General features: G+C 43.6%; 3 protein-coding genes and 1 pseudogene across 5 annotated transcripts; 2 read left to right on the forward strand and 2 right to left on the reverse strand.

The window, feature by feature from the left end:
* Positions 1-46,730: 46,730 nt before the first annotated feature.
* LOC147456925 (uncharacterized) lies at positions 46,731-51,308 on the forward strand. 2 transcript variants are annotated; one of them, XR_015188056.1, is made up of 6 exons: positions 46,731-46,918; positions 47,291-47,453; positions 47,537-47,599; positions 47,745-50,175; positions 50,262-50,344; positions 50,463-50,602. XR_015188056.1 is itself a non-coding variant. In XM_086512001.1 (6 exons), exons 1-6 carry the CDS (start codon positions 46,739-46,741, stop codon positions 51,141-51,143), a joined length of 3,612 nt encoding a protein of 1,203 aa, XP_086368127.1. In that variant the 5' UTR covers positions 46,731-46,738; the 3' UTR covers positions 51,144-51,308. The 2 variants fall into 2 exon arrangements, 1 of the variants encoding a protein (XP_086368127.1); XM_086512001.1 differs by having other exon boundaries at positions 50,251-50,344; positions 50,463-51,308.
* A 1,143-nt stretch (positions 51,309-52,451) lies between these two features.
* LOC147456926 (uncharacterized) lies at positions 52,452-53,951 on the reverse strand. The gene is made up of 2 exons (XM_086513252.1): positions 53,380-53,951; positions 52,452-52,827 (listed from the first exon to the last, which is right to left on the reverse strand). The coding sequence occupies exons 1-2, from the start codon at positions 53,949-53,951 to the stop codon at positions 52,452-52,454; spliced, it is 948 nt and encodes a 315-aa protein (XP_086369378.1).
* Positions 53,952-62,616: 8,665 nt separating this feature from the next.
* Positions 62,617-62,735, forward strand: LOC147456927 (5S ribosomal RNA; annotated as a pseudogene).
* Positions 62,736-73,491: 10,756 nt separating this feature from the next.
* Positions 73,492-121,576, reverse strand: LOC147456928 (protease Do-like 1, chloroplastic). 2 transcript variants are annotated; one of them, XM_086512003.1, is made up of 9 exons: positions 121,344-121,576; positions 120,833-121,240; positions 113,670-113,792; positions 113,397-113,568; positions 113,173-113,210; positions 112,852-113,050; positions 74,269-74,421; positions 74,043-74,177; positions 73,492-73,947 (listed from the first exon to the last, which is right to left on the reverse strand). In XM_086512003.1, exons 1-9 carry the CDS (start codon positions 121,571-121,573, stop codon positions 73,879-73,881), a joined length of 1,527 nt encoding a protein of 508 aa, XP_086368129.1. In that variant the 5' UTR covers positions 121,574-121,576; the 3' UTR covers positions 73,492-73,878. The 2 variants fall into 2 exon arrangements, with proteins under 2 accessions (XP_086368129.1, XP_086368128.1); XM_086512002.1 differs by having other exon boundaries at positions 73,546-73,947; positions 120,833-121,553.
* Positions 121,577-140,023: the final 18,447 nt, after the last annotated feature.

Here is a 140,023-nt window from a genome sequence, read left to right on the forward strand (position 1 = left end):
GTTAGGACATATGTCCAAGAAGGGAATGGAAATCTTGTCTCGTTCTGGTTATTTGCCTGGCTTTTCATTTAATGATTTTGAATTCTGTGAACATTGTCTGTATGGTAAGCAAACACAGCAGCCACATAAGCATAGAAGCAGTAGAAGAGATACACATTTGGCACTTGTTCATAGTGATTTGTGTGGACCTATCCCTAACCTATCTCTAGGGGGAGCTTCTTACTTTATGACATTTATAGATGATTACTTGAGGAAAGTATGGGTTTACTTTCTCAAGCACAAGGATGAAGCGTTTAGTGTTTTCAAAACGTTTGTGACACTTGTGGAGAATCAGAGTGGCAAGAAGCTTAAATGCTTACGCACTGACAATGGTGGAGAGTATGTTTCAAAGGCCTTTCAGGACTTTTGTGAGTCAAAAGGTATAAAACGTGAACTTACTGCTCCTTACAATCCTCCTCAAAATGGTGTTGCTGAGAGGATGAATAGGACCATACAAGAGAAGGTCAGAAGTATGTTGTCTAATGCACAGCTGCCAAATGGGTTTGGGGCTGAAGTTGTATCAACAGTTGTTCATCTTGTAAATAGATCTCCTAGCAAGGTTTTGCAGAAGGATTCAGTGCCAGAGATGGTATGGTCAGGCAAAATGCCCTCATACAAGCATCTCAGAGTCTTTGGCTGTGAGGCATATACTCACGTTCCAAAGGAATTTAGGAACAAACTTGAGCCAAAGAGTAGAAAGTGCATCTTTCTAGGCTATGGTAATTCTGGTGAGATGGGGTACAGACTTTGGGATCCTAAATCCAGAAAGGTTGTCCGCAGCAATGATGTTCACTTTAATGAATCCAAATATCATTCTAAACCAAAGAGGGTTGAGGAGATTAGAAGAGTTGTCTTCCAAGAAGATCGACCTGCACGTGCAAGACAAAATGTCAGGGCTCAAGAGGAGCAAGGACAGGATAGAGTGGAACCACAGGTTGTGGCTGAGCCTGAGCCACCTATTGTGCGTCGATCTAGACGTATCACGCGAACTCCTGATAGGTTTGTTCCATCTATGAACTATGTCATGTTGACTGATTGCAATGAGCCTTCATGTTACAAGGAAGCAGTGCAAATGAAGGACTCCGGGAATTGGCAATTGGCCATGCAGTCAGAGATGACAGCACTGCATAAAAACAAGAGATGGAAGCTAGTTAAATTACCACAGGGCAAAAAGACTCTACCTTGTAAATGGGTTTACAGGTATAAGATCACCACTCATGATAGTCAGCCAAAGTACAAAGCAAGGCTTGTTGCCAAGGGCTTTAAGCAAGAACAAGGCATTGACTTTGATGAAGTCTTCTCTCCGGTGGTCAAGATGACTACATTGAGATGCTTTCTTGCATTGGTTGCCATATTAGATTTGGTGTTGCACCAAATGGATGTCAAGACAACGTTCTTGCATGGTGATTTAGATGTGGAAATTTACATGCAGTACCCAGAAGGGTTTGTTGAGAAAGGCAAGGAAGATTGGGTATGCCAGTTTTTAAAGAGTCTTTATGGCTTAAAACAATCACCGAGGGCATGGTACCATAAATTCCACAAGTTTATGCTTTCTCAAGGCTACAAACGTAGTGAGTTCGATCACTGTCTATATACAAAGAAGGCTAAGGATGGTAGTTGGCTGATCCTTATTTTGTATGTGGATGACATGTTGATTGTTGGCAAGCACTTGGAAGAAATTTCAGCTTTGAAGTCAAAGATGGCAAAATCGTTTGACATGAAAGACATGGGTGAGGCAAGTCATATACTTGGTATGCGCATTGAGAGAGACAGATCAAAGAAGTTGATTTGGTTATCTCAAACAGAGTATATTGACAAGGTTTTGCAACATTTCAATATGGAGAAGGGAAAGGCACTGAGTGTTCCATTGCCACCATATGTGAAACTTAGCAAACAAGATTGTCCTGTGTCTGAGGAAGAACAGGCTGAAATGGATAAGATTCCATATGCGTCTGCAGTGGGTAGTTTGATGTATGCAATGATTGCTACTCGCCCAGACATTGCATTTGCAGTGGGAGTAGTAAGTCGATACATGTCAAACCCAGGCAAGAAACATTGGGAGGCAGTGAAAGGAATATTGAGATACCTGAAAGCTACAAAGAGTATGCGTATATGCTATGGGAGTCAGGAGCTAAGTGTAAAGGGTTTGACAGACTCAGATTATGCAGGTGACTTAGACAACCGAAGGTCTACGTCAGGGTATGTCTTTACATTGGCTGGTGGAGCAGTATCATGGCGTTCTGAATTACAAGATTGTGTTACTCAGTCTACTACAGAGGCTGAATATGTTGCAGCATCAGAGGCATGCAAAGAATCAATTTGGCTTAATTGACTAGTAACAGATTTGGGAATCAAAGAAGAGATGCCTGTGTTATATTGTGATAGTCAAAGTGCTATACAATTGGCTCGCAATCCAGTTTATCACTCAAAGACAAAGCATGTGGATGTGAAGTATCATTTCATCAGGGAAATGCTCGAGGATAAGCAACTTCAGCTTGTCAAAGTTCACACCACAGAAAATCCTGCTGATCTACTTACAAAAGGACTTCCCTCAAAGAGCTTTGCGCATTTTCGCAAGCAAATAGGTGTAGGGTAGTACATCACTTCTCTACATCTCTTGTATATTAGCTTGTATAGTAGCTTCTCTCACACTTAAAGTACCACATTGGACTTTAAGTGGGAGGTTGTTGGGGTATAAAGCCCAATGTGGTCGCCCAGGTAAGTGGGCGGGCCGCCAGGTATGTACACGTATTCTTTTGTAAAAACCTAATAAGAACTCACTATGCTCTACACATTACAGTAGAGCGAGTTCACCATATCGTCGTGCTCTTCTTCTCGCACTCTCTCTCGCGTCGCACTTCCGCTCGTACTCCTTCATATAGCACGTGTTTTTCTCGTTCCGTTTCTCCTATTTTCGGGCAGTTTTCACATAAGGTGCAGCATTTACCATGGCTGACAACAACACAGATGTCTTCAAGATGTTTGTTGCTGAGGACACATTGGATGGAGACAATAACCCTATGTGGGCTTATATGATGCAACATGTCCTTGTGTCAAAGGGCATCTGGAATATTGTGCAGGGCATTGATGTACGTCCTGGTTCAGAGGATGTAGGGGATGTTGAGGATGTTGCAGTTCTTGCTACAAGGATTGCTGCTATTAGAGTTGTTTTGCCTACAGCAGAACAAGCTCGTTGGGATGTAAAGGATGTGCAGGCTCACGCATTGATTGTGTTATCTGTGAAGCGCACCATTGTTCCTCCTATTCGTTTAGCAAAATCTGCAAAACAGGCTTGGGATATTCTAGCAGGTCTTTATGCAAGCCGCGATGAGGCGCTTTGTTGCATAAAGAGCTGGAGTCGAAGATTATGCATGCATAAAGAGCTGGAGTCGAAGATTATGCATGGTGATAAGGGCAAAAAGAAAATGCGTTGCCATTAGTGTAAATCTAATGATCACTTAATCAAGTCGTGTCCTAAGTTGAAGGCCAAAGAGGCTAAGAAGAAAGAGGGTGGTTCCACTGCAAATGCCGGTTCCACTAAAAATGCAGCCATTGTTGAGTCTTCTGTAAAAGGAGACTGTAATGCTGGTGTTGATACAGAATGGGCTTTTAGCACAGAGTGCACTTACAATCCTGTTGTCCATGATGCATGCTTGTCAGTTGCTGCAGATTCACATGTGTGGTATTTCAACAGTGGTGCTACAAAGCACATTACCTCACATCGTGAATTGTTTACCTCTCTCGAGTCTGTCCCTCATGGGAATTCAATCACTTGTGCCAACAATTCCTCTTATTTGGTTCAAGGAGTTGCAAAGATTGTGCTTACTGCTGCAAGTTCCTGGGATGAAGAAGAATCTCTTGTCTGTATCCACACTTGCTAGACTTGGACTTGTAGTCAAATTTGTGGATGACAGGTGTACAGTTCATGATCTCAGTTTTGGTGATGAAATTGTTGCATCTGGCATTTTGTGCCGTGGGATGTATAAGCTCACTTTGTATGACAAGTGTGGACAAAATTTTGCAAATGCTGTTGCAGATTCAAGGGCTATTTCAGATGCAAAACTTTGGCATGCATGTTTTGGTCATCTGAATTTTGCCAGTTTGCTGCGTTTGCAGAAATCTGATATGGTGTCTTCTTTGCCACCTCTTTTGGGTAAGATGCAGCGTTCTAAGTTTCCAAAGGATGGTTCAATTAGGGATACATGCAGGTTGCAGCTTGTGCATAGTAATGTTTGTGGGCCCATGCAAACTCCGTCCTTGGGTAATTACCTGTACTTCGTGACTTTCATTGATGATTACTCCAGGCATGCATGGGTATTTCTACTTAAAACGAAGTTTGAAGTTTTTATGTGCTTCAAACAATTTCTGGCTATGGCTGAAAATGTCTCGAAATGTACTATGGGCACCCTTCGTTTCGATTGAGGGGGGGAGTATATGTCTCATGAATTTAATGCATTTCTGGCTAGTCGCGGGATAAAACACCAATGTACAATGCCTTATACACCTCAGAAAAATGTTGTTGCTGAGAGGAAAAACAGGTCACTGACGGAAATGGCACGATGTAGGTGAAAAGTCAAGCTTTTCCGCATTCTTTTTGGCTTGAGGCCATCATGTGTGCCACTTATGGACTTAACAGGTGTCCTACGAAAGCTTTGCAGTCTATTACTCCATATGAAGCATGGCATGATAGAAAGCCTTCTATTGAGCACATGCGTGTTTTTGGCTGTTTGGCATATGCTTTGGTGCCACAAGTGCAGCGCAGAAAATTGGATGATAAGGCTGTCAAATGTATTTTTGTTGGTTATAGTGCTGAAAGCAAAGGTTACAGGTTGTATCATCCGCAAACAAAACGTATTCTGGTTTCTCGGGATGTAGTGTTTGTGGAAGATTCTGTTCAGCCCTTGCTGTCATGTACTTGAGACAGTAATGTAAGCTCGTAGGACATTTATGACAGTTTTTTGCCTCTTTTCAGTGGTGGAAATACGAATGTAAGTTCCAATGAGGCAAATGTACAGCCTATGGGGGTTTCTGAAAATGTTTCAGATCAGCCTATTACTGATGCAGATGTACATGATGTACTTGATGAGGAAAGGGTTGAAAATGAGTAGGCTAGAGGTATGCCAAAATGACTGGTGCACACTTTGCGTGACAGGAAATTGGATGCACCTTTGTCTAGTCTTACTCGTTCAAGCTCTCACCATGCATCTTATGCATCAGATTGTTAAGCTTTGGCTGTGTCTAGCTTACATGATGTTGAGGAGCCTCTGTCTTTTGATGAAGCACAGAATCCAAAAAATTGGATGGCTGCCATGCAATCAGAATATGATGCACTTATTGAAAATGACAGATGGACTTTATGTGATTTGCCTCGTGGAAAAAATGCCATTGGTACGAAGTGGGTTTACAAGTTGAAACGCAAGCCGGATGGTGAGATCGATTGCCATAAGGCTCGACTTGTTGCAAACGGTTATGCACAGCAAAAAGGCATAGATTATGAAGAGACTTTTTCTCCCACTTGTCGTATGACTACTGTACGTTTTCTATGTGCATTGGCAGCCCATTTTGGTTGGGATGTACATCAATCAGACATTGTTACTGCTTTCTTGAATGGTGACATATTTGAGGAAGTTTATGTAACACAACCTCGCGGTTTTTTCAGAAAAGGACAAGAGGACAAAGTGTGCAAATGTAAGAAGGCTTTGTATGGATTGAAGCAATCTCCTCGTGCTTGGTATGAGAAAGCTAACACTCATTTGGCTAAACGAGGCTTTCGTAACAGTCCAACAGAAAGCACATTGTATGTAAAGCGGGAGGGTGATGTACTTCTCATTGTGGTTTTTTATGTCGATGATTTGCTGTTGTTGAATTTAAGGCTGATTTGAATGCTACTTTCAAGATGAAAGATTTGGGGTTGTTGCATCATTACTTGGGTATACAATTTAAGCAGTGTGATGGTGGTATTGCCTTGTGTCAGAAAAGTTACATAGAGACATTGCTATGTAAGTTTGGACTTGAGGATTGCAAACCTATTGCCACTCCCATGGAAATAGGTTTGAAGTTGAGTCTACATGATGCTGGTGATCCTTCTGATGTCACTCTTTACCAAACTGTTGTTGACTGCCTCATTTATGTATGCAACACAAGGCCAAATATTCAGTTTGCAGTCTCACAGGTCATCAGATTTATGCATAGCCTAGGGTCCAAGCATTGGCAGGCTATCAAGAGGATTTTTTGCTACCGTAGTGGCACTTTACATTTGGCTTGTTTTATCCCAAGGGGGGATAATTGCCTCCAGACTTACATTCTTTTTCGCGGACTCAGATTGGGCTAGTTGTTTTGACACGCGAATGTCCACAAGTGGTTTCTGTTTCATGCTTGCAATTCATGTATATCATGGTTAAGCAAGAAGCAACCTACTGTGGCCACTTTGAGGTGTGAGGCTAAGTACAGGGCAATCTTCACAGCTACGGTTGAGTGTGTATGGCTCAGTCGCCTTATGGCTGATTTGGGTGTTGGACAGGACACTGCCACCATTATCTACACTGACAGTTAGAGCGCATTGGCAGTTGCGAGGAACACAGTTTTTCATGCTCGCACAAAGAAAATTGAGGTGCATTACCACTATGTCAGGGAGAGTCTTGTAGACATGTAGTAGTGTTAGTATGTATACGCGCTTCACCAGGGGCACTTTTCTCCCACTGGGTTTTTCCCCCTGGACATCCGGTGTGAAAGGACACCTTATCTCTTAGGGTTTCATATAAGCTTTGTTGCTCTGAGTTTGTATATATTATTATTCCAATACAGAGAGAGAGAGACTACAGAGATCTCGTACACAAGCTCTGTGTCTTCTCCTTCTCCATCTTCTTCCTACTCTGAGTTGCTGTCTTCCTTCTGTTTCCTGTTTCATCATCTTCAACAATTGGTATCAGAGCGAGGTGATTTCCAGAGCCTCTACTTGCGTTTTCGCGTCCGCGCGCGCAATCGCAGTTTTCAGGCAGTTTTCGGAAAATTTGTTCGTAGGAGCATCCTCGACGTTCCGGGAGTATTCTGAACAGGTGACCTGCGTTTTACCCCCCTTTCGAAGTCGTTCGAGCCCTCAGAATTTTGTTCTGAGCAGCGTAGCAGAAGTTACTTTTCGGAGGCGTTTAGATCAAGAGGGTGTGCTTTTTGACAGATTTTCTTCAGGTAAACAGTTCTTTTGGGAAGCAGCTTGTCTTAGCTTTGTGCTGAGATTTTGTGTAGAGTTTTGCTTGGATTGGAGAGGAGATTTGTGAATCTCTTGGAGGTTCTTTTGCTCTCTTGTGTGCATCTACAGTATGGCTCAATCTACGGAGAAAGAGATTTTTGGTGCGTTTACATCCGAAGACAAATTGGATGGTACCAACTATTCTCTTTGGTCTTTTATGGCCAAAAATGTTTTGGTTGGTAAAGGATTGTGGGATTATGTATCTGGAGATGAAGTTCGTCCAGGTAGCATTGCACCTGCCACGCCTGGTCGTGGTGCAGCTATTGGTGCAGGACCCTCACAAGTCACTCCAGAGCAAAAGAGATGGGATACTAAAGATGCACAAGCTATGGCTGTGATTGCCTTAACCATAAAGAGGACAATCACACCACATATCAGATCTTGCAGAACTTCTGAGGATGCTTGGAACACTCTGCAAGCTATGTTTGGAGGAAGAAACGCTGCCAGAATAGAGTTTTTGAAGAAACAACTTGACAAAATACAGATGGACGAAGGTGACGATATTGTCCAGCATCTTACAAAAATCAGGGATCTTAAAGAGCAATTGCTTAGCATTGATGAAGTGATTCCAGAGAAGGACTTGGTTTCCAAAACACTCAATTCACTACCACCATCTTATTTGACTTTTCAGACTTCTTTGACTCTGTCTTTGCGAGCTAATCCTGAGCCTCTTCATTTTGAAGAGTTAGTGGCTTTGCTATTGCAGGAGGATCGATCACGTAAGAACAAGTCTTTACAGGTGGATGGTATGGATCATGCTCTTGTTGTACAGAACAAAAACAGGGGTAAAGAGAGTGCTCATCACTCCAAGTCTAGTGCAGGACAATCTTCAGAGAAGTCTAAAGGTGATTCCGACAAGTCCAAGAAGAAAGGTAAATGTCACTACTGCAAGAAACCTGGTCACTACATTAGTGAGTGTAAAAAGCGAATTGCTAAAGAAAAGAAGAAAGAGTCAAGTTTGGTTGTTTCAGCTTCTGGTGATTCTTCTACAGCTAAAGAAGAGTCTGCAAACTTTGTGCAGGATTCTTATGCTTTTGTAGTATGTTCAGATTTTTCTGCTTACAGTGTTGACAAGACACAAATGATTTGGTACTTTGATAGTGGTGCATCCAGGCATATTACTTCAAGGAAGGATTTGTTTTGTTCATTGGATGCAGCTCCAGCAGGAAAGAAGGTGACATGTGCAAATAATGCTTCTTATCCAATCAAAGGCGTTGGTAAGATTTTGATTACCATTTCAGATGGTTCAGATTTATGCTTGCCAGATGTCTTATATGTTCCAGGGATCAAGAAGAATTTGTTGTTTGTATCCTCTCTTGCAAAAAATGGCCTTCGGGTCATTTTTGAGGATGACAGATGTGTTGTACGAGATCGAGAGAATGGTTATTCTCTTATCACTACAGGTACGCTGGAAAATGGACTATTTGTGCTAGATCGTTATGAAAAGCAGATTCAAGTATGTATTGCAGAAACAAAGACTAAGGCCATGCAGGATGCTGAGTTGTGGCATGCTAGATTTGGGCATGTTAGTTATGGCAGTTTGATGACTTTACAACGTCATAATATGGTGCATGATTTGTCTTTATTGGAGATGCCACCAAGACATGTATGTGAAGGTTGCGTTCTTGGAAAGATGCAAAGATTTGCATTTTCGCAGGATGGTTCAGTTAGAGCGACACGAAAGTTGCAGCTTGTACACAGTGATGTATGTGGTCCTATGAGGACGCCATCTATAGGAAACAGCCTTTATTTTGTGACCTTCATTGATGACTTTTCCAGGTTTTGTTGGGTGTATCCACTCAAAGCAAAGTCAGATGTGTTTGCAGTTTTTCAACATTATGTCGCCATGGTTGAAAATGAAACAGGTTGCAAAGTACAGACTCTTCGTACCGATCGAGGAGGTGAATACATGTCAGGTGCATTTAAGGATTTTTTGGGAAAGAAAGGCATTAACACCATTGCACTATGCCATACACACCACAACAGAATGGTGTTGCAGAAAGGAAGAACAGGTTTTTAATGGAGACGGCTAGATGTATTCTCAAGGCTAAGAGTTTGCCTCATAAGCTATGGATGGAGGCAGTTTCTTGTGCAGCACATGTTTTGAACAGGTGTCCTACTCGTGCCTTGAAGACCATTACTGCATATGAAGCTTGGTATGACAGAAAACCTTCAGTCAGTTATATTCGTGTTTTTGGTTGTCTTGCTTATGCTCACATCCCTCAGCAGTTACGTGGGAAGCTTGATGATAAGGCAATCAAATGTATATTTGTGGGGTACAATAGTGGAAGTAAAGGTTATAGACTTTACAATCCTGCTACAAACAAAATTTTTGAAAGTCGTGATGTAATTTTTGCAGAAACTACTGCTCAACCTATGGTTGCTTTTGATGTACCTCATATGCAGACACATGATGTATTTGAAGGTTTGCTTCCTTCTTTTGTGGAGAATCAAGAATCACAACAGGTTGATAATCTTGATCAATCTTTTGATCAGCATGTGACACCTCATGATGTAGAGGAAATTGTGCGTGAAGAGCAAGAAGTTCTCAGGGAAGAAAGAACCTTGCCTAAATGGGTTCAGAAAACTTTGCAGGATAGCAAGTTGGATGCACCGTTGCCACGAAAAACACTTGCTGGTACTACTTTTGGCAGAGAGCAAGTAGATTTGGCTTGCTTTAGCACTCTTTGTGATGCAGATGAGCCTGATTCATTTGAACAAGCTTTAGAGTGTATTCAGTGGAAAGATGCTATGCAGCAAGAAATTGATTCTATTCATAAGAATCATACATGGGATCTAGTGGACTTGCCTACAGGTAAAAAGCCTATTGGTACAAAGTGGGTTTTTAAGGTAAAAAGGAAACCAGATGGTGAGTGGCATAAAATGGTAACCATCTTTTTGCAACATTTCTCAGCCTACTCAACGTCCTCTTCCTCATATGTGTATATATTTTTCTACGCTATTAAGTTATCTAGAGTAAATTTCCCCTCTTCGTTTAACCTTTGTGGCGACACATACATTATACTCTTCTCAAAAATGTCACCTTAGTCATATATTTATATTACCACCCTTTTCTTTTTTGCTGTGTAAATAGAATAAGCATACAATAACCAACTATATACCCCCAAACTTTCTTACCTCTTTTGAATTAGTAGTAGAAAAAATAATATATCCATCTTCCACCCCATATAGATAAATTCCCATGGAAATCAACTCTCCACTTGTCTTTACCAAGATTATGGTCCCTCTCTACAAGTCTTCTATACCCCCTACATAGGTGGCCCAATATCTCTTAAGAATATACATATAGTTTTTCTCCTTTCAAAAAAGACTCCAATTGTATATTCTTTTCACAAGCAAATAATATTGGGCCCTCCTCTATTTGTTTAAGCATCATAGCCTTTTGAAAAAGCATGATTCCCCTTGGATGCATACAAGCAAAGGGCTCATACAAGAAGACTTTGAAGCAAAAGGTTCCCTAGCCTAGTGTGGACCTTCCAAACCGAATTCCTTGGTGCATGGGCGTGAAGAATAGTCCAAATTCATATCAAACATGTTGAGAAGGTCAATTTTGCCTTTTGAAGCATGTCATTCCGAGCTACAGGTAAGCTACAGGTAAAAAGTTATGGTCAAAATAGTGTAAATCTGACAGATTCGCAGCAAAAGGGAACTGTAAATCAAGTAAATCAAGAGGGTGAGATCTTATTTTTCCCTACTCATCTTCTAGAAGAGCAATGAGTGTTCAAGGTCACTTGCATGTGATGGGACCAACCTAAAGATGCTTTCTAAATGCCAAGACAGACAAGTTGAGATACCCCGCAGGAGCCACCCGTAGGGCCTCATGGTGGGGCCCACCTACATTATGCACCCCTATGGAGTCTTCACGGTCTAAAATGATATTTTTGGTGAATAAATAGTCCCTTTTATGTCCAATATTCAATGAGTGGTCAAAGGACACTTAATTAGGTCTAATCACTTACTCTAATTAAGTGTAGCATAATCCCACTCCTACACAACTATAAATAGCCCCCTTGGAGAGACTCAAGTACACACACACACCTATATTTTCAACTTCATGTTGTTTCTTGATCAATAGTAGAGAAAACCCCAACTCTCCCTCTTTCACATCCTCCCTCCTAACCTTCCTCTTTGGAGGAAGTGCAACTCTATTCTCCACTCTTTCCATTCTACAATCTTTTACTCCATCAACCCAATAAATCATTTGTAGCACCTCAATAACTTGTAAATACATCATGATCTCTCTCATGGTTATGTTAATGATCATGAAATCATCTTCAAAACTTTCAAGTGTCGCAATTCGTGATGGTTAGCAAGCGTCGGTCCTCCCCTTAAAAGGTGTGCGAGAAATCAAGTAAGTGTTCTATTCTCAATTTACCATTGGTTTGTTTCTCCACACTTATTCAATTGGTCTAAAGAAATTTCTCACTCCAACTCTCTTTTGCTTCATTACATATGCATGTGGCTACCTCTCATGGTGATTTTATTTGTGTCATGGCATTGCATAGATGGAGATGAGCTCTCTATGCAAAGTGTGTTAGTTTGATGTAAGTGATTCTCTTGTGTGTTTGAGAGGCAAGTCTTGTGTGCATGATTTTTTTGATGAGTGCTTGAGAGAGGAAGAGTTTGGATGTATTATGGGTATTCTTATGGGGAGAAGGTGAATGCTATTCCACAAATTGCATATTTCATTTTGATGCACGGCATTGGGTTGCATAAATCGTTGGGTTGCATAAATCGTTGATGGTGTTCAAGTGTCCAAAGTGTATATAGAGTAAGGGGGTTTTCAAAGTGTGTTTGCTTGAGTGGGTGAGTGCAAGTGTCATTTTGATTGGTTTCCTTCTCCACTCCCAAAAGAAGGTGGTGCCTCAAGTAGTGTGTGTACCTCTTTACGAATATTTTGTGAGGGTAGGCCCATTGGTTTGGGTTTAGAGGCCCCATTTCAAAAAGCTCGCCCTCAATGGTACTGTTGACAGGTACAAAGTAAGGCTTGTGGCAAAAAGCTATGCGTAACAGAAAGGCATAGATTATGATGAAACCTTTGCTCCTACTTCTCGTGCGTCCACAGTTAGATCACTAGTTGCAATTGCTGCTCATCATGGTTGGAAATTGCATCAGTTGGATATCAAAACTGCTTTTTTGAATGGTGATTTGCAGGAAGAAGTTTATGTAAGTCAACCAAGTGGTTTTGTTGTAAAAGGTCAAGAGCAAAAAGTATGTAGATTGCGTAAAGCTTTGTATGGTCTCAAACAGGCTCCAAGAGCATGGTATGAGAAGATACATACTTATTTGATTGGCCAGGGATTTCAGAATAGTCCAACAGAAAGTACTTTGTATGTCAAAAAGAGAGATGGAGTTCTCATTATGCTAACACTTTATGTGGATGATATGCTTCTTACAGGCAATACTGCAGATGAAATTGAAGCGTTTAAAGATGCTTTGAGAAAAACCTTTGAGATGTCTGATCTTGGTTTGCTACATTATTACTTGGGTATTCAATTTGTGCAATCAGAGGATGGCATATACATGTTGCAGGCAAAATATTTGCATAAAATTTTGGACAAGTTTGGTATGCAAAATTGTAAGCCAATCTCTACACCCGTAGAAACTGGATCAAAGTTGAGCATGCACGATGCTGGAGAACCTTTTGATGTACATACTTATGCAGCAGCGGTTGGTTGCTTGATATATTTGGCAGGCAACACTCGTCCAGACATTCAATTTGGGGTTTCACAAGCAAGCATATTTATGCACAGTCCAGGTATGCATCATTGGCAGGCTGTGAAGCGCATACTTCGTTACCTTTCAGGTACCCCTAATCTTGCCATGTTCTTTCCAAGGGGGGATATGTATGGAAAGCACAGTTCTATGCAGCTTCTTGGTTACAGAGATTCAGATTGGGCTGGTGATTTTGACACACGACATTCCACAAGTGGCAATTGTTTTTTCTTGGGAAATGCATGTATATCTTGGCTAAGCAAGAAGCAACCCACAGTGGCTACATCAACTTGTGAAGCTGAGTACAGGGCAGCTTTCATGGCAACAGTTGATTGTGTATGGATACGCAGGTTATTGGCAGATCTTTGTGAGTGTCAACAGGCACCCACTACCATTTTCATTGACAGTCAGAGTGCTATGGCAATTGCAAGGAATCCAGTATTTCATGCAAGAACAAAGCACATAGAGGTTCACTACCACTATGTCAGGGAAAGGCTACATGCAGGGGAGATCACACTAACTTACTGTCCTACACAGAATAACATTGCAGATCTATTTACGAAGGCGTTATCACGAGAAAAGTTTGAAGCTTTCCGAAAAGCTTTGGGCTTACTCTCATACACATGATGATCTGCTACCTTGTACGGATTCACACTATCACTACAGGGGGGATTTGTAGACATGTAGTAGTGTTAGTGTGTATACGCGCTTCACCAGGGGCACTTTTCTCCCACTGGGTTTTTCCCCCTGGACATCCAGTATGAAAGGACACCTTATCTCTTAGGGTTTCATATAAGCTTTGTTGCTCTGAGTTTGTATATATTATTATTCCAATACAGAGAGAGAGACTACAGAGATCTCGTACACAAGCTCTGTGTCTTCTCCTTCTCCATCTTCTTCCTACTCTGAGTTGCTGTCTTCCTTCTGTTTCCTGTTTCATCATCTTCAACAAGTCTCTCAGCAGGAGAGATCAACTTGGCTTATGTGCCAACACAGGACAACCTTGCAGATCTTTTCACAAAGGCATTGTCTTGTAGAAGCTTGAAGCTTTACGCAAAGCTTTGGGCTTACTCCCCTTTGTGGACTGATCATGTCCTCAGAGCATGGCACTTCCCTTTACTCATGTGCCAACTCTCACCGCATCACTCCAGGGGGGATTTGTTACCAGATATATGTGGTAGTGATGTGTGTGAACACACTAGGACCGCCAGGGCATTTTCTCCCTCTTTAGGAGTTTTTTCCCCCTGAGCATTGTATATATGCCCATCACTCTAGGGCTATCTATCTTTCCATTGCATACTAAGTAACACACTCTCTATTGTGTGCCTTGAGCTTCCTTCGTCTTCTCCAAGCTATGTGCGTTTCTCTACAACCCTAATTCCAACATCTGGCGCTCATTTAGACTTCTTGATTTTCCAAGCAAACCCAATGTAGAGATATACTAACTTCTCCACAATTCTACAAAGAGCATGCATTGTACATATGTAGAGATATACTAACTTCTCCACAATTCTACGAAGAGCATGCATTGTACAAATGTGGATATTAACAAGTGGAATTTCTAGAACTGGGCAGAAGTTAGGATCTTCATTGTGTCAAGTAGGAGCCTTTCTCCACCACTTTGGGTCCATCACCTTTGTAGACTCCATGAAAAACAGACATGGAGATTTTGCCATTGCACCCATTCCACAATTATACATACACTTCAGTGTTTTGAGGTCACCTACAAGATGCCATTGGACATGAAAGTCTGCCCTCCCATCCACAGAAAATTGGGGGTTTGATTGAATACCCAAAACAAAATGTCATGGTCCGTTTCTTTACCTGAAAGATTTAGCAGGATGTGATGTGAAATAAAATGTATTATTTTAGTAAAAGGGTTAAAAGAAAATGAATTGCCTCAGAAGCACCCAGCCACCATATGTGGGCTTTTGACTGAACATTGAACTATAAAGGATCCTTGGTAGGACATTTGAAAGTTCCCTATTCATCAGTGTCATTATCACTTGCTCTAGCTTGTTCTCTAGAATCTCACACTCATTTAACTTCAAGACATAATGTAGCACACCGCCAGTCTCTTCAAATGTGACATTGTAAAACTCTACCATTTTGGTTTGCAACATAGTAAGGTTCATGAAGATATTGTTGTGCTCATCATAAGTTGTAGTTGCTCCTTGGCCTTTGTAAGTACTTTGAATATAAAAGGGACAACCAAGGAAGTCGTTATGTGCATTGTTGAGCTAAATTCTCCCTCTCCAAACACTTAATATTGTTGGTAGAATCTTGAATTTTATTCCCTTCTTCACAAATATGGAGGAAACAAACCGTTGAATAGCTGAATACTCTCACTTGCTCATGCCAAGTGAGTCAAGTGTGCCTTGTAGCTCTGTTTTGCATGCATTTCATTTTGCAAAATAAATCGGTCCATACTATCCCTCTGCAAAACCTTAAACTTCTTGTCATGAATTATATATTTTGCAATGCTACTGCTTATCAAAGGCTTCAATTGCTTCCCTACATTGGTTGTAGGATCTATGTTTTCCTTGTCTAGATAAATAGCTTGTCTACAAAGAAAGCAATACATAAGTCAAAGAAATACATTGATTAGTATGTCTACAAAGAAAGCATAAATAAGTCAATCGAATACATTGATTAGCATGTCTACAAAGAAAGCAATACATAAGTTAAACCAAGACATAGAAAGATTCTTGTCCTCACCTCAATGCTTGGATTCTCTTTTTCAAACCACTTGATCTAACCTTCAAGGTTTCAAGATTTCATAGTTTCTTCTTTTGCACACGAGCACCCAAGCTCGTATCCTTCTTCTGTAACCTTTGCACCTTTTCTTGCAGGACCTGTAATTCGTCTGAGTGCTGCAATATGGTTTTTTGGTCATTACAATGCAAACTAAGAGTGTAGAATCTCCTTTGCTTAAGCAATGCATCTGGGATTTTCAACTTGGCTAGTTAAGGATTTGTAATATCCAAGCAACCCATTCTCTCCGTTACTAGGTCAACAGACCAATAGGATTTGTAATTGGAGGAGAGGCATTAGTCTTAGGATTAAGAGGATAGAGGGAGCCATGTGTCCAAATGTCTACATATTGTGCTCCCTCTTCTCTGAGTGTGTATTTTCTTGCTACTGTGACTTGTGTATTGGTTTTGCTTCGCTTACATAGAGGCGCATATTGTGGATCCAAGTCAATATGTAGATGATATTTAGGACGTTTGGCAAGGAGGTTTGAGGTTGTGGAGGATAGGACCATTAGTGCTTAGTGCAAGGAAGACGAGAAAAACATTGCAACTCAGTGCTAGAGGGCCATTGCAGCTCAATGCAAGAAACATTGAAACTCCCTCCAAGATGACGAGGTGCATTAACTGTAACTGAAAAGAGACATTCCCTCAATCATCATGGTTGTTATGAATCCGTCAAAAGAATCCGCTTGGAAGTACACTTTTGAACGGTTGTTTGAGGACAACTTTTCTTTTACCACACCTATTTTCTAGAGAGAGAATGCCAAAAATTCTATTTTCTTAGAAGGCCCTCCAAATGACCTCCAAAATTTTCTAATAAGGTCCATAAAGAGTGGATTGATCAAATTCTTATACGTTCTAGATTCTTGCTTAGCATCCTAGATACTTGTCCTAGTTGACATATTCATAAATTTTGAGGAAAGAATATACATCAAGAAGGGGAAATGTTAACACATGATGGTGGTTAACTATTATTTTGAGTATTTTTAGTCATGGGCCGAGCTTGTTAGTTTTGTATATGCATGGTAGGTGATTGGGTGATAGCCAATGACAGGCGCACTATAAAATTTACGAGATTAGGTTTGTATGTTTTGACTGGCCAAGTGTGGATGCTCTTTCATGAAAAGGATGGACCATAGATAGGCCATTGAATACCTAAAAGTCTCTCATTCTCATATGTGCAATACAGAGAGTGCTCTTGCTCCATCTCCTTCTCCATTGCATGCTTGTGGTTGTGAGAGTGTGTGTGTGTGTGTGTGTGTGTGTATGTGTATGTGTATGTGTATGTGTATTTTAGTTAAAACTCTCTCATTCTCATATGTGCAATACAGAGAGTGCTCTTGCTCCATCTCCTTCTCCATTGCATGCTTGTGGTTGTGAGAGTGTGTGTATGTGTATGTGTGTGTATTTTAGTTATTTACTTATATTACCCACAGACGAACATATACATGTTCAAAGACCAAGGTACCTAGATAAATACAAGGTTTATTATACAAAACAAACTTAGATAACATGATTTTGTACAAATGAATAACATCAGGTTGGTACAAGACACCATCCAAAACGTAGAGACTCCTTCACAAACTTCAAACCAGCTGCCAATCTTCCAAACAGTAAAGCACCAAAAAACTGAACCAAAGAGAGTAGCCCTCACCTGCACACCTACAAACAACAAAACACTCTATTAGCATTGGCTCAATATGTAGGTAATGCAAGGCATCCTAGTTGTTATCCATGTCACAAAGGTACAAATTTTTGTGCAAGTAAACTTATCATTGAAAGAGAAATTTCAAGAGACTTTGGTAGCCAATTGCACCATCATAAAAAAACCTTCAACAGTATGGTATATTGGTACTGGTAATGGTATCAATCTCAGATTTTCAGTGCTAGTACTGGTACTGGTACTACTGGTATTGCTATACTGCTATATTGGTATACTAGTACACTAGTACTGGTACCAGTCTTCAACTCTCAGTGCTAGTACTGGTACTGGTAGTACTGGTATTGATACTCCTATATTGCTATACTGGTATATTGGTTTCCAAACATATTGTCCATGTGGAGGATACCAGAAAAATGTACAAACCAGGAGTTTTATACTCAAAAATAGGAAATAGGTAATTCTATAAGAGTCCTACAAAGAGCCAATGTACTGGTACTGATACAGGTCTGGTATAATGGTACTGGTACTGGTACTGGTACCAGTCTTCATATTTTCAGTGCTAGTACTAGTACTAGTACTGGTGCTGATACTGCTATACTAGTATTGGTACTTGTCTCAGATTTTCAATGCTAGTACTGGTACTGGTAATACTGGTACTGATACTGCTATATTGGTATACCGGTTTACTGGTATACTGGCTTCCAGACATATTGTCCATGTCGAGAAAACTAGAAAAATGTAAAACTAGGAGTTTTATACTCGAAGATAGAAAATAGGTAATTCTATAAGAGTCCCGCTGAGAGCCGATATATTGGTACATATACAAGTTTGATATACTAGTACTGGTACTGGTACTAGTCTTTAGATTTTCAGTGCTAGTACTGGTACTGATAGTACCGCTACTGATACTGCTATATTGATATACTAATATACTGGTTAACTGGTATAGTGGTATACTAGTCATATTGTCCATGTCGAGAATAACCAAAAAATGTAAAAAGCAAGAGTTTTATACTTAGAAATAGAAAAAAGGTAATTCTATAAGAGTCTTGCTGAGAGCCGGTAACCATATCCATCCAGCCAAGCCATCCACTGTTTTGAGGTGTAAATGTTAGCAAAATTCCATTATACAACCGTAAATAACAACTATATTTGCTAATGTATAGAGAATCAACCAGAAGCCTGATGAGCTATATCAAGAAGAATACTTACCAGGCATATTCATCTAATCATAACAAACCTATCAAGACCGGAGTCCCCCATCCAAGCCTAAGCAGACCCATGCCATAAGCGCATCAAAACACATTTAGAGATATATCCATAAGTTCCCAATTACCAAGCAAAGAAGTATTACTTTCAAAACTTAGCCCATCAAGCCAAAGAACTCCACTTGAGAAGAAGAAGAAGCCAAAGAATGGACCTCCAAAGCTTGTTGATTTTCTTTTCCTTTAGCCATAGTGTCACACACTCAGAGTGCAATCACTTAGACAACTCTCCTCACCACAACGGCTACCAACAGAGTGGTACAGGAGCCTGCTAAGTGATGGAGACCCTCACCTTTATATAGGATTGACGGATCAGGCTGAGAGTAAACTATTGTTGAATGCAGCTACGTTGTTCATCCTCGGCCAGTCATTAGTTGGAAGACGCTTTGCCATAAATGGGGCCATGTCTAATGCCAGTAGACGACCTCCAGAATAGAGTGGAATTCAGCTTATCACGCATACATGTGCAGGCAAGTGAAATTTCCTCTTTCGACCTTAACTCTACAGAGCCATATGATAATGCTATCAATAGGGAGGCCAACATAATGTAAAAACAAAAAAAGAACTACATGTGTGATCGTGAAAAAAGAAAAAAGAAAAAAGGGACATGGCCGGCCAAAGAAATAAAACCATGTAATTGTGAGCTAAGCAAGCCTATAACATAGGAAAAATTTCTCATATCCAGACTTGTTTGTGTGTGTGTGTGTGTGTGTGTGTGTGTGTGTGTGTGTGTGTGTGTGTGTGTGTGTGTGTGTGTGTGTGTGTGTGTGTGTGTGTGTGTGTGTGTGTGTGTGTGTGTGTGTGTGTGTGTGTGTGTGTGTGTGTGTGTGTGTGTGTGAGAGAGAGAGAGAGAGAGAGAGAGCATTGCGTGTTGGCGCTGGCAACGATGAGGCAGAGTACAACCTCTACTTCTTTGCGGCATGAGGAATCACTCGATGACGACATAGGGAGGTGAGTGACACACAATTGTTGTTTATTGGCACCACAAGTGTGTGCCTACTGCCTTTGTGGCTCACACATGGCACATGGCAAGTCCCTTGCACTGACGCAATTTGCAAGGCGGGTTGGAGTCTAGGTGATAGGATTGGTGGTGGGTATCCTGATATTGCAAGCTGAGTATGGGCTACAACATGTAGTTATCCCATGTTGGATCTTTCTTTTCAATAGTAGAATCACTATATCCAACAATATCCACATTTGATATCTTTGCCTACTTTTAAAACAAGTAAAGTGATAGTCTCTCCTTTCTGTAGGTTGTAGTCAATAGAGTCTCAATATACACTATATTGATGGAAACAACCCCCGGTTCTCTCTCTCATTTTATACTTGCACTACTCTCCTATGTACCAGCGTGTGCATCAGGCACCCCCATTTCCCTCATCTTTAGGCTTGCTAAGAATTTGGTCTTCCCTTTGCCATCTACAATTGGATCTGATATTCAACAAATGAGGACTAAGCTTTTTCTCTTCATCAGTTAAGACTCTCTGATGCTCACGACATTCAAAAATTTGCAATTGTGATTATCATTAAATTGAGCTAAATTAGACTTGTAGGAGTGAACCTTGATATACTATGGCCACAACATGCACAATTCATTGAGCAAGCCATCGTGATGCCTCACCTTATTTGGCATAGTAGAGGACCTTGCTGCTTAACTTTTTTGGCTTAACTAAAACTGTAGAACTTAAATATCACTATAAGAAATTTTAATATGGTGGTGAAATAAAATCCATTGATTACACTATATACTCCTTGAAAAATTCTAACTTTTGTCTTCTCTCTCTCTCTCTCTCTCTCTCTCTCTCTCTCTCTCTCTCTCTCTCTCTAACCATGGCAAGTTCAACCATTCTTATGACATTTATGCAGGCTTTATATTTCTATATTAATTTTTACTCAAATTTTCAAGAAGAAGACTTGAATACCTAAGTGAAAAGTAATGCAGAAGGCATGATTGGTCATTATGCTTGGGATTGCCAGTAGAATGAGCAGAATGATCAAAACCATATTGAAGTTGGTTGATTGAGATATCAGGTTTCCATTTGTGGAGAATGTATGCATATCAATCGAAAAAGCGTGTGACAAGGCATGTCCTCGTATGAGGCCATGTCCGCTACACTGAAACCCATGAACCAACTATTACAAGAGATGATCCTCTTAGGCAAACTATTAACCTCGTTAGCCACTTGGTGAGTATCTTTGAGTCTTTTAAAAGCTCCAATGTGTTAGGGTGGCTCCCTTGTTAACTGGATTTGGTAAGGGGTCTCTGCTTAAGGTGTGTTGTCTCTCATGGCCAATTCAACATGAGGTTATGATGTATGTTTGTTTTTTTTTAAAGAAAACATAATGCTCACATAATGCAAGAATTGCAAAAAAAACAAGTGAAAGCGTCACGGGGGCTTTCTAAAATAATAAGAAAGTGATAAAGTCGTTAGGTTGAGTTTAACTAAAATCAGTGTTCGAGAAAGGATTGCCTTAGCTTAGCCTTCAGTTGGTTGAAAATCGAGACTAGCCGATTGCAAATCCCATATGGTAAAGGAAAGAAAAACAGTAAAAGATGTGAGGAATTAATTGAAAAATCTTGCAAATTTATGATAATATTTCTGATTCACTTCTTTGTGAGGAGAAAATTCGATCGACGAACATTTAATAAAAGAGACTTTCTCAAATATTGATTAGAAGTAATTTATAGAATTAAAAAAAATCAAGCCATGTCAGGGTGCAAAATAAAATGTGAAATAAAAAGAACTCATCAATGTGTGTGTGTGTAGAATTTACTAGAATTATGCAAGGCGAAGCTTCACTTTAACATTGTAAAACATAGAATGCAAGAAAAGTCAAAACATATAAGATAAAATGAAAGGTGAAAGAAAAAGATCCATTTATTATTTTAAAATTAAAATAACATTCAAGATAAGTTGGAATCATCATTGAAAATATTGAAAGTATGCTTAATCCAACTCTCTTCTAAAGCTTCTTTTAAAATTAAAGAAGCTACTTCTCCCTCAGGACGCATGGGCTTTGGATGTACTACTCGAACCCAGATGGACTATTGCCTTTTATGGGAAAAAAATCTTCTTTTAGAAAACCAAATACGATCATATTTACAAACAATAAGGCCCCCCATGACTAGAAGGAGCTCATTTATTTAGAAGACTAATAAAACGGCATTGCCTTCAACGACGGCATGCCCCCTCTTAACCTCAAGCCCTTTCCTCCTCACAAATTTCATAACGCAAATCAAGAAAAGTACTCTCTCTCTCTACTTTTGGTCTCATAGATCATACTGGCCTTTTGGAGAAAGGGATTATGGCCCCCTCTCGGGGACACGTGTCTGAAGGAGATTCATCCGGCTGGTGTGGACTGATCAAAACGGGAACACAGGAGACAGCGTTCGATTGGCGAGGAGAGAGAGAGAGAGAGAGAGAGAGAGGCTTGCCGCTACCTCAGAACATTTTGTTTAGTTTTGTTTCATATCTATGCAAAGGCTTGTTTGAATTTGGAAAACTATTTGTTATAGTCATCACATCTTTCCAAAAAGAAGACTAAAAATAACAGTATGGCCGGCCGCCTTCGACGGCCTCTCTCTTTGTGTGTGCTCACGCATGCACGCTTGCGTGTGCTATCTACCTATTTCACCAGGGATGCAGGAAACACAGCCGGATCAAGCTGCTTGTGATGTGGTCAGGGGAGGGGCCGGAATTCCTCCATGCCTATATATAGTATAGATAGTGTGTTCTTTTCAAGAAACCCACTATCACAAATATCAACATGTATTCTATTGCCTTGGTACAAATCCTTCTTCTTAGCATTTGTTTGCCTCGTTGTCATGGCATGCCTTGGAGCCCAAGCTACAAACGTCTTACTGCAAATCTCCCCCTCTACCTTGCCATGTTTGCCTTCAAGATGCAAGCGAATGTGATTGCATCTGGAGAGACACCCTCTCTTGGCATCTATCGAAAAACCGCACAACCCTGCCCAAGCTGGACATATCCCACAATTAGTGCATTCCAAGAGACAACATCCCGCATAGGAAGCTCCTTGCACACTTTTTGTGCTTTATGAAGTGCACCACATTTGCGATACATGTCGAACAAGGCAGTGCCAAGCACAACATTTTCTTTCAACAACTGAGTCTAACAATAGCATCGTGTATTCTTTTGCCCATATCAGCATCTTGTGTAATGTGACATGCCTTCAAGGTGCAAGTATACGTGATTGCATTTGGAGAGATTCCCTCTCTCTACAACTAGTGAAAACAGCATGGAGCTTCGTGACCATGATCCTTGCCTTTCCTTTCTCCCATTATAGAGCCCGAGCTATAGACGTCTCGTCACAGCCCTTTGCCTTGCCATGTTTTCCTTCAAGATGCAAGCGAATGTGATTGCATGTAGAGAGACACCCTCGCTTCGCATCTGATAGAGAGAGAGAGAGAGAGAGAGAGAGAGAGAGAGAGAGAGAGAGAGAGCTCATCTGTTGTCTTCCATATCCCACAATAAGTGTATTCCAAGAGAAGAAATCTCGCATAGCAAGCTCCTCGAGAACATTTTGTGCTTTATGAAGTGCACCACATTTGGCATACATGTCCACCGAGATAGTGCCAAGCTAGCAATTTCCTTCATTTATGCATGACTACCAATATCATCTTTTGCCCATATCAGCAGGTGCCAGTGTACATCATTGCATTTGGAGAGATGCCCTCACTCTCCATCTTCTCAAAATAGCCCAAAGCTTCATGACCCTACTGTTGGACATATCTTGCAATCAATGCACTCTTGCGAGTCCCCATCGCAATCAAAATAGCCCAGAGCTCCCTCTCTCTCTCTCTCTCTCTCTCTCTCTCTCTCTCTCTCTCTCTCTCTCTCTCGCTTTGACATCCCGGATAGGAAGCTCCTCTTCTTTCATCAAACCCATGACTAACCATATCATTGTGATTTTCATTTAGAGAGGTGCCCTATCTTTGCATCTGCTAAAAACAGCCCAGAGCTTCCTAATCATGACCAATGGTACAATGGTAAGGCACCCGACGGTGATCATGCATGCCAACACTATCTACATAAGCCCTACATTTAAAGAGAGAGAGAGAGATCATTTGCTGTCTTCCATATCCCACAATCAGTTTATTCCAAGAGACAAAATCTTGCCTAGCAAGCTCCTCAAGCACTTTTTGTGCTTTATGAAGTTCACCACATTTGGCATACATGTCAATTGAGACAGTGCCAAGCACGGAAATTTCCTTTATGCCTGACTACCAGTATCATCTTTTGCCCATATCAACAGGTGTCAGTGTACATCATTGAATTTGGAGAGATGTCCTCACTGTCCATCTGCTCAAAATAGCCCAAAGATTCCTTACCTTGCTGTTGGAAATATCTTGCGATCAATGCAGTCTTGCAAGTCCCCATCGCAATAGAAAACAACCTAGAGCGCTCTCTCTCTCTCTCTCTCTCTCTCTCTCTCTCTCTCTCTCTCTCTCTTCGACATCCTGGACAGGAAGATCCTCAAGCACTTTTGTGCTTAGTGGAGTGCACCACATCTAGCGTACATGTCGAGTAAGGTAGAGCCAAGCACAACGTTTTCTTTCATCAACCCCCTGACTAACATGTCGACCAAGGCAATGGGAAGCATGCCATTTTCTTTCAATAACCCCTCACTAACCATATCATCGCAAATTCATTTGCGCATATCTGTATCTTGTGTAATGCCAAATGCCTTCAAGGTGCAAGTGTACGTGATTGCTCAGGGTCGTCGAGGGGAGAAATAAGAGAGAAAAAAGGGCCTCCCATTTCATGTTATGGTGGCCATGGTGCTCAACTTGGCACCTCCCGTTATAATTTTGGACTCCTGCACTACAATATATGGACCGTGCCTCTTGTTGGTCGAAAACATTGTCCATTATTTTTTAAAATAGTGTAAATTCAATATTTTGATGAAAAAAGAAGGAATTTTCTTTTTGTATAAATATCCAAAGTATCCTTTTATCTATTTTGGTCGAATTGTTCAAGATTTTCTAATCTTTATTTCTTTTTGACATCGGAGATCCGGTTTTGAGTGCTTAGCATGTAATTTGTCACAAATTCCCTTGAAAAACGCGGTTATGTCTATCTTCAAAGCCTACATAACCAACTCAAATTCTAGTTTTAGTATCTTGTCTTGATAGGCAATCGCTCTTCTTTTGAAAAGCTACAAATTTAATCTCACGACAGGGATATTTGGAAATTTTGAAAGGTAGTTTGGGAATTTTGAGAATGTTTGAAATTTGAGGGGTATTTTGGTAAATTTTAACGAAAGGGCGATCTCTCTCTCTCTCTCTCATATGTATATATATATATATATATATATATATTGTAGCGCTGAGTGGCTGAGATCTCTCTCTCTCTCTCTCTCTCTCTCTCTCTCTCTCTCTCTCTCTCTCTCTCTCTAACACTAACAGCACTACCATGGCTGCTCCATACATTCGCCCACTTCACTGAGGCAACCCCCGACTATGTATGCTCGATTGCAGCACTTCACAACGTCCTGCAATCACCCGGCTATTTCCAGAGCTCTCTTTCTCTCTTGTTGCCATGGGTGGTTGTGTTGGAGCTAAAATGCATGCAAGTCACACACTCTTCAATGTTATAAAGTTGTTCAAGAACTGCCGAAACAGTTCGAAACTGCTGTGCAAGTGTGTTTGAAAGCTCCAAGATAGGGTCTCTCCAGTCACCAGCACCTTGTGAAAGCGCGAACAAATACTACAAGGCCTGCGAGCAGAAGCAAATATGGTAGCTTCTGAGTGATCGCTCGTTGGCTCATGAGGAGTCAATGCGGCAATGCCCACCATGCACGCGTTAATGAGGAGAGAGAAAGAGAGGCGATAGCTCTAGTGTTGCAGCCTATTCGAGCTGAGACATCTAACTGTGAGACAGGAGTGAGTCCACTCTCTCTAGGCTTCATTGCATTGCTGGCGGCGCCTCCCTCTCTCCTCTCGCTGTTTCACTGATTGCACAGGGCACACTGCCTGAATGTGCCTGAACGTGCCAGATCAAGTAGTTCGTGCCACGTGGCGAGGGTGGAACCGGAATCCCTCCCCCTTTTAATGTAGAAGGCATGATTGGTCATTATGCTTGGGATTGCCAGTAGCAGAATGATCAAAACCATATTGAAGTTGGTTGATTGAGATATCAAGTTGCCATTTGTGGAAAATGTATGCATATGAATCGAAAAAGCGTGTGACAAGGCATGTCCTTGTATGAGGCCTTGTCGGATACACTGAAACCCATGAACCAACTATTACAAGAGATGATCCTCTTAGGCAAAATATTAACCTCCTTAGCCACTTGATGAGTATCTTTCAGTCTTTTAAAAGCTCCAATGTGTTAGCGTGGCTCCCTTTGTTAGCTGGATTTGGTACGGTCTCTGCTTAAGGTGTGTTGTCTCTCATGGCCAATTCAACATGAGGTTATGATGTATCTTTTTTTGTTTTAGCAAATATAATGCTCACGTAATGTAAGAATTGCAAAAAAAACAAGTGAAAGGGTCACAGGGGCTTTCTAAAATCTAAAATAATAAGAAAGTGATAAAGTTGTTAGGTTGAGTTTAACTAAAATCAGTGTTCGAGAAAGGATTGCCTCAACTTAACCTTGAGTCGGTTGAAAATCGAGACTGGCCGGTTGCAAATCATGGTAAAGGAAAAAAAACAATAAAATGTATGAGGAAATAATTGAAAAATAATATGTTTGATTAACTTTTTTGTGAGGAGAAAATTCGATCGATGAACTTTTAATAAAAGAGACTTTCTTCAATATTGATTAGAATTAATTTATAGAATGCAAAAAAAATCAAGCCATGCTAGGTTGCGAAATAAAATGTGAAATAAAAAGAACTCATCAATGTGTGTGTGTGTATCTATAGAATTTACTAGAATTATGCAAGGGGAAGCTTCACTTTAACATTGTAAAACAATGGAATGCAAGAAAAGTCAAAACATATAAGATGAAATGAAAGGTTAAACAAAAAGATTCATTTATTATTTTAAAATTAAAATAACATTCAAAATAAGTTTGAATCATCGGTGAAAACATTGAAAGTATGCTTAACCCAACTCTCTTCTAAAGCTTCTTTTAAAATTATAAAAGCTACTTCTGCCCCATGACCCATGGGCTTTGGATGTACTACTCGAACCTAGATGGACTATTGCTTTTTCTATTGTTTAAACTCTGTGCCTTTTATGGAAAAAAATAGCTTCTTTTAGAAAGCCAAATACACTCATATTTACAAAACAATAAGACGCCCCAAGACTAAAAGGAGCTCGATTATTTAGAAGACTAGTAAAACGGTGCTGCTTTCGACGGCGGCATGCCCCCTCTTAACCTCAAGCCCCTTCTTCCTCACAAATTTCATAAAGCAATTCAAGAAAAGTACTCTCTCTCTCTCTCTCTCTCTCTCTCTCTCTCTCTCTCTCTCTCTACTTTTGGTCTCATAGATCATATTGGCCTTTTGGGGGAAGGGATTAAGGCCCCCTCCCAAGGACACGTGTCTGAAGGAGATTCATCTGGATGGTGTGGACTAAGCAAAACGAGAACACAAAAGACAGCGTCCGATTGGTGCACACAAAAGAGAGAGAGAGAGAGAGAGAGAGAGAGAGAGAGAGAGAGGCTTGCTGCTACCTAAGAACATTTTGTTTCATATCTATGGAAAGACATGTTTGAATTTGGAAAACGATTTGACACAGTCATCACATCTTTCCAAAAATAAGGTAAAAACAATGGTATGACTGGCCGCCTTCGACGGCCTCTGTGTGTGTGTGTGTGTGTGTGTGTGTGTGTGTGTGTGTGTGTGTGTGTGTGTGTGTGTGTGCGCGCGCGCGCATGCACGCTCGCGTGAGCTATCTATCTATGTCACTAGGGATGCAGGAAACACAGTTGGATCAAGCTGCTTGTGATGTGGTCGACGGAGGGGCCGGAATTCCTCCATGCCTATATATAGTATAGATAGTGTGTTCTTTTCAACAAACCCACTATCACAAATATCAGCATGTATCCTATTGCCTTGGTACAAATCCTTCTTCTTAGCATTTGTCTGCCTCGTTGTCGTGCCATGCCTTGGAGCCCAAGCTACAGACGTCTCATTGCAGATCTCCCCCTCTACCGTGCCATGTTTGCCTTCAAGATGCTAGCATGTGATTGCATCTGAAGCTGCATTGCATTTATACGCCCGTATAACAAAAATTATACGTATAAAACGTCAATATATGTTGTATTTCCGAATAATTACCGAATAATCGTATAAAACCGTTTTCGATCGAGATATTTTTCGATCGAAATAGTTTTCGATCGAAAAATATCTCGATCGAAAACGTGTATATATATACAATCATCGTCGTATTCGATCGAAAAGCATTGTGGACTTTTTTGGAGTTTGGAGAGCTTGGAGCTTCTGAGAGTTTGGCAGATAGCGACAGCGTCTTCGGTTTACAGCGGTTTTCAGGTATATTTTTTAAATTTTCAGTAAATACTAACTTTTTCTTTATGTTGTGCCAGACTTGTGTGGTGCAATAGTTTCGGCTCTCACCCCACAACGTTGGCTTGCAGGTCGTAGGCCACTTCGTGGTGTGTAGCCATATGGCTCACTCCAGAGGTGTGTAGAATATAGTTTCCTTTCCCGTGGTGTGTAGTTATGTAACTCACTCCAGGGAAAGCTTAGGGTAAATTTAGATTCTCACTCGTATGGTGTAGTAGTATATCTCTCACCATAGAGATGAGTTAGGATTAGCGGTCGACTCGTGGAGTGTAGTAGGCATGATGCTACACCTCTCACTTCAGAGTGGCCTATAAAATTTACAATCTTAAAGTAAATCATTATTGATTATTCTACATAGAAGCACAAAGATTAACGTTCGTCATTTTAAGAGTGTAGAGATGCATACTTTATGCCCTCTTCATCTTAATGCGACTTTCGTTATTTTCGTGCTTCTATTTCTGTAGTAACATCATTGTTCATCAGAAGATGACTTGGTGTTACTCTGAACGTAGATATATACAACAATTGATTTACATTTGAGATTGTTGAGTTGTTTGCTGATGGTTGTGTTGTGCGTTCCACACACTCCATTAGAAATAGCTTATAAAATTTACAATTTTAGATTAAGTTTTCTGTCATATGTGTTACATAGAAACACAATCGTTACCACTCGTTATATTAATAGTGAAGAGATACATATTTTCATGTCCTCTTCATCTTAATGTGACATACTGGTTACTTGTGTGTTTCATATTCCAAAAGAACATCATTTTTCATCATTAAATGATTTGGTGTTGTTTTGGACGTAAACACATACGATACGTAACTTACATCTGCAATTGTTAATTTATCCGCTGATAGTTGTGTTGTGAGTTCCACACACTTTATCAGGGATTAGATTGATAAAAACTATCAATCTATTTTACAACAGCATCCAGGACTTGTGCTAAGAATATCTCACACTAGCTGAGTTGTTCACATGTACGATTTTCCAACCCGTTAGATGTAATTTCTTTCATCATCTCACACTTCTGCACATAGCAGGGTCGAGTTCTTGTGCTGAGAGCATCTCACACTCCTCCTGGCCTCTCTCTCTCTCTCTCTCTCTCTCTCTCTCTCTCTCTCTCTCTCTCTCTCTCTCTCTCTTTAATTTAATTTTCATGGTCGATTCGCACAATGTTTTTTGTAATCATAAGATTTTCTCTTTAATTTGCAATAATTTAATATTGTTTAATAAATGAGTATCATCATTTAATATATATAGGGTTAACACTCATTATATATAACTATGTTACTATGGTGTACAATCTTTTCGTAAGATTCTTAATTTATAATTTTGTCATACAGATATGGCAGACACGAAGCTAGCGAAACATCAACGAAAGTTCGTCTCTGAAGTGATTGTGAGACACTTCCATTACACGTCAGAGGCAGAGATTAGGCGTTGTTTAAACCCTGTCGCTCCGGAGCATTTTTATCAGCTTACAGAGACTCTAACCAAGTCTGTGTTTGAGCAGCTCCGGCAGAGTTTGCACCAGCTATTTTTGACATAGCCCTCCTGACATCAGATGCTTTAGTAAACATGGTCAAACAAACCATTGGACAGATCATGAAAACCTTTCAAGAACTGAAAAATCCTGCAATTACTTCCTTGCGAAACATAGCTGAGCGCATACATCTTGTGCAACAGCTTTACACGGAGTTCAAGAGCAAGGAAAAGTTAGAAAGAGCAGCAAAGCGTGCAAGAGTGGAAGCCACCTCTTCTGAAGCTGCTGTTGAACCAAAAATCATTCTTAGAACAAAGCCTACAACGTCATCCGTTGCTACATTAGACCTCTTTCAGCTACCACCTATTTTACACCTTTTACCCGACACAGCCGTCTTCAATATCCAAGCTCCACAGTTGGGAGAGGGAAGATGGGCACATGTGAAGCGTGTGGGCGTCACACATCCCGCTTTCAAAGATCAAGTGTATGCTGCAAAAGTATTCAAAGTACACTTACATGGGCTCACCATGGAGCAACAGGTCAAAGACGAAGCAACAATTTTGGATATTTCACATCGAGGTATTATCTACCCTCTTGCCATGGTGCGCCACGTGGAGCGACCAATGCTCATTTCACGATTTTGGAATGGCGGCCATGTGGAGCAATGGATCAAAGAATGCACTACAGACGGCAGCCAGCCTGTCATTCGCGATTACGTACTCACTGCAGGAACAGTAGAGCTATTCCAAGAGAATATTTTGCAAATCATCAATGCTCTCCTTCAAACTTTGAAGTATATACATACGCATAACTACCTCCACAATGATCTACACTCTCAGAATATGATGCTGCATTTTGGCGAAAAAGGTGTTTACGTCGGCATTATGGATTGGGGTTCATGCACCAAAACAAATACGACAGCCGGTTTTCCTCCTCTACGCGATATGCAGATAGAAACTAGAAAAAAATATGAGAGAGATTATCCATGGGCAGCCCCCGAATGTATATCTAGTAATCCTCCCTCCTGGACCAAAGCTATGGATATTTATTCCATATGTCATACATGTAAACGCATTTTGAAGTGCTTGCCACAAGAACAAAGCAAGAGACATTTTTTTAGTAATGTACTTGCTCATCTTGAAGCTGGCAAGCGCCAAAACCCCAAAACCCAGCCTAATGCTTTTGATCTCTCCTTATGTTTAAATGGTGTCCATAGAGTAGGTTACAACATTGTAATGACATCTGGCTTACGACCAGCTGATGATTAATGAAAACAAAGTCTCATGATTTCATCATTGTTTTACTTTTGGTGTCAGATTTAATTGTATGTTTAATTGAACAAAATATCTATGTTTGTCATTCGATATACTATCCAATGTCAAATTAATTGAATGGGTATTTAAAAGTAATGACATGTTCACCTGATATGCAGATATAGAAGAAGAACTCAACCACGCTGAAGCTCGGGCAATTTTTAAAGAAGAACAAGTTAGATGTGGACAAGCAGATCTTTCTACTATTGCCAACATTGAAGAAGATGAATCTGAGCTGCAGGGCGAACCATTAACCCTTAGAGAGTGTAAAAAGCTTTGCCCTAATCACTTTGTACGCCATCAACTATTTCAAATAAGTGGCAATGCAAAAGATACAACTCCATTAAAGCTCTCTAATTTGCAACATAAAGGACTGGCACGTGTATTGCTGCAAAGGTTTATACGACAAGAGAGATGCCTACCAAACAACAACCAAGTAGCAATTTACTTTATCCAGCAATGCTATGTTCGATATGTTTTGCTGAAGAGAGTGGATTGGTCAGATCGTCCAGGCACCGCTGGCGTTGGACGTGGACGCATTGCAGAAAAGGTGGCAGCACGCAATGCAAATAATCCAATGCCTCCTCGCAAGCGTCCTATTGTTTTACTTCCTGAAGAGTCAGAAACACTGATTGAATTAGCCAGCCAAGGACAAGACCTTGCCAGCCAAGGAGAAACACCGGACATGCTTCGTGGCCGTATTCTTGAGCTTGAAATAGAGTTAAGTGATGCACAAGCAAAGCTTCAACGATATGAATCATTGTATGGACCTTTGCCAGATGATACTACCACTTCACATAAAGATGTTGCTCAACCATCCCCTGAGCTAAGAATTACAGATTTTACCATAGACGAACTTATAGCAAATCTATCAAACTCATAAGTCACTCAGAAGATTTTTGTAATCTCAAAATTATATCAAACTCTTTTCGATTGAGTAATTTCCCAGAACCTTGTTGTAATTTCAAACCTACATCGACTTTATGTAATTTTTATTCGACAAGATATTATCGGCAGTTTATATTTGAGTGTGAGTGAATATGTGCGTCTGAGAGAGAGAGAGAGAGAGAGAGAGAGAGAGAGAAATAGAGAGGTTTTGATGTGAACGACAACGAGATAACACTTTCTTTCATCATGTACAAAAACTTGTTGAGTAAGTATTACAATGGTACTCTCACAAATCATCTCCATCTTCAAAAACTGCAACTATATCATCTACTTCGTCCATATCTGAGCATTCTGAAACTATCTCCCATTCCATATCATCATCATCATCAACTTCTGCAGAAATAGCTTCATGCGTTTGGAAGACTCCATATTGCTTTTGAGCGGCTCTAGTTGCAATGTTTTGATGCTTATAAATAAGTCTCATATTGCAAAAAACATACACCAAATCAGCAGCCCGTTTAGTATGAAGTCTGTTTCGCTTTTTAGTGTGCACAAAGTCGAATGCTGACCAGTTTCGCTCACAACTTCCACTTGATGCAGCTACTGATAAAACTCTAACTGCAATGTGTTGCAACTCCACTTTCTCTCCACCATACTCCTTCCACCATAAAGGTGCACTTGTTTTTCCAATGGCATCTATATGCCACGGATCCTGAAACATACCGGTTCTATTGGCATAATCTACTCGCTGATGAAAAGCTGTTTTTCCATCTTCGTGCCCTAAGAGTTGGAAGCACACTGTTTTGAAGTCGGACATAACTTCTTTGTTGGTAGATTGATGATGCATTTGAAACTTAGGATCCAATACAAAAGCCGCACCATGCAATGGCGTATGCAACTGCACCCAACGCTTGTTAACAATTATAATCATGGTAGCTTTATCCTTTGCACCAAAACTGACATTTTCTCTTAGCTTGCGTATAGCCTCTGACATATACCAGTAGACCCGACCAAAAATAAAAGAATCTGTGTCAACTGCTCTCAAAAGATCTACAAATGGCTTTGACACAGTTACTATTCTTTCTACATTACGCCAAAAGACTGGCGAGTTTACTATTTGCGCACATCGACCAGCTACTTCCTGATAACTTGGATACTTGCTGAGCCATCCATCCCATCTTCTGTCTGCTAAGGTTTCCATCAATGCAGGCTTCAACTCTTGCAAAGCAGCAAGAACATAGTATGCCGTAGCAAACCTTGTCGCGCAAAATATTTGCAAAGCTTTATTTGGTGACTTGGTTCGAAAAAGAGCATACGAAAATTGATGCTCTCTAATGAATTTCACTACATGATTTGCATCCAATAAAGTTTGCTTCACACATGCCATTTTACCAATATCTTTTAAAAGCAAATTTAAAGTATGAGCTGCACATGGTACCCAAGAAATCTCCAGATACTTGACTTGAATAGCTCTTCCTACTCCTTTGTAGTTGGCCGCATTATCTGTGATAATAGCAATCACATTCTTTGGTCCACCTGCCTTTGCAATTGCACGCTCATACACCCCTGCTAGGTAGGTGATAGTCTTCTCTTTCAATGAGCTGTCAATTGCTTCCACGAACATAGCCCCTCTAGGGTTAATAAGCATTACATTGATTAAAGGTTTTTTCTAACAGTTAGTCCATCCATCCAATGCTATGGTGCATCCATATGCTGGAACAAACTCTAGAACTGTGCATTTGAGAATGGCTTCAGTACTGTCTTTGAATTTATCAAGATATTGAGTTCGCATCTTGTTATAGTCAGGAAGCACAAATCCTTTTTTGGCGTACTCATCAAAGCATCTTGAAATATTGGATTGCGCATAGCATTGAACGATATGTCACACGCAACAAATGCTTGTGTCCATTTTAAATGCAACTCAAGCAACCATTGTTTACCTAATGCTTCAGGAATTGTCTGTCCATTGGATGACGCTCTGCCGGATTTGCTTGTGCTAGGAACTCCTCCTGATGTAGAAGCATGTCCATGAAGAGGGTTCAATTGAGAACTTTGATCGTTTACTTGAGTGGTACACACCTCTTCTGTTGCCTCATTGCATACAGATGGTTCAATATTCGCATGAATATCTTTAGAAACATGACCTTTATGTTTAGCTGCAAGAATCAACTTTACTTTGCAAGAATACATGGCAAATTTTTCATGAATATCTTTTGGTGGTGCCCCGCACTTTTCAACATTGCCAGGGACTTTAAATAAATGCTCTTTAATTTTGGTTGCATTACCACTGAACTCGTGGCCACAGGATTTACATTTAAGTCAAGATGTATTTCTCCCAGCTTTCAACTCATGCACATAACTCCACTCTTGTCCTTTCACCATGATGCACAAAAGTAATTTGCTAGTAAAAACAAAGTCAAGGATCATTTTCATAATCAAAACCAATTAAAACATTAAATTAATTTAACTAACAATGATTGAACAGAATTAAAATAATTCAAAACAATGATTGAACAAAAATACAATAATAAAAAACAATACCATTGGATTACATATAAATTGCATCGATTTATCTAAAGTGCAAGCTTGTAGCTTTAACACATTACAATAATCAATAATTACGATTAAATCAAGGAGTAAAATGATTATCATTATAAATTGCTATACATACAAGAGCTATAAGTGACATTTTTAAATGTCAAAACGATAATCACTTACAATACTTGATAATTATCGTATCTATGTAAAGTGCAAACAAAAAGTTCTTACACTTTACCATAGATTTTTAAGCGATTATCTATCTACAATGCGACCATGTGTATGCTCTCACACAGTACGGTAGATTATGCAGTCCAAATAAAGATAAGAGAATATCAATATTTTTGGACATGTTTTTTCTAAATTTTTACTCTAGTGAGAGCATAGCAGTATGAATAGCTCTACACAAAACGTAAAAATATAATTTTGTTTCATTATATTCATTTTGAAGTGAGAGAAAATCTCTACACATCAAAATCGAACTTTAAATTATATAAAATTAATTTTTATGTAATTATATTTTTAAACTAATTATCTCATGTGAGAGTTCACTCTACACACAACGATAATATCTTACTTTTTTTTATTAGTCACTTTCAAGTGTCAATTAATTGAACACATTGACAAGTGATTCTTATAATTACAGTTTGTATCAGGTGAGAGATTAAACTCTTCACAAAATACAAACTTTCAACTATTTACTAAGTTTTTCAAAACAAATTCATATATTTGAATCACAAAACTTAAAATTCTATTGAATTTTAATTTTTATTAAATTCATATGTTTTATTTTTTTACAAATTGCTTTTTTTGATCGTTTGGTGAGAGTACTCACATGGAAAACACTGACTGTGAAAGCTGGTGTAAGGGCTGTCGCGTGCTGCTATATATACTAACATATTCGATCGTTATAATTTTCGATCGAAAAAAATTTCGATCGAAAAATTAAGAAGTTATAGGGTTAGCCGTTTATGCTGATGTGGCACCGTATAATACGACCGTATAATTTAGATAAACGAATAATACGCCCATTATTCGCGTATTATACGTCTCTTGAATAACGAATAATGCAACTCAGATCTGGAGAGACACCCTCTCTTGGCATCTATCAAAGAACCGCACAGCCCTGCCCAAGTTGGACATATCCCACAATTAGTGCATGCCAAGAGACAACATCCCGCATAGGAAGCTCCTCGCACACTTTTTGTGCTTTATGAAGTGCACTACATGTCGACCAAGGCAGTGCCAAGCACAACCTTTTCTTTCAATAACTGAGTCTAACAATATCATAGTGTATTCTTTTGCCCATATCAGCATCTTGTGTTATGTGACATGCCTTCAAGGTGCAAGTATACGTGATTGCATTTGGAGAGATGCCCTCTCTCTACAGCTAGTGAAAATAGCATGGATCTTTGTGACCATGATCCTTGCCTTTTCTTTCTCCCATTATAGAGCCCTAGCTATAGACGTCTCATTAGCCATTTGTCTTGCCATGTTTTCCTTCAAGATGCAAGCGAATGTGATTGCATGTAGACAGCCCTACATTGAGAGAGAGAGAGAGAGAGAGAGAGAGAGAGAGAGAGAGAGAGAGAGAAGCGAATGTGATTGCATGTAGAGAGACACACTCGCTTTGAATCTGACGTAGAGAGAGAGAGAGAGAGAGAGAGAGCTCATTTGTTGTCTTCCATATCCCACAATCAATGTATTCCAAGAGAGGGAATCTCGCATAGCAAGCTCCTCAAGAACATTTTGTGCTTTATGAAGTGCACCACATTTGGCATACATGTCGACCAAGATAGTGCCAAGCACAGCAATTTCCTTCATTTATGCACGACTACCAATATCATATATTGCCCATATCAGAAGGTGCCAGTGTGTTGGAATTAGGGTTGCAGAGAAACACACACAGCTTGGAGAAGACGAAGGAAGCTCAAGGCACACAATAGAGAGTGTGTTACTTAGTGTGTAATGGAAAGATAGATAGCCCTAGAGTGATGGGCGTATATACAATGCACGGGGGAAAAAACCTCCTAAAGAGGGAAAAAATGCCCCGGCGGTCCTAGTGTGTTCACACACATCACTACCACATGTATATGGTAACAAATCCCCCCTGGAGTGATGCGGTGAACGAGAGCTGGCACATGAGTAAAGGGAAGTGCCATGCCCTGAGGACAGGATCAGTCCACAAAGGGGAGTAAGCCCAAAGCTTTGCGGAAAGCTTCAAGCTTCTCACGAGACAATGCCTTTGTGAAAAGATCTGCAAGGTTGTCCTGTGTTGGCACATAAGCCAAGCTGATCTCTCCTGTTGAGAGCCTCTCCCTGACATAGTGGTAATGCACCTCAATGTGCTTTGTGCGAGCATGAAAAATTGGGTTCCTCGCAACTGCCAATGCGCTCTGACTGTCAGTGTAGATAGTGTTGGTAGTGTCCTGTCCAACACCCAAGTCAGCCATAAGGCGTCTGAGCCATACACACTCAACCGTAGCTGTGAAGACTGCCCTGTACTCAGCCTCACAACTCGAAGTGGCCACAGTAGGTTGCTTCTTGCTCAACCATGATATACATGAACTGCCAAGCATGAAACAAAAACCACTTGTGGACACTCACGTGTCAAAACAACCAGCCCAATCTGAGTCCGAAAAAGCATGTAAGTCTGGCGGCAATGATCCCCCCTTGGGATAAAACAAGCCAAGAAGTAAAGTGCCACTAAGGTAGCGGAAAATCCTCTTGACAGCCTGCCAATGCTTAGACCCTGGGCTATGCATAAATCTGCTGACATGCGAGACTGCAAACTGAATATCTGGCCTCGTGTTGCATACATAAATGAGGCAGCCAACAGCAGTTTGGTAAAGAGTGACATCAGCAGGATCGCCAGCATCATGTAGACTCAACTTCAAACCTGTTTCCATGGGAGTGGCAATAGGTTTGCAATCCTCAAGTCCAAACTTACATAGCAATGTCTCTATGTAACTTTTCTGACACAAGGCAATACCACCATCACACTGCTTAAACTGTATACCCAAGTAATGATGCAACAGCCCCAAATCTTTCATCTTGAAAGTAGCATTCAAATCAGCCTTAAATTCAGCAATATGTCTCTCATTTGGTCCAGTGATCAGCAAATCATCAACATAAAGAACCACAATGAGAAATACATCATCCTCACGCTTTACATACAATGTGCTTTCTGTTGGACTGTTACGAAAGCCTCGTTTAACCAAATGAGTGTCAGCTTTCTCATACCAAGCACGAGGAGATTGCTTCAACCCATACAAAGCCTTCTTACATTTGCACACTTTGTCCTCTTGTCCTTTTATGACAAAACCGCGAGGCTGCGTTACATAAACTTCCTCAAATATGTCACCATTCAAGAAAGCAGTAACAATGTCTGATTGATGTACATCCCAACCAAAATGAGCTGCCAATGCACATAGAAAACGCACAGTAGTCATACGACAAGTGGGAGCAAAAGTCTCTTCATAATCTATGCCTTTTTGTTGTGCATAACCCTTTGCAACAAGTGGAGCCTTATGGCGATCGATCTCACCATCCGGCTTGCGTTTCAACTTGTAAACCCACTTTGTACCAATGGCCGTTTTGCCAGGAGGCAAATCACATAAAGTCCATGTGTCATTCTCTATAAGTGCATCATATTCTGATTTCATGGCAGCAATCCAATTTTCTGAATTCAGTGCTTCATCAAAAGACAGAGGCTCCTCAACATCATGTAAACTAGACACAGCCAAAGCATAACAATCTGATGCATAAGATGCATGGCGAGAGCCTGAACGAGTACGACTAGATAAAGGTGCATCCAATTTACTGTCACGCAAAGTGTGCACCAGCCATTTTGGCATACCTGTAGCCTGCTCATTTTCAGCCCTTTCCTCATCAAGTACATCATGTACATCTGCATCAGTAATAGGCTGTTCTAAAACATTTTCAGAAACCCCCATAGGCTGTACATTTGCCTCATTGGAACTTACATTCGTATTTCCACCACTGAAAAGAGGCAACAAAGTGTCATAAATGTCCTGTGAGCTTACATTACTGTCTCTAGTACATGACAGCAAGGGCTGAACAGAATCTTCCACAAACACTACATCCCATGAAACCAGAATACGTTTTGTTTGCGGATGATACAACCTGTAACCTTTGCTTTCAGCACTATAACCAACAAAAATACATTTGACAGCCTTATCATCCAATTTTCTGCGCTGCACTTGTGGCACCAAAGCATATGCCAAACAGTCAAAAACATGCATGTGCTCAATAGAAGGCTTTCTATCATGCCATGCTTCATATGGAGTAATAGACTACAAAGCTTTCGTAGGACACCTGTTAAGTACATAAGTGGCACACATGATGGCCTCAAGCCAAAAAGAATGCGGCAAAGCTTGACTTTTGACCATACATCGTGCCATTTCCGTTAGTGACCTGTTTTTCCTCTCAGCAACACCATTTTGCTGAGGTGTATAAGGCACTGTACATTGGTGTTTTATCCCACGACTAGCCAGAAATGCATTAAATTCATGAGACATATACTCCCCCCCTCGATCGGAACGGAGGGTGCCCATAGTACATTTTGAGACATTTTCAGCCATAGCCAAAAATTGTTTGAAGCACATAAAAACTTCGGACTTCGCTTTAAGCGGAAATACCCATGCATGCCTGGAGTAATCATCAATGAAAGTCACGAAGTACAGGTAATTGCCCAAGGACGGAGTTTGCATGGGCCCACAAACATCACTATGCACAAGCTGCAACCTGCATGTGGCCCTAACTGAACCATCCTTTGGAAACTTAGAACGCTGCATTTTACCTAGAATACAGCCTTCACAAACATGTTTGACAGGTGCTTCAAGAGGCGGCAAAGAAGCAACCATACCAGATTTCTGCAAACGCAGCAAACTGGCAAAATTCAGATGACCAAAACGTGCATGCCAAAGTTTTGCATTTGAAATAGCCCTTGAATCTGCAACAGCATTTGCAAAATTTTGTCCACACTTGTCATACAAAGTGAGCTTATACAGCCCACGGCACAAAAGCCCATATGCAACAATTTCATCACCAAAACTGAGATCATGAACTGTACATCTGTCATCCACAAATTTGACTACAAGTCCAAGTCTAGCAAGTGCAGATACAGACAAGAGATTCTTCTTGATCCCAGGTACATAAAGTGCATCAACAAGTGTGAAGGAACTGCCATTAGCAGCAGTGAGCACAATCTTTCCAACTCCCTGAACTGGATAAGAGGCGTTGTTGGCACAAGTGACTGAATTCCCATGAGGGACAGACTCGAGAGAGGTAAACAATTCACGATGTGAGGTAATGTGCTTTGTAGCACCACTGTCGAAATACCACACATGTGAATCTGCAGCAACTGACAAGCATGCATCATGGACAGCAGGATTGTAAGTGCACTCTGCGCTAAAAGCCCATTCTGCATCAACATCAGCATCACAATCTCCTTTCACAGAAGACTCAACAATGGCTGCATTTGTAGTGGAACCAGCATTTGCAGTGGAACCACCCTCTTTCTTCTTAGCCTCTTTGGCCTTCAACTTAGGACACGACTTGATCAAGTGATCATTGGCTTTACAATAATAGCAACGCATCTTCTTTTTGCCCTTATCACCAGAATTGCCAGACGAAGTGCTGCCAGCAGAAGCATTAGGAACAGAATTTTTGCCACTCGCAGCAGAACCATAAGAAGTGGTTGCATTACTGTTACCACCCTTTCTTTGAGAAGCAATAAAAGCCTGTTCAACTGCACGCTGCCTAGTCCTGTTTTTTCTAGAAAGTGACTCTTGCAACAGCAATGTGCATAATGCATCAAACTTGACAACTTCAGGATTTCCTTGGGTCATGAGTCTCCAAGTACTAGCAAAAGTCTGGTAGGAATCTGGTAAGGCATCAAGAACAGTCTGCACAAGGGAACTGTCCGAAATGACTTCACCTGCAGAAATGAGTTGCTCATTGATATCCTTGACACTAGCAAGGAAAGTGTCCATATCATCTTCCTCATGCATAATCTTCGACTCTAGCTCTTTACGCAGCAAAGCAATTTTAGCCTCATTGCGGCTTGCATAAAGACCTGCTAGAATATCCCAAGCCTGTTTTGCAGATTTTGCTGAACGGATGTGAGGAATAATGGTGCGCTTCACAGACAACGCAATCAATGCATGAGCCTGTGCATCCTTAACATCCCAACGAGCTTGTTCTGCCGTAGGCAAAACAACTCTAACAGCTGCAATCCTTGCAGCAAGACCTGCAACATCCTCAATATCGCCTACATCTTCAGAACCAGGACGTACATCAATGCCCTGCACAATGTTTCAGACACCTTTTGACACAAGAACATGTTGCATCATATAAGCCCACATAGGGTAGTTGTCCCCATCCAACCTGTCCTCAGCAGCAAACATCTTGAACACATCTGTGTTGTTGTTGTCAGCCATGGTAAATGCTGCACCTGATGTGATAACTGCCCGAAAATAGGAGAAATGGAGCGGGAACAACTTGTGCTATATAGCACAAACCGTAGAAGACTATAAGGCACCTGTTATGCAGAAAACGGCACTGACAGAAAATCTGCACAAAATGACGAAATAGCCTGTGCAGTACTGCCCGTAGTGGAAACGGAGGCCGAAATGAGCCCAAATCAAAATTCTGAGCAGACCGAGCTCTTCGTGCTCTCCCAAAATATTTGTCGACCTGCGAACGCTCGCCAAAGCTCACTGAAATCGGAGAAAGTGAGCAGGCGTGTGCTGGAGCAGCTGGCGACTAAGCCCGGGAGGACGTGACCTGCTCTGATACCAATTGTTGGAATTAGGGTTGCAGAGAAACACACACAGCTTGGAGAAGACGAAGGAAGCTCAAGGCACACAATAGAGAGTGTGTTACTTAGTGTGTAATGGAAAGATAGATAGCCCTAGAGTGATGGGCGTATATACAATGCACGGGGGAAAAAACCTCCTAAAGAGGGAAAAAATGCCCCGGCGGTCCTAGTGTGTTCACACACATCACTACCACATGTATATGGTAACACAGTGTACATCATTGCATTTGGAGAGATGCCCTCACTCTCCATCTTCTCAAAATAGCCCAAAGCTTCCTGACCCTGCTCTTGGACATATCTTGCAATCAATGCACTCTTGCGAGTCCCCATCGCAATCGAAACATCCCAGAGATCCCTCTCTCTCTCTCTCTCTCTCTCTCTCTCTCTCTCTCTCTCTCTCTCTCTCTCTCTCTCTCTCTCTCTCTCTCTCTCTCTCTCTCTCTCTCTCTCTCTCTCTCTCTCTCTCTCTCTCTCTCTTCGACATCCCGTATAGGAAGCTCCTCTTCTTTCATCAGTCCCCCTGACTAACCATATCATTACGATTTTCATTTGGAGAGGTGCCCTCTCTTTGCATCTGCTAAAAACAACCCAGAGCTTCCTAATCATGACCAATGGTACAATGGTAAGGCACCCGATGGTGCTCACGCATGCCAACACTATCGACATAAGCCCTACACAGAGAGAGAGAGAGAGAGAGAGAGAGAGAGAGAGAGAGAGAGAGAGAGAGAGAGAGAGAGAGAGAGAGAGCTCATTTGTTGTCTTCCATATCCCACAATCAGTGTATTCCAAGAGACAAAATCTTGCCTAGCAAGCTCCTCAAGAACTTTTTGTGCTTTTATGAAGTTCACCACATTTGGCATACATGTCGATTGAGACAGTGCCAAGCACGGCGATTTCATTTATGCATGACTACCAATATCATCTTTTGCCCATATCAGCAGGTGCCAATGTACATCATTGTATTTGGAGAGACTCTCCTCACTCTCCATCTGCTCAAAATAGCCCAAAGATTCCTTACCTTACTGTTGGACATATCTTGCGATCAATGCAGTCTTGCAAGTCCCCATCGCAATAGAAAGCAACCTAGAGCTCGCTCTCTCTCTCTCTCTCTCTCTCTCTCTCTCTCTCTCTCTCTCTCTCTCTCTCTCTCTCTCTCTCTCTCTCTCTCTCTCTCTCTCTCCGACATCCAAGACAGGAAGCTCCTCAAGCACTTTTTGTGCTTAGTGGAGTGCACCACATCTGGCGTACGTGTCGAGTAAGGTAGAGCCAAGCACAACGTTTTCTTTCATCAACCCCCAGACTAACATGTCGACCAAGGCAATGGGAAGCACGCCGTTTTCTTTCAATAACCTTTGACTAACTATATTATCGCAAATTCATTTGCCCATATCTGTATCTTGTGTAATGCCAAATGCCTTCAAGGTGTAAGTGTACGTGATTGCTCATGGTCGTCGAGGGGAGAAATAAGAGAGAAAATCAAGACAGAGGAAACCTTATGGCAACAATCACGCTGAAAGGGGCTCCCATTTCATGTTATGGTGGCCATGGTGCTCAACTTGGCACCTCCCGTTATAATTTTGGACTCCTGCACTACAATATATGGACCGTGCCTCTTGTTGGTCGAAAACATTGTCCATTATTTTTTAAAATAGTGTAAATTCAATATTTTGATAAAAAAAGAAGGAAAATTTGTTTTTTTGTAAAAATTTTCCGAAGTATCCTTTTATCTATTTTGGTCGGATTGTTCAAGATTTTCTAATCTTTATTTCTTTTTGACATCGGAGATCCGGTTTTGAGTGCTTAGCATGGAATTTGTCACAAATTCCCTCGAAAAACGCGGTTATGTCTATCTTCAAAGCCTACATAACCAACTCAAATTCTAGTTTTAGTATCTTGTGTTGATAGGCAATCGCTCTTCTTATGAAAAGCTACAAATTTAATCTCACGATAGGGATATTTTGGGAATTTTGAAGGGCAGTTTGGGAATTTTGATATATATATATATATTTTTTGTAGCGCTGAGTGGTTGAGATCTCTCTCTCTCTCTCTCTCTCTCTCTCTCTCTCTCTCTCTCTCTCTCGTCGTCGTCGTCGTCGAACGCTAACAGCGCTTCCATGGCTGCTCCATACATTCGCCCACCTCACTGAGGCAACCCCCGACTCTGTATGCCCGATTGCCGCACTTCGCAACGTCCTGCAATCACCCGGCTATTTCCAGAGCTCTCTCTCTCTTGCTGCCATGGGTGGTTGTGTTGGAGCTAAAATGCATGCAAGTCACACACTCTTCAATGTTATAGAGTTGTTCAAGAACTGCGGAAACAGTTCGAAACTGTTGTGCATGCGTGTTTGAAAGCTCCAAGATAGGGTCTCTCCAGTCACTAGCACCTTGTGAAAGCGCGAACAAATACTGCAAGGCCTGCGAGTAGAAGCAAATATGGTAGCTGCTGAGTGATTGCTCGTTGGCTCAGGAGGAGTCAGTGCGGCAATGCCCACCATGCACACGTTAATGAGGAGAGAGAAAGAGAGGCGATAGCTCTAGTGCTGCAGCCTATTCGACCTGAGACATCTAGCTGTGAGACAGGAGCGGGTCCACTCTCTCTAAGCTTCATTGCATTGCTAGCGGCGCCTCCCTCTCTCCTCTCGCTGTTTCACTGATTGTGCTGGGCACATTGCCTGAACGTGTCAGATCAAGCAGTTCGTGCCACGTGGAGGGGGGGGGAACCGGAATCCCTCCCCCTTTTATACTAGTATAGATGTATATGCTAGTGATGTGTTGAGTACACGGACTTGAATGATTTAATGAGGTGAAAGACCATTCAAACTCCACTAAACCTTTTTCAGCGCTTGAGGGTGTATCATTTAAATATTGCAAAAACATGCAAATGTTCCTCCATTGAACTAGCAAATTTTTATTGTATCCGTTTTCTCAATTATTAGAACTGCTTTCTTTTTGTAAATAAAAGTTTGCAGTTCATGAATCGAACTCTATATATTGGAAGACCGTGTGAAACTTTGAGTTGGTCGTTTCAGAATGCGAACATGACCCTTCACCTTATTGTGTTTAAACAACTGCATGAATTAATTAAAAGGAATGAGAGAATATTTTCTAAGTTCTCCATTGGTGGAAGCGGGAACTTCTAGGTTGGGTTCACACGACCTCGCTACTTGTCCCCTCATTCACAAGAGACGGAGGCACTAATTTTCCAAGGCTTCCCAAGCCTAATGAGTGTAGCGCGGTGGTAGAGTGAACTGCTTGGCAAGCGTTGGATGAGAGTTCCCCTGCATGAATGCTTTGCCTACTAAAAAGGAGGTGGGAGAGTTCTTTTTTCGGTCGGGGGAGGGGGACTCAACAGGTTTAGAGGTCGTCTAAAGTTCGCATAGGCTAGAGCGGCATAGAAATAAGTTGAAAGTGGCTTCAAAGGCTCAAAGTCTTCTTGTTCCTTTGAACGCTGCCTTGGAGCGCTTTTACATCCGAAGCACAACGTTGTTTTCCTTACATTAGCAATTATTATCTTTTTCTTCGAGGAGAAAAGCAATCATGCCCAACTTTGTTGTCTTCTTTGTGCAAAGTTGCCTTTCAAGCCCAATCTGGCTAACATTTTTGGCATAGTTGCCTTGAGTAGAGCTTCGTTTCCAAGAATGGATGAGCACCATAAGCTCTTGCACCCTTTGCTAGGCAGAAAATGTCAAATAGGTTGAGGACAACAAAACTCCATCTCCCGTAGCATGTGACACACACTTTAGTGATCACTTGTGAAGGGCAGCGACCCATTAGGGCTCATCCATACAGCTAGGGTTGCACACGCGCCTGCAAATGTCAGCAAATGTTGCCCTTGAATCTCAACTCTGCCAAAATTGATAGAGTTGAGAAATGCCTTGCTCTATCCCCCTCAAGATGACATGGGCATGGAGGCATGGGATCTATGGTGAAGGAATCGAGCACCGTAGATCTTGTCGGCATCGCAAAAAGTAATCTCGGGTACTTAAGATTACTTTTTGTACCCGAGATTACTTTTGGTCACACTTGGTATAAGAGCCCATACCATCACAATAAACACACAGGTGCTCGTGGATAGGATATGGGAGTCGCAAAGGTGAGGTCAAGGGTTCGAGGGTCGGCCGCGAAGTAATCTCGGGTGCGATCGAGATTACTTTTTGTAATCTCTGAGACCCGAGATTACTTTGCCACGATCTACGGCTCTCCTTCATCCCATCGTAGAGCCCACCCTCTCAATGCCCGTGTTAGCCGACTCTACCCGCACTCTCTTCAGACAGGACTACACAATGTTGGATGCGTTGACCACTGCACTACAAAATTGTTGATGCATGACAGGGGTAGAACCCCTCGTGCGAATTGGCCCTTGGTCCTAAAGGATAGGGTGGACTGGCCTAGGAGGCTGGGATGCATCATATATGCACAAGCTATATGACACATTGACACAAAACCGAAAGGAGTAAATAGTCAATGGACTCAATTGGGTGAACCTGCAACAAAATTTTTTGAGCCTGGGGCCCACACTCTATTAAAGCGTCGCCAAAAGCAGCAGGTTGAAAGGAGTTGCAATAAATTTGAAGAGGAGTCGTGACTCTGACTCGTGTCCGGCAGATCGCAATGGCTTCTTCTGAAAAAAATAAAGTAGCTTGAGGCCCCAATCAACGAATTCCTTAAAGAACACAAAAATCACCATTCCAATTTGCAGGTAGAATAACCATAATCTCTTGTCATTAGCCGAATAGTTTAAAACAAAAAGCAAGAAGAAATTTTGGAAGCTCGGGAGTCGCAATATTGTGCCAGTACTGCCACCATTGCAGGCAAGGGTCAAGGCAATTCTCTGGGTTTCCAAGGGCCCTCACCTTCTGGGGACACTCTTATAATTGAGGTAGACCCAAAAACCATCAATTCAATGTAATTTGTGTGTGTCCGTGTGCGTGTGGATGTCGCTACTCTGCTGTCTTCTCTTGTTGTAGAAGCCATTCTTACTTCTTTTGGTCCCCCGCCCCCCCCCCCCCCCCCCCCCCCCCCTTTCCTTTTTTCTGTGTTGTAAGGAATCACGTGGTTAATTTTTTATTAGGCAGAGGAGAAGTGATGGCTTAATCACTGCCACTTTGCGTAGATAGGGAACATTTCAACCAAAGAGTAACTAACCATGGCTAGAGCGAATATATATTCTGCAGGTGCCACTTCAATTAAGAGAAAAATGCACACACTAATTGCAATTGTAATCTGTTGTAATTATGGTCTATGCACTTCCATTGTATCCATCCTCTGATTATTATGCAAAATTGCAGAAAAATTCCTTTGCTTCGCATCATAATGCGGGTCCTGTGACTATATGTTATTTACATCCATAATTGAATTGGGAAGCTGCAAGGTAAAAGCTTTGCGATGATCATTGATTGTCGTTGAGAGGTGCGTGTTTAGAAGAAGTAGACGCTTCAGCTAACTTTGCTTTGTCGTTAGAGAAAGAGATGGAGAGAAAGAGCACCTGGCCATGGCGGAAGAAGCTGGAGAAGATCAACACGTCACAGCTGCTCGCAACCGCAACGCCCACGTCCTCGGCCCTCCTCCCAGCTGACCTTAATGACCCCTCCATGCCTCCTTTTGACGACTGCTCAAGCATGCATTTGCAGCATCCTAAGCTGCGGCAGGTCCACTCTCTCTCTCCCTCTCTCTCTCTCTCTCTCTTCACACACACACACACACACACACACACACACACACGCATCCCCCTCAGCATTATTGATCCCTTGCTTCACACCAATGACCATAGCATTTTCACACCCATCGCCTCATTGCTTTCTGCAACAATCATATATTTGACTGACGTAGGAGATGGTCCCTCTTGTGCACGCCCACATTGCAGTACTTATAAACCGACCGCCCTCTTCACGGTGTATCATCCACTTTATTAGTCTCTTCCTTGTCCATTGTCGTATGTGCAATTTTTCTGCACCTGTGTAACCTTGGTTTTGCTAGCCATGAAAGCTTTTGCCTCTTCCTCCTTTCGACATTATCGACAGATACACGAAGATGCCAATAATGTACATGCAGTTAGTCATGGATGCGGCTCCGAGGAGACGGTGGAGATGCTGGCAAAGAAGATTGTGGACCTTTCCTCCAGGCTTGCTGCCAAGGATGACTTGGCAAGCCAGCAGTCTCGCATTGCAAAGGACGCTGTTGAAGGTGAGCTATTGTGTCCATTACTTACTCTTCTGGTTTGGCTTCACGTAAGAGTCTTCTGAGCACTGTTTTGAATCCCTCAACAGACTTGATCATGAAGGACGAGCAGCTGAAGCAACATGCCATGGCACTGAAGGAGGAAAAGGCAGGTAAATGTTATGATTAACGACTCATTCAGAAGCTCTTAATTAGGGAGGCTGATTATTCCACTAACAGATTAGGAGACCTAATTTAATTTAATGTGCAATGCCAATCAAGCTGCATGTATTCATGTTATTTTTTGTCATTTTGTAGCCAGAGAGAAGGCAGAGGCTGGCTGTCTATCTTTACAGCAAGAGCTTGATAAAGCATGCCAGCAGAAAGGCGTGGTGGAGGCGCGAATGATGCAGCTTAATGGTGCTCTCAAAGAATGTATGGACGAGATGCGGCACGCAAAAGACCAGCTTGAACTCAAGGCACAAGAAGCAACATCCAGAAAGAGAGAGTGGGACAGGCTCAAATATGAGCTTGACACTGAAAATGCACAACTTAAGAGGCAGCTCATGGAGGCTACTGCAGAAAATATTGCCATTTCCAAGTCCCTTCAAGAGCGCGGGCGAAGTCTCAATGAGATCTTTGAGACTAGAAGCAAGGTAGAATCGGAGTCCAAGATCCTCCAAGTGCAGATTGAAAGCTTGCACAAGGATATGGATGCTGACAAGTATGAGATTCATGTCCTGAAGAAGGAGCTCCAAATTAGAAATGATGAGAAGGAACAGAACAGGAAGCTTGCGGATGCAACCCACAAGCAGCACCTAGAGAGTGTGAAGAAGATTGCAAAGTTCGAGTCTGAATGCAACAGGCTCCGTGCACTTGTTCGTAAGAAGTTGCCAGGACCAGCTGCGATCGCCCAAATGCGCGTGGAGGGTGATCATGTTGGTAAGAAGAGAATGCCAAACCCAAAGACATATCCAGACCAGAGAGATATTGAGACTCTAAATGGTAGATTGATGTCCATGGAGGATGAAACAAAGCTCTTGAAAGAGTCCCTTGCTAAGAAAACTGTGGAGCTTCAAGTAGCAAGGCAGCTGTGTGCACGAACAGCATCAAAGTTATCATCAGCTGAAGGCATTATAGAAGCCATGGCAAAAGGACAACCTCTCCCAACATTGTCCAGTGAAGAAAACCATGCAACCCCGTGCAGCACTAAGTGTGATCCTATGCAACAACAAAGCCTTGCTTTATCTCCGGCTCCTCTAAGCAGCGGAGGTGAAACGATAGAGGTGATGGACTGGGCTTTAAGCTCAGAAGATGGGAACAACAATGATGATGAGCTTAGCACTGCTGAATCATGGGCATCAGCACTCATTGCAGAGCTCTCTCATCTAAAACAGGATGATGGAAATCCTACTTTGAAAACAGATGAAAATGGCAAGCCCGGGATCCGTGTAATTGGCCCACTTGTGCAAGACTTTGATCTTAAGTCAGCTTTGCAAGAGCTTAATACTAAACTCTTATCGATTGGTGAGAGTATATTGGTGCTACTGTCTAGCATGAAGTGCGTGGGTGACCAGGGACTTTCTTTTGGGATGCTGGGCCAAATCATGGAGGAGTTTGCCTTTGTGAAACAGGTTCTTCTTCAAGTACAAAAAGCTGTAGAGTCCATCGACATGAATCAATTGAAGGTGGTCCAGTTGGACAAAAGCTTGCAGGGAAGCGATAAAACAAACAAGATCGATGGCTCTATGGTGATTGATGAATGTAATGAAGACATGATGCCCCCTGAAATCAACAGTGATGAGAAGGGAACATCCAAGGGGTCGGTAAGGAAAATAATGGAGGCCTTGTTTGCGTCAGCTGAGAGAAAACTAGAAAACGTAGAATCAGGAGCTGAGGGTGTTCTTGTGCGTCAGCGAAAGGGAGAGGATGCACTTGATGATGATCTTCGCAATTTGTCGGAGGTGGCAGCCGCAGAGCTTCTATGTAAGATAGGGGATCTGGTGAAGGAACATTGTATAGCATCTTGGGCTCTAGCAGACGACGTGCAGGTAGGTTGTCAGAATTTGGTTGAAGAGACTGGTCGCGGTCGGGGAGAGATTGACATGTCTACTGGTGAGATCTCATTTGGTCAAAGGGAAACAGATGATGGGCTAATTTCTGGCACTGATGAGTATGGTGGGTCTCTTGAGACTGGAGGGCATAAGGATAATGTCTTATGTTCGAGCCGTAAAGCAACAGATGGTCACCACAGTTCCAGCGCCGATGTTGCCAATGAAGGCTTGCAGCTTGATGTGGGCGAAGCCAGTACTGTTGTGGGCAGAGATATTGGCGTTGATTCTGTCAATGTTGTCGAATACGAACTTCACCTGGGCAAAAATGGCGTTGATTCTGTCATTGACAATGTGGGCGATGTACATGTCGAGCTCCCTGTGCAGATTGAGCTCTTGCAACATGAAGTGGAGAGGCTCAGCGCAGAGCGTAACGACCTGGCTGCCAAGCTGGTTGCTTCGCAGGGCCAGCTAGAGCAGCAATTGGCCAGAATTGCCACTCTGGACGCTGAGTCACTCCTGCTGGCCAATGAGAAGTCCAGCCTGGCCCAGCATCTCAGTGACGCAACAGCACGTAACCAGGGCCTCGAGGAGGATCTTGCGGAAGCTCGTGCCAGCCTGGACGATCTGCGCCAGCAGGTCTCCTCGCTCACGTCCGAGCTGGCAGATCAAGCTGCTCGCTGCCAGGAGCTACAAGGGTACGTTCACTCTCTGCCTAAATAACGTATTTATTGTGTGCCAACCAGGAGATTTTTGAACCTCTTCTGCTGCAGAAACGTCATAGCTCTCTCGGACGTGGGAGCTTCTTCTAAAGGAATAGCTCAAGCCGAGACGGACGGCGCTGACGGCAATGGCAAGCATCGCAAGGTAAAATGCAGCCGCACCCTTCCGGCTGCCATGCTCTGCAGGACCTGGCCTTGTTCGCCGAATCGCCATTGGCTGCTTTTGTCTAATGCAGATTTTATCATGTGTGGCTGCTCTGCAGGAACGTGAGATTGCATCTGCAAAAGTCCAGCTGGCGGAATGCCAGCGCACCATTCTTGTACTGGGCAGCCAGCTCAGAGCGCTTTCATCAGTGCAGGACCACGTGGCTGCAGAGCCGTCTTTCGATTCATCGCTAGAATCAGCGACATCGACGGACCACTTGAATTTACCGCCGATGGCATTGGCAGAAGCGTACGGAGGTGGCCACGTGGCGGAACGGAGCAACAGGTCGGTGCGGGGGCAGCCGGCCGCTTATGTGAGAACGAGAGGGGGAAGGCTGGTGAGCGCAGAGCAGTATTGGGGTTCAGGCCGTGAAGTGCCAGTGGCCGGTCACGAAAAACAGGGCACGGCGTCGCATCCCAGCTACAGCAGCCGCCACAAGGCACTTCCGCGCCACGTCTACGGCGTTGCTTGTGCACAGTCACCGCTTCATGAGTATGCAACTGAGCAGCCGGCGTACGCCTACAGTCCCCCGGAGACTGCCCTCAGTTCTCCTGCAACCTCTCCGGCCAGATATAACCTCCAGATTGTGAAAGCGCAGCCGCTGAGCAGCGCCAACCTCCTAAATGCCACCAGTACAGCGGCGGCGGCCACCGGAGCCGTCGGGTGCTCCTCCCCCTCGGCCGTCAGAAGGGGCTCTCGAATCGCCAGATTTTTTGCGCGTGCCAAAAAGCAAAGATAAAGTACAGTTCAAATTCTTCGCGTCATATTGCGAGAAAATATTTTTGCACGTGCCGCGTTTACTTTGAACGTGTGGTGTTTGCTCCTCCTGTAACTTGTTCATTGTATACCTGTGCAAGCTTTGTTATTCTAATTTGTGGAAATTCCCAAAATACCCTTTTATTTATTTTGGTCGGGTTGTTCTAATCTTTTGACAACTGAGAGCATAATTTGTCTCAAATTGCCTCGCAAAAAAGGCGACTGTCTAAAAATAATGCAACGATTCATCTCTCCTCTTATGGAAAGCTACAATTTTTTTTTTAATCTTTAGAGAAATTTAATATAAGGACGTATTTTGGGAATTTTGGAAAATTTAAAGGGCGGCTTGGAAATGTATGACAAAATATCTGGGGTATTTTGGGAATTTTTGAAATTTGAGGGGTATTTTGGGAATTTCCAAAAATTAGAGGTGTATAATATATGTTAGCACCTGGCCAAGCATCCCCGTCCTATTGCTTCATCCCCGTCCTCATCCTTGCCTCCACCTTGTGCTTTGTCCCTCCTGCTTCGCGCGACGGTGCATCTGGAAAGCTTCGTCTGTTCTTCTCTTTTTTCAAAATCGTTAGGACATACTCGACCTATTTTTTCCATTTTTCACACTACTTTTACCAAACTTTAGGTGGATACTTAGTTTCACTCTTTTCCTAATCAGGAGCTTATATACATTTTTCTTCTAGAACCTAGGCATACTACTGGGTCAATGTGCGCATTAAACCGAATCAGCGCAGATGCTGCTGACGTGTATTTTTTGCCTGCGCAACCAAAAAAGAACTCCTGGTGGACGCTGGCTGGCGCGCATGAGATTGCGCAGGCGCAGGTCGACGCACCAAGCAGACAGCGTATAACAGAAGAAGTTAGACCAAGCATGCAGTGTATAGCGAGTGTGTCGGTACTCATCACAGACATGACAAAGACAGCAAGACCAGCTGAACCTTCTGTAGATTGTATAGACAGACTATTGGCACAAAAGGGATGACTGTTCATTCTATAACAGAAGTAGGTAGAGATTTTTGTACAGGCAAAAAGATCAAAACATATACAGAATTTTTGGCATTTACATTATTAGAGAGCACCACGGCTTCGGATAGTAATCCGTCATGTATTCTGGGTATGATTCAGCTGTCGACAGACTATTGGCACAAAAGGGATCACTATTTGTTCTATAACAGAAGTAGGTAGAGATTTTTGTACAGGCAAAAAGATCAAAACATATACAGAATTTCTGGCATTTACATTATTAGAGAGCACCACGGCTTCGGATAGTAATCCGTCATGTATTCTGGGTACGATTCAAAATATTCGAAAACCTAGATAGTATTGCGTTAAGCCGGTTAACTTGCGCTTTCAAAGCGATTAGTTCTTTGCCCAATGAGTAAATTTGTTCTTCGAGCTTTGTTACTTGCACATCTGCAATAGTGATTGCATACTCTTCGATCGTGTTTCTCGAAGTTCGTATCGCCTCAATAATTTCTAACCGTAGCTGACGCGTGTTCCATCTTTCATCTCCAAGTAATTCTTTCAAAATTGTAGCAAGAGCATCCTCTATCCTATCAATACGTGTATCTTCCACCATAGCAAAAGACTCATCAGGTTGTGTTTCGCTTAGCTGAACCATCCGGCTTTCGTCTTCTTCATCCATCTGAACATTGCAACAAAAACAAATCATGATCAGCTTACATTTTTTGGTTAGATTCAAAACTAAGAATCTTATTGCTAGCAAACATACCAGACTATGCAACTGTCGCTACGTCAACACGGTGTACAAGTGGAACAAAATAATCTCCTATTTCTGCATCTCTCATTGGCGGTTCAGCATCAAAATCATTGACTACAGTTGTTGGTGGACTACAAAAGACGTAGCCATTGTCAAAAACTTGATAGGAAATATAATTGTGCTTGTACTATGATAAGCATACCTTTGTGTTTCTTGCCAACGGGAGTTAAACCACTCAGCACGAGATTGACTATTCAAATAGGGATCATCACTAACAAATACATTCAAAATGTCTTCATATGTTGTCGTGGATAGGTATATCATACACCTCCACAATGCTCTGATCTTCGCAAGATGCATTCCACGGCCTTGGTATGGAGTTATCCAGCATGATGATGGGTAATAATTGCCACTCTTAACCATTATGTGCAGTGTGGACAAAAAGTCATTTCCTGCTGGATGTCGAAGCTTGAATTTCCAATATATTAGTGCTCTATCAAAGATGTTTGTTGGAGTTAGGCAAACCATGTTCTTCAATTCATCAGCACCATATAAGCTATATAGCTCTACACCGGCATTTACATCTTCACTGGTTATATTGTGAACAACTTTTTGAAAGTGTGCTTCATCTTGGTCTTTTAAACAGTACCCTACCATGCCCTCAAATGTATGCATTTTGTGTTGCTTTAGGCCACGGCACAAAACCATCGCGCCTGCAGGTGCTGACTTAGCCCAACCCAAGTATCCTTTTATCTTCCTATTGACAGCGATCAACGAAGTTGCCCAAATACGGATAACCATTTGCAAGTGAAGGTGCAGCAGCGCTCCCCCTCTCTCCAATGCACATAGTCCTGCTAAAGTTTCTCTTTCAAGAAATGATTGCATGCAGCCCAGCAAGCCTACATCTACGTCACCACCACCAACAGATATCGTCACACTCACTTCCATTACTCTCGCCTCCGGTTTCTTCAATTTCGACGACCCAACGTTACAGCCCTGAGTGTTCGTGCCAGGTTGCTTCCCTTTTCCCCGTGCCTCAGACTTCAGCTTCGCCATTCTCAACGCACCTACTGTGAGCACACCAACAAGCACAAAACAACCATGCTGTTAGAGAAGTACTGACTTGAATAATCTGCCCATCGACCTAAATGAATTCTAAAGCTAGCTACTATGACGCCACCAACAAGCACAAAACGAGCATGCTCTCAGACAAAGGCTCACTTCAGTAGTGTGTCCATGAACCTACCAATACTCTGCAGTGTGTAAAGACAGAGTAGCTTAAACAGTACGTGTAGACACACCCAAATACCGCGCAGTCCGTAAACACACAGCCCAGCATGATCATACGTTCCGTTATCAGCTACAGCACCTACAGGATGGCGTATGCACTACCCAAACACAGAGTCAAGCACTTAATCTCAAGGATGTCGAGTTGTTTACCTGTATGTGTGACAATGACTTGCAGAGCACTCCAGCGACGAGCAGGTGTGAGGCACAGCGCAAAAATAAAACACATTGCAAAAAAATAGAGGCCTGCCTCTCGAGCCTAGCTGCAACGCGTCCCGCGACAGCAAAGGCTGGGTGACACGCAGCAGCTTGATTAATCCATGCAGCATCTCGGACCTTCATTAATTCATGCAAGATCTCGATAGATTCTACTTATTGCACCAGCTTGCCAAAATTGGGGCCGCCTACTGACTATATTTGAAGGTTTTTACCAATAACCAACGTCAGGCCACTGGAGATATCTCTCTCTCTCTCTCTCTCTCTCTCTCTCTCTCTCTCTCTCTCTCTCTCTCTCTCTCTCTCTATATATATATATATATATATATATATATAAATAATCATTTTTCGAGGTTCAATATTTGATCAAAACGAAAGGAACGCATGATTCTTTTTAATTTTTTGGAAAACTCACAATAGCGAGTGTGTGTTAGTAGTAGATAATACCAATTAGGAATGCATAATTCCTATTGCAAAAGATATAAAGAGAGATGAAAGGTATGGGTTAAGGTTGTTTCTATGATGGGGAATAGAATTAGCCTTTCCATGAGGGATGTGGACCAAAAGATGAGGCAAGGTCTTCTACCAATAAAAAACCTAGTATAAATCCCTCTAGTATAAATCAATCTTCAACAAGTTGAAAAGGGCTTTCTTGGATTATCATCAATGAGGAGTTTGATGGGATTATTGTCATGGGCTGAGGAGGATGAAAAGGGCTCCTCTAGGTGACCACTAAAGAGAATGGGTTCACCTATGTAGCTAATAGCATCAGGGGTCTTTGATGTGGGGGACTATTGCAAATATGATGCTCATGGATCTGAACTGTTGTGTCAAAATGAAGGGGATGAAGAGGAGCTTGGAATTGAGCTCAATGAGGATGAACGAGCCTTTTTAAGAAGCAAACAAGGTACTCCATTGACGTGTCACCTTTGAAAATGACAAGATATCTAGTGGCTCACTTCATAGAGCTACAATGACACAATGTGGTTTAGCCAAGGGTCTGGACAATACAAGTTTGCAATTAAAGGCTATGGGCATCGATGATTCATTGGCCTTCTATTTCATGGATCCACCGCTTTCTGAGGCTCTAATGTTAGCAATGGAAAAAATCTATAGTTCCCTTTGGAACCTCCTTTTAACCATCATTGAAAATAGGCACAAAATATTTTCTATAGGCCCCGAGAGAAATAAGCACATATAAACAAAACAAGAGAAATTTTTCTACCCAAAGCGGGACCATTTGATTTTTAGGCACAGCAAGCCCTAGCATTTCCATAGAAAATCAGTCTCTCTCTCTCTCTCTCTCTCTCTCTCTCTCTCTCTCTCTCTCTCTCTCTCTCTCTCTCTTATCCTCTCTCTATTTGTTGCACACCATCATGCTACGTGAGCAATTACACGCTCTTTTGAGGAGAGCCTCATTTTATATGGCCAGGAGGGAGGGTCAGGTATGTTCGGTATGTGCTATGGCAGGTCAAGTATGTCAGTTGTGTTTGTTGAGCAGGGTGGCGAGCACGATGGTGTTCTATTTGAAGATGCTTGGAGCGATTGTGGTAGGTCATGGGCCGCTTATGAGCAACGAGTTATGTGCTGGGATAAAGCATTGTGGAAAGGTGTTGCTAATGGATGGACTGAATCAATGCTTGTGTTTGATCGAGGTGGAAGAAATTGCACACTCTAGAATGAAAACCTCTAGTTGAAATTGTTCATCAAGTTCGAACTTTATAATAATGCAAAACAATTCCAACTATTACATGCATCTTCAAATATATAGCAACTTCAAATATATACATGCATCTTCAAATATATAGCAACTAAAATCCACCTAATTAAGAAAAAATAATTACCTTGCAAAGAACTAAACAAAAGTACCCAATAGATCCGCATCTGTACTTTTCAACATTTCAATTTCTTCCACTCTTAGCGCATCTATACTTTTCAACATTTCAATTTCTTCCACTCTTAGCGCATAGCCTTCTAGTTGTCCTCGGTCCATAAAAAAAACTTTGACATTGGATCCTAAACCTCTAATTGTTTTTATCATAAGGTTTTCTTATGAAAGATCATTATCTGCTAAGCTAAAGTTTGGTGTTTCAGTTTATCTTCTTTCTTTGTTTTTAAAATTTACAGCTTCTTTTGATGTAATCTTGTGTCCTTATCATGTGTTATATCTTGAATCTTCATCCTGTCTTTAGAAAGCCTTGCCAAAGGTAGCAATAAAATCTCTCTCATTTTTTAATCCACAAAGATAGTTCATGCCAAAACTTTCAAACTTTGCTCTTAGCATTCCGAGACTACTAAAATATTTCCACATGACAATAATTATATGGACATGAACACCAAGAATATATGTGTTACTTAAATACACTATCAGGTAGTCCTCACAAGCTCCTTGAACACATGCTTAGGCTATATACCCCCATCTCAATCCCTCTTTACATATGTCACTGATTAGCTTTTGACAACTCGAACAAATGGAGCTTCTGTTATATAGAAGCTTACTTTATCTTGCTCTTTTCTTATTTTGGTAAGGACACTTATGCTTCGCGAAACAGGTTTTTGTCGAGATCTAATCAAAGTTTGTGCACATGACTGAATGTGATCTTTTGGTCGATCCTTTGTAGTTTGCTTTGTTCTAGCGATGAGTTTTTTTCCAAACAAAAAAGAAAAAAAAACATTAAAATTTAGCTTTTTTATCATTTTGCCATTCATGTATCTTTCTATAGCAAGGCTCCAAAATACTGGTTACATGTATATATTTGATATTAGAAAAGAGACTATTTGATTATTAATCAAGCCTATTTGACTAATAATCAAGCGTAGTATATTTGAAGTAGATTCAAAGATGTTTATAAAAAAAAACGTAAAAATATCTTAATGTCTCACTCAGCTAGTAGGCCTAGCCAATTTTTCGTTTTGGGGTTGTTTAAAGGGTATCTTAGAGGATACCTTGTTTTATTTCAAGATGAAAAGGGTGGGCAGAGTTGTGTGCAGGTAGGTTGAAAAAAATAAGGAAAAAAATGAATTTCTCTCTTTAAACACGCGTCCATATCATAATTTGATCTAGATATTTTTATGGCTCTCTCTATGTCTCGCAGACGCACAGCTGTGTAGGGGGTTCTGTGTGTGTGTGTGTGTGTGTGTGTGTGTGTGTGTGTGTGTGTGTGTGTGTGCGCGCACGCAGGCATGGGTGCAAGTGGAGGCCCGAAGCAGCTTTGGTTTGTAATTGAAGAGACAGTGAAGGCGCTCAGGGAAAAGGTGGTAATGGGACAAGCCTACGTAGAGGGTTGATGGTGAAGAAAGTAGGGGTTAATGCGTTCTTGTCAAATATAGAGAGAGGGAGAGGTAATGGGAGGAAGGCAGGTGGAGACGCGAACAGAGAGAAAGAGGGAGACAGGCGCAAAGAGATGGGGTCTTTTGTGTTGCCTTTGATGAGAGGCAGTCGAGTTTGAGGCAGCGTGACACGAGAAGGGGGCCGGGGCCGCGGGGGTTTGGCTCGTGACGGCAACGGCAAGAGGTTGCTTCAAGGGGCAGCCGATATTGGCAGTGTATCTAGGTTCCACCAAGATGCAGAGCAGGACTTGGTTGGTGCTGCAAAGCAGGGCAAAAGCTCGCACAAGGGAGGCATCGTAGAGGGATAGTGCACATCTGTGTGTGAGACAAGCAACGGGCGAGAAGCTTGTGCAAAGCCTGTGGGGGGATGATAGTGACACATCGAGTTACTTTTTGCTTCTAATGAGAAGATTCTTTGGCATCTCGGAGACAATTTAATTGGTTTTGAGAATGTAGACCCAATAGTAATGTATTAGGCACCAACCCGCCTATACCTATTATGCAAAAAGCTTGAGCACATTAAGGTTCAAAATGCTTTTGGGAACAATAGGTATAGGCGGGTTGGTGGGGGTGGCTACCCTAATGTAATTATAGTCTCTGGATGATGTCGTGGTTCAACAAGAACATGACTGGACCTTGTAATTTTTTGGGCTGCTCAATATAATTCACTCACTCAGGATTGTGAGTTTTGCAAAAAAAAAAAAAGATTCAAAATGCTTTTGGGAACAAATAGGTATAGTTTAACTCTGAGCTTGTTAAAACCCCTTTCTCTTTCTCTATCTTCCAACCCCACTTTGTCCCTGTAGTGAATGAACATATTGTGCAAAAAACTCAATTTTGTTTATGATTCTAAATGCCTTTTTGGCATAATAGGTATAATTCATTTTTGATTCCCCCCTCCCCCCAACAAAAAAAAAAACAACAAAAAAAGTGAATGCACCTATAAATGGAAAAAACTCAGTTCCCTTATGAATCGGAATGCCTATTTGGCACAACGGGTATAGTTCAAGTTTTTTAGAAAGTTTGTTTGAACCTCTCTCCACCTGCATCGCTCGAGTGAATGTACTTATTATGTAAAACCTCAATTCTCTCATGATTCAAAATTCCTTTTCTGCATAGTAGGTATAGTTCAAATTAAACAAACCCCCCCCCCCCCCCCCCCTTCACTATGTAGGTATAGTGAATGTAATTATTATGTAAAAAACTCAATTCTCTCATGATTCAAAATTCCTTTTCGGCATAGTAGGTATAGTTCAAATTAAACAACCCCCCGCCCCCCCCCTCCCGCCCTCCCTCCCTCTCTAATCGTGTTTATTACTTGGAAGTCATGGGGCTTGCCAAAAAGAAAAATGAAAAAGAGCATGCTTAAAGTTCTCACTATTTTTAGATCATACCTAGTAAAATTCTACTAGTGTCTTCATGAAGGAGGAGGAAGGACGAACAATCAGATGTCCTTCATCAACGACCTAGGATTAGGAGAGATGGAAGCTGCGAGAGAGTATATTTGGGGACAACAATACCAACATCACCACTTTGGTTCCTTTTTAACGAGAAAAAGTTACTTGGGTAGCAACATACGTAGATAAGGCAGTAGCTGCCTTGTTAGAGGAGATAAATTCACCACCCGTGTTCAAGCACTATCGCCTTGCTCTAAATTTTTCACTTGGGGTATATATGGAGTATGAGTATGAGATGTAAGTATGGGATTTGGGAGGAATATAAGTGATGTCTGAGTAGTTTGTTTCCTTCATATAGTCTCAATCCTCAAAATCTCCCTCCCTAGCCCTTAGAAACAAAAGCCAGCACCACTAGGCATGAACATAGACTAGACTAGCAACCTCCCCTCCCCTCTCCTCCCCCTCTCTACAGAACAAAATCCATGGCACCGCTAGGTACGAACATCCCTAGACTAGTAGCTTTCTCAGAAATAATCTCACCTATGTGTACTTTTTACTCTGTGGTTGTTTTCATTACATACCAAGGGAAGGCCTTTCTATGGATGCAATCGCCTATGCTTTCAAATTGACGGCCTCTAGCCTTGAGGGCTTTCTATGGGAGATAGATTTCACATGGGAGAGAGAACTTGTCACGTGCACATGGCTCTATCTGCCACATGGACATGCTTCATCAACTTCCAGAGCTAGTTTTTCCCTTCTTCCTAGATAGGAGTGTCTAGAATCTTGGGAGTGCCGACAATTTTGTGAGGCTTTCTGCATGTCCAGACGAGTCCATCAGATTATGTTTTCCAATTTTGGAACCCTCTTGCACAAATGGTTTGTACACATGTTTTGACATATGTTATTACACTTTGGTCGGCATTTGGAATAACGTGCATACAATTTAGGTTAGAGGAATCCAATGAGCCATTCTTTACGTCGATCAGATTCTTGGGTGGGCTGCTATGCGACAATTTCACCCAGAAACTAACCTCTTGGTCCAATATATTTATAAATCATTTTTATGATATATTTTGTTGGTTTAGGTGGATAGTGTGCCCTACCTAGCCCTTAGCAAATTTATAAGTAAACTAGGCCCATAAAGGGAGCACTCAACCTACCCTTTTCACTTAGATTTCCAGTGCTAGTAGAAGGAGAGCATCAACCTCGCATTTTTTTTAGCTTGAACCTAGAATTTGCAGATTTAAGTCATGTCACTCCAGTCCCAGTAGCAGATCAGCTAGTGTTTTCATTTTCAGACCCTTTTGTCTCGCGAGAGCGTGCTCGATCTGCTAGCGCTTGGATTTCCCAAATGCTATCCAGTACTTTGACAACCCATTAAGCCTCCTCTTGGCCGTTCCCTCACCAACATGGAGTGCTCCATCGCTGCCCATCATCGCTGTCTCAAGATCTGCGTTTTCAGCCCTGCTTTACGCGGAATCTTCTGTGTTTACGTTGCAGATCTATGTTTTTGCAGCCAACATTCATCCCTTCATTCCTCTCACATTGGGAGCAAAAATCAGCCCTAGATCTACCCCTTGGTGGCCATGCACAATCCCACATCAAGAAGGATCCAAAGGTGCATCAAATCAGCCCCAGAGGTGCCTTGTCTTGAGGAGTTACCACAACGAAAGTCATCATTCAAGTCAGTAAAGTCTACACTTGAGGTATTCATTGTGTGTACATTCCATTTACGCAATCTAAAGTAAATACCACATTGGCAACGATCTTGAAGGTCCTTGAGAGGGTTGGTTGGAACCCCATCGGGTGTCACTCTGCTCTTCTCTCTCCCTCTACACATCTCTATTGCATTCTCTCATTCCCTCTCTTCAGGAAAAAGTAAAAGGAATGTTCAATCAAGCTTAAAGAAATCACTAATGCAAGGAAAAGAAGTAAAGGATATGTGGACGCGTAAAAGCTAGACCTTCACCATTTTTCAATTTCACTGCACTTGATAGAACTTTCTAGTAGGAAGTGACTAGTAGAAGACATGCAAATGCATGCAAGCCTCCCATCCCCATGACATAGCCATTAGGCACATAGAAACAAGCTACCTGAGAGGGTGATCTCTCTCTCTCTCTCTCTCTCTCTCTCTCTCTCTCTCTCTCTCTCTCTCTCTCTTTGCCTACGAGAGTGATTGCTGGGAATGTCTCCATCTCTCTCTATCTCTCTCTCTCTCTCTCAAACTCGCAAGAGTTAGGGCTCATTGAGCATGGAAGATGAGAGCGGAGGTCGACACGCATGAAGCTAGAGGCCGTAGGGGAGGTCCAAGAGGTGTTGTGTATGTGTGTGTTTGGACGGGTGGGAGGGATGTGGAATCTTAATAGGTAATTAGTGGTCTTTTTAAATTGAAGATAAGAAGATTGTATTTAAGCTCAAGCACTATTAGAAAAAAACCTGGTCTAGTGTATTTTAACTGGTCAAAATCTCGAATAGATTTTGAGCTTACCTTTAAGAAAACTAGAAGATCTACATAATTTTATTGTAATTGCCAACAAAAGCTTCAAATTTTGACATCAAAACCGAGAGAATTTCAAGTTTGCCCTTATTTTCATCATTTAGGTAAAAACAGCTTCACTTTTGAGCCAGTAGATTTTTAAAGCAATAGAGCCACGACTCACAGATCTCAGCAAAACTTTTCACACAAGGTTGTGAAACTAAATTTCTTCTAAAAGCTTGTGTACCCTACCTTATCTCCCACGTCGTCATCTTGCGGCAGCAACAAGAAATTCTCCGAACAGTATACGGCAGCAACGCGTCGTCCAAACAGTGAACAACAACAATGTGTTGCCTATTGGAGGGTCGTCGTTTGTGGAATTGCAATGTCCCTCTTGATCACCATCTGTGGCCACACAACAACAATAGCAGCAAAGGACTTGCGAGTCGTGGACACACAACAACAGCTGTAGCAAAGGACACACATGAAGGAGGCACGATTGTTGCTACCGTTTGGTTTGACTCTCTGAAGGTGAGAGAGAGAGAGAGAGAGAGAGAGAGAGACCTATTGTCCGGAAAAAATCAATCATTTGTTGGAGGATTGACTTTTTTTTTGTGCATCTCTCGTTTTTTTTTTCAAAAATGTAAAAGCATTTTTCTTTGTGCTTAACATTGAACACTTGATATAAACCATGCAAATATTCACAAAATATTTCCTTGCTATCTTTTTAATCTATAGCAAGAAAAGTCATCCAAAATCAAGGTTGTGAGATTTATTTTGTTAAAATAAATTTGATAATACCAGAGTCTCTTTATGTTTTTAAGATTTTAGTAAAATTTAAGCATTTGTTTGATTCTAGCCGTCACACCTACCGACGTAAACCGTGTCGAGTCACGATGTCGTCCGCGGCCCCGTCTCCATATCCGGACGATGCCGGTCGGTCGCAACACACACACACACACAAAGACATGTACATACAAACGTATAAGTATGTGTGGCTTGAGCTCAATAAATGTGGTGCGGTCATACCAACGCTAATACATCGGATCCCATCAGAACTCCGCAGTTAAGCGCGCTTGGACCAGAACAGTACTAGGATGGGTGACCTCCGGGGAAGTCCTAGTGCTGCACCCTTCCTTTTTCCATGTTGCATTTGGCGCAAAAGAAACCCACCCCCCCTTGCGATCGGGCCTGTCAATGCACCGGATCCCATGAGAACTCTACAGTTACGGGTGCTTGGGCCAGAATAGTACTGGGATGGCTTACCTCCCGGGAAGTCCTGGTATTGCACCCATCCTTTTGCCATGTTGCGTTTGGTCCAAAAGAACCTCCCCCTCGGCAACACCGTCGGCTCCGTCGGTGCTATTGGCTCAGTCAAGCATCCGTCGGCCCACTCCGTCCCATCAATGCGTGCCGAGCACAACGTCGACCCCGTCGCTACCGGCCACGTCACGGTGGAATCGTCGGTGGCTCCTTCATCGCACCGGTCGGTCCGCACCATCCCGCCAGCTCGTCTCTGCACACCGTCTGCCCCATCAACACGTCCCGAGCACACCATCGGCCCCGTCCACGCTACCTGCTCCGTTGAGCACCAGTGGACATGTGTCGTCCCGTCAACGCGCCCCGAGCACACCGTGCTATCCACATCGTCCAGCACCCGTCGGCCCGTGCCGTCCCGTCAACGCGTCCCAAGCACACCGTCGGCCCCATCCGTACTACCAGCTCCGTCCAGCACCAGTCGGGTCCCGTCAGCGCGTCCCGAGCACACCGTCGGCCCCGTCCGCACTACCGAAGCCTCAAGCACCCATCGGCCCGCGCAGTCCCGTCAATGCGTCCCGAGCACACCGTCAGCCCCGTCCGCGCTACCGAGGCCTCAAGCACCCGTCGGCATGTACCGTCCCGTCAACGCGTCCCGAGCACACCGTCGGTGCTACCGGCTCGGTTTAGCACCCATCGGCCCACGACGTCCCGTCAACGCGTCACAAGCACACCATCGTGCCCGTCCGCGCTACCGGGGCCTCAAGCACCCGTCGGCACGTGCCGTTCCGTCAACGCATCCCGAACACACCGTCGGCCCCGTTGGTACCGTCAACTCGGTTAAGCACCCATCGTCCCGTTCCGGTCCCATCAATGCATCCGTGCACCCGTCAGCCCGCGCTGTCCCGTCAACGCGTCTCGAGCACACCGTCAGCCCCGTCGGTGCTATCGGCTCGGTTAAGCACCCGTCGTCCCATTCCATCCTGTCAACGCGTCCGTGCACCCGTCGGCCCGCGCCGTCCCGTCAAGGCGTCCCGAGCACACCATCGGCCCCGTCGGTGCTACCGGCTCGGTTAAGCACCCGTCGTCCAGTTCCGTCCCGTCAACGCGTACGTGCACCCGTCGGCCCACTCCATCCCGTCAACGCATCCCGAGCACTCCGTCGGCCCCGTCAGTACTACCGGCTCGGTTAAGCACCCGTCGTCCCATTCCATCCCGTCAATGCGTCCGTGCACCCGTCGGCTCGCACCGTCCCGTCAATGCGTCTCGAGCACACCGTCGGCCCCGTCGGTGCTACCGGCTCGGTTAAGCACCCGTCGTCCCGTTCCGTCCCGTCAACGCGTCCGTGCACCCGTCGGCCCGCGCCATCCCGTCAACGCGTCCCAAGCACACCGTCGGCCCCATCGGTGCTACCGGTTCGGTTAAGCACCCGTCGGCCCGCGCCGTCGTGTCAACGCATCCCAAACACATCATCGGCCCCGTCCGCACTACCGGGGCCTCAAGCACCCGTCGGCACGTGCCGTCCCGTCAACGCATCCTGAGCACACCGTCGGCCCCGTCGGTGCCGTCAACTCAGTTAAGCACCCGTCGTCCCGTTCCGTCCCGTCAACGCGTCTGTGCATCCGTCAGCCCACGCCGTCCCGTCAACGCATCTCGAGCACACCGTCGGCCCCGTCAGTGCTACCGGCTCGGTTAAGCACCTGTCGTCCCGTTCCGTCCCGTCAACGCGTATGTGCACCCGTCAGCCCGCGCCGTCCCGTCAATGCGTCCCGAGCACACCGTCAGCCCGCGCCGTCCCGTCAATGCGTCCCGAGCACACCGTCAGCCCCGTCGGTGCTACCGGCTCGGTTAAGCACTCGTCGTCCCGTTCCGTCCCGTCAACGCGTCCGTGCACCCGTCGGCCCGCGCCGTCCCGTCAACGTGTCGCGAGCACACAGTCGGCCCCGTCGGTGCTACCGGGGCCTCAAGCACCTGTCGGCACGTGCCGTCCCGTCAACACGTCCGTAGCACACCGTCGGCCCCGTCGGTGCTACCGGCTCCGTTAAGCACCCGTCGTCCCGTTCCGTCCCGTTGATTGATCTTGTGCACACTTGCCGCGTAACGACTCCAAAAATCTACTCTTTATTTTCGTAAAAACAAATGAATTAATCTAAGGCATCCGACTTAGTGCATCCGCTACTACATTATATCGCCCCTTGTGATATCGTAGCTTACAATCATAACCTTGAAGGATTTCTGCCCATCTAGCTTTACAACCCTTCAAGCCCGTTTGAGTAGTAAACCATTTGATACTCTCATAGTCAAAAACCACATCAAACTCGACACCATATAAATAGTATCGCCATTTTTGTAAAGCATGAATTATGGCATAGAGCTCTCTCTCATAGACATAATAATTATGTTGAGCTCTATCTAACTTTTTACTTTCAAAGGCTATAGGTCTTCCCTCCTGGAGAAGTACCGCTCCATTTGCTTTATCACTAGCATCAGTCTCTACCACAAACGGCTTAAGTGGGTCAAGAATTGCTAGGATGGGAGCAGTGGCTATAGCTACCTTGAGTTGTTCAAAACTGCGTTTTTGGGCTTCTTCCTAAGAAAAGGTCTTACCTTTTTCTTTAAGTTGATCCGTCATAGGAACAACAATTTTGTCATAATCATGGATATACTGTCGATAAAATCCAACCATGCCTAAGAATATTTGAGGCTCCTCAACCGTGTTGGGATGTGCCCATCGAAGAATGGCAGCCACCTTATCAGTGTCCATTTTGATGCTAGAATAGAAGATCACATGACCGAGGTAATGTATCTCTGTTTTAAAGAAATCGCACTTGCTTTGCTTAGCATATAGAGCATGAGTTCGTAGTTGTTCGAACATTGATTGTAAGTGTTATCTGTGTTCATCTTCGGTCTTACTATAAATGAGAATGTCATCAAGAAAAACCACAACAAATTTTTCAAGATAGGAACGTAAGACACTATCCATGAGTGTCATAAATGTAGTTGGAGCATTGGTTAAACCAAAAGGCATAACCAAAAATTCAAAATGCCCGAACCGTGTTCTAAAGGCAGTTTTGGAGATATCTTGCAAAAGGATACGCAACTGGTGGTATCCTGAACGAAGATCTATCTTTGTATAGTATCTTGGCCCATGGAGTTGATCAAACAACTCATCCACTTGAGGCAAAGGATACTGGTTCTTGATGGTTATGGTGTTTAATCTGTGATAATCTACGCACATGCGCATAGTACCATCTTTCTTTTTTACCAATAGAATTGGTGCTGCCCAAGGCGAAGTGCTAGGTCTAATGAAACTACAGGCGAGGTAGTCAGCCAACTGACTCTTAACCTCCTTTGGCTTCTTTAGCACTCATACGACGATAAGGTGGTTTACTCACCGGTTTACTGCCTGGCAAGACATCTATGCCATGCTGCACATCACGTGTAGGGGGTAACCTGGTGGTAAATCACTTGAGAATACATCACTATACTCCGTGAGTAAGTGAGTCAGCTTTTGCCGTGCAAAAGGAGAAAGTAAACTAGAGTTATGCTAGGATGGAGAATCTTGTAATTTTAATAATGTTTATTTTACAACAGTTACACGTTGCTCAATAGAATTAAAATTGAGAGCGTTTTGCTCGTTAGATTTGTTAACACGTTGCTTATCATTAAAATTATTGCACTTGCATATCATTACTAAAATTCACAGCACTTTGTTCCTGAGAATTCAAAAGACTTGGAGACAAGCAGTAACACAAAAAGACTTCATCTATGAAATCTGCTTTTTGCAAAATAGAAAGCTCAGTTGTACATATAATAGGTGCAGATGGTATATTTTTCTCACCATGCCAAAGCAGATGTTTACCATTGGCCATAAAGGATAAGGAGTTGTGTTCATAACAAGTGTGTAATGTGTTTCCTAAACCATGCAGCCACTCCCGTCCTAAAACTATGTCAGCACGGTCCATGTTCATAACTTGAAAGTCAAGGGTCAACGTATGATCTTGAACAATAAGCTCAACCCCTTGAACTATCGTGCCCCATACTTATTTATCATTGCCAGACATCTGTTCGACCACATACTTGTGAGAGCAGGGAGTCTGTATAAGCTTCAATTTCATGACTAGCTTATAGTTCAGGAAGTTATGAGTTGCATCATCATCCACTAAAATACAAACACGTTGTCCGTTAATAGTACCATGCATGCGAATCAAATCATGGGGGCCAAAGGTGGGCTGCCACATTGAAGCAGACACACAACACTTGTGCTTTTCTTCCATATGAAGAACCTCTATAGCACAATATTTAGGAGATGAATCTAATGTGAGGCGTTGCACTGTGTGCATGGCTTTTTATTTGCCTTGCAAAAGAGGACAATCTTTCTTGTTATGTTGGTCCAAAAGACATCTAAAACACAAATTGTGTTTCTTTGCACGCTCAAAATCAGCAGTGTTGAGAGACCCACGTGGAGTATCTCGTGATTGCTTAGACCTCTTAGCCTCTTATGGACGTGGAGAGGTAGATTGTCTCTTATTCCTCTTGGAACGTGTGAGAGATCTACCTCGCCATTGCTCTTAACCACATTGCTCTTAGCAAAATTATTCTTAGAGTAGGGAACATTTCCTCTCTTGGTCATCATCATATCTTTGGGCATGACTGATGGCTTCTTCCAATGTTTTTGGATGTTGGGTCTTGACATGAAGACGACAGTCTTTGTCAAGACCCCTATTAAAACCCCGTATCTTGTGGAATTCATCTAGACCTTCTGTTTTTAAAATGATTTTTCGATACTTCGAAAGGCACTGTGTGAGAGAGGCGCAACATGCGGAATGCATCCCATGCTAACCAATTCTCATCTTCTTCATTGAAGTCCAAAAACTCTTTGGAGAAAGAAGCTTGAAATGCAGCCGAAGACGGAGGACGATTATCTATTGGAAATGGCATCCACCACTTATAGGCTTTGCCTTTAAGAGATATTGTTTCCACAACCGTCTTTATATCCGGGGTGTTTCTCAATCTATGAATATCACTCCCATTTGTGTAAGACGTATTGACCGCATCCTTGTTGCGATCACGCTCTTCCCCGTGAAACTCGTGAATGGTGATATTCTTAAGTAATGCATTGCTACCTTCTCCATCTTCTGGAGCACTTGTCTCTTGGACTCCTTGAGTCGTGCGAGTTTTGTTTCCTTAAACCGTGCCACTTGTGGCTCCTTGAGCCGTATGTGAATTCATAAATTTCACAAGTAGCTCTATAAGATTTGTAACATTTGCATTGAGTGCAAAGAAGTTGCATTCAAGTACGCTTTGGCGATTTTTCAAAGTCTTGAAATCGGTCATATCTACAAGTCCATGATCTCCTAGATCATCATCGCCATGCATATTGGTGTTCAGCAGCACACATGGTGCCCTGATTTTGACCTACGTGCTCATAATTAGAAGTGTGTGTAGGTGGAATATCCTCACTGGCCATGGTAAACACACACTAATGTAAAGAGAGAAAAAAATTGTCAACTTGTACCTTGTGAAGCTTGAAGTCTTTGTGTTTTTTATGCTCGGCAATTTGTGTTGCATGCAAACCTCGCCTTGCGAAAATTGTAGCACTTCATGTGTCATTCGTCGTAAGAACACCTTTGTTGATTCTTCACAAAAACTTGTCGTTTTTGTGAAGGCTTTTGTTCACTTTGAAGCTACCTCCTTGAGGAAAAAAAAAATTGGAGAAAACTTGCCTTTCTCCAAGAAGTGAAAAGGAAGGGTGAAACTATTTTCTTGAAGTTTGAAGCTCTTCCTTTCCTTCTAGCTTTCTTTTCAACACAAGTATGCTATCTTTCCTTGTTATACACAACAAGGCTCAATAGCTTCATGGTAAGTGTTAGCCTCTTACCCTCATGGGTTGGTTCGACCCTCCTTCATGCAAAGGTTAAGCAGGCTTGCCTACGTATGCAGCCAATGGTGCCAACAAAAGCCTTTGGAGTCTCGGTGCCGTAGAGTTGCCAGTCGACTTTGCCTTGGTCGTGCGTTGCGGAGGGCGTAGGTGGGTTGGTCAGTTGTAGCTGTCTGTCTTTGTGCGTAGAAAACTATGTCAATCTTCTGTTTTTTGCACAGCGGAGTCATCGCTGTCTGCAGATCGTGGGAGAGAAGCAGCGCATCGCGTGCACATGCAACCCGCTTTTCTCCTTTTTCAAAAATAGCTCGGATACCAGTGAAAGGGTGATGGTAATGCGTGTGCTAGTCTCCACCCAACCGTGTTATCTTATAGCCTCCCCCTAGCTTACACATTGTCAGGCCGTGCGGGTGGCCTTTCCCGTAGGACCCATGTCCTTACACAGTCTCCCCTCCAATAGGTTCTCCCATTATTATAGATTCTCCCATTAGGAGAGACTTGGTATAATACAATCTTTGTGTTCCTTGTGACCTTGGTGATGCTATGAAGATGGAAAGCTTCATGCATCACGAGCATAACATAGACTTTGTAAAGAAAAGCATTAACCATCCTTGGCCTCAGTCCCAAGGCCTCAAACAACTTCGAAGGTGGGGAGAGCTAGTGGGGATTGAGGGTAGGAAAGAGGAAGAAGAATCATTCATAGGAGAAAGAAATAGTTCCTCACTTATCATCACTCTTCTTGCTAGCATACATAATAGCAAAGTAAATGAAGATGAAGAATATGGAAAGCTTAAACATTGAAGCATGGCTTTTGGTTGGATTTACATTCCATAGCAAAGAGTGTTGGTGTAGGCTCTCAACTTCTCAACAATCTTGGAGAAGGAGATGGAGTTCTTGCACTTTCACCAAGTGAGAATGTGTGAAAAATGAGTGTGTGAAAGAGTGTATACCCCCAACCACACTCCTTGCTTGCTTTAGTCGACCCCTCCTTTTTGCTCAAGCTTGAAGCTCATTGGATCCCTCTAAGGCTAGCCAATCACATGCATAATGCATTTCAAGAAACATGGGTAGCATTAGAACAAGTGTCCTCCTTACCTCTTTGAGAGAGAGAGAACTTCAAAATGTCTAGATATTTGTTGAATTGAACTAGAAGCTCATTGGACCCCTCTTTAGCCAAGCCAATAGGATTCAAGCACACCATGTGGCTAAGCATAGGGAGAGCTTGACATGTGTCCATGTGCCCCTTGAAAAGGGGGTGTCCTTTGGGTGAGTGGAAGGTTAAGTCAAAGATTCCCCTAACTTTGGGGCTTTCCCCCTCCTTTGTAGGGTCTCTTTTTTACTCAAGCACCTTACCCCCCATGCATGGGAAGCTTGTCAAGCACCTTCCTCATCAAGCATGACAAGCACCTCAAGCACCTTAGTCAGCAAGCACGACAAGCACCTCAAGCACCTTAGTCACCAAGCACGACAAGAACCTCAAGCTTGGGCCAGGTTCCCACCTTAAGCACAGCCCTAGCTTGCCTAAGGTCTAAGGACTTTTAACACTAACTTTTGAAGGTCTTTAATGAATCTAACCCTAAGGTATTTTAAGCTCCATTAGATGCACATTTCTCTTTGATAGACTACCTCCTTTTGGACCCATATTGAGATGTAACCATCTCTCCTCTTGGTCTCCTGCTAAGATAAGTTTAGAAGTACTTATTGCACATTGTTCTTTGGTAGACCGTCTCCTTTTGGACCCCTATTGAGATGCAACCATTTCTCCTTTTGGTCCCCTGTTGAGATAGGTCTAGAAGCACATATCTATATCCTAACTCTTGTTCCCCTTTTATCTTCCCATATTAAATGATGAGTTTAATATGAGAAAATCATTTGGTAAAACTAGATATTATAATTTATGACATAGTTGTTCCAATGGAAAGGGTTAATTAAGTGTAGGAAGACATGCTATGAGTGTAAGTCAACAAGAAACAAACAAACTAAGAAGATTATCTCTATACTCTTAATTTTTCTTACACTAGTATAAGCCATGCGATTGCCAAGTTTATCCCATGTATGATTGTGTATGGCTTCCAACCTACATTGTCAATTTCAGCCACAAAGAAACTTCAGCATATCGATGGTTGTCTTCAGGACCGTATGGATATGTTACGTACGACTTGCCAAAGTGTTTGGCAACCTGAAGGCTATTATAGAAAAGATGCAAATGAAATGACGGTTCACGTTACTGTCAAGAAAGGTGACGAGGTCTTCTTTAAGGTTCAGAACACTCAAAAAGTCTAAAAGCCAAACCGGCACCTACGTTAATCTCCAAGATTTTGTGGACCTTTGAATTAGCTCTTTCACCACATTCTTGCATCCATTTGGTATTTCATGTAAGTCATTTATGGCGACGCTTACATTTGGACAATGACATTGTCAATCAAAATATCTTGATTGTTTTCATTGACTGCATGAATCCAAACAAATCATGGATTATCATGAGTAAAGTACCATAGCACCATATTCTTCATCAAGTACTAGTGAAGTGAGATATTGACTTGAAGAAGGTGCTACTTAGAAAAACATTGGTGTTTGTAAGAGGAAATCCCCACCCTTGTTTTTGAGGATGAATACTTTTCTCCAAAGGGAAGTAATGTGAGGACATGGATCATAGGCAGCAATGCTCCATGGAAGACCTGTTCCTCAAATCTAGGTGGGGATTGAATGCTCTCACCATTCATTATTATTTATTGGCACATGCATTGAAGCTTTTCTTGAAGGATAGTAGCCATGGACTAATGTAAGCTTCTGTATGTACGCCTCCTTCAAGGTCGGGGTCAGCAGCCGAAAAGGTGTTGGCTGTTGACACCTCATCAAAGGGAATGTAGGCCCTGTATGATTGCCACTTCCAATTGAATGTTGCCTATCAGCACCATGTACCCTGACGCCTAAAGCTAGCCATGCAGTCACAATTTGTTGGCCCACCTCCCCTTGACACTTGAAGGCCGGGAATGGTCCCTTGCTGACCATTCGCCAAGAACCCACACTTTCGCATGGTGCCCGGCCTTCGTTGGTCGCCATGCAGTTACATGGTTTCCTAGGAATGGTTAGCAAGGGACCATCTACTTTTTGAGAGAAGAGAAGCTCTCTCCGTAATCGTATGCTTTGTGGGGTTCCTTTGGTTCCAAGGTCTCCCACTAGTAATTTTAAGTGTGGCCTCAAGTGCATTAAAATTATTGATTAGTATGTCTTTCATTTTTTATAATACCATGTATCCCTTGCCTTCTCTTCATAATACGCCTACATGGTGGAAGTCAGAGCATTCTAAATTATCAAATTCCATGCCACAACAAAGAGAGCCTTTCAATGTGAAGTTTATAGCATATCCAAATTACAAGAAAATGTTCCTCCTCCACATGCTAAAAAAAGACATTACCAAAATACAAGTAAAATATGAATGTCTTCGAATTTAGGGCATTTTGAGAATTTTTGCAAAATATAAGGGGTATACTGGGAAACTGTTAATTTTGAGAGGTGCTATGGGATTTCAACCAATTCAGGGGTGTTTTGGTCATTTCCCCTTTGAGAATTTCAGTCTTTGTTCCCAACTTTCATTAGCAACAGAAATAAGTTCAAAGGATGTTATACATTTATCAAGAAAGCTTAATAGATTTAGGACAGTTAATTTGCACAAAAAATTGCTACTAAGAAAGTAGCTTCAAACTCCAAGGGTAATTTGCTGTTAATCTTTTAGGAATATGCCAGGTATCGAACGAAGAGTAATGTTTCTGGATCAGACAACATATAAAGATGAAGTCTTAGTGCTCGATTTGTGGTAGAACAGGGACCTCACTCCGTAGTGCCCTCTATTCTGATAACCTCACTAGTGCGGCCAGCAGCCTTTGGCCCTTCTCTCTCTCTCTCTCTCTCTCTCTCTCTCTCTCTCTCTCTGCATCGCTGTGTAGCCAGAGCTGCAAGGCACACAGGCCGGATCATGAGGTGCAGCCACATGTCCCCCCGGGGGGGGGGGGGGGGGGGGGGGGGAGGGAGATCTCTGTGCCTTCTATAATAGTTATAGATTAGATATAGATTGTCTTGCCTCACATTAAATGACATGCCAACAAAAAACATTTGATAGTTGTTTTTCAAGAAGCGAATTTTGGTGAGCAAGCAGGGTACTGAAGAAGCCCAAGTCACTGAACACTCCAGAGAGCAACATGAAAACCACTATAGACCGTAAAACCCTCTCATTCGGTAATTATCCTGGATGAAGCCCAACCAAATGTGTATGCCAAAGACCAACATTTTCCACATACTCTTTAAAATCCAACTTTGACTGAGTAATGATAAAAACACAAGTCGCTGCATGCCAGATAGAGATTCAATATTAGTGGAGCTTTGCCAGTATATTGACTGATAGACCATGAAGGATGCTCCTTTTTCCCTTTTAATATCACAAATTTCCATCTTTGAGGCACCAGAGCCACACAGTGGCAAACTTTGTCTACATGCACCCGGCTAAGAGACCAAACACAGCTCAAAAAGAACAGTCTTCAATACACATTACCTTCTTGTGCTCTTGCGATCCTCAATTCATCACCACAATCACATAGCTAAGAGATTGCCATGGCTCAAGAAGAATTATGTTCAAAACCCATTACCTTCTGGTGCACTTAAGCTCATTGCTTCACTAACACTAAGCAAAAACCTTTGGCTGTCAACTCTATCGCTGCCAGTCCATAACCTCAACACCTAGATAAATCCTTCACCTAAGAAAGAAATTGCAAGTTAGTTATAGACTCATGGTAGTCATCCACAAATCAGTAGCTCCGTCACCTACAGTTTCATTGATAACTACAACCCTTGGTACATTTTGGATTACTTTTCTGAGGATACAAATTTGCTGCTGTAACTGCAGCACAAATAATATGTGAAGTAGGAAATTTAATTTCGAGAATCACAATAATTATGCCCATTTTGCACTGTTCAATCGAACCTCAAATGCCAACTTAACACCTCTATGCAGGAAGCTGACCAGAAGCCTGCTGTGTATAATTGTAATCTTCTCGAGGTCCTCAGAGTCTCAATGCGTAGACATGGCAAGTACTAAAACAACCATTGAAGAAATGATCTCAATCCTTGAAAATTGTACCAGGCTCAGTCTCTAGCTTCAAGAGTAACTGGAACATCTACTTTCTTATCACCACGTAGTACTTCAACCGTAACCTGCAAAGCATACCGCATGTCAAGCCCTGTGACAAAAGTACACAATATTTTGGAGATGTCATTACGCTCCTAAAACACAGAAGAAAAAACCTTGCCTGGTCCCCTACTTTACAACGATCCAGGATCTTGTAAAGATCACTCCCATTGCTCACTTTCTGCCCATTTAAAGAAGTAATGATGTCACCCAATACAAGGCGTCCATATTCATCTCTCGAAGTAGGTCTTAAGCCCTGACATAACAGAAGTGACAGAAGACTTAGTCAGCTTTGATGATGCCTTGAAAAAGGCTCCACAAGTCTGCAAATGTTTCAAAAAGTTTACCGCTTTTCCAGCTGGTCCTCCGGGTGGAGCGTCGAGTACAAGAACGCCACTGACTCCTAATTGCTCAACAGACTGTTCTGGTGCAAATGAAATACCTAAAACAGGTCGTGTCACCTTTCCATACTTGATGATTTGATCAACAATGCCACTGACCTGCAACGTAAGCCCTTCAATGCAAGACATGAAAAAGACACAACAAAAAGAAAAAAGAAAGTAGGGTAAAGTGTACAACTTTCAGAACAATTTAGTCATGGGCAGAAACTGAACAGCTAAAACAAGTCATACCTTTGCCTGGATTAATAGATGTTAGCATTATATTTCTCAATGTGGTACACAGTGCAATAGCACTTATTCCCATGCTGAGCTATGATCACACCTACATGCGTCATGTAAACATGGGGAGGTGTAGAAGACTTGTGACAGTTGATGAGTGCACCACTGGCCAAGCAGAAGGTAGCTAGAGCAGCCCGTAAACTGTCCAAAGTGTGTCTGTGTCATAAGCGTCCTGACTGTCTCCTGAAACCCCATGAAAGTTTCAAGGACTGTGCCGTGCAAGTCAGGGATGGAACATGCGAGGCATCTTACCAGAAACTGCAAAATGGGATCTGTCCCAATCATCTCTCATATGGCGCAATAAATGTCAAAGAAGATGGCATGACTACCTGCCATCGTCAGAGGTCTCTACATTGCTAAAATCTCTTCCTACACTCCACAATAGCTAATAGATCCACAATCTTCTCCCAAAAGTCAGCTCTGTCATAAGGCGAAGTGGGAGCATACATACACATCACTCCTACCAAAGAATCATCAATTTGAAGAGAGATTCAAATCACTCGGCCATGTACCAATATACCATGGTCACGCACACAATGTCAAACGTGATCCGATAGAATGCATACACCACTTCTAGGATACTGCTGACCGAGCACAATTTCCCAAAATGTATGAGATGCCTCAAGCAATTGCTTGCCGTATCTACGGTAGCGGTCCATACATACCTTGTGCTCCTGCACAAGAAGTTTATCCACATCTCAGTCTACACAAGAACGCAGGTGTGATGCCATCCATTGGCATTCCCAAGTAGCAATATGCAAATCCATGTAACAAGTATAGATGAACCTGCAACTCAAAGACATGCACCAACCGTTCCAACCACTACAAGACTTAAAAATCAATGCTGAGCAGTAGAGATCGGAGGAGCTAGCTTGTAACGAAAGAGCGAGCAACTGTAAACCAAGCACCGTAATAGTTTAGAGAGCATCACAGTGTGCTAACAACTGCGGACTCTAACCATACTCGCATGGTGTGAGGAATCGGTGTTCTATACTCCACAGACAATACCATCGGCAGACAATAAATGTCCTCTGAGTGTAGCCACTCAATGCATGGCAATTGCAGCCTGCCCAAGTCTGGATAGCCTGCAAAGCATGGTGAAGAACAAACTCCATGATTGAGGCCTCCGTCCAAGTCTCTCTGGCAGCAAAAGGTAGAGAGCTGGAGAGCATGGGACTCTACTTGCTACCTAGGAAAGCGTGCACCATCTGCGCACGCCGCAAAATGTACAAACATACCAACAGAGAACTTGAGCAATCGCCACTATACTCAGCTCTTGGGAACTGTCAAGCTGTTGGAGCACTAGCCATAAGGATCGAGGCACATGGGGAGGTGGCCGAGTGCACGAAAGAGGAGGCGAAGATACAGGCTCTCTCTCTCTCTCTCTCTCTCTCTCTCTCTCTCTCTCTCTCTCTCTCTCTCTCTCTCGTGCGCAGTCCCGACAGCTTCCATCCAGGTAGCCTTGGCACCAGACCCACCCATGTACCACATCCTACATCCCCCCATTAGTACAGGATGGAGCTAGATAGCTTGATGCATTCTCATGATTGTACTACCTTGAGCATACAGACATGCATATACCCCTAGAGATAGAGCTCCATCCCTCCTCAGATACTCCACTACCTACATTCAGTTCAGTTTTGTATCAATTTTGTTTCATTTGTCTTTCCGATAGACGGATGACATACACACAATGTACATTTGATTTGTCTCATAGGCCCATTTCGGCCTGACATAGACGTTAAAAATCTTTCTTTCTCTCTCTCTCTCTCTCTCTCTCTCTCTCTCTCTCTCTCTCTCTCTCTCTCTCTCTCTCTCTCTCTCTCTCGTGCGCAGTCCCTGCACCCCCGCCCCCCCTCGTGCGTAGTCCTTGCACCCCCGCCCCCGCTCGCGCGCTGACCCTGCACCTACCCCCCGCTCGCGCGCTGACCCTGCACCACCGCCCTCTGCTCGCGCGTTGCCCCTGCACCCGCCCCCCGCTCTCGCGCTGCCCCCTACAACCCCACCCTCTGCTCGCGCGTCGCACCCGCACCTGCCCCCGGCCTGTAGGGTTTTGTCTATCGCGATGTCTCTCTCTCTCTATCGCGCGGAGTCTATCGCGGGGTCTCTTTCTCTCCCTATCACACTGTTTAATTTTTTTCACGTACTAACTTTTTAAACCCCCCACACCCCCCATTTTTTAAGTCTATCGCATCTTCATTTTAAGTCTTTTTTGAGTCCTTTTAAGTCTATCCCACACCCCCCATTTTTTAAGTCTATCGCTTCTTCATTTTAAGTCTTTTTAGAGTCCTTTTAAGTCTATCGTCTCTCTCTCTCTCGGCATTGATTCAAAAGAAGAGAAGAAGATGGGAAGTAAAGCAACAAGAATTTCAAGTCCAAGAAAAGGCACATGCATGTGGAAGATTTTGGAGAAACTTGAGAGGCAAGCGGGTTGAGAATTTTGGTAACTTGAGTCTAGTGGATATGTACACACATTGTAGGCAATTATATGAGCAAGAAAATACTGAAAAAATGCCATTTTATGGTTCACTCCCATATATGCCGTCTTTTTTTACTATTGAGGATGTATGCGGTGGGTTTGAAAAGTTGGCCACTCGCAAAGCGGGAGATCTTCAAGGTATCAAGCCGGAGATGATCAAATGGACGGGAGATTTTACCCATGAGTGGATGTGTGATATGTTCAACCTTGCACTTCAACATGGTATGCCTTATGATTGGAGTACTAATTGGGTTAAGCCTTTGCATAAAGGAGGGGATGTAAAGAATGTAAGCAACTACCGGACTATAATGATTGGGTCTCTTATGGCAAAGTTGTTTGGGTGCATAATGGAGATGAAATTGAGTGATTGTGCTGAAGAGAATGACAAGCGTGCAAAGGGACAAGCGGGTTTTCGTCGATGCCATAGCACCATTGATCATCTTGTCACTCTTCGTGTTCTCATGGAGGAAAGTCGGTTGAAAGGCAAGCGATTGTATTGTTGTTTTGCGGACTTTAAGAAAGCCTTTGATATGATTCCACGTAACAATTTGTGGAGAAGGATGGAAGAACTCCAAGTGCCAAGTGAGTTTATGCTTGCGGTTTCTCGAATCTATGAGAAGGTGATTTGTCAATTGCGCATGGGAAGAGAAATTTCAGAAATTTTTGTAAGCACTATTGGGGTTAAACAAGGATGTCAATTGTCACCAACTCTCTTTGGTCTATGCATCGATCAATTGGAACAAATGGTACTTGACTTTATGCAAGAAGAAGGCATTGAAGAGGTCACTATTTGCAATGCGGTAATCATGCTTTTGTTGTATGCGGATGATGTAGTGCTTCTAGCACACACTTTAGAGATGCACAAAAGCTTATGGTTGTCCTTGAGAACTTTTGCTTGCATAGTGGGCTGATTGTAAATGAATCCAAAACAAAGGTTATGCTTGTGAAAACCAACCATAAGGAGAAGCCATGCATTGTGTACAACAACGAGACACTTGAAGTTGTTGAGAGCTTTAAGTACCTTGGCCTTGAGGTTCCATCCAATCACAAGTGGCATGAATGTGCTATGCGTCGTTTGGAAGCGGGAAAGAGAGCATATTATGCATTTGAGAACATGTGTAATGCGGGAAACATCAAGTGTTGGGTTCTCAAGAAGTATCTTTTTGATGCATTGGTGACACCGGTTCTTCTTTATGGAGTTGAAGTGTGGGGCGGGAGCATCTCAAAGTCTACTTGGAAAGAGTTTGAGAATGTCCAAAAGCGTTTTCTTACAAACTTTCTCCAAGTTAAGACACAAACACCATATATGCTCCTACTTCTTGAGTCGGGATCTCTTCCAATTGAGGTTATGGGCATGGAAAAGGTTGTGGAGTACATGATAAAGATGCGTCAAAACCCCTCACATCGACTTCCTACAATTGCATGGGAAGCAAGCAAAAAAGTTCAAAAGACGCATAAAAGCAAGATCTTGAGCACGGGATGGATGCAAGACATAAAGAAGTGGTTTGGGAGATGGGATGCATTACACTTGCTACATGATGCTTCAATTGACTCTCAAGTGAATGAAGCTTTTCTACAACGCCAATGTATTACGGCTTGGGAGAAATCCGGTGGGTCACGCTTCATACATTACACCACCTATATTGCCCCCAACTACAAAACCATGTTCTTCGCTGAGAGAGGAAACCGTACTCACACTTACATGCTTGAGCCTATTCCCTTGTCCGCGATACGCACTATCGCAGCAATTCGGCTTAGCTCCCATTTCCTTCGATGCGAGATAGGGCGTTGGGGCAATGGAGAAGAGTCAAATCGACTGTGCACATTATGCTCACTGCAAGTTCGAGAGTCTGAGTACCACACACTATTGGAGTGCTCAGCTTTTGATCACATCCGAACTTGCTTCTCTCACATTTTCAGCCATAACTTAGACCTACACACTTTCCTCTCCCAGCCAAAGTGTGGGCTCTCCATTGCGACTCTCATCACTACAATTTTGGAGCATCGAGAGTCACTCATCAGCCGTACACATACTACATCACATGTAACTTTGGTCCCATAGGTCATATTTGACCTCCGAGGACGATAATAAAATCTATCTATCTATCTCTCTCTCTCTCTCTCTCTCTCTCTCTCTCTCTCTCTCTCTCTCTCTCTCTCTCTCAAAAAACGGAGCCGTTTTTTGACCTAGTAGACAGCAGTCCACTCTTTTGATCATAACTTCTTCATCCGAACTCCGATTTGGGTGATCTATAGCCTCAATCGAAGAGCACGAAGTCCTCTACGAATTGATGTAAAGACAGAAATTTTCAGAGTTATGGAAGGCGTTTCTGTAGCAGCATTTCCGAAGTGAACAGGTTCAACAAAATTGATTCTCATTTCCTATTTTACATACAATGTCTTCCGACACTCGCAAGGGTTCTTCTTCTTCAACAAGGTCCACAACCATTGTGAAAAATGATCCAAAATCTCCCAAGTGTGGAGATAGCAACACAACCACCCAACCAACGACATCAGAAACCATGATCGTGGCGTACTTGGTATCATTGCAAGAGACCGTAAACAAACAAGGCGAAGACTTACGAGCACTTGCAATGGAGAATGGCACACTAAGGGTACTTGTGGTTGAGAATGAGAATCTCAAGAGGACACTTGAGATGCAAAAAACACGTTTGATGCAACTTGAAGAGGAAGTCAAGGAATGTAAACGCCCTCTTGTGGACTTGAATGCTTTGAAGGAGTGGATGAGCAAAGTAGAGCATGACCATGTATTGAAAGAGGAGAAATTTGACACTATGAGCCGGGATGTATGCGACATGAAAAATGTATGCACAAACAAGTCTTGGGTTGATGTATGTGGTAGCAATGTGGTTTCTAATTCCTCACTCATGCAAGCTATGGTTCAAACAAAGAATGTTGAGAATGTGGATGTGGAGGAGTTGAAGGAACGGGAGCGACGTTCCAAGAACATTGTTATTCGTGGAATTCCCGAAGAGAAGTTAGAAACACCTCCTTCTCTTGCCATTGTTATTGAAGATTTCTTCAAAACCCACTTTGGCATGTCCGGAGTTATGGTCTATGGAGCACATAGAGTGGGGAAGCAAGGAGCTCCTCGCTCGGGAGAACGGCCAATTGTATGCACCATGCCGGATGAGACCAAGCGAAAGATTATCCTTGATAATAGTTGGATCTATTTGAGGGATACAAAATGTTTTGTATGTGAAGATCGCACTATTAAGCAACAAAATATGCGTCGCAAGGCATATGAGGAAAAGAATAATAAAAACAAGGAGATCTCTCATGAAGAAAATGTGCCCAAGGAGGAGGCAAGTCTCTCAAGCAAATAGGGATGCGTGACCTATGAGACCGAGTTACAATTGAAAATATGCTTTTGGAATTGAAATGGATACCCATGGAATGTGGGGGTTGGCATTGATGAACTAACAAGCAAAGCCGATGTTGTACTTCTTGTTGAAACTTGGGAGCATGATATACGAAGGATTAACGGCTTGGAGGATTACAATGTACATTCATTGATGTGGTCAAAGAATCTCAAGCAACGAAGAGGACAAGGAGGGTTAGCATGTATGGTTAAGAAAGAATTGGAAGATTTTGTATCAATTGTGAAAGATGACAAGTACAAACGTTATGTATGGCTGAAAATTATGACACCAAAAAGAGCACCCATTTTTGTAGCCGGTTGCTACATTCCTCATCATGATTCTCCCTTTTATGCTTGCATGGATAGAGATTAACCATTTTCTAATTTGGAAGAGGACATTGCTTATTTCAAAGGTGAAGGTGATGTTATTGTATTTGGGGATATGAATGCTCGCACAAAAACATTGCAACATGATACTCAACAATTTGATATGCCATACATTTCAAGGGAGTTGGAGGAAGTTCACTTGTATGATCGTACTTCAATGGATGAGAAAGAGCCGGATCACTATGGAAAGTTACTTTTACACATGTGTAATAGCACGGGTATGCTCATTGCCAATGGTGTATCTTTGTGGAGTGGAACCAATGGATTTACATGTAGGAGACATAATGGGGATAGTGTGATTGACTATATGCTACTCTCTGAAGCCATCATGTATCGCATAAAGAGTTTTATGTTTGGTCAATGGACCCCGGAATCCGACCATCGCACGTATGTATTGACCTTTCATGTGGAGAAGCAACTAAGCATGATAATCGCAGCCAAAGGAAAGAGAAGTTATCACTATGTATGGATTTCAAACGGGCACCAATGTACATTGAAATGGTTGAGCAAAAATTATGGATGACAAAGCTTCAATGTGATGCACCATTGGAAACTAAATGGGAAGCTTTCAAGAAAGCTATTTGTTCTTGTGCGGAAGAATGCTTTGCCATAAAGCATCTCCATGGTATCAACAAAGATAGATCACGCAAAAGGTGGTTTGATAAAGAATGTCAAGATGCTCGAAAGTCCTTGATAAAGCTTGATGCAACTATGGACAAAGACAACTATCGAAGTCATTTGCATACATACAAGGCATTGATTCAAAAGAAGAGAAGAAGATGGGAAGTAAAGCAACAAGAATTTCAAGTCCAAGAAAAGATACATGCATGTGGAAGATTTTGGAGAAACTTGAGAGACAAGCGGGTTGAGAATTTTGGTAATTTGAGTCTAGTGGATATGTACACACATTGTAGGCAATTATATGAGCAAGAAAATACTGAAAAAATGCCATTTTATGGTTCACTCCCATATATGCCGTCTTTTTTTACTATTGAGGATGTATGCGGTGGGTTTGAAAAGTTGGCCACTCGCAAAGCGGGAGATCTTCAAGGTATCAAGCCGGAGATGATCAAATGGACGGGAGATTTTACCCATGAGTGGATGTGTGATATGTTCAACCTTGCACTTCAACATGGTATGCCTTATGATTGGAGTACTAATTGGGTTAAGCCTTTGCATAAAGGAGGGGATGTAAAGAATGTAAGCAACTACCGGACTATAAAGATTGGGTCTCTTATGGCAAAGTTGTTTGGGTGCATAATGGAGATGAAATTGAGTGATTGGGCTGAAGAGAATGACAAGCGTGCAAAGGGACAAGCGGGTTTTCGTCGATGCCATAGCACCATTGATCATCTTGTCACTCTTCGTGTTCTCATGGAGGAAAGTCGGTTGAAAGGCAAGCGATTGTATTGTTGTTTTGTGGACTTTAAGAAAGCCTTTGATATGATTCCACGTAACAATTTGTGGAGAAGGATGGAAGAACTCCAAGTGCCAAGTGAGTTTATGCTTGCGGTTTCTTGAATCTATGAGAAGGTGATTTGACAATTGTGCATGGGAAGAGAAATTTCAGAAATTTTTGTAAGCACTATTGGGGTTAAACAAGGATGTCCATTGTCACCAACTCTCTTTGGTCTATGCATCGATCAATTGGAACAAATGGTACTTGACTTTATGCAAGAAGAAGGCATTGAAGAGGTCACTATTTGCAATGCGGTAATCATGCTTTTGTTGTATGCGGATGATGTAGTGCTTCTAGCACACACTTTAGAGATGCACAAAAGCTTATGGTTGTCCTTGAGAACTTTTGCTTGCATAGTGGGCTGATTGTAAATGAATCCAAAACAAAGGTTATGCTTGTGAAAACCAACCACAAGGAGAAGCCATGCATTGTGTACAACAACGAGACACTTGAAGTTGTTGAGAGCTTTAAGTACCTTGGCCTTGAGGTTCCATCCAATCACAAGTGGCATGAATGTGCTATGCGTCGTTTGGAAGCGGGAAAGAGAGCATATTATGCATTTGAGAACATGTGTAATGCGGGAAACATCAAGTGTTGGGTTCTCAAGAAGTATCTTTTTGATGCATTGGTGACACCGGTTCTTCTTTATGGAGTTGAAGTGTGGGGCGGGAGCATCTCAAAGTCTACTTGGAAAGAGTTTGAGAATGTCCAAAAGCGTTTTCTTACAAACTTTCTCCAAGTTAAGACACAAACACCATATATGCTCCTACTTCTTGAGTCGGGATCTCTTCCAATTGAGGTTATGGGTATGGAAAGGGTTGTGGAGTACATGATAAAGATGCGTCAAAACCCCTCCCATCGACTTCCTACAATTGCATGGGAAGCAAGCAAAAAAGTTCAAAAGACGCATAAAAGCAAGATCTTGAGCACGGGATGGATGCAAGACATAAAGAAGTGGTTTGGGAGATGGGATGCATTACACTTGCTACATGATGCTTCAATTGACTCTCAAGTGAATGAAGCTTTTCTACAACGCCAATGTATTACGGCTTGGGAGAAATCCGGTGGGTCACGCTTCATACATTACACCACCTATATTGCCCCCAACTACAAAACCATGTTCTTCGCTGAGAGAGGAAACCGTACTCACACTTACATGCTTGAGCCTATTCCCTTGTCCGCGATACGCACTATCGCAGCAATTCGGCTTAGCTCCCATTTCCTTCGATGCGAGATAGGGCGTTGGGGCAATGGAGAAGAGTCAAATCGACTGTGCACATTATGCTCACTGCAAGTTCGAGAGTCTGAGTACCACACACTATTGGAGTGCTCAGCTTTTGATCACATCCGAACTTGCTTCTCTCACATTTTCAGCCATAACTTAGACCTACACACTTTCCTCTCCCAGCCAAAGTGTGGGCTCTCCATTGCGACTCTCATCACTACAATTTTGGAGCATCGAGAGTCACTCATCAGCCGTACACATACTACATCACATGTAACTTTGGTCCCATAGGTCATATTTGACCTCCGAGGACGATAATAAAATCTATCTATCTATCTCTCTCTCTCTCTCTCTCTCTCTCTCTCTCTCTCTCTCTCTCTCTCTCTCTCTCTCTCTCTCTCTCTCTCTCTCTCTCTCTCTCTCTCTCTCTCTCACCGTATCACGTTTTTTTTTTCCCATTCTCTCTCTCTCTCTCTCTCTCTCTCTCTCTCTCTCTCTCTCTCTCCCCTACCCCACCCGCCGCCCACCCCCCCCCCCCCCCCCCCTCTTGAACCCCGCCCCGCCCCCTCCCCAACTCTCTCTACCATACCTTAAACCCCCCCCCCGCCCGGGCCCCTACCGCCTCACGCTCCACCACCCGCCGCGCCCATCGCTAATGTGGGTGCACACGCACACGGCACACCTAGTGACCCTCCTTGCGGACGACCCCCCCACTCGCTCAGCTGCCGCACCCGCTGCTAGGGGGGGTGCACGCGTCATCTAACTCCCTTGCGGACGGCGATCAAGCATGAGGAAGATGAACGATAAAGCCGACCCCCTGGAGGATGCCATTCAAAAATGCAAAGAGAAAATGACGAAGACCGTTACCAAGTTGAACCGCAATCTCTGGGGCACAATAAACATACTCGAAGGACGCGTGCTGATCCAAGAGAGCAAGATAAGCACGCTGGAAGACCGAGTGACGGCCCAAGAGGAAGAGATCGCGTCACTCAAGAAAGATTTCGCCGAAGCACAATCAAGAAACACACTGGAAGAGGGCGAACTGCAACCCTCAGTAATCGACGAAATCAACACGATCAAGGAACAAGTACGGGCCATCAAAGAGGGAGAAGAGCAGCACAAAGAAATGACGACTTCTTGGGTGGATGTTCTTACCAAAACTCAACAGAAGGCGGACGAAGCCGAGCAATGGATCAAGGTGGCCAAGAAAGGAAAAGGCAAGGAGATAACACCCACGTCCACGCCCAACAACATCATCAATCAGACACTAGAGGAGGAGCAGAGGAGAAGGGTGCGCGCTTTACATGTGAGAATTTGCGGCCTTAAAGACAAAGGCAATGTGGACGAAGAAGTAAAAGAACTCACAACCTTGATGGGGATTCCTGAGCCGACGCACACAAGGGCATGGAGAGTGGGCAACATAAAGAAAAATGGAAGCAGTGGAGAAACCTCAAAAGAAAGAGCACTCATCCTCCGTTTTCCCTCCATGGAAGCAAAGAAGTCATTCCTAAAGAAAAGACCAACTCTCAAAGAGACTGGCATCTTTCTCGGGGATGATCTCACCCTCTCGCAGATTGCTCATATGCAGGAAGTAATGCCGGAGATTAGAGCGGCAAGGGGAAAAGGCAAGATCGCTTTTTACCGAGACGGGAAAGTGGTGATACTAGAGCGACGCTCCACATGACGGTGCGAGACTTATGGGACCACACTCAAAGTAGCTGCCTAGAACTGCAATGGATCTATGCGTCTTGATGTGGGGGCTTTTGAGGATAGCTTTACTGGAAGAGACATCATCTTTTACTCTGAGACACACCAAGCCCCTGGGCAATCCATGCCTCACATCAGCGGATACAGGTGGGAGACAGCCTATAGACAGGAGACACGCTCAGAGCACAGAGGGCGGGGCTCGGGAGGAGTGGCAGTGTTATTTAGAGAGGATCTACAGCCACTGATACATATAGCCCGCAGGGACGAGCAGGCTAGGTACATGTGGGTGCGACTGAAAGCAAAGACAGGCAGATACCTCTATGTAGCTATTTGCTACTTTCCCCCGAGTACATCAGTTTATGCATCACCCAGAGGACAGTCCCCTTTCTCTATTTTGGATGATGACATATGGGAGTTCTCTAGGGACGGTGACATTATCATCCTAGGGGACTTCAATGCTAGGACTGCCCATCACCAGGCAATGTTTTATGATACTTCAGAGGAGATGCTAAGAGAACTAGATGTTGAAGAGACGGGCCTTTCCACAATATCACACGATATGGAATATACTGAGTATGGGCGACACCTGATAGACATGGGCACTGCACATGGATTGGCCATCTTGAACGGCCTACAGAGATTTCCTGCAGCGGGAGGATTTACATGCTTCCCACACAGACATGGAGCCAGCACAGTGGACTATGTCATGGCACAGCCGAATCTCATCTCCAGTATCCAGGATCTCACAGTTGGGCCCAAACGGTCGGGGTGGCAGTGGATCATGCTCTGGTGTCAATGACCATCTCCTTCCAGTTCAGTGTAGCACACAGGCCACGAGTAGTAGCTCCTACTCGCTACACATTCACACGGGATACGGATTCTGTATACATGGACGGAATCTACAGACGCCTATGCACTGAGGACCCGGGCGACCTCTGGAGGAGCTAACTACTATACTGACACAGACACTACATGAGGCAGCAGCAGAAGCCTACCCACACACCCAACCTGAGCAGAGCCGCCGATCGGGGAGCATGCCTCAGAACAGCTGGTATGACGAGGAGTGCCGCCAGACTAGAGCCAGACTCCAGAGGGAGGTGCTGTTGGGGGACGTCACTCACAGACAGTCACAAATTGACTTCCGACGCCTGGTGCGGCGAAAGAAGAGGGCTTTTTTGGCTCGACTCGAGCGGGATCTATATCAGCTATTCTTGAGTCAGGACTCGCGTGAGGCGTGGCGGCTCTTTCATGAGCAGTCCCCCCCCCCCCCCCGGGGGCTATTTCCTCCACACAGACATGGGGTCAGTACGCATCATCTTTGTACACAGTACCTGGACAACCGCCCCTCCCCAACCCCCCCGATCCATGCCCACATGCATGTGGCTTTTTCACCGCTGAGATGGTGAAGAAAGCTATTGACAGGATGAAGACTGGGAGAGCATATGATCATGATGGCCTAGTCGCAGAGCATTTCATGCATGCCAAAGACCTACTAGCAGAGCTCCTGGCAATTATGTTTAACCGGGCCATGTGTGAGGGCCTACCGGACACTTGGAGCCTATCTACGATCGTACCTATCTTCAAATCAGGAGACCCCATGGAGCCTGGGAATTATCACACTATTATGATTGGGCACACACTGGCACGGTTGTATGCATCCATTCTTGAGCAACAGCTGAGTAGATGGGCAGAGAGGGAAGGAATACGTGCAACTGGGCAGGCAGGATTCAAGAGAGGCTTCTCCACTCTTGACCATATCCTAACACTCAGGGCCATCATCGAGGAAGGCAGATCTCATAGGAGACGGATTTATTGTAGCTTTGTGGACTTCCGCAAAGCTTTCGACACGGTACCCAGAGCTAGACTGATGCGCAGATTACAGGAAATGGGAGTACCCACAGAACTCATTTGGGGAATCATGGCATTGTACAGATCAGTAGTAGGGCATGTACGCACCCCGGAGGGACTTTCTACACCGGTTCACGCCACTATTGGGGTGAAGCAGGGCTGCCCGCTCTCTCCTACCCTTTTTGGTATGTATGTGGATGAGGTTTCTGACTACATTGACAGCGATGGGGATAAAGGTGCTCAGTTGGCAGGGACATGGATTCCACTTTTGTTATATGCTGATGACATAGTGTTGATCTCCAAATCCCCAGAGGGAATGCAACGTCAATTGGATGCTTTGCACACGTTTACACACGAAAGTGGTTTGTCTGTCAACCTGGGTAAAACCAAGGTAATGGTGTTTAACACCACCCCACAGTGGATCAGGAGGTCAGCACCTACATTCACATACGGCCAGGAGACTGTGGAGTACACAGACGCTTACACTTACCTTGGAGTGGTTTTTAGCGGACCTACATTCTCACTCAGAAGAGCAGCAGAGACCAGACTTACTAGAGCCCACGCAGCATTGGGTAGATTGGAGAGGATGTGTTCGCAGGTTCAGTTTCAGGAGCCCCGGACGAAGCTCTGGCTCTTTGACACCTTGGTGGCTTCAGCACTGCTCTATGGAACAGAGATATGGGGACCTTCACTGGATCACCACGGGAGGCCGGGTCGCTCAGACGGATGGGGGAACATGGAGAAACCTCTCGTCTCTATGATCTCGCGGCTCATTAGAGCCAAGGCATCAGTACCACGTGCCATTATCCGAGCAGAGCTAGCGGCCCCCCACTTGTGGTGGAGGCGCTCACCAGATCGGTCTCCTTCATAAACCGCACATGGGAACTTCCTAGAGACAGATATGCTTGCATAGCACTTGAATCCTCTCGACAATTAGCCATACAAGGAGATACAACATGCTGGTATGGGAGATGACATCATGGTTTCGGGCACATGGGTTCAGCATAGACAGGCTGACACCATTCCATTACTCACTGGATGCACCATCTCTCACTCTTACACAGTCAGAGATCACCAAGCTCATCCGCCAAGACCTTACCCAGCTGGACACCAGGAGGACATGGATACAACCAGCACAGGAGTTGGGCACAAAGATGGCTTTCTACAGAGACCACCTTCTCCGGCTTACGGAAGATGGTTTTGTGGCGAGACCCAAATACATGGATACCCACTTGTCTCATGGGATACGATGTGCTATTGGCAAGTTACGCACATCTTCTCACCAGTTGCGGATTGAGACTGGGAGGTACAGCGGAGTACCAGCAGAGGACAGGACATGCTCCTTGTGTAACACGGAACCTGAGACAGAGCTACACTATACATGCCGCTGCCCCGTCTACTACGAGATACGAGGTCGCTTCCACTGCCTATTCAGAGAGGGTTTTGGACCACTCTCAAGAGTCGTGGGATACGAAGATCAGAGATGTCTGGGTTTGATCTTACTCGAGCTGCGCAGACACAGAGATAGCCTGATGAATGGCGAGGCTAGCCAGTCTCAAAGACGGATCACAGACTTCTTCAAAGCAGACACGAGACGGCCGCAAGAGCCACTCCCACAACAGAGCTCCCCCTCGTCTCACACGAGAGGCACACTAATTGACCGAGCGATTGAACTAGGGAAATCCAGGCGCCCACGACTGCGAAGAACTACACAGCGTCGACGGGTTCTACGACAGAAAATTCGAAGCACGCTAGCCAGGCATGCACGACGCCCGGTCAGACTACTAACCATGGAGGAAATTGATGAGATTCGCCAACAACCGATGCTAGATCTCTTGTGATTCAACCATCCCAACAAGCCACCCAAATTTTCCCGCTTAAGCTTAGTCTTATGCTTGGCTCACATCGACCAACTTAGGCCCCCATAGTAGATATCTTTGTTTTGTACTGTTATTAGGCTATTTTGTTACTCTGACTTTGTATCAGATCCACCACCTTGTAACTTTCGGGTCTCATAGGTCATTATGGCCTTTTGAAGACGTTAATATAACATTTCATTTCATTTTCTCTCTCAAAATCGAAGAGCACAACGCCCTTTATGCATTGATGTAAAAACGAAAAAAAAATCATACTTATGGAAGGCTTTTCTGCAACAACATTTTGTTGGGTTAAAGGCCTAAATAACCCCTTTTTGTACATTTTTATACTTTGTCACCTGGAACATTTTTTTTAAGTCGCTTATAATAAAAGTGGGAAAACCCAAAACTCACTAAGTGAGTTTTCCCCAAAAACGTGAGCTCTCTCTCTCTCCCTGCTTCGATCCCTAGCGCTTCCTCTCTGCTACACTCCACCTCCTGCTTCTTGCCCAATCCTTCACTACATCGCGACGCGCACCTACCGGTACCTTCTGCTTCGCGCTTTCAACTAGTATCAGAGCCCTATGGTTTCAAAACAGCCCTGCGCAGTCTGCTGGACAGCGAGTTAAAATTGCTCTCCCGCGATCACTTTCGCTTCCATCGCGAAGCCCCTTGCTTCCGGAGTCGAAAAGGTCACCAAAACTGCCAAAACAGACTGTTTTTAGGTCAAAACAGGTGATTTACAGGTTATAACAGATCAAAACAGCAATATGCAAGTGTACCAAAGTTGTGGGATCACATGTATTGATGTTTGTCGCGACAAATTGAGTGAAAAGCTAAGTACAGGTGCTTGAAATTGCACTTTTCAGCTGAAATTTCAGATTTGGACAGTTTCATGTAAAGAAATTGTGGTCTATCGTATGCAAAGTCTTGTGGTTGCTCCTATTTGCTAAAATTTTCAACCTATTGCATCTCTCTTGTATACACACTTGTGGTTGAGTTAAAATGGCTTCTTCCTCTTCCGCATCTGACACTAAAAGTTTGATGGAAATCAAACGGTTCGATGGTCAAGACTTCGACCTTTAGCAAGAACGCATACAAGGTATCCTTTTCTTAAAGGATTGTGAAGATGCATTGGAAGAGAATAAGCCGCCAGGTTTGTCTGACGAAGAGTGGGCCAGGTTGTATAAGAAGGCTATGGCCTACATCAAAATGGCTATCAATGATGACATTTCGACGGACATCAAGCGTTTGAACTCTACTTATGCAATATGACAAAAGCTAAAGTCCAAAAATGAAAACACAACGCCTGTGAACCAGGTGTATTTGATGCGAAAGTTGGTGATTATGCAGCTTGATGACTCAAAGTCAACTTCTGAGTATTTGAGTGCTTTTACAGGTGTGTTGGGTCAGTTGCAGGACAGTGGGCTTCAGCAATTCGATGATAAGCTGAAAGCTATTTTCTTGCTTATGACATTGCCGCATACTTGGGAAACCTTGGTTGTCTTGAGCAACACTCCCACCCTCACGTACGACGGTGTGAGAGTGTCTATTCTCAATGAAGAGATTAGACGCAGGTCTAGTGGGGAAGGTGGCAATTCTGCCTACAATGCAAGAGGTAGAAATCAAAAGCGTGATGCGGGCAATAGGACTCAAAATAGAAGTAAGAGCAAGACAAAGGATAAGGATGTCACTTGTTATCAATGTGGCAGAAAGGGTCACAAGAAACCCGATTGCAGGTATTTCAAGAAAGAGCAGGCAAGGAAGAAGGAGACGAAAGATAAGAAGAAGAAAGATGAGAAGAAAGGGGAAAAATCAGCAGGTGATTCCTCCACGGATGCTAAGAATGCAAATGTATCCTCTAGTGTGGTCATTGAGGAGTTGTTAGACGTTGAGGAAATCTTGGTTGCAGCTTCACGCCCCTCTGATTTGGTGATAGCTAATGCAAAAGACATGCTTATCTCAAAGAAAGATGTCATTGATGCATTGCTCAGTGCTAATGATGGCCTATCCCAGTCATGGATAGTGGATTCTGGTGCTTCATTCAATGTGACTCCATCTTTGGAGTGTTTTGCTACATATGCTGCAGGCAATTATGGCAAGGGGGGTACCTTGCCACTTGGTGATAATTTTGCTTGCAATATTGAGGGAATGGGTACTATACGTTTGGCTCTTAACAATGGTCAAGAGCTTGTGTTGAATGATGTCACGTTTGTACCAGGCATTAAGAAAAGTTTGCTATCTATTGGCCAGTTAGATGCACATGGTTATACTACCATCTTTGCTGGGGGTTCATGGAAGTTGCTTAAGGGCTCTATGCTTGTTGCAAAAGGGTCTAAAAGAGGTACTTTGTACTATCTTAGATGCAAAGCTTTGCCTGGTAAGTTTCTTGTTGTTGCTGAAGTTGCTGCACACACAGAATTGTTGCATAAGAGACTTTGCCATATAAGCCAAAAGGGTATTGATGTGCTTTCCTCTCTGAAGAGGGTTGATGTAAAAGGAAAAAACTTGGATTTTTGTAATGATTGTCTTTATGGAAAGCAAAAGAAATCTTCTTATTACTCTGGTGTCTCTCACAAAGCTAATCATGTCACGATTGTGACTATGTTAACAGCAATACATTTACTCCTAGTTGCAGATACGCGAAGTGCCATGCCAAGGAGGACCCCTGCGCTTGGATGGTCACACCCCTTCACCCAAAGGACGTGTCTCTTCGCCAAAAGCCACACTCCTTCGACGACTGGTCACACCCCTTCGCTCTACGGGTGAGACTCTTCACCCAATGGTTGCAGCTCTTCGCCGAAAGGATGTGTCTTTACGTCTAAAGTCATGTCTCTTCACCAAGAGACGTGTCTTTTCATTTATGTCTCTTCGTCTCCTATATAAGGAGCCCTTGTATCACACATTCAATCAATCAAACACAGAGTCTACTAAGTCTTATCTCGAGTACAGTTCAAGTTTCTTAAGTCTTAATCATGAGTTTAAGTACTTAATAAAGGATTAGTACCTAGAATCCTCACGGTGGTATCAGAGCAAAACTTTTTCCCGGGACCCTACGGTTGTGAGCCTCTCACCCTTGACGCTACAGTCTACCCCCCCTTCCCGGCGTTGTATGGAATCACAAGAACGGTGGCTTACGCACACATCTCGACATGAGGTAACATAAATTACTTATGTTCTCGTATATAAAAATATAATACAGTCAACCAGAAACAGCAGCATGGCAGTGTGCATATGTGATTCGCGTGCTGCTGCATGGATAAGAGCGGAAGTGTGCCTTTTCAAGTGCTAAGGAGTACCTGTGAACCTGTGAGTACCCGTGAGCACCCATTGGCAGACTTCCTGCTCCGACAGGCTGAAATTTTAGGTGGGCTGCTTTGCACCCCTTCGCAGTGTCTCTTCGTTGGTAACTCTCCGCATGGTCCAACTCACCCAAAGGGCACCCGCCTCAAGGGGCATCCTCAGCACAGCCAGCCCTCGATGACACCTCTTTGTCAAGCAACGCTACGCAAGGCATAATAAAAGGCTGCGCTGCAAATTAGAACCAGCCAGCGTACGTTTTATAAAAGAAGCCAGCGCTGGATTTTAAAAGAGGGCAACCCTTTAAAATTTTTAAGGGCCTTGGCCGGCCGCCCAATTACCTTCAGTGGGCACCCATTGGGTACCACATCTCAAACATTTAAAAAATAAATAAAGCCAAAACAGCCAGAGAAGACTACGTTCCATTATTCTCCAAAGCTGCCTCTGTTGCGCACAATTCTCGAACACGTGCAAGCCTCACACACATGACCGATGAGACCTATGATGTGTCACTTCCGTACCTGACTTATGTAAACAAACTGCCTGAAGATATTCTGCCTGAAAATCCTATTCTGCCAAAAACGGTACCTGCACCTATTCCCGAACCAAATCTTGTTCCGGACTTTCCCGCGGAAATTCCATCGCCGGTCTACTCTCCTGAACTCTTGAACCTTGCGAAATTCCCGGACTCCAGAGAGCGAACTTATTCCAGATAGATTTTTCGCTCACGGATCACCAATCCCATAATTTATTTCAAAACCCGAACCTGCACTTATGCGAGTTCTTTTTGAGGCGTAACCATGCCAAATTCTCAGGACGGAGGTGGTCAATCTGACGATGCCCTTACTCTTATTAAGGAACAGATGGCCACACTTTCCATAAGCCTCGCATCACTTCACACTCGCTTGGATGAGATGCACACGGAAAACACTTCTCGAAGTCGACCTGTTGTTTCTCGGACTACTAATGCAGCATCTTCAACACATTCTTCCGAAGCTTCGGTGGACGAACCAAATGAACCAGATCCAAGTGAAGAGGTAGACAATCGTGAACTTCAATTACTTTATAAAATTTTTAATGCTGCACAGAAGAAGAAGCTTGATGTTAAATTGCCGGAACCATACACTAGTCACCGTGACAAGCGCATGCTGGACCAATGGCTGTTTAAAATGGAGATTTACTTATCGACCACAGACTTGGTCGAGAATAAAAAAGTTGCACTTGCTAGTTCTCTGCTCAAGGACACGGCATTTCTTTGGTGGCAACGACGGGTTGCTGATGGTAAACATACACCTTCTTGGGATAAATTCCGGCGTGCTATTCGCAAGGCGTTCGAACTTGCCAATGCAGATTTTCATGCCCGGTCCTCTCTTCGCCGCCTGAGCCAGACAGGTTCCTTGGCCGTATACATCACAGAGTTCCAAAGGCTAACTCTGGAGATAGAGACCCTTAGTCCCTCTGATAAACTTCAGAGCTTTATCGACGGACTCGAACCCAACCTGAAGGATGATGTGCACAAATACAACCCTACCACTTTGGATGCTGCAATTGCCTATATGGAGCGTCTTGGCGATAATCGGCGCCCTACACGGAATTTTCTTCCTGGTAACAGATCTTCAAATAGCGCTCACTTTTCACAGAGCGATCGCAGAGACAGCTATAGCCAAAGTCAGCAACATCAGTCTCAGTTCAGACAGCAAGCAACGCAACCTTATTCAACTTCAAGGTTCTATTCTCAAGATCGACAATCTGAAAGCAGATCTTCTTCACATGTTCCTCCACTTGATCGTGGTAAAGGACGTGATTTTTCTCAAGATCGGCATTCCAATACTCAGCAAGGCTCTTCGTCAAATGCATTTTCAACTTCAAAGAAGGAAGGATTATGTACGATTTGCAGTGGTAACCATAGATGGTATCAATGTCCAAAGAGCCCAAATCCGTCTAATTTGAAAAGAAATTCCAACGCGAAAACATCATCGAATTCTGAACAACCAGAATCTGCTAAGGATAAAGGAAAATCAGTGGAGTATTCTTATGAAGCATGCTCAGTGCAATTCTTCAGTTTTGGAGACTCTTTCAAAGCAAGTTTTGAGCCTTCTTGGACTACTCAATGGTCGCTACATCAATATTTTGGTGGACAGCGGATGCTCGAATAATTTCGTCAGCACTCAGATAATTCAACAGCTTGGCTTACCAACTCAGAAGACATCTCACTTATATGATGTGGAATTAGCAGATGGATCAATTTTGACTTGTGATCAGATAGTTCGACAGTTGCAGTTCGAGATTCAAACTTATGCAGATCAACTGGATTTTGAAGTCGTGCCTTTATCTTATTACGACATGATTCTTGGTCAGCATTGGTTATTCCGATATGATCCAGCAATTAGCTTTCAAGGACATACTATCAATTTATTCAAAGATGGATGTGAATTGACTTTACACAAGCTTTCTCATGCGGAAAGAGTGATTCAAGCCTCATGTGTACTAGTCAAGCGACATGATACAGTGGATTATGAAGAGAAGATAATTTCCGATGCAGATGCAGATATTATTATTGATGAATTTTTGAATTCATTAAACTTCTCCTGAATCAATTAATAAAGACAAAGATAAAGATATAGTTGCAGATTCCAAGTCTGAAGACGACTATGCTTTTCTTTGATTCTTCACTGGATGATGATATGCCAATTACAAGTCATAAAGTTACAGTTTCTGAAGATGATTCTGAAGAATTTTTGGATTCATTATTGGAAGATGATTACAGTCTCAAGCCAAAATCCTCTCCAGTGATTCATAAAGTTGAAGTTACCCCATCTGAAGAATGTCTTGAGAAGATTTCCTCTTTGCCAAATATTTCACAGTTATTGGAAGATTTTGAACCAGAAGGCTTACATCACACGAAAGATTTTGAAGATCAACCTTTGTTGCAGTCAACCTGATTATGCCAGATTCCTCTAAAAAGTCTTTGAATAATGCAATGACATGGGATTTAGCAGTCAAAGCAAAAAGGTTTCGCAAGAAGCAAAGGTTCAAGACAAAGACTTCAGATAACTCAAAGACTGAAGATTTTCGAAGATTCAATGCTTTTCCAGAGTTCTATCAACATCAGAAGTCATTTCTTTGACACGGGAGGGAATGTCACGATTGTGACTATGTTACAAGCAATACATCTACTCCTAGTTGCAGATACGCGAAGTGCCATGCCAAGGAAGACCCCTGCGCTTGGATGGTCACGCCCCTTCACCCAAAGGACGTGTCTCTTCGCCAAAAGCCACACTCCTTCGACGACTGGTCACACCCCTTCGCTCTACATGTGCGACCCTTCGCCCAATGGTTGCAGCTCTTCGCCGAAAGGATGTGTCTTTACGTCTAAAGTCGTCTCTTCACCAAGAGACATGTCTTTTCATTTATGTCTCTTCGTCTCCTATATAAGGAGCCCTTGTATCACACATTCAATCAATCAAACACAGAGTCTACTAAGTCTTGTCTCGAGTACATTTCAAGTTTCTTAAGTCTTAATCATGAGTTTAAGTACTTAATAAAGGATTAGTACCTAGAATCCTCACGAAATCCTCTTGATCTTATTCACTCCGATGTATGCACTATGCCTGTTAAGTCTTTTGGTGGTGCATTGTATTTTGTTACATTTGTTAATGACTCTACTAGGAAAGGATGGGTGCATTTGTTGAAAAGTAAGAGTGAGACTTTTAATGCTTAATAGAGGAGAGTATGTATCTGCTGCAAAATTCAGCGTTTTTGTGATGAAAATGGGATTAAAAGGGAGTTGACAACCTCTTATAATCCGTCTTCTAACGGTGTGGCTGAGAGGTATAATCGTACTTTATGCGAGAAAGTGCATTGCATGTTGTCCACTGCTAATCTTTCCCAAGAGTTTAGGGGAAGGCATTGAAAACTGCAGTTCATATTTGCAATCGCTCTCCTAATAGTACGTTGAAAAATGACATTCCAGAGGAGGTGTGGTATGGCAAACCTGCCTCTTACGATCATTTGAGAGTATTTGGCTGCGAAGCTTTTGTTCATGTACGCAATGACTTGAGAACAAAGTTTGATATGAAGTCCATTAAAGGAGTCTTCCTAGGTTATGGGGAAGAAGGTGAAATGGGCTATAGAGTGTGGTTACCACAATTCAGAAAGATAATACGCAACCGAGATGTAATATTCAATGAAGAAAAATTGCTTAAGAATGCTACAAAATCTGATGTTGACAAGAAAACAGTCAGATTTCAGCCTTCCGTGTCACCCATTGATGTTGAAAAAGAGCCTCATGATGCATTACCGCAAGCTGAAATTGATAATCAGCCGGTTAATCTTGAGCCAGAAGAGGTAGGACATGATTTTGATGTTGTTAATGAGGATGGACAGCCACCTGAATTGGCTGAAAATGATTTTCAGCAACATGATAGAGCTGAAAACGAGTTGCCTTATGATGTAGAACCGTTGCCTGAGAATGTAAATCATTGGGTATGCAGGTCAACTCGTTTGAGAAGGCAACCACAGAGATTTAACCCCTCTTTGGATCATGTAATATTGACAGATGAGGCTGAACCTCTTACATATAAAGAGGCCAAATCATGTGAGTCAAGCAGTAAGTGGGAGCTTGCGATGCAAGAGGAAATGAAATCCTTGTATGCAAATGATACTTGGGATCTTGTGCCATTGACTAAAGGGAGAAAGGCTCTTCCTAACAAATGGGTATACAAGATTAAGATAGTGGATGAAAAACCAAAGTACAAGGCAAGATTGGTTGCAAAAGGATATGCACAGAAGAAGGAATTGATTTTCAAGAGCTCTTTTCTCCTGTTGTAAAGCTTACAACTTTACGTGTCCTTTTTGCTCTCGTTGCGGTGCTTGATTTGGAATTGAATCAAATGGATGTAAAGACAACGTTTTTGCATGGTGACATTGAAGAGGACATATACATGAAACAGCCTGAAGGTTTTGTAGTTCCTACACGCGAGGAACTTGTATGCAAACTGAAAAGGGCTCTGTATGGTTTGAGACAATCATCACGACAGTGGTATAAGAAGTTTGACACTTTTATGTTGTCTCAAGGCTTTAAACGCAGCCATGCAGATCATTATTTGTATACGAAAAGGGATGAAGATGGTAGTCCCATCATACTTGTTCTCTATGTTGAGGACATGCTGCTTGCCGGAAAACATAAGACTAGTCTTGATGCTCTGAAACGTAAGCTAAATTCAGCATTTGCTATGAAGGATTTGGGTGATGCAGAGCATATTTTGTGCATGGGTATTAAAAGAGATAAAAAACTGAAATTGTTGTTTTTATCTCAAGAAAGGTACATTGCAAAAGTACTTGACAGATTTAATATGGTTGATGCTAAGTCTCTTGGGATACCTTTATCTCCATACACTAAGCTTAACAAAGCAGATTGCCCAAAGGATGACGTGGCATTGAAAGCAATGAAGGGAATCCCTTATGCATCAACTTATGGTCTTATGTATGCTATGGTTGCCACTCGTCCCGACATTGCTTATACAGTGGGAGTTGTTAGTCGATACATGTCGATACCATAAGCTGATGCATAAGGGAATCCCTTATGCATCAGCTTATGGTCTTATGTATGCTATGGTTGCCACTCGTCCCGACATTGCTTATACAGTGGGAGTTGTTAGTCGATACATGTCGAATCCTAGCAAAGCGCATTGGGAAGCTGTCAAATGCATTCTGAGATATTTGAAAGGTACAATGTCACGTGACACATCCAACCCTATGTGTCCGTGGACAAGCTACATCATGAGCAGGGTTCAGTCAGTCTAGATTAGAAGTGATCTCGCACTTTTGTGAGTCTATTCGTAGACCGTGCATGCCCAGACACTTAGTGTAGATGCATATCCTCTGGTTCCACACAGCATGATCATAAGCATTCCCATCAAAATCCTTCAGGGGAATTTTCCAATGCATTTAGCCTATTTTACCTATTTTTGACATTTTTCACTTATTATTTTAAGTGACTTTTGTTGGAAAGTAGGTAGGGCAAATTGAGTAAGTTTGTATATAAGCAAACCTAGACTAGCACTAAATGGCAGAAGAGGCAACAGGAGCCAAGCTCAGCAGGCAACTTCTCCAACAAGACCTTGGCGGTTTCCCCCTCCAAGCAAGAAGAACCATCAGCATCCCCTAGCGTTTTCTTCATTAGCATCCCCTGGCATTTCTCAACAAGGCATCATCGCCCTAGCCTACCCCAGCCTAGCATTTTGCATCAGCATCATCGCCACAGAAACCCCATCAGCTAGCGTTTTTGCAGAGCTCCAACCCTAGCATTTTTGGATCCTAGCGTTTGCAGATTTCAGCCTTTGCAGTCTTTAGCCCTGGCGATTTTCAGAAGTAGAAAGACCATCAAATTCAGCCCTAAGAGAGTAGCAAATTCAGCCCGGAAAGGACGGCAGTTTTCAGCCCTTAAGAACCTCAATTTTCAGCCCTAAACCTGCAGATTTTCAGCGACCAAGAACCACAGAAACAGCCCCCAAAATCAGCGTTTTTGGACTAGTCGCAGATTTCAGCCCATAGTGTTTTTGGACAGCAGATACTCTCTTGCCGATTTCAGCCTTTAGACCGGTGTCGTCGTCCCCGTCGTCATCACCGACATAGCCTAGACTTGCAGCAGTCACATGCATTCTCCCATTGTACCAGATTGTGCAATCATAAGTAGACCACTCTCGCCGACGAGAGTGGGACCTTCGGAGGAGGGTTTTACAACGTCTTTGGTGTCATATATCTCTTTTCCTAGGCATGACATATTGTACGTTGAGCACGTTTCACTCATGAATGAGCACGAATGTATGCGGATTGTTCATGAAAAGCTGAAAAGTATGTATGTAAGGAAGTCACATTCCATGTCTCTTCCTTGGCATGACACATTTGTAGAACGAGCACATGAAAGTATGAGCACCAAGCATGGGCATTTCCGTTGTGAACTGCCACAGTTGATTGCTCTAGATCAAAAGAGAAAGATTCGATCTCATTGTTTGCATATGTTTGGTGAACGGTTTATCACTCCGTCTCTATGTTCATCTACATTGCATACACGGTCTTTAGAGAAGACACAATTTTTTCCACTCACTTTACATGGAATGGGTATGTTCATGTTTTTGTGTTGGAAGTGGTTTTAGGAATTTTCAGCCATGGAGATTCTTGAAGAAGAAAGAAGCACGACTCTGGACTAAGTTGAAGCATTTAAGGAGCCACAGAAGACTTTGTGTCGCTTTCGGCGCGGCCCAAAGAAGCAAGCGTTGCAGACCTTTATGAACTTCAAGTACCGCACGACCCACACATCAGAGTGGGCCGGCGAAGAGTCCCTTCCAGGATTCCGGATACTATTGGCGATCTCCCTCGACGCCATACAGTTCGGTACCAGTACCTCACTTTGAAAAGGAGGGGATATCACGTGACACATCCAACCCTATGTGTCCGTGGACAAGCTACAACATGAGTAGGGTTCAATCAATCCAGTCAGTCTAGATTAGAAGTGATCTGGCACTTTTGTGAGTCTATTCGTAGACCGTGCATGCCCAGACACTTACTGTAGATGCATATTCTCTGGTTGCACACAACATGATCATAAGCATTCCCATCACAATCCTTAAGGGGAATTTTCTAGTGCATTTAGCCTACTTTACCTATTTTTGACAGTTTCCACTTACTATTTTTAAGTGACTTTTGTTGGAAAGTAGGTAGGGCAAATTGAGTAAGTTTGTATATAAGCAAACCTAGATTAGCACTAAATGGAAGAAGAGGCAACCGGAGCCAAGCTCAGCAGGCAACTTCTCCAACAAGACCTTAGCGGTTTCCCTCTCCAAGCAAGGAGAACCATAAGCTGTCACGTGACACATCCAACCCTATGTGTCCGTGGACAAGCTACAGCATGATCAAGGTTCAGTCAGTCCAGTCAAGTCTAGACTAGAAGTGATCTCGCACTTTTGTGAGTCTATTCGTAGACCGTGCATGTCCAGTCACTTAGCATAGATGCATATCCTTTGGTTGCACACAGCATGATCATCAGTATTCCCTTCAGAATCCATCAGATTCAATCAAGGGAATTTTCCAGTGCATTTAGCCTATTTTCCCTATTTTTGGTATTTTTCACTTATTATTTTTAAGTGACTTTCCAACAAAAGTAGGTAGGGCAATTTTGCCAAGTTAATATATAAGCAAACCCAAGTTAGCACTAAATGGCAGGAGAGGCAGCAGAAGCACATGCTCAACAGGCACCTTCTCAGCAGAACCCAGCAGTACCCCTGGCATTTTTGGTTCCACAATCCTCGCCATAGAAGAACAGCCAACGTTTTTGGATTCCATCAGCATCCCCATCTAGCCCTTGGCGATTTCAGCCAGATCCTCGCCATCCTCTCCAGTTCCCTAGCGTTTGCAGATTCCCCCAATTGCTAGCACTTCAGCACCCAGGCGTTTTCAGCCATGATCGCCAGCAGACCTCCAAGGACCAACGTTTTTCCTTAATGCTCAACACTCAGCCAGCGTTTTTGGTCTTCAGCCTTAGCGACAACAGAACAGCAACGTTTTCAGCCTTCTTGGACAACAGACCATTCATCCCTAGTTGGTTGCAGAATACCCCCATTTTCAGCCCATGAAAATGCAACCAAAACAGTCATTCTCAGCCACCGAAACAGTCCCGAAATTCAGCAGATAGAAGACCATAGATTTCAGCCATAAAGTCGTCGTCGTCGTCGTCGACATCGACATAGTCCCAGGTTGCATCAGTCCATTGCATACGCATTGTACCACTTTGTGCAATCAAAAGTAGACCACTCTCGCCGACGAGAGTGGGGCCTTCGGAGGAGGGTTTTACAACGTCTCTAGTGTCGTATCTCTCTTCTCTCTCTATCTTTAAGTCTCATACACTTGCACGCACATTGTCCATTCACTTTGTTCGTGATCATAGCACTTTCCATTAAGAACGGAAGGCTCTCCCTTCCATAAGAACTAAAAGGAACCTTGAGCATAGTTCGGAGTACTCATCTTGAGCAAAGCGCAAACAATCATTCCGTTGCACCTAACATCAGCCTTTAGACCGGTGTCGTCGTCATCCGACATTGCCTAGACTTGCATCAGTCACATGCATTCTCCCATTGTATGTCACGTGACACATCCCAACCCTATGTGTCCGTGGACAAGCTACACCATAGCAGGGTTCAATCAGTTCAGTCAGTTTATATTTACAGTGATCTGGCACTTTTGTGAGTCTATTCGTAGACCGTGCATGCCCAGTCACTTAGCATAGATGCATATCCTCCGGTTGCACACAGCATGATCATCGAAATTCCCATCAGAATCCATTAGCATCAGTTAGGGGAATTTTCCAGTGCATTTAGCCTATTTTCCTATTTATTGGTTATTTTCACTTATTATTTTTAAGTGACTTTCCAACAAAAGTAGGTAGGGCAATTCTGCTAAGTTAATATATAAGCAAACCCAAGTTAGCACTTTCTGGCAGAAGAGGCAACAGGAGCTTCCAGCTCAACAAGCAACTTCTCAGCAGTAAACCCCCCCCCCCCCCCCCCCCCCCCCCCCCCCCCCCCAGCAGTAGACCATCGCCTTACCTCCCACTTCCTTGGCGTTTTCACAGATCATCCATCGCTTGAGTCTTCCCCCTTATGGCGATAGATCCCTCAGATCAGCCCATCCTCAGCGTTTTTCCCGCGACCAACCATCAGCATCATTACCGTTTTTGACATCAGCCTCATTAGCGTTTTTGACAATCAGCAACATCAGCGTTTTTGCTTGTAGAGTCAGATCAGCCCCGCATGCACCAGATCCATCAGCGTTTTGGGATTGCAGATACAAATCAGCCTAGCATTTTGGTGAAGGCCAGATTCAGCCAGCGTTTTGTGTTTTCAGCCCAAAGCCACTTCAGACCACAGGTTTTCAGCCATGACACAGTAGCAGATTCCCCACAAGTTGGTTGCAGATGTTCCCCCATTTTCAGCCATAAAAAGGCAGCCAAAACAGTCATTTTCAGCCACCAAAACAGTCCCCAAATTCAGCGAATAGAAGAACTCAGATTTCAGCCATCAAGTCGCCGCCCTCATCACCGTCGTCGTCATCGGCATAGTCCCATTGCATCAGTCCATTGCATTCGCATTGTACACCTTGTGCAATCAAAGTAGACCACTCTCGCCGACGAGAGTGGGGCCTTCGGAGGAGGGTTTTACAACCTCTAGGTGTCGTATCCCTTCTCTCTCCTTCTCTCAGTCTCATTCACTTGCACCCACAATATCCACTCACTTTGTTCGTGATCATAGTATTCTCCATAAGACGGAAAGCTCTCTCTTTCCCTAAGAACTAAAAGGAACCTTGAGCAATAAAGATCACTAATCTTGAGAAAATACAACATTCATTCCGCTGCACCTTACATTGGTATCAGAGCTTTGGAAGTGTTCTGCATTACTCAAGGAAAGAACCACAAGAATTTTTTTTGCTTGTTGCGATCGCACGAACCCAAGTTTACTTGGGCGTGGCAATTCCTAATCGTGTTTTGTTGAAGAGTGACAGGAATCCCAAGAAAGAAGGGCTTGTCCAGCCTCCCCTTGTGTCTCTTTTCACTCATTGAGAGCGGACCGTGCAGTTAGCGGCCGGCCAATCGACGTGAGGTGGGAAAAAGCAACCTTGGTGTGAGCGCAAGGCCGCCAAGGGGTGCGCCCGCAGAAAAGGGTAGAACTTGGGTGAAGAGAAGATTCTTCTCCAACGCAATTTGCAAGCAAAAGAAAACCTCAAGAACCCTAACAACCCAAGAACCCAAGACCCTCACGACTCAAGAACCTCAAAAACCCAAGATTCTCACGAATCAAGGACCTCGAGAACCTCAAGACCCTCAAGAACCCAAGTTCCTTGCGAGCTTAAGACCCCAAGATCCTAGTGCATGGTCGTCACCCGAAGCAGCATGGATACTTCGCATTCAGGTGATGAGCATGAGTGAGGCGACGAAGGATTCTCCCCACCAGGAGATTTTCCAACCCTCCCCCTTCGCCATCTACGCCACGAGTTGTCCTCACTCCTATGGAGATGATGGTCAAGTCGATGTTGGACATGATGGCACAACAACAAGAAACAAATCGAGTTGCATTGGCACAACTCGCAAGCAAAGCAGAAGAACAAGCAGCAAAGGACCGTGCACAAGAAGCCAAGGACCGCGAGCGCGATGAAAGAAACGCCACACTTATCGCAAAACAAGAAGAAAATCGCCTTGCTCAGAACCGTGAGCGCCTTGCTCAGGAACGCAAAACAAGAAGAACATCGACTTACTTTCGAACGCGACACGATGAACGAGAGGCTCAAAGGGAGATTCGTCATCAAGAATTTATTTCCCACACGAAGACCAAACCACCCAAAGATCGTGGGAGTTCGTCAAGTGGCACAAGCCACGACGCGGATTCCAACCATCCAGTTACAGAAAAGTTGACTTTCAGTAAGTATAACGGTAAGATGGATACTACAATTATTCATTCTTGGTTGCATCAATTTAATGCTTATTTTGCGACAACTAAGAAGACAGGAAATAGCAAAGTTTTGACGGCAGCTATGTACCTTGCCGGTGATGCCATCAATTGGTACCACGCATGGCAAGAGGCACAGTTAGCCGCGCACCTAGAGGCAGCCGACGATTTCACGCCCCTCTCTTTTAGTTGGGCTGATTTCCCAAGACAAGCTCAAGGCGCGGTTTATGCCACCTCAGTACCTCGCATGATTGAAGGACGATTGGCGCGCTCTCAAGCAAAATGGGATGCCAGTTATGTCTTTTTCTAATCGTGTTTTGCAGCTAGGTACCCAATTACGCATGTCGGATGATGAGCGCAAAGAGGCTTTTCTCTATGGATTGGACAAGTAGATCAAGTATGATGACGAGTTATTCGATCCAATCGATCTCAACAAGGCGGTAGCGATTGCTCTCGTACAGGAGATGAAGCACAACAAGGGAAAGCCTAAGGAGAACAAGACTTCCACCAACACCTCACAGTAGATCAAGTATGATGACGAGTTATTCGATCCAATCGATCTCAACAAGGCGGTAGCGATTGCTCTCGTACAGGAGATGAAGCACAACAAGGGAAAGCCTAAGGAGAACAAGACTTCCACCAGCACCTCACAGACTTCTCAGAACCCGCAGAACGGTAAGAATGGTAAGAATGATAACTCTTCTAACCAATCTTCCAACAGTATCTCATCAAAGAATTCTTCCAATGAATATAAGGGTAAGGCTAACACAACTACTACACCTAAGCTTACTCCAAATAAAAAGGTAGCACAAGGAATTGTAGGAGGATACATCACTTCGGAAGAACAAAGCACTTATTCTAAGGAAGGTCATTGTTTTCATTGTCACATTAAGGGTCACATAAAACGAACATGTCCTAAGCTTGAATCGAATGAATCTAAAGAACCCACAGCACCCACTACATTTGTCAATGCAATAATGATAACACGATTGTGCCCAAAGTTTCTCAGGACTCTCCCATTGGTGATCCTCTCATCAAATGTTATGGTCGTACGTCAGGGCACCGTTTTGTCATATTGTTTGACCCAGGTAGTATGCATGATGTGATCAGTTCCTCTCTTGTTGAGAGAGCCGCCTCGAAGTTAGTCCGAGATCTCCTATCGAGGTCTCTGGCTTTCGTCCCGGCATAGACGCTCTCATCACCGAAGAATGCCTTGACGTGTTGTTTGAAATTCAACAGACTGCCTTCACTAGAAGATTTGTTGTTTCTCCTCTCTCAGAATGTGATATGATTTTGGGCATTTGATGGTTTCGTGATAATGACACTCTCATGGATTTTCTAACTAACAATGCCAAAAGTGATTCTCCTATTGTCATTCATGGAGAGGACATTGCTCATTCTCCATCTCTCATTGCTAATATGCAAGACAGGATTGACAAGATTCGGGAGAAGGAGACTCTCTCAGTCTCTTTTTCTCCACAGCATGACACACAGGATTTGCATGATTATGAGAAGCATGATGATTTGAATGATGATTTGGATGACAAAGACAAGCATGATGACTTGCACGAAGATGACGTGATTGATGAAGTGTTAGTTGATGTTGTTCCTAGCCAAGCTAACCTCGTTGTAGATTCGATCAATCACCAAGAATCGATCTTGGCTTTCGAGTCGAGGTCCACAGATCCCCCACAAGAAGATTCGCTAGATCCCGAAGAAGCGATCTTGGCTCTCGAGCCTTGGTCCTTGGTCCAAAGAACCATCATAAGAAGTATTATGTGTTCGCATGATTGATACGCACGCATTGTTCGAGTGTTTCATTCGTGAAGGTTTCCCGTATTTTAGTTAGCATCGTTATGTGATCCCTTTTCCTAAGCATGACATATTGTATGTTGAGCACGTTTCTCTCATGAATGAGCACGAATATATGCGGATTTTTCATGAAAAGTTGAAAAGTTTGTATGTAAGGAAGTCACATTCCATGTCTCTTCACGCTTTTATGAGATCGAAGGGTGTGATTCTTTCCCTCAATTGATGAGAAAATGCCTAGTCCGCACTGCTGCTATTGTCTCTAGATAATACATTTGGGATGCCCGGTTGTTGCGCACGCTTTTATGAGATCGAAGGGTGTGGTTCTTGCCCTCAGTTGATGAAAAAATGCCTAGTGTATTCCTTTTTTAGTAACACAAAGCAGATTGGTAAAAAGATTGTTGTGAGACAACACGCCCATTGCCCTAAACACATTGAGGTTTGGCTACAGGGTCGCCTATCTACACTATTCCTTACCCTCAGTTAATGAAAAAATGCCTAGTGTATTCCTTTTTTAGTACACAGAGAGGATTGGTAAAAAGATTGTTGTGAGACAACACGCCCATTGCCTTTAACACATTGAGGTTTGGCTACAGGGTCGTCTATCTACACTATTTCTTACCAGCTTTTGGCAAGAGTTACGAGAGAGTTTGATTGCCAAACCAATCTCCTAGTTTATATGCTTGCTTGCCCACAATGGTCTTCCAATCGGCACATGGGCAAAAAGATGCTACAAAACCCCGCTTGCCTCAGATATATGCTCAGAACCCCCCAGATGGGACAAAACCCCGCTTGCCTCAGATTTATGCTCTGAACCCCCAAGTCTTATCAAGCATGCCATGAGAAGTTGCGCATGGGCTCCTATAATTTCGTGAGCCAACTGTTTGCTTCAGTCCCAGAGTTGACGTGGATACTCGCCATAATCCTTGGGATACAATGCTAGCTTGCTTCATCATTTACCAAGCCCTCTTGCTATAAGCTCTCCTAAAATAACTCTAGTATGTATCAAGTGCTCAGCCCCCAGATCATCATTATACTATACTAAGCCTGTCAACAGCCATATTTTCTGTGAAGAAGGTAGGTCTCTGGGCAAGGCTCTGGTGGATCATCAGGAGGCAACTGTCCCTCCACAGTGTTCAGACAAGCTGTGTACTCTCCCACCAAGCAATCCTGGCTCAACAACAGTTGGTATGAACCTCTCTCTAGTTGGGCTAGAAAAACTCAATTCTTCTGCTAGGAGGCATCTAAAGAATCAAGTGCATCCAAGCGCCACCTCCCTCTGTAAACAAGCTCTAGTTTGCCAGCACTCATCATCATTCTACTGGTTCCGAAGCAAGGACCTAGAGTGAGTTCTCTACTCTCCATGAAGGCAATTAGTGTGGAAAAGGCAAGTAGTCTGGAAAAGCCGCCCCAGTTACTGCATGTAGGACATCGATGCAGATGCACTGCTACATGAACTTTGGCAACTTAATATGCGGATCAATACTATCCTATACTAGACTAAATATGTCGCTTAATAAACATGAGCTGTCTCCCTGGTAAATTCTACTATACTATATTCTTGTGGTGGGGGGCGCGGGGGGGGGGGGGGGGGGGGGGGGGGGGGGGGCGGGCGGGGAGAGAGAGAGAGAGAAATGAAATGAAATGTTATATTAACGTCTTCAAAAGGCCAAAGTAACCTATGAGACCAGAAAGTTACAATGTGGTGGATCTGATACAAAGTCAGAGTCAAAGTAACAAGATGACAACAAAGACAAAAATGAAATGACAAATGCCACAATAAAATACTATGGAATCCTAAACTACTACGTGTGAACAGCAGCTAGCTGGGATATCTAGATCACAAGAGATCAAGCATCGGTCGCTGGCGGATCTCATCAATCTCCTCCATGGTCAGTAGTCTGACCGAGCGTCGTGCATGTCGAGCCAAAGTGATCCGAATCCTCTAATGCAGCCTCCGTCGATGCTGTGTAGTCCTCCGCAGTCGTGGGCGTCTGGATCTTCCAAGCTCAGTCGCTCGGTCGATCAGTGTGCCTCTAGTGTGAGACGACAAGCTCTGCTGTGGTAGTAACTCCTCCGGGTGTCCAGTGACAGCTCTAAAGAAATCTGTGATCTGTCTCTGGGACTGGCTAGCCTCTCCTCTCATCAGGCTCTCTCTGTGTCTGCGTAGCTCGAGCAAAAACAAGCCCAAGCATCTCTGATCCTCGTACTGCATGACTCTGGAGAATGGTCCAAAGCCCTCTCTGAACAAGCAATGGAAGCGGCCTCGTATCTCATAGTAGACGGGGCAATGGCATGTGTAGTGCAACTCTGTCTCTGGCTCAATGTCACACAGGGGGCATGTCCTGGCCTCTGCTGGTACTCTGCTGTATCTCCCAGTCTCGATCCGCAACTGGTGTGAAGATGTACGTATCTGGCCGATAGCACATCGTATCCCATGAGACAAGTGGGTGTCCATGTATCTCGGCCTCGTCACAAAGCCATCAACCGTAAGCTGGAGGAGATGCTCTTTGTAGAAAGCCATCTTCGTGCCCAACTCCTGTGCTGGCTGTATCCATGTCCTCCTGGTGTCTAGCTGAGTCAAGTCCTGGCGGATGAGCCTGGTGATCTCGGACTGTGTAAGAGTCAGAGAGGGTGCATCCAGTGAGTACTTGAAGGGAGGCAATCTGTCTATGCTAAACCCATGCGCCTGAAACCATGATGTCATCTCCCCATACCAGCATGCTGTGTCTCCCTGCATGGCTAACTGTCGAGAGGACTCAAGTGCAAGGCGAGCATATCTGTCTCTGGGAAGTTCCCACATGCGGTGTATGAAGGAGACCGATCTGGTGAGCGCCTCCACCACTAGTGGGGGGGCAGCTAGCTCTGCTCGAACAATAGCACGTGGTATTGAGGCCTTGGCTCTAATGAGCCGCGAGATCATAGAGACCAGAGGCTTCTCCATGTCCCCCCATCCATCACTGCGGCCTGTCCTCCCGTGATGATCTAATGAAGGTCCCCAGATCTCAGCTCCATAAAGTAATGCAGAAGCCACCAGAGTGTCAAAGAGCCAGAGCTTCGTCCTAGGCTCCTGAAACTGAACCTGTGAACACATCCTTTCCAATCTACCCAATGCTGCATGGGCTCTGGTCCAGTCTAGTCTCTGCTGCCCTCCTCAATGAAAATGTTGGCCCACTAAAAACCACTCCGAGATAAGTGTACGCATCTTTATACTCCACAATCGCCTGGCCGTATGTGAATGCTGGTGCTGACCTCCTGATCCACTGTGGGGTGGTATTAAATACCATGACCTTGGTTTTACCAAGGTTGACGGACAAACCACTTTCTTGAGCAAACCTATTCAAAGCATCCAAGTGACGTTGCATCCCCTCCGGAGAGTCGAAGATCAACACAATATCATCAACATATAACAATAATGGAATCCATGTCCCTGCCATCTGTGCACCTCTATCACCATCTCTCTCAATGTAGTCAGAAACCTCATCCACATACATACCAAATAGAGTAGGAGAGAGCGGACAGCCCTGCTTTACCCCAATAGTGGAGTGAATCGGGGTGGATAGACCCTCTGAGGTGCGTACCTGCCCCACTACTGACCTATATAATGCCATGACCCCCCATATGAGCTCTGTGGGTACTCCCATCTGCTGTAATCTGCGCATCAATCTAGCTCTAGGCACTGTGTCAAAAGCTTTGCGGAAATCCACAAAGCTACAATAGATCCGTTTCCCACGCGATCTACCCTCCTCAATGATGGCTATGAGTGTCAAGATATGGTCAAGAGTAGAAAAACCCCTCTTGAACCCTGCCTGCCCGGCTGCGCGTATCCCCTCCCTCTCTGCCCATCTACTCAGCTGCTGCTCAAGAATGGATGCGTACAACCGTGCCAATGTGTGTCCAATCATGATAGTGCGATAATTCCCAGGTTCCATAGGGTCTCCCGACTTGAAGATAGGTACAATAGTAGATAGGCTCCAAGTATCAGGCAAGCCCTCACACATGGCACGGTTAAACATCACTTCTAGAAGCTCTGCTAGTAGATCTCTGGCATGTGTGAAATGCTCAGCCACTAAACCATCATGATCATAAGCTCTCCCAGTCCTCATCCTGTCAATGGCCTTCCTCACCATCTCTGCGGTGAAAAAAGCACATGTGTGTGGGCATGGATCGGGGGGGTCGGGAAGGGGGGGCTGCTTAGGAACTGTGTACAGAGATGATGCATACTGGCCCCAGTCCTCTGTAGAAGTGATGGCGCGGGGGGGGGAGAGTGCTCCTGAAAGAGCCGCCATGCCTCACGTGAATCCTGACTCAAGAACAGCTGATATAGATCCTGCTCTAGCCGAGCCAAAAATGCCCTCTTCTTTCGCCGCACTAGGCGCCGGAAGTCAGTCTGTGACTGTCTGTGAGTGATGTCCCCCAACACCTCCCTCTGAAGTCTAGCTCTAGTGTCCCGGCATTCCTCATCATACCAACTGTTCTGGGGCATGCTCCCCGAACGGCGTCTCTGCTCAGGCTGGGTATGTGGGTATGCCTCTGCTGCTGCATCATGTAGTGTCTGTGTCAATATAGTAGTAAGCTCCTCCAGAGGTCGCCCTGGCTCCTCTGTGCATAGGCGTCTGTAGATCCCATCTATGTATACAGAGTGTCTCCCGCGTGAAGGTGTAGCGAGTAGGGGCTGCTGTCCGTAGCCTGTGTGCTACACTAAACTGAAAGGAGATGGTCATTGACACAAGAGCATGATCCACTGCCACACCAACAGGTCTGGGTCCAATCGTGAGATCCTGGATACTAGAGATGAAGCTCGGCTGTGCCATGACATAGTCCACTGTGCTGGCTCCATGTCTGTGTGGAAAGCATGTAAAACCCCTTGAGGCGGGAAATCTCTCTAGGCCATTCAAGATGGCCAATCCATGTGCAGTCCCCATGTCTATTAAGTGTCGTCCATACTCAGTGTGTTCTCCATCTTGTGATACTCTGGATAGGCCTGTCTCTGTAGCATCCAGCTCTCTCAGCATCTCCTCTGAAGTATCATAAAATACTGTCTAATGATGGGCAGTCCTAGCATTGAAATCCCCTAGAATGATGATGTCGCCATCTCTAGAGAACTCCCATATGTCATCATCCAAAACAGAGAAAGGGGACTGTCCTCTGGGTGGTGCATATACTGACGTGCTCGGGGGAAAGTAGCAAATAGCAATGTAAAGATATCTGTCTGTCTCTGCTCTCAGCCTCACCCACATGTACCTAGCTTGCTCATCTCTACGGGCTATATGTATCAATGGCTGCAACTCCTCCCTGAATAACATTGTCACTCCTCCTGATCCCCGCCCTCTGCGCTCTGATCGTGTCTCCTGTCTATAGGCAGTCTCCCATCTGTATCCACTGATGTGAGGCATAGACTGCCCATGGGCCTGATGTGTCTCAGAGTAGAAGACGATGTCTCTTCCCCTAAAACTATCCTCAAAGGCGCCCACATCAAGCCGCATAGATCCATTACAATTCCACGTGGCAACTTTGAGGGTGGTCCCACGGGTCTCGCACCGTCATGTGGAGCGCCGCTCTACAATCACAACCCGGCCATCTCTGTAGAAGGCCGTCTTTCCCTTCTCCCTTGCCGCTTGAATCTCTGGCATTACCTCTCTCATATGTGCAAGCTGTGTGAGAGTGAGGTCATCTCCAAGGAATATGCCCGTTTTCTTTAGTGTAGGACGCTTCTTCAAGAAGTCCTTTGCCTCCATGGATGGGAAACGGATGATTAGAGCTCTCCCTTTTGAAGTCTCCCCATTGCCTTGTGTCTTCTTCCCCACCCTCCATGACTTTGTATGAGTAGCCTCACTACCCATCATGCGGAGAAGTTCTTCAACTTCCCCTTCCACATCATCTTGGTCTTTTAAACCGGTTACTCTTATATGCAAAGCTCTAGTTTTCCTACGTTGTTCTTCCTCTAGAGTCATGTTGATGAGTGTAGGAGTGGGGACAGATGTGGTTTCTTTCCCCTTGCCTTTCTTAGCGACTTCTATCCACTTCTCGGCCTCATCCGCCTTCTTTTGCGTCTTCGTGATCGCATCCATCCACGAAGACGTCTTTACCATCTTTTGTTTCTCCTCCTCTTTGATCATCCGTACTTGCTCTTTGATGGCCTTGATTTCCTCTACTACCGACGGCTGGAATTCCCCCTCCTCTAGTCCACTGCTCGCTCTATCGGCAAGTTCTCGCTTGAGAGCTGAGACCTCTTCTTTAAGTGCTTTGGAGTCCACCTTAATTGCTTGTAGCTCTGCGTGCAGGTCCTCTTTCTCTTTCTTCCACTGCGCGCCTTCGTTGAGAAACATTTGAAGAAGGTTGGCCTTCTCCTTCCACCATCCCTCCATATCGGCTTTCCAGTCTTTCATCTCCCTCTCCATTTGTGTAATCCACTTGTTTGTGAGCACAAAAGTTGCCTTCGGATGGGGCTTACATACTGGCGAAGTAGTCATTACGTCCATCAAAAATCAACAATACAATCTGCACTTCTGCCAAGTCAAACCCCCTATGTCCACATCACACATACATCCCTGTCCCGCATGATGCATACATAAGTGTTCCCCATATCAATCATACATTTTTTATGTTTTCTGCAATTTCTGCAATTTTCTGCAATTTCCTGTCAATGCTGCAAATTATTTAAATCCTGAGATTCTGAGCTTTCCCTGCAGGAAATCTGAAAATCTGACAATGTTTGCACTGTAATGCACCTGCGGGTTTTTTTTGGGGGGGGGGGGGGGGGGGGGGGGCACGTGGGGCACGTGGGGTGCAGTTCAGATGATAGTAATCCCGTGTGGTGGGGGGTTGGGGGTGGCGGCGCACTGTCACAACAGGGGGGGAGGGCGCAGTCCAGCTGAACAGCAAGGTGCAGCCCAGGTGGCGCGCAGGCAGCAGCCAGCAGTTGGCGCGCGTCAGCAGCAGGCAGCAGCAAACAGTTGGCGCGCAGGCAGCAGCAAACAGGTGGCGCAGGTCAGCAGCAGCAGTTGGCGCGCAGGCAGCAGCAATTTGGTGGCGCAGGTCAGCAGCAGCAGTGGCTGCGCGTCAGCAGCAAACACTGAGAGAGAGAGAGAGAGAGAGAGAGAGAGAGAGAGAGAGAGGAACGCGTGGAGAGAGAGAGAGAGAGAGAGAGAGAGAGAGAGAGGCCGAAGTCGGCCTATGAGACAAATCAAATATACATGTGTGTGTCCTCCATCTCGGGGGGGGGGGGGGGGGGGGGGGGGGGGGGGGGGAGAGAGAGAGAGAGAGAGAGAGAGAGAGAGAGAGAGAGGTCATTATCATTTACCGTGTCTACTGGAATGGAAAATCCAACACCAGATGATGCCCCCGATGGAGAATATATCGCAGTATTGATACCAATTAAATTTCCAGAACTGTCAAGGAGTGGCCCCCCACTATTTCCAGGATTGATGGCTGCATCTGTCTGAATCACATCCTGTATGGGCCGACCAGTGGCAGCTGAGCTAATCTCTCTCCGCAGACCACTGCGATACAGAACACTTGCAATTAAAAACTTGGGGTCCCGTGGCAGAAACAAAGGTAGAATTCCAGTGGCATGACTTCAGTTACAAGAAACAAATAAAGGTTTTGAAACTTGACACCATACCTTATGACTCCTGTTGTCAATGTATGGTCCAGACCAAACTGCAAAACACAACATGTGCAGGTGTTTAAATTTGCCAAATGTAATCTCAAATGGATTTGTACTGAATAGAAAGCCCTAGGATTACTGAGCAAGTCCCGAAAAGCCCTAAGATTACTGAGCCTTTACTAAACACGCTCCTGGAAAAAAGTATAAAACCAGGTTAATTTCCCAGAGAACTTACCTACCGGATTTCCAATTGCATACACTTTTTGTCCAACCAGGAGGTTCGATGAGGTTCCAACGGGGATTGGTCTGAGCTTGTCCTTTGACACATCAATATGAAGAACCGCAACATCTTTGTCCTCATCATAGCCTACAACATCAGCTTCATATACGGACTGATCTCCCAAGGTCACCCTGACAGTTGCTCATTAGCGTGTCCAGCATTGAAAGGTTTCTTGATTAGATAGCATAAAGCATGTGAAGAAGCCTAAATAAGAGATTGAATTCTAAAATACCTAAGATCAGAGGCACCTCTAATAACATGGTAATTTGTCACAACATGCCCTTTCTTGTCCCAAAGGAACCCAGAACCAGAACCTTGAGGCACTTCCATGACATCCAAAGTAAAGGCATCCCGTCTGCAAAGGTTCAAAAGACATTACTCATACTAAATAACACAACAGTATGTCTAGTAAAGATATATTAATCATTCAAGCCACATAGAACTGAGAAAGCACCGGGCAATTAAAACCTCCAAGTCAACCAACAATTAGTGATGGAGGATGTAATAGATCAATCTAGTCTTTGGGATTGACCCTACGATGTTCCTCTCTTGGTGCCAAATATATGACTTACCTTGCAAGGGAATTATAATATAAGGCTGGAATAGAACCTTAAGATTTTCAATAAATACAAACCAAAGACACCCTTCCAAAGAACAGGTTACAAACACACAACCAGTAAGGGTTTGCTGAGCTGCCCTCAGCTCTTGAAAAATGACAAATATTGTAAAGAGTTTTGAAGGTTATCTCCTAGGTTTCCCCAGCTAGATCTTGTGAGTGAGGTCTTCTTTGTGGCTGTGCCCAGCCTTGTGAGGTTTTCTCCAGATTCTAGGCATGTGGGGGAATGTTCCACATTTGGTCCAACCAGCCACAAGTGGGCACTTTTGGTGGAACTTGTGGCCCTTTTGGTGGGCACCAGCATTTTTGTTGCTCCCCTATTAAAAAAGGAGGGGGTGTGTGGAGTTCGACAAGATCTAGGCTGCATTTTGAGGATTAGAAAGTGATTCGAATGCAACAGTTCAGTCCCGGTACCTTTGCAAATATTCAGCCAAGCTGGTTGAAGACTTGAGCCGCAAAGGGGGCTGATTTTGGGCCGATTTCAAACGGTGTACCTATCCTTGCTGAGGAGATTGAAGATCTCTTTCAATGGGGGGTTGCTTGCAGCCTTGGAACCCGGTTTGTGAGGCAAGAGCCTCTCTGAGCAGGAATGGGAGTAGCCAACTACTGCTCCAAAAGCAGGCACCAGTGAGGTTCACCGTGTAGGTGCGTTTTCAGCGCTGGTTATGTGCTGAAATTGGACAGTTTTTCAGCCATACGGATGCCAGAACCATTGGGAACAGTGCCCCACTGCTAGAGGACAGTTCAAGGACTATTTAGGGCTGAAAACAGGGCAAAAACCAGTAAATACAGCGTGCTGAATTTACTGTTTTTGGGCAGAAATCAGAGGGTTTATGTCAGTGGAAGTGAGTTCCAAAAGGGGAATTGGTTTCAGGCAAGTTTTGGGGCTGTTATGCTGCGAAATTTTGCCAAAACAGGTGGTATCTAGCTGGATACACGTAAAGAATTCCCACGACTCTTCTTTGTAATCTACCCTCTTAAAGTATAAAGAAATACCGAAAGGGGCGCCAATTTTGGAGCCTACAGGTTGTCGGCGTCTGCTCGGAGCATTCTAGCTTCCGAGCCGTGTGTGTGCTTAAGTGTTAATTCCAGTCGCACGTTACCTTTTCAAAGTGCTCTTTGTTTGTGTCTAAAGTAAAGAATTTCGGGTGAAAGCCAAAGCCTACCGCCCCACGGGCCGGTTTCAGCACAACGAAGAATGTCGCTAGAGAGTTCTCTCTCACGCTGGGGATGTTGTTGAAGAAGTCTACGTAGATGCAGTGGATGATGCTTTGGAGCATTTGTGAAAGTCTACTCATAGCGAGGAGTTACTTGAGAGGAAGATTCCAGTGTAATTGCCGGTGTTTCCACAAGATCAAAAGTTGGATGCCACCAACTGTGAAGGGAAGGTCTTTATGGAGGCGGTATTGGAGACCGACGACCTTATCTTGATGGTGCATGATGAAATTAAGCGGCCAAAGGCTCCTACAAAAAGTCTCTTTCTTTCGAGGAGATGGAGAATCTTGTAGAGCTTCAACAAGCTTGGGATCGGCTTAATGCAAGGATCCGGTCTTTATCTTCCTCAATCATACGTGGCAAACACTTGGACATGTTCGGAGCATGACTAATGCTCGAGCTATCTTGAACCACTTGAAGAAAATTTACAATATGATGGCGTGTATGAAGAGAGATCACCTGGAGGTACAATTGCATAATATGGACCCTTGACACCCTTAAGTCCATGAAAGTATAACATTGACCACCTACAAGAGATACCGCACGTCCAAGAAAGAAAAGTAGAAGCAAAATGCACAGAAGGATGATACTTCGTATGGATACTTGCAAAGAACTCACAAAGACTTGCAGATGGATAGCACTCTAGTTAGATTTCTTTCTTGGCACCAAGCTGAGGCGGTGGCTCCTACTTCCTTGGCAGAGCCTAGAGTTTCTATTCGGTCTTTGCAGGATGGTGTGGCAGATGAGCCAGAAGCTTGATGCAATGGTGGATTGGACTATTCCTTCACTCTTGGAGGCCCTAGATTCCTACGTAGGATTTGAGAGGAGGTATTAAGAATTTTGGAGGTCATCTCCTAGGTTTCCCTATCTAGGTCTTCTGAGTGAGGGCAGCTTTGTGGCTGTGCCCATACTTTTGAGGTTTTTTTGCAGATTCTAGGTATGTGGGGGGATGTTCAAGACTTGGTTCGACCGGCCACAAGTGGCCCTTTCCATGGGCGCCATTTTCAGGTCCCCGTTCCCATCTCAATTTCCCGTTCCGTGTTTTAGACGTGAGTATTCGAAACAGTGAATGGCATTTCATGCATGTTGCCGTTCCCCGTTCCCCGTTCCCCATTCCGATTTCCCGTTCCAGGTAACTATGCCTTATATTCTCTTTGTTAGCACATTGCAATTTGCCTCGCAAGGCTTGTCCACTCTCTCTCTCTCTCTCTCTCTCTCTCTCTCTCTCTCTCTCTCCACCCCACCCCCACCCACGTGTTCCCTTGTCAACACGCCTTCTTTTGCACTTTGACAAATATAAGGGCGCTATCTGCCTAGAGGAGGGCCCTAAGGGTCACTTACATACCTCATGTCCCTTTAGTCTAACAAGATTTATAACACCAATCTCAAATTCATTTGGTTAAAATCCCTTATGAATAGCGAAGTCCCCTGCAAACAAATCCTCATAAAAGATACCTACAAAACACAACAATGAGTCGATGCACATGCTCACACATCACATGCTCCACGGTTTCGACCAGCTCATGTGGAGACACACCTACTACTAACCCTAACCTTCTTGCCTATCCCACAATGTCGTGAAAAATGCTTTGGCACCCAGCTTAGCCTTCTACAATTAATTTTGTAAAGGAAGATATGCCAAGTCCTATCTAGTCTATGTTAGAGTTTGTCACCTTTCTCACAAGTCCTAGCGGAGCTGCTAGTGCCCCACTATCTCCCAATGGCTGATCATAAGGAATGAGGGCTGTTTTGTGACTGTGCTCGGCCTCTATGAGGTAGTTTTCTCATGTTTGGCCTCTTCGCCATTGTTTTGCCCACATTGTATTGTGTCAAAGTCGATGATGCAAAACCGTAGAGATAGAGAGAAAAGGGGTGTGTGTGTGTGTGTGTGTGTGTGTGTGTGTGTGTGTGTGAGAGAGAGAGAGAGAGAGAGATAATGTACTTGAATCGACCAACTTGGCAATGCATTAGATGATCATACAATGGGGGCAGAGTGCTACCCTTATACTCTCTTGGGGGACCTTAAGTACCCCTCACATAAATTGCCAGACTCGGACTCATCTCAAATAAGTAAAATAAATAGGATGCACAAACACTCTCTCTACATCTCAAAGTGGTGGACATATATAGCTAGACCAAGTCAATGAATTAGCTACCATGGACACCCCAATAGTGGCTGACGATCGATATACCTCGACGGATTTGCAACCACAACTTGTCACCAAAAGAATGTCATCTTGAGTGCCGATTCCTTCATAAATAGTAGAACTGTAGACCACGCTATGTCCAAGTATCCCCACTCGTGGACTATGAACACATCAACTCCAAAATTTTCAGCATAATGAACTTTGGAACACACCCTGTCCATAATCCCGCCAACAACAATGAATTGTCTATAGCACATTCATGTTTTTAATACATCAAGTTGGTTCCTTGCCAGATGCAAGGTGCTTTGAACTCCGAACACGAGTCCAAATCAAGTATTGAGAGCGCCACTTGCCTCTCACGTGCCTCTCCCTAGCCGAAGCATGTTGTTGGACCCAACAATGGACTAGACCGCTCCAACTTTTGCCAATGTAGTTTGCACCACACCAGCCAGGTCAATTGAGTCCTTAGTACAATCATTGGCACTGCTGTCCTCATCAAGCTTGCCTCTATCTTTGTCTTTATGAGAGCTCTTGCATTTGCATTTGGAATCTAGATGTACAATCCTGAGACAATGACTTCCCCAGTTGTAACAACAAATTTGGGACTTCTTTTTAGTTTCCATTGTAGCATGTGCCAATTCATCACTTTTCAAAACTCGAACCTTGCCTTGGGAGATAAAGACTGCTTTCTCCTCAATGAAAAAACAACTGAGATCATCAACATCCAGCTTTTCCTTCATGATCTATAAGTGTAATGCCTTTGCTACGATATCGTACTTCTCAAGCAACTTCAGAAGTACCAAAGCAGCCAAGAGTTGATCATGTATGGCCTTTGCCTTCATCTGAAATGCTGCATGGAAATCCGGCTTCAAACGAGATAAAAAATAACTATCCAATAGGGGTGACTACTCGCATCATAGAGTCTTGATCAAACATATCTCCGAGCTTTGACCACATTTTACTCACAGTTTCCAAAGTCCATATAGCAAGAGAGATTTTCTTCAAGAGTGCCTGAACAATTGCTGACATCACATTCACATTACTCGCATCCCAATCAACACATGATTGAAAATACTCGTCATCCTAAAGTTGAGTTCACCTCTTATTGCCAGACCTCGCAAGTCTTGTCTCCGTGCGGTCGACACTATCCAACAAGCCTTTGAAGTTTGCATAGAAATCACAATCGCATAATCAATTTTCAATGAGCATAGTTGTCACCGATAAGTTTGTCATTGGTGTTCGAACAAGGAGGAGCCATTTTGATGGAGCAAAGCTGATGCAGTAGAGCCAATGCAACACAGCCGGTGCAACAAAGCCAATGAATCAAAGCTGATGTAGCACAACCATCAACAATCTCCTCTTCGCACAACTCCCCCACAATCACGAGCCAAGAAGCTCTCATACCATGTCAAAGTCGACGATGTGGAAACGTAGAGATAGAGAGAGAGTCCGCGCACGTGCGCGAGAGAGAGAGAGAGAGAGAGAGAGAGAGAGAGAGAGAGAGAGAGAGAGAGAGAGAGATTGCTCGAACCAATCAGCTTCGCAAGGAATTAGGTGATTACACAATGGGAAAAGAGTGCTACCTTCATACTATTCTGGGGGGCCTGAAGAAGTAAGAACCCCTCACATAAATTGCTCAACCCACACTCATGTCAAATAAGTAAAATAAATATCTAAAATGACAAAATAGATAAATAGGATTGCACTAGGCATTCGCTGGAGATGCATAAACTTTAACATATTGTTGGCGGTGTCATAGAGTTTACTCTCGATGACCCCAAGCCTCGGGCATTTTATCCCAGAGCCTTGTGCCATTGGTTTTACCTACAAGCAATTTTTCCTGTTTTCCAAGTTTTTGACCTATTTATCTTGGTCACGAGGTTTTAGGAGAGGTCAGGCAACCTAGCAAATCTCCCTATGTAAGGGAGGGGGTCGCCCACCCCAATTGTATCTTTTTGTGCATTATATTTAGAGCCGAAGTTTTGGGTTCCTCTCTCTAGCGTTCTCTCTCCAGTGTTTTTCTCTCTAGCGGTTTTCCTAGATCGCCCTCTCTTTTTGTAGCCCTTGTGTTATGGCAAATCCCTCTCCTTCTTGCCTTCTATCCTAGCCGACTCTCCAATTACGGGTACCTTGCAGATCTAGGAGATCACCACAAGGCCGTTGCTTGGAGGTTCCACATTCGAAGGTTGCTATTGTCCGCTATTTTTGGCCATATCTGCCCACCTTCCACTACCACTCCCAACATGGTATGAGAACTGCTAAGTGACATCTAGAGAAGCAGCTCTCTATTCCGGGCCCAAGAAGGCAACAAGGCAAGGCATGCCTCCACCTGCTCTCCATTAGGAACCATACTGTGTAACTGTGAGTGTCCACAACCAAGCTCAATGATTGAATCCCTATCAAGCTCCTAACCAAGAAGCTCCTCACATTTGTAGAATCCGACTCTGTAAATATGTCAACTCAAGTAGCTCACAAGTCACTACCTGACTCACGTTTCACCTACACTTATTGCTCTTCTCCAGAGCAGATGTTTGGTATCTAATTCTACCTTTTGGGCTTGGGGGCCTGCAGCTAACAGGTAGCCTCTAACGCAAGGGCTGGTGTAACCAACAACTCCACACCGAGCGGGTGTGTGGGTAGAGCTGCCAAGGGCCTAGAGCCCAAGTGTAGTGATCACACAAGATGTCTTACAAATGAGACCTCAGTACTCATTATAGGACTTTTAAACCGCCGTTCTTAACCTGCCTTCAACTAAGGGTGCGTTCACACGCAAGGTCAGTTCACACTGGCCGAACATAACTGAGTGTGAAATATCAAACTGGCGTCCATTACTATCAGTATCAAAGCAGAGAGAAAGATAAACAAAGAAAGGAACCCAACAAGCTCAATTAACATAACTTTCTCGAAGTTTGACTTCCTTACAAGACTAAATGAATAGCCGTCTCTCACTCATCTCCACCAAGATTGGCTGCCTGTGGATTAGATGCGAGCAAGAGTAGAAATGTAGTAGATAGGGCAGAACCCAAGAGAAAGGTAACAGCAACCATACATTAGTGAAAATCGATCCATAGGAGGGTTGCCAAACACGACTATAGCGAGGGGTGCAGGTATAATTCAGCCCACCTCTCACTTCTATTGGAGACACACATGATTTAAAACTAAGACCAGCATGGGATCTTCCAACTTCTAACACATAAAACTGCGTCGAGAACTTATCACACAAGGTAGGAGGGTTGCCAAACACGACTATAGCGAGGGGTGCAGGTATAATTCAGCCCACCTCTCACTTCTATTGGAGACACGCATGATTTAAAACTAAGACTATCATGGGATCTTCCAACTTCTTACACATAAAACTGTGTCGAGAACTTATCACACAAGGTACACGGAAATTATGAAGCAGAATTCTGAGACTACCTGGCAGCCAAGTTTGTAATGTAGACAACAGAGGGGGTGTTCTCCTTGAATAGCTGGACCGTTGCTAGCTCATCACTTTGAAGCCTTCGAATTGGGGGTGAGACGAGTGCATATGCACTCACTCCTGGTGCAAGAACTGCTAAAGCCAATGCTAAGGAGGTCACAACCATGAGGAGCTTATTTGGTGACAGACCCAGGGTGAATGTGCGCATAGAAGCCCTACTCATGAGCTCAGTAAAACTGACAAATCGTCTGAAGAGCCCAGACATCCTGAAGGCAAGCAGAAATGCTATAGGAGAAGCTGGTGCGCTTTTATCCGGTGATCTGTGTCTGCCGTTTCCATCAAAGAGGAGCGCACTGCTAGTTGTAGACGCCTGCTTGGAGACATCGCCGGCATTACGCTTAGGCCTATGTTGCTCATTCGACGATATGAATGTGAGCTTCCCGGCGTCAGGTCGGCTACCACAGATAACAAGACTGTGTGAAGAGCGATGGCAGAAGTGGGCAATACCTTGGCGACTTCGGCTGGTGTAGAGGAAAAGAAGCCCACGCTGAGAATGGAATGTGTTGCAAACGAGGTGAGATGGTGTACATGAGCTCCTTGCATGCAGCAACTCTGCAAAGCCCTGAGACTGAGCAATTATCGTTGACATGGTGGAGGAGTAAAGCTAGCTGCTGGGCGTGTTCTCCATACCGATAAAGATTACGGTTGTCGTATTGTGAACACCTAGGAAGTGACATTCATGGACTGATGGGATAATCTATATGTAGCTATATATCTATACTATATACTAAGGATAATGAGGGAGGGAGTTCCGGTTCCCGCCCATTGCGACGTGTCAGAAGCTCCTTCAAGCGGCGGGTGTGGCCTACAGCTCCGGGAGCATAGCGACGCAAAGAGAGAGAGAGAGAAAGAGAGAGAGGGGCAGGCTTCGCCTTACTAGTATTCTATAATGGCAGAGCGAGTGCTCTTTACACTTGTCAAAAACTGCTATATGAAGGCTAAAGTCCAAACCGAGAGAAGCTCCTATGCACGCACGATAAAGAGGGAGAGAAAAAGAGAGAGAGAGGCTTCGGCGGCCAGTCGTACTAGTCTATACTATAATGAAAATCCCCCCCCTACACGTGGCGGAAGCACGTTGATCCAGCTAGATCCGATAATGTGCCCTGCAAACCCAGCACTCAGCGCACGTAGAGAGGGAGATAAGGACAGCACCAAGAACGAGAGAGAGAGAGAGAGAGAGAGAGAGAGAGAGAGAGGTGGCCGAAGGCCATACTAGTCTTTATTAGGTTAGCTCGAATCTCTGCAGATACCCTTCTGCTCCATAAGACAAGTATGAAACTCACACAAAGCTAACTTTGACTCTTTTGTCGCCAACTCGCCGAGTGGGTTTCATGCCGGTTGTGTACCCCTTTTTTAATATTAAAAAATACTCATCACACTATTCCCTCCCCTTTTTCCTTCACGGTATCTGCCAAGATTCGGTTTTCTTAGAATCGTGGCTACATACTGATGGACACGCAAAATAATCTATTAGCATTCGTCTGACCTACTCACACGTAGACTCTTATTCAAAAATTTAATCCCAAACGAACACTAGTATCTATACAATTATAATGGGAGAAGGGATTTCGGCCCTTCCCCCCGGACACGTCTTAGCAGGCGCTTCAACCGACAGTGTCTCTTGCAATCTCCGGGCATATAGAGAGAGAGAGAGAGAGAGAGAGAGAGAGAGAGAGAGAGAGAGAGAGAGAGAGAGAGAGAGAGAGAGAGAGAGAGAGAGAGAGGGGCGGGCGAAGCCCACTGGCCGTACTAGTTAGTTATAAAGGTTATAAGCTTCTAATATTACCACTTGTGGCAATATCAGGGAATGCGCATGGCAGAGACACAAAGCACACACGATGCACAAGAGAGAGAGAGAGAGAGAGAGAGAGAGAGAGAGAGAGAGAGAGAGAGAGAGAGAGAGAGAGAGAGAGAGGTGGGCAAAGCCCGCCGGCCATACTAGTTACTTATAATGTTTATAAGCTTCTAATATTACCACTTGTGGCAATATCAGGGAATGTGCATGGCAGAGACATAAAGCACACGCAACGCAAAGAAGCTGTGCATGATAGCCTCTTGAGCACGCATACATGCACACACGCGCGCACGAGAGAGAGAGAGAGAGAGAGAGAGAGAGAGAGAGAGAGAGAGAGAGAGACGGGGGCGGGAGGAGAGTTTTTGGGCTGGCTTGCATGCTTGATGACCTATGAGAGAGAGAGAGAGAGAGAAAGAGAGAGAGTTGCCTTTAGGAAACTCTAGTCTTTATCTTTCAATAGATGGGAGTAGGATTGTTTTCAATAAAAGAGCTAGTACAACGTGGGGTTCCCTATTCGAGATAAGAGCAAGGACTTAGCTTGGAGTCTTCGAGATAGGCTATGCCTTAAACCTTTGTTTGTACTTAATCTTGCAGAAGAATATATCCATGCATGCCCATAGGATTATGGTTCATGTGTACAATGGTTATAAATCATTCGGCCGTACCTTTGTGCTTCCTATAAAAGAGAGGTCTAGATTCCTTGGGTGTCATCATGACGTTTCCGCATGGTATCATGATGCCTTTAGAAACCATACCTCCATATCTATAGTATTATGGTTCATGAGTACAAGGATCATAATTCATTCGGGCGTACCTTCGGGATAGGCTAGCGTCTGTGCATGCGGATACAAATCTAGCAAGATTCATTTACCTAGATAAGGAGCTAGAGTCCAAGGTCATGCACAAGGAGGATGATAAATATGTGTTTCTTACTGGGATTAAATATCTCATTGAAAATTTAATTACGTTTGTGAGATCATTCTTGACATTACGCTTGTGAAAAAAGTTTAGATTGCTTTGCGAGATTCTTATTAGACTTGTCTCCACCTACAGGCTTGCGGTAGTGAGTAAACTAGATGATGTAAAGTTTGATGGCCTTGTCTCTATATTTTTGCAAGATGCCCAATCCAAAAATAAATAAATAGGCCTAAGTGGCTGTGAGAGCGCTAGGTGCGGAAGCGATGCGCGGTGCGTGTCGAGTGCGAGGGAGGAGAAGAGTAGAAGACACACTATGTGGGCCGGCAAAGAAACCTCCAAAAATGTGGTGAGGAGCTCCGTATTCTTTTGTGTATATGAAGAATAAGGAATGTGTACATACAATGGGTGGTCGGACACAGGACATCCAGCCCCAGGAAAAGGTACAATGTCTTTACCCCAACATTCTCCCACTTAAAGGCGAATGTGCCAATAAGTGGGTCCTACTAGCTAAACTACTAGTATGTACAAGAAAACATGTGAGATACTCTCCCAACCTATGTCCACTGGCTCACTCAGTCAATCTACATGCATCCGTATCGGCTCTAGGGATAGGCGAGCATGCGTGCTCATGCTAGAGCCTGTATATAAATCCCGCTAACAACTCTATATGGTCTGCAAAACTCCACTATGCATCATGCTAGTATCAGTCATCGTAAGACTGACAATTCCTACTGCAAATGCTCCCACTGTAACTGGTAGATCGGGCCTCGACACTAGTAGGTCATACATGAGACACCCAAACGCTAATGAAATTCACGCAAACCTAGTAGTCCTAGCTTCCCTTGTGCTATTTCACTACAAGAGGCTATTCATATTAGCGACGCTCACACAGCGACGCTCAAAAAAAAAATCCCAGCGTCGCTATGAGCGTTGCAAATTTACAAGTAAATTTGCGACGCTCATAGCGACGTCGACTGGGCTAAAAAAATAATAGAGAGCGCCCAAAAACTCAGATCTCAGATCTGAGTTTTTCGACGCCCTCAAGCAAAGAGCAGGTAACGCTCTCCCTCTCTCTCTCTCTCTCTCTCTCTCTCTCTCTCTCTCTCTCTTCTCCACACACACACACACACGAGGAGAGGAAGGAGAGCCATGTATGCTCCTTTCCTCTCCTCACTCTCATGTTCCCTTCCCCTCTTTCTCTCTCCCTCTCTCTCTCTCTCTCTCTCTCACACACACACACATAGTGTTTTTGAGAGAGAGAGAGAGAGAGAGAGACAGAGAGAGTACAAACATAAACAAAAACGCACACACACATACATAAACAAAGAATGCACACACACATTGAGAGAGGAAAAGAGAGAGAGAGCATGCATAAACAAAAAACGCACACATTGAGAGAGGAAAAGAGAGAGAAAACATGCATAAACAAAAAAACGCACACACATTGAGAGAGAAAGAGATAGAAACTAATTTAACGTCGTAGGAAACTAATTAAAATTAAAAGACCTAAAGATCTCGCCGACGAGGAGTTGAACTCAAGACCTATTATTCAAGAGGGAAATGGCATAACCAATCTATCATACTTGGCATGGGTGATAGAAAGGTTATACCATTTATCTCTTTTTATTGGCACACACATCCACACACGCGCACACACACAAGAAGAAGAGAGTTATAACGTCGTAGGAAACTATCCTAAAAGACGTTAAAGATTAGGTTAGATGTAGACTTATGTTAAATTAGATTTAGGTTTATTTAAGTTAAATTAGATTAGATTTAGGTTTATTTTTAATTAGATTTACGTTTATTTACGCTAGATTTATATTTACGTTATATTAGATTAGATTTAGGTCTCCATAGACTGCGATGCCTGCATGAAGCGGGTGAAGAAAGCCCTCAATGGAATATAGGGTATTGCTGCTTTCACTCATGGTGGGCTCCGTCGATCCAAAAGTACTGGTGAAATGTCTTCAGAAGATAGGGAAGAAGGTGGATCTTCAGGGCGGCAAGAGTCACTACATCCTCGACACAATGACCATCTAGACAACCTCTAGTCATTCAACAGCAACTTCAAAGTTAGTAACAAGAGCAAGAACGGTCTAAAGGGCCAATTGCTGTCGTTAGATGTGGATGGAGATTAGGCAGCGTCACCACCGGAAGTTAACTCTCACATCTTTAGTGATGAGAATGCCAACTCTTGCCGAGTTATGTGAAAAATTATGTGTTAAATCAATTTTAAGGTTCTTATAATCCCTGTTAGTTTAGTTCTTTGTTTTTAATATAACATAATTTACGTTAGAATATTTAGATTTATGTTATATTAGATTAGACTTAGGTTTATTTACGTTTACCCCCCCCCACACACACACACACACCCACAAGAAGAAGAGAGTTTTAACGTCGTAGGAAACTATCCCAAAAGACGTTAAAGATTAGGTTAGATGTAGACTTACGTTAAATTAGATTTAGGTTTATTTTTAGTTAGATTTACGTTTATTTAGATTTACGCTTATTTACGTTAGATCGAGTCCACGCAAGAATTACTTACGGTTTAGGGTTTAGAGTTAGACGAACAGTGAAAAGATCTACTGTGAAAAGATGTTAAGATGCTGTGAAGTGCTACAGCTAGAGAAGAGGCAAAGGGGTTTTGTCCACTACATGCAGTATCATGTAGACGTGGGTCTGTAGATTTCTTGTACCCACAAATATAGGTATTGACCAATAAAGACGAGATTATAACCCGGTGGTTCTGATCTCCGTGCACCTCTAGACCGAGGTGTGCGGGGATTGGACATGACTAGAGAATGTGAAAGAGAGAGAGAGAGAGAGAGAGAGAGAGAGAGATAAGACGAAGAATGCCAATAGAATATTAAATTTGTTGTCCAGGTTATAAGATTTTTATCCTCATTATGAGTAGTGACGAGGATGTGGGACCGTCCAACCGAAACACCTATCTCTCAACGAGGGTCTTATGTCTTTGTAATCAATGCAAGCATGCTGTGCGACGGACAAGACGTGTTTCTTTGCAGCACGTTCGCGAATTTGCCGAGTTCGATCCATCTATTATAGATCGAGTTGTTGCCAATTATAACTCGTCGAACTCTGACGCTGGCCAACAAGCAGCAATCTTGCAACCCAATAGACGTGTTCGCAGGCGCTTTGGTCAAGCAGCATATGTGAAGCCACAAGATGTAGCCTCTGACAGCTCGGGGGATGATCATGCAGAGTACATTCCCAACGAGGCAATGTTTGAGCCCGAGATTGATGAAATGATCGAGACGATCATGGATTCAGAAAGGCTTATCTATGATGATATGAAAAGTGAAGCCGATACGCTATTGTATAATGGAGCACGTATATCTATATTGAAAGCACTCCTGGTTCTTCTCAACATGCAGGCAAAGTTTGGATGGAGTGACACTAGCGTCACAGCGCTTTTCAGGTGATCTATTACAATTAGTTTACTTTAATAAAACTCTAAATGTATAATGATCTGATAGATTTTTACACGACTGTATCGTATTTTTATGTTGTGTAGATTGCTTAAAGAGCACATACTACCAGCTGACAATGTGATGCCAGATTCCCGAGATGAAGCAAGAAAGATTTTGCGAAACTTGGGGATGGATTACAATTCTATCCACGCTTGTCCTAATGACTGCATTCTTTTCAGAGGGGAATACATAGACATGGAGAAGTGTTCGAAATGTGATTCCGAAAGATATCGAGTAGATCTCCACGGGACAAAAATTCCACAAAAGGTTTTGCGTCATTTTCCTCTGCTTCCTCGCATCAAGCATTTCTTCGAATGTAAGTCCATGGCCGCCCTAGCATCATGGCATGAGGAGAATAAATCTTCGGATGGTGTGCTACGAATTCCTACAGATTGCACAGCCTGGAAACATATAGATGGAACATGGTCGGATTTTGCCAGGGAAGCTCGAAATTTGCGCTTAGGCCTGGCTATGGATGGCGTAAATCCATTTGGTCAAAGATCAACATCTTACAGTGTATGGCCCGTTGTCATCGTCAACTACAACATTCCCTCGTGGTTGACTACGAAGAAGACTACAAAGCTGGTGCAATGGATCTCACAAAAGGAGATCAACGTAGACTCCATACCATTCGCCAAACTAAATGCTGCGGAGCTTGTGTGCATGTTTGAGAAACATTTTCCTACTACCATGCTAACCATTCAGGTGCATCTTCTTGTTCACATAGTTGATGAGGTGGAAATAGCTGGCACAGTTCATTCCAGATGGATGTTCTTCTTAGAACGTTTCATGAAAACGCTTAAGGGATATGTGCGTCAAAAGGCACGTCCGGAGGGTAGCATGGCAGAAGGTTGCTTGGTATCAGAGTCCCTAGTGTACATTGGAGAGTGGCTAGACGGATTTGATAAAGCCCGGGACACGCTATGGCGAACCATAGATGATGAGCGCATATCTGGGATTGTCATGTGCAATCTCGGTGTTGAGAAGAAGATGATGGAAGATCTAGAGGCTAAAATCAACCGATTTTGCATGCTTCACAATCCAGTGATGCAAAAGTGGATTTCACAATATGAGGATGCAAAGCAAGAGCGACAAAGGGCACGAATCGAGTGGAGACGGGGAAGACGACCACCAATGCACTATCCGACGGTTCTGGAGAGCCTACCAACCTTCATGAGCTTAAGATGGTTGCACAACCAATTGAAAAGCGCACAACAATGCGGTGACGAAGTGACTGAGGAAGAGTGGGAGTACTCTCGGGGTTGCGCGACCAAGGTAAGTTTGCAATGTACGACTAGCTAGTGACTTTATTTCTAAACGTTTGAACGGCCACTCACAATCTTTGTTAGTTGTAGTATAAGTCATACACAGCAGCATGGTGTAAAGGTCGACATTTTAGGGTGGAACGAATCGACAAAAAGCGTTTTACTCAAGATTGTCATGGCAAAATTTGAACAGTCTAGTCGACGACGTTCCTCTGATGCAGATCCTGTGGTGGCGGAACTCACTTACTTCGGCACGCTGCAAGAGATTTTGAGGATCGATTACAAAGGATTTTTTGTCGACTTGTTCGACGTGCAATGGTTCAAGATAATCATGGAGGGTCGCAACGCTACTGTGCGTAGAGGAGAGTCTAGTTTTCTTGAGGTGGATTCTACTAAGAAATGGACTGACCTAAGAGACACTTTCGTACTACCCGAGCATTGTGAACAAGTAAGTATGTAAATAGTTAACATCCCCCTTTTACAAGTTATGTGCTTGAAAGCTCTCATGTAAGTTATGTGGCTCTGCCAGGTAATATTTCATCCTACAAAGTCTACATCAAACTGGTGGTACGTCATAGAGGTAGCCCCTCGTAGTGCAAGGACGTATGAAGGCTACCATGTGCCAATCACAACGGCATCAATGGAGGAGATCAGAGAAGATGCTCAATCAGAAGCCGCTGCGGTGGTACCAAACGAGCATCAAGATGCTACTACTCTATATGGGGTGCATGCAGAGGAGCTACAAAATGAAACAAAGGATATGTGTTTAAACGGAGAGCTCTATATAGATATAGGAAGTTATGCTGAGTTATGCGAGGATGAGAGAGAGATCTCTTAAAGCCACAAATATTGTATTTGAACAATTTTGCTCCGTGTTGTAAAAGCTCTGGCTCTCTAAGTACCTTCCATGGTGTATAACGCTCTTTTCTACTCGTGCTCACATCTTTTGATTGAAAATTCTGAGTTTTCGACTTGCCTCTTCTATCACTCAATTCATTGCGTCATTGTATTTATATGCGTCATTACGTCATTGTATTTAATGGTCTTTGCGTCATTGTCTACTCTATTCATTCAATATTAAGTTTAAATATTCGTGTGTTTAATGCAGGTATGGATGATGAGGAGTTTCTTTCTTCTTTGTCACCGCAGCAGAGAGTGTGGTACGTGGAGCGTCATCGCTCTGGCGCATCATCACGCGTTCCTACTCCATCCGCATCTCCCTCTCTTTCGGAGCATTCGGCGCGCTCCGAAGCTTCGGCGTCGACGAGACGAGCTTCACACTCGTCTAGACACCGGCGCTCTAGTGGTGGCGGTGGCGGTGGCGGTTGTTGTGGGGATTCCGCCACTGATGCCTCCACACCGCCTCGTGTTCGACGAGGCTCTCTACCCTCCCCTTCTTTGCCCGCCCCCACACCAGCCACAACAGCGCCATCTACGCCAGGTTTTGCACGGCTGACTGTTCCTAGCAGCTACACACCTCTACCTACTCCGTCAAGAGCCACCCCACTCGACACTCCTCGCTTCGGGGCCCAGACGCCGGTGGAGACACCTGACGTCCGTACCCCCATCGACACGCCGCTAGAGACCCCTGCCAGGACACCCAGGTTCACGCGTCACCGGCCAGAGGGCTTGCCTTACTCCGTCGACTTCAGCGGCGGCATCATCATGGATGATGACGGCAAGAAGGTGATCTCGCGCATGCGTGGTCTTTGCTCTCAGCTGTTTAGACACTACATACTAAACAAATGGAGTGAAGTACCAAGTGATTTAAAAAACAGAGTCATCATCATACTTCATGATGAGTTTCCCGTTCCAACACGGGATCAGCGCTTCAATAAAGACCTGATGAAGATTCGAATGCGCGAATACTGCAAACACAAGCGTTCCGAAGTGCAAAAAGCAATCAAGCATGGGTGGAACAGGCCAGATTCGCTAGCCAAAGAAGATTGGAAGAATGCGAAGAAAGCAGCGCGCGAGAATCCCGACAAGTGGAAGCAACAAAAGGATGCAGCCAGAGCGCGAGTAGAGGCAGGGAGCTCGCACCACTTGGGGAGCGGTGGATGGGCATCATTTGAGGCCGATTTTGTAAGTGTTTTCGCATTGCTCTTTATGTTCGATAGTTTAGGGTTTATGAGTTTTTTAATTCTAACATAATGAATTCTTTGTATGTTTTGACAGTGGTCGATGACAGGACGTGATCCCACACCGTACAAGCGCGAGTACGCAGGCAGGAAGGGCTTAAACGCCCTGATGGACATTCTCAGTTCTCGCGGCGGCATGGTTAGTATTAGGGTTTACTCTTTTCTATTTTTTGTATTGTTTTATAAATGTCGTTATATGTTTATACTTACTGAAAGCTGTCTTATTGTCTTTTTTTGCAGAATCCGACAGATACGCCGCTTAGACGCGATGAGACGTCTGACTAGACGACGTCAGTTTAGCCGTAGCTAGATAGCATTAGTTTAGGGTTTCTCATAGCTTATGTATCATGAGACGGATTTTATACGTCTTTTTGAACCATGTATATTATTACATTTGTCACCGCAGTTCATTTTGCCAATCAATTCTTTATGCCTATGATGTTGTACAATTGTCATTATTACATTTGCCAATCAATTCATTTTGCCTATGATGTGTACAATTGTCAATTTTGCAAACAATGCGTCTTGTGGGTGACTATTTTGGGTCTATTATCTACCCTTGCACTTTTTTTAAAAAGTGAATCAAGTACAATATGGTTGATGGGTGGCAGGGCATTCAATGCCCTGTCACCAAAAAAAATTTCTCTCGGACGTCGCTATAACCGTCGCTATTTATGGCTCTGTAGCGTTGCTATGAGCGTCGCTATAGACTTCTGTGTAAATGTCGCTATGACCGTCGCTATGAGCGTCTCTATATAGTGAAGCCTATAGCGTCGCATATAGCGACGCTCTCGTAGCGACGGTTTTAGCGACGCCGGGGGTTATAAAAACCCAGTGTATTTCCGTCGCTAACAGCGTCACAAGAGCACACAACCTCTTGTAGTGTTTACATGTACTGCATCATCTAGACTACTCATCGCGTATGAATGTGTCGATGTCTACACTGGGATGGCTACGTCCCTCTCAACCATAGGCGGAACTGTGTGTCTTGGCACCAACTCATCAGCCTCTAGCATGAGCATATCAAAGAACTCCATGTATGTCATCTCTACATGTGTCTCTAGGGAGCAGACGCGCTCTACCTCTGCCTACACAGACCTTGACAACACCTGTTGTGTCTCATTAGAGCACTGTTGTTCTACCTCTATCTCTACAAAGTCTACTGGCATGTCTTGCAAAGCTAAATGCTTTGTCTCGTGAGCATGGTGGAGCTCACCCATGAAGGAGACGTGTCTCGTCTCTCGCTCAAAGCATGCTAGCAACAAAATCAAGACTATGCTATCTTGAACCTCAGATATATGCGCATGATATACCAAGCCACTATGGGCTTCTCTGGCAACAATCACTAATGATCTACAATGCATTTGGAAAGAGTGCTCTCTAAGCAATTTCTAACACCCTTAGTTTGCTTGCTGTCTCACTGAGATTAAGCTCTATCTCAACTGAGGAACATAGTGCACATGTCGTAGCGTATATGATGTACCACTTGGCAGTGACAAGCAAACATCTCCTGCACCTGCAATGTCAAATGCCAAACCATCGGTCAAGTGTAGAAAATCGAAGCTTCCACTAGAGAAGGTACTAAACCACTCATGATGTGATATAACGTGGAAATTGCATCCTCATTCAGTAACCAACGGGGAGAAGTGTACCTCTGGAAGAAGTGTAATCAGGAGGAATGCTAAAGGCAAATGTTACATCACTGTCGTTGGCATATGAAGCCACTGCTCTAGCATGTGTCAAAACATCATGTGTATCATGCACAGATCTCCGTTGCTACCTCATACACCTAAAACAATGGCATCTAATGTGCCATATGTGACAACAATGCAAACAACGCATATATCGGCAACTTTGAGACAGCCGTCTCTCACGAGTCATCATCATAGACTCTAAATTCTCACACATGTCTGCTAAGTGGATGCCAAGAAATCAAACTATGGTGAGAAATCCTGGGAGAATCTAGCAGAGTCTCCCTTGTAAAACTGAGAGAAGAACTCCAACCAAAGCTTAACCATAGACCATGCTAAACTGACAACAAAGTGGGAGATAACTCAACCACTCCACAATCATGGAAAGTATGATCAAGCGTATCAAAACCGATGCTCACATATGCATAAAATCAGCTCCACAAACTGCTATATCTGCAAGCATACAATTTGGGACAAACAACTCAATCAAGCGTAAATCACATAACCATATACGCAAGTAGTGAGCAAACTAGCTCAAAACGCATCCCACTGGAAAAATTACCTGCAAAAATCTGCAAAAACCTATAAAACCTGTGAAAGTCTCGAGCCACACGAGCATATGCAACTCTCACTCCTGCGAGAGTGTGTGCAAGGCTAACAAAACCTGTCAAACTAGGAGTCAAACACTCGACCACTAAACCATTAGAGAGAAAAACTACAGATATGCATAAAACATGGCAAGAAATTGGAAAAATCCGACAGAGTTTTCCTTGTAAACTGAGTAAAACTTAAAACATATCAGCCATAAACAATCGACAACACAAACAATGTGTAAAATGCATTAATGAAGCCGTTTCGATAATGCACAAAACAGAGACTCGGTCTCTCACCCACATATGTCATACACCAAGTCAAAAGTGACTAAACGCTCTCCAACCATGACGGAGAGAATCAAAACAAAACATGTGGATTTTAATTAAAAAGCGCATAAACCTTTTCGAGACTAATCCGTCCCAATCACAAATCCATAAGCATAGCAACCGAGCTCACTCATGCAGAGTAGCTCTATGGATAACTCCACCTTTCTGAAACACATGAATACATGTGAACTCGGTACCTGTGAGCTATACCTAGCTCAAGATGTATCCGCAAATGCATACATAGCATAAATTGCAAAAGATCGTGCTAAAACCGCTCTCTGGAACGCCCCACACATTCAAACAATGCGTACAAAACCGCATCCGAATGTGTAACAATCACTTGTATACACAAAATCAAGGTGAATTCCCTCTCAAATAGCACCACAGTGTACCATATATAGCCATAGATGCAAAGTGCACAATGCTCTACAATGTAGGAATCAAACTGCCAAGCTTCAATATGTAGAGTGGTGGTTTGCTTGTTGAGTTGATGCGTTGCTTGTTTGGTTCACTTCGTAAGGATTGACAACCTCAAAGAGTCTTCGTTCCCCATCCAAGTCACTTCCTTGAGTATTGAGTGCCAGATAACTATGCTACAAACGTCTATCACAACAACTCGCTAATACTCGCATGACCGATATTCAAGCAAACACTACAACACGTCGTGCAAAAATCGGCATAGATACCGGCAAGACAAGCTTTCTTTTATAAGTAAAATACGTTGGAATAAGCATCGTAATAAACGTCGGTATCATAGCGTCGGTATAAATATCAGTATGAAGCAGTCCAAATTTATGCACTTATAATCGTCGGAATACACACAATAATATACGCTTGTATGAACGCAGTTATTAGCATCGGACATTGTATGTAATATCGACGATTTTTTCGAGGCCTATACCAGCACATATACCGCAGTTTGTTTCGATGACCAAACTTGCATATTTTTAATTTGGGCAGAGAGGGCTGGGATTGATGTTGCATGTACTGCAGCAATAGAAAACAGCTCTCTCTACCCAAAGGAAGAGTGCACAAGCAACCGCACTCCACCTACAAGTTGACGCTAAAGAGCAGGTGTATACAGATTAGCAAAACTATAAAAAGAACAAAATCACAATATCAAAAGCTTGATCGTGACAAGTTCTCAAAAGCATAACCATAACGTCGACTCCCAAACCATAGGCACAACGGCATAACCACCATAATCTGATTGCCAAACCATAACTATCACATGATTGCCATATCATGACTAAAAACCATAACCATAACTTGATTGTCAAACCCTAACCATACCATGATTGCCAGACCATCATTGCAAAACCATAACCATAACTTGATTGCCAAACCATGATCAAAGCCTCTGTGCCATACCATAACCATAACCTCTGTGCCATACCATAATTGCGAAACAAATCATAATCACAAACAGAATGGAAAACCATAAACAAAAGCACTACAATATTGTACATGCAAACAATCACTGAGTAAAATTGTATCATGAAGACCACAGCTACAAAAAAGATTGTACAAAGAAGACTGTATAAAGATGACTGAGTAAGACTGTATCAAGAAGACCGTCATGGTAATGCCTCCTATTCAACGTCCTCTCTCTCCTCCTACAGGCTGGGTCAAAAGGGCCACAAGTCCATGCTTGTATCCATACTTCTCCTCTCGGCGTGTCGGAAGGCGCTTCACGACAACTTTCTACAAAATTATGGTTTCATCGTGAGATAAATCTTCAAACTTCATATATATTTTCAACAATGAAAAGCATACGTATAATACTTACAAACTCATGTCGAAGTGTATTGTAGCCTCCACTCCCAAGATGTGACGCTCCAATAGACTCCAAATGTGCTCTGGCTGCATCTCTCTCCTACTGAAATCTGTCTGAGTTGTCTTGTGTCTCTCGTGCAATCCCCGCCCACTCGTCTGCATCCAACCATGCCGGCTTTGGACTGTCGGCATTGTAACCTGTCTCTCACCTCTGACCGACAATGTGACATTGTGGCCTTCGCCACGCCCAAAATCTAGGCATTCGAGACTTCATTGTACCCCTCCGCCGGCATGTACCTCTGCAAATGGCCTCGACGATGTAACTCTTTCTTTCATCGCCGAGATTATCCCAAACCTCCATCACACAGTGACCAAACTGAACCGTGCAGAGCTGTCGAATCCTCTGTTGCATGGCCTTTTCAACCCTATCCGCCACAACAACCCCATCCCTGCTCTTGTACACCTTGCTAGGACCATGCTCATGTGATCCCCAAGGTGTACGTGGTGTGCCAATCAGTGAACTAGCTACTGAAGAGAGTGGGGGACGCTCTCTTGGTGGTGTAGATGCATCAATAGAACCGCTACCACAACAACCACCGCCTCTAGAACGACGTCTACTTCGTCTCAAGGACGAACCACCCGTCGGTGTAGGGGGCACACTAGTCCTAGGAGTAGGGGGCATACTCGACTGAGGTGTGGGGCCGGTCGGTGTAGGGACCACACTAGTCCTAGGCGTAGGTCGACCGTAGTAGGTCTAGAGGAACCTGTTGCCCAAAGGTTCTGTGTCATCGCGATCTGCTCTGATGTGAACTATGACAAAAAGAGACCCATCTGCTCGGGTGACACGCTGACCGGAGTGACAGGAAAACTAAAACTAGGAGAGTATGACTCATCGTCATCGGCCATGGCTACATATACACAAATAACACCCACAAAATATGTTAGTTTGTAGAAAAAACGCTTAATCAATACAAATAACCACATAAACGAATTGCCAACACAAATGAATGAATCTAGAGTGTATTGTAGACTAATAAAAAGAGTTTTACAAAAGAGTTCCTATCAAAAATCATTAGTTAATTTCTCGTCTTCTATGAGATCTGATGCACCAAAGATGTCTATCTCAATCTGTACTTTTGCATCTTTGTCATCAAACCCTACTTCTTTGTCGCTCTCTGTATTAGCTTCAGTATTTGACACTTCATCTATAGGTTCAGGCATATGCTCACCACTGACCTCCAACTCAAAATCTAAACATATATCATCCGTCGGCCGTGCACTTTGTTCATGAATCACCTGTTCAACCTCAACATCCAATCCTTCACACACTCGCTTGCTCTGTGGATCAACTTAAACAACATAGAGCGCGTGATTTAGACAAATCATTTCATCAGTTTCTCTCCAAAGTGGATCTAGTGTGAACACAACTTGTTCACAATCCTCTAGAAGTACGAATGTATCCCACGCATATGTCCACACCGCCTAGAGTTCACTTGAATCAATCCACTCTTGTCTTTGCGCACAGTTGCATTAGGGCCGCTGGTAATAACTTTGAACCACTTAACATCAAAATAAAAATATCAAACTTTCTAAAGTTGATCTTCAAGATGTCTTGGATGTAGCCAAAGTATTCAAGCTGGCTAGTCTCTATGTTCTCATCCTTGGAACTACTCCTACTTTCTTGGACGAAGCTTGGCCTAACACCACTGTCAAAAGTGACCTTTGTTCATCAATCTGTTGCACTCTGAAGTGTTTCCCATGCGACCACAAAGCTCCATATTTGTGATACTACAACCACAAAATTGAAACATACTTAAAGTTATTAAAGTAATGATCTCATGTGGAGCTTGAAAAGGAAGTTGTAAAAATATACATGCCAATCGCAACCCCTTGACATCTCCTCTTCCTCTTCAGTAATCAACACTCCATTTCTCTTTGTCTCTGAGATTGTTGCATCTAACCACCACCCAGCTAGAAAATCGGGCAATTTCTGAAGATGATCTCGAAAAGGAAGGTTCTAGTGGCGCGATTGCGCTTGAATTGCACGCGATCTGTCAAGCGTTGTTGCTTTTCCCCTTCGTAGACACTTTTTCATGATGTCTGAGTTGAGAAGGCAAAATCTCATAATCTTTTCTCGCATTGTGATGCCCATCCTCCTAACGATGCCTTGTCCCTACGGCTCATCCCCTATCACCTTTGCGTTGACCTTAGTAGTCCACATTCGGGGCACCTCTGGATCATTTGAGACAAAAAATTCACTGAAGAGGATAAGAGACTCCTGTACAAGCCATCCTTCAGCCATGCTACCCTCGGGGCGAGCCCTTTGACAAACGAACCCCTTTAAATTAAAGTCTTCATTAATCTCTCCAAGAAGAATATCCATCAGCTATGGACTACCCCAGCAATTGCAACTTCATCGACCACATGTACAAGTACATGCATTTGGATGGTATGAATGTTTGTTGGAAAGTACTTCTCCACCGTGCACACTGCCTCAATAGCATTTAAGCGTACTGCATTGATGCTATCTTCTCTTATCTCTTTTAAACCGATCCAGTGCACCAACTTTGTAGATTGTTCTTCTAATGTCATCTGTCAAACAATCCTTATGGAAATTGGTAAGATAAACCATAAAAATGTGTGCCAATCATGGGACTTAAGACCACTGAGATTTTCATCTCTCGTAAAAGCCGTTTTCCAACATCGCATGCACCCAGTGGAAGTCTTGAATGAAGATATAGTTTTCTTCACTTGTTGCTTTTTTGCACGACTCAAAACCCATGGTCCTTTTGGTATAGCAAACTTCCCATTAGGTTTAAGTCGAGGCACATCTGTGGCATTCGACCCACAACCTGAGGTCATCTCTTTGGGCCTTGCTCTCTCTTTTTCCAGTGATGGTTTTCCATATGATATCCCCCACATTCTTGAAGATGTTCGAGCAATGATTAATAAGTAGGTCCCTCCAGTACGGGAGTTCATGGAAAATAGAAAGTCTTTTCATTCCAGGTGGCATGAAATCTCCCCTCTCTAGCCACATGTTTTTTCAATCACTCGCTTTCAGTGGATGCATGTCATGTTTGCATATGTTTAGTCCATGTAGCTCATGTCCTTCAGACAAAAATCTACCATGCTCCTCGTAAACTATCTTGCTCAAATGCTCAAAGCGACGAAAGCCAAATTGAGGACCACATTTCGAACATGCATGATTGCTCGAGTAACTCAAGACTGAAACATCACAAAATTAAAATATAAAAGCGTTGGCATAGCGAGGAATAACATGATGTGTGTGAGGGTTTCAAAGGCACTTACCTGACCACTCACCGAAGCCTGGCCAATCGTGCATGGTCCACATGAGAATGCCTTGCACATATACATTCCATCATCCGGTTGGTTGGGACATATCAACCACATCGATTCATGTCCATAAGATTTGGAGCTCGTCTATAAGTGGTGCTAGATAGGCGTCCATGTTCTTTGCTTTATACTTTCCTGGGACAACCAGTGACAACAACAAATGGCCCTTAGTAATAGCTAACCATGGTGGAAGATTATAAGTAACCAGACAAATAGTCCACGTGCTCCATGACGAACTCCGTAATCCGAATGGGTTTACTCCGTAATCCGAATGGGTTTACTCCGTCCATTTCTAGACCAAAGTGGGTACATTGAGGCTCGTTCTTAAATGTAGGCCAACTTTCCTCTATGTGCTTCCATGCACGAAAGTCAGCAGATACCCGCATCACATCATCTATCGATCTAGTATTTGAGTGCCATGTCATCAAAGCGGCTATGGACTTGCACCTGAATATGCTCTTTATTCTTGGAATGATAGGAAAGTGTCAAAGGACCTTTGCAGGGATAAATTTTCCTTCTGTGTCCTCTCTATACCTGTTTGATCCACAATTGGGACACTGTTCCAAATTTACATACTCATTGCAAAAAAGTCAACAATTATTAGGACATGCATGTATTTTGTGATAATCCAGGTCCAAATTAGAAGCTTTTTAGTGGCTGGACGGGTAGGGGGCATATGATTCCCTTCTGGCAAGATTTGCTTGTTGAGCAACCTGTCATTACATGAACAAATCAGTCCCTTGATCACATTATTGAATTGTAATTTGCACTTTATCATGCTTAGGATACAATGTATTTACCTGAAGCTCTGTGAGACTGAGGCATCGGACCACCCGTAGACAGATTGCAAATTAAGCATTGCCAACACCGTACGGAGAACTGAGATTTTTGCACCATTGTAAAGCCGCATGCGTGCAAGACTTTTCATCATCTCGCCCTCTTTATTGTTCATATCATGCCGTCAATATGGACGGGATGGTTGAGGTTGGTATGTAGTATTGCGTTGAATGTTGTCATCTTCTATGTTTTGAATTATGGAATCCATGTCAAAGAACGCGTCTAACATCTACTACATCTCTACTTCTTGAAATGCCACATCAGGTATTGGTTGGGAGGACTCAATCGATGGCTGTTTGTTTGAGAATTGTCTTCTCTGGGATGAAGTTGGAGCAATAGCTACTTGTGGAGTTTCATTTATTGTCTTTGGACAATGAGATTGATAACGCAGGTCATGTAGTTGCTCTATCGGAAAGAGATCGTGATTGCATATGTGCTGGTCGTAGATTTTTCGTTTTCGAAAGATCTGATGCTTGCAATGCGCACAAGGACACGCCATCCTATTGTCCATACTTTATCTACCAATGATGCAACAAATAATTAAAACACTCTAGTTGTTATAACTACACACTACTAACTACATGATAACACATGACAACCTCACGTTCTCTAGCCAGCTCCGATCCCCGCAAACCTCAATTTAGAGGTGCACGGAGATTAGGACCACAGGGTAATAGTCTCGTCTTTATTGGTCAATGACTATATATTAACATTGTTAAAGTCTCTGTGCGCTTTCGAAGTTCGATTACGTTATTTTACTTCGTTTATCATTTTTTTTGCATTTTGAAGTACACGAGGTGCTTTTGAAGTTCGATTGTGTTTTTCCAACTATTTGCCGCTAGCTCTAACAACCTCGCATGCTCTAGCCATGCTCGATCCCCGCACACCTCGGTCTAGAGGTACATGGAGATTAGGACCACATGGTCAATGACTATA

The sequence above is a fragment of the Adiantum capillus-veneris genome, chromosome 5 (genome assembly GCF_014529385.1).
Source record: "Adiantum capillus-veneris isolate H3 chromosome 5, ASM1452938v2, whole genome shotgun sequence".
Taxonomy (NCBI): Eukaryota; Viridiplantae; Streptophyta; class Polypodiopsida; order Polypodiales; family Pteridaceae; genus Adiantum; species Adiantum capillus-veneris.

Coding starts and splice junctions, on each gene's coding strand:
- LOC147456928 (XM_086512002.1), bottom strand. CDS start 121,485: ATGTCAACGATAATTGCTCAGTCTCAGGGCTTTGCAGAGTTGCTGCAT. Junction 74,422..112,851: donor TTTCCATTCCAGTAGACACG/GTAAATGATAAT, acceptor CTTACGTTGCAG/GTCAGTGGCATTGTTGATCA. Junction 74,178..74,268: donor GAGGACCAGCTGGAAAAGCG/GTAAACTTTTTG, acceptor CTGTTATGTCAG/GGCTTAAGACCTACTTCGAG.
- LOC147456925 (XM_086512001.1), top strand. CDS start 46,739: ATGGAGAGAAAGAGCACCTGGCCATGGCGGAAGAAGCTGGAGAAGATC. Junction 47,454..47,536: donor TGCAAAGGACGCTGTTGAAG/GTGAGCTATTGT, acceptor ATCCCTCAACAG/ACTTGATCATGAAGGACGAG. Junction 50,345..50,462: donor GCAATGGCAAGCATCGCAAG/GTAAAATGCAGC, acceptor GCTGCTCTGCAG/GAACGTGAGATTGCATCTGC.
- LOC147456926 (XM_086513252.1), bottom strand. CDS start 53,951: ATGGCGAAGCTGAAGTCTGAGGCACGGGGAAAAGGGAAGCAACCTGGC. Junction 52,828..53,379: donor ATCTTTGATAGAGCACTAAT/ATATTGGAAATT, acceptor TTTTTGTTGCAA/TGTTCAGATGGATGAAGAAG.